At 37.7% G+C, this 144,179-nt stretch overlaps 2 protein-coding genes across 4 annotated transcripts; one reads left to right on the top strand and one right to left on the bottom strand.

Moving 5' to 3' along the window:
* Positions 1-26,497: 26,497 nt before the first annotated feature.
* DYNC2I1 (dynein 2 intermediate chain 1) lies at positions 26,498-52,544 on the bottom strand. Its single transcript, XM_083869962.1, has 24 exons — positions 52,456-52,544; positions 49,877-49,930; positions 48,638-49,049; positions 48,070-48,122; positions 47,136-47,462; positions 45,773-45,831; positions 43,954-44,011; positions 42,363-42,440; positions 41,007-41,202; positions 39,313-39,415; positions 37,031-37,160; positions 36,377-36,488; positions 35,913-36,007; positions 35,462-35,588; positions 34,398-34,570; positions 33,674-33,836; positions 32,390-32,503; positions 31,276-31,337; positions 30,160-30,211; positions 28,810-28,870; positions 28,460-28,556; positions 28,084-28,215; positions 27,499-27,722; positions 26,498-26,937 (listed from the first exon to the last, which is right to left on the bottom strand). The coding sequence occupies exons 1-24, from the start codon at positions 52,468-52,470 to the stop codon at positions 26,766-26,768; spliced, it is 3,069 nt and encodes a 1,022-aa protein (XP_083726088.1). The 5' UTR covers positions 52,471-52,544; the 3' UTR covers positions 26,498-26,765.
* Positions 52,545-60,440: 7,896 nt separating this feature from the next.
* Positions 60,441-138,923, top strand: ESYT2 (extended synaptotagmin 2). Of its 3 annotated transcripts, none has more exons than XM_083860463.1 (23): positions 60,443-60,978; positions 91,233-91,274; positions 91,867-92,001; positions 93,776-93,852; positions 99,572-99,644; positions 100,013-100,102; positions 111,377-111,432; positions 116,168-116,288; positions 116,922-117,098; positions 117,579-117,661; positions 118,895-118,943; positions 119,595-119,684; positions 120,256-120,351; positions 123,105-123,206; positions 129,631-129,705; positions 130,349-130,435; positions 131,191-131,340; positions 132,348-132,736; positions 134,852-134,950; positions 135,479-135,610; positions 136,942-137,047; positions 137,948-137,997; positions 138,084-138,923. In XM_083860463.1, exons 1-23 carry the CDS (start codon positions 60,625-60,627, stop codon positions 138,127-138,129), a joined length of 2,679 nt encoding a protein of 892 aa, XP_083716589.1. In that variant the 5' UTR covers positions 60,443-60,624; the 3' UTR covers positions 138,130-138,923. The 3 variants fall into 3 exon arrangements, with proteins under 3 accessions (XP_083716591.1, XP_083716589.1, XP_083716590.1); XM_083860464.1 differs by lacking the exon at positions 123,105-123,206 and adding an exon at positions 127,637-127,699 and having other exon boundaries at positions 60,444-60,978; XM_083860465.1 differs by lacking the exon at positions 123,105-123,206 and having other exon boundaries at positions 60,441-60,978.
* Positions 138,924-144,179: the final 5,256 nt, after the last annotated feature.

Genomic DNA, 144,179 nt, shown 5'->3' with positions numbered 1-144,179 from the left:
AAATATTAGCACATGGTTACTCCAAAAGTAATCTATGAAATGTCTCATCTGCTGAGTACATCAGTGAAGTCAAGACATAAATTTTCAAAGTAAATAAATCTGTTCAGATACATCGAAGTCTGCCTGCTCTGACAGTTTTTAAACAAAACCTGTAATTGTGCAATGTCTTGTGGTCTGTAGTTGTGTTTGTTCTGTGCAATTTGTAGAGCAGGTAATTAAATTGCTTCTTGGACAGTCTCAAAATTGCTCAATGAGTTTAAACCAAAGCTTGGTTTTATAATCATTTTATATCTCAACATTAAGGAAATTGTTGTGAGATCAAACATCAAGAGAAGAAAAAACATAATTCATTTTTTGAAATAATTTTGTTTGCTGCCCAAAGAAAACAAGTAGAATATTTGTACTGTTAATCTCTCATTCAGTAGCTCGTATGTAAACTAATGCACCCCACCAGTAAAAGTCCAGTAAAACACATGCCTTTGCAGGGACACCAGGAAAAATCAATGAAGGATGGTAAAGATATTTGCAATACCAGCTGAATTGCTGCTGGGTTACCAAAAAGATATTTAAGTTAATTTCATGGCACAATATCCATGGTTTAGTGTATTCAGTGAGTTAGTATTGAATTAATTCAAGTTATAAGGATATAAGGATATAAGGAAGTGCCTCAGAAGCTAAGCAGCACAAAATAATTATCATTATGCGCTGACAGGATAATCTCTTTTTTTCATAGACTTTGACAAAGCAAGTCACTCGTGCTTGCTTTGCTGGGAAAACACATTTGATTAAGAATCCCATGAACATGAAGCATGTGCCCAAGATACAGTATGACCAGTCATCACCTGGTCATACTGGATTTTTCAAGAGATTTAAATAGACTTTGGATCAAGTCCCAGACTGCAGTGGTCTACTTCCTTACAAAAAACACTATCTTAACTAGCAAAACTAGTTGAAAAGGCCCTGACATTTTATTTTATAAAAGCTACATAACTCAACAGGGTAAAGAGAGGGTACACAACACTCCATATGGTTAGTTATTAGAGGTCCTGAAAATAATATTATATACTGTTAAAATGTTACCTTCTGTTAGTTTTATCTTCCAATTATTTGAGCTTGTGGTTTGGCACTAAAAGTGACACTCAAGAACAGTCCAAGGTGATCATTGAGTGAAAATGTTCAGTGTACAATGTCTCCCAAGCTGGAATTCTTTCAAGCAAACTGAAAAAATCTTATAATTCACACTTTTGTGTGTGCTACAGCACAGTTCACTTATGCAAACAGTAATTTGCATCATTTACATGACTCAGTGGTGAAGGCTCTTGAAAACATCACCTACATAGAGCCTAAAATGAAAGAAGTATCAGAGTGACTTACAGAATGACATCAGTAAATTTTCATTGTATTTCTACCACAACCAAATAACAGGTGCAAGAACTATTTCCTTCGTTATCCTTCATGTGAGATTTTCTGTGAACACATCGCTGAGTGGACACATGAAACAAATCAAGTCATTTCACACAGAGCAGTCATTTAAGTCTTCATTTATTTAATCTTATTAAGAAGTACAACTCATATCCTTCCAGTGCTGAATTAAATTGATCTCTTTTGCCTGTTTATCTTGCTGCTTTTATGTTTGAGCTTTCTGACATCAAAGAGATGGATGTCTTTAGGCAAGATACGCTGTTTGGTGCTCTACAGCTAAATAGCTGTGACCTACAAATATGTCAGCACTAGCATAAGGATCACTGTACAAACAATAGCAGAAGTTAATTTCCTCCAAATTTTGTTTAAAGAGTTATTTTTAAATGTTTGATATATGGGTGGTATAGGCTTATATGTATGGTAAATTCTTCTTTAGTCAATGCTGGTCTTTTTTATGCACCCTATGAGGCTGTCAGCTTTTATTAACATCAACACTAAAGCTTTGTGTGTCTTAGTTTTGAAGTTTAACAATTTACAGGGAAAACAAACCTTTGACATTTGCTTCTACAGAATAGACTATAAAAAAATGAGATGGGCAGTAGACTTTAATATAATACAGCTATAGTCAGCATTGAATGCCTTTTGGCTAATATGCTAACAAGCACTCCATGGAGTCTCAGAACCCTTAGAGTGGGAAGATCCTTGTATCCATAGCAGCAATTCATAGTAACCAGTATCTATTTCTCCTTTACTATCTATTGTGAGGAAACTGCATAAAATGATCTGCTCAGCAGGGAGGAAGGAAACTAGCATCCCATTTACTGCTTTGTTGATAGGAAAGTGGAGTGATTAATCATTTAAGAACAAAATGTAATATATTTTGTGGGAACAGTGATTATATCAGTAAGAACAACACAAAGGGCACCTACATGAGTAACAAACCCACGTTAAACAGTGTTGGGGATTTATGGCATTTGAGATAAAAGTCAAAATTGAATTCCTAGTAGTTTACAAAACTATTAGCAAATTTCTATCAAATTTCTATCTAAGTGTCTTGAGGTACCAAAAAACCTGTTCTACAGCCTCTCCAATCAAACTCTTGAATACTTTTTATAATATTTATTCACTCATTAGATGAGTTGTTTTACCCTGCTAAGTCTCAATGTTCAAATATCCTGCCTCCATCAAAAGAAATGTCACCTTTTGGGGCATGAGGGATGGGGCAGCCCTCCCTTGGACACACATTGAGAGAGTTTGGATCATCCAGACTGGAGAAAAGAGGCCCCTAGAGAGACCTTAAAAGACCTTACGGTACCTGAAGGGGCTACTTGAGAGAATGGGAAAACAAGTTTTTACAAGGGCATGGAAGCACAGGGCAAGAGGCAACAGTTTTAAATGGAAAGGGAGTAGATTCAGATTAAATATTAGTAAGAAATTCTTCTCTTTGAAGGTGGCAAGGCCCTGGACCAGGCTGGCTAGAGAAGCTGTGGCTGCCCCATCCCTGGAAGTGTTCAAGGCCAGATTGGATGGGGCTTTGACAAGCCTGGTCTAGTGGAAGGTGTTCCTGGCAGGGGGGTTGAAATGAGGTGGTTTCTAAGGTCCATTTCATCCCAATCCATTCCATGTTCAGTCCTAGAAGAGTATTTCAGTTCCCTGTTGTTAATGCTTCTCTTGGGTTTCCTTTCGTGAGTTGTTTCCACCAGGTGTTCTGTGATTACTGCTGCAATGGCAGACCAAACACACAAAGCCAACAGGCGCTCAGATAAGAAGAGGGTGTGATATGCCAAGATAGTAACTTTTAGAGCAAGAACCCAGGTTGTTAGTTCACTACTTCAGGGTAAAATCATGTCGATAGGCCAATGCTTCCTTATCCTTTAAACTGAACTGGAGACTTGTGTGTGATTCACCTCCTGAAACGCTGCCTTCAAAAAACCATGTAGAGAGAAGGAGATGCTTCTTTTCTCATTCTCTGCAAGAGAATTTTTTCATTTTCTTTTGCAAGGCATAAATATAGAAATGGAGGTAATAAAATGGACACCAATGTTGCAATGACAGGAATACTGGGACTCTGGGATTATGGCCTTTCTGTTGTCCTCATGAATACAGGAATCCCTGAACCTATCTTTTTCTTCATGGAGCATTTTAGATCTTCAAATAAATTCTGAGTTTATAATATTCACAGATTAAATATTAGTAAGAAATGCTTCTCTGTGGGGTGGTGAGGCTCTGGCCCAGGCCTGCCAGAAAAGCTGTGGCTGGCCTATCCCTGAAAGTTTTCAAGGGCAGTTTGGATGGGGCTTCTTTTCTCAAAAAAAAAAAAAAAAAAAAAAAAAAAAAAAAAAAAAAAAAAGTCAGAGGCTTCTTTTCTCCAGGCTGAACAATCCTAACTCCGAGTTTATAGTATCTAACCCCAACTCCATCCTCCAATTTTACACTCAGGAGCACCATGTCCTTGAGTACCAACATCTGAAGTCAGATAAGACAAGTCACAAGGTTTAGACCAGGTACAAGTTTGGCAGGGATTCTTTTTTTCCTAGGAAACATTGGCTCTGGAGTCTCCAAAGCATGGAAAGACATCAGGGATATCTATTCACTATACTACTCTGGTGCAGGCTTAAGAGATGAGTTTAAATTATAGAAGCCTGGGAAATGCTTGTGCTATCTATCTGAAATGACAGAGTAGTATCAGTAAGTTTACAAAGGAACAGACATAGCTGTAATATTCTCTGGAAAAGCACTTCAAAGAGAGAATTCCTGGAAGATCATGAAATCACAGGCAATAAATCCCACTAATATTTTTAAAATATGTTGAGTTTTGAAACTACTGAATGAAATATGCTCATAGAAAATCAAACACAAATAAGACCTTTTGTTCTTGGCCTTAGGATTGTTTGGCAGTCCAAATGAAGTGTGGGGTGAGGGACACTCCCTCTGTACCCAGGGCAGGAGGTAAATATGTCGTTAGTGTAGGAATGGGATGTCCAGCATCATGGCTAGGCCAGGAAGCAAGAAGAAGGTGAGGCAGAGAATAATTTGGTTTCTTTGCTGAATGCTCATAGCATTTCTCACCAGTCCTGAGTAACTCCTTATGCACCAGATCCTTTCTAAAGATCCAGATATTCCTAAGGGTTTTCTGTTAATCAAAGTTCAAGGCAAAAGCACATTGGGTCTAGCTGAGAACTGAGACATCACTCTCTGCCCATGTGCTTTTGCAGACTGAGACATGGCAGTCCAAAAGGTGCTGCCCAGAGAACCAAGACATGCTAAAGATGAGAGAAGTGTTAAAACAGTTTTTTCTCATTTTTGTCAAAAAAAGCCCTATATTGGATTTATGGGACATAGGGGGCTGGGGACATAAGTGTAAGATACTGGCCAGGGGAAATGCTTTTCATTGCAACTTCTTGTGGGGACCTTCTTCTGAAGATCTTTTTATCTGCTGTTGACTCTGGGGTTGTTAGGAAGTGGTCAGCTTTCAAAATCACTGCTGTTATTTTGTTACTTTTTTTTTAACTCTAAAAAGCTTTATGCTTGTTAATGACCTAAAAATAAAAATTGAGTTTGGTCCCTACCAGGCAAGTCACATCTCCTGGTGAGAAGCTGTGCTTTCTCAGCAACACTAAACTGCACCACTTCAATCCCTGCCACCTCTTTTTCCCACAACACCCAACAGGTAACACACATGCCCTGCCTGAACCAGGAATCCCACACTTAGCAAGGATGTTGTAGTGCATTCCCATTAATGATGGGATAAAGTCTGTTTTCAATTAAGCCCATGCAGATTTCTGTGCATTGAAGCAAACTATTAATATATCAAATATAATTTCCATAATCAGCTACAGAAATCTCAGTTTTTAAGCTGCTGATACAGAATGCTTTTCTACTTTCATTTATATATCTGGATGTTATATATTCACAATCCACATATATACACTACCTTAACAATGGAAAAACACTATCTACCTGCAACAGACAGTTTCTTAATTCTATTTGGTTTTGTTAGTAAAATATCTATTTAAGCAAATAGTAAAGCCATAATTTCTTCAAGATTAAAAAAATGCATAATAGTCTCTATAAATAATTGAAACATTAATAAAATAATGCAGCCTCACTAATGGCAGAAAAAGAATTGAACATAATAATCAGTTGTAACTGAATGAAGGGCCACACAGGAGATTCTGTCTTGGAAATGACTTCTACATGAAAAACAGAATAAGTGAAGAAATCAAAAGAAAAAGAAATGCTACACAGCTCACAATTCAAGAATATTTTCTGCAGGAATCAGTGATAAATGTTTCTCCAGAGCTATTTCTGCTGCAGGAGGGAAAAAATATCTTATGAAATACAAGCTGCTGCATAGAAAATTAATGAGTGAATTCATTGAGTAGAGAACATGACATATATAAAAATGAACTAGATACAGATAGATCATTAGCGTTTACAGATTAACGTTTATATACAAGAAAAGAAAGAGAACTTCTCAGTGATATACGCACAAAACCTAAAAAAAATAATCACAGAGTATTAGAAAATCTGTTCTAGTTCTACAGACTTCTTTCTGCCTTGTCATTTTTTAAATCTTAATTTGACTGGGTTTTTCAAAAAGATCAGAGAATCAAGGAATCCCCAATCTGCTGTAAAAGACCTCATGAAAATAACTGACTTGCAGCTTCTGTGCTCAAGGATCAGCTCAATCAATGCCATCAGTTCATCATTTTTGTGGAGTGAAGACTTGAAGAACCTCTCCTGATAAACAATTTCTGAAACATTTATCTTCACCTGTATTAAAAATCTTCCATTAACAAAAATTCATACAATCACTGGACAACATTCTTACTAGTCAATTTCTTTTTATTTTGAAATATTCAATAACTTTCCAGTTAATAGTCCCCTGATAAACTATTTTCTGCTCTAATGGATATAGCAGTTTACATTCAGAAGTGAATGTATGCCATTAAATTACTTTAGGGATCCAATGTACAGTTCATTTCTACTTCATTCTGAATTTGTTACAGAAATACCATGTGGCAACTGCAATGGAGATGGAAAACCTTCCTTAAATCATGCCATAATATTATCCCATAATATTTCCCAGGACATTTTAGTTCTGCTCGTTTTTAAAATCTCCACAGAAGAGGGGAAAATGAAACAGATTATACCTTCTTAAATTTCTCACTGCTTAATTACTTTCACTGACATTTACATGGCAATACTTTTCATATATTTCAGTTTCCTCGGTGCAGGACTGTTTGAGAAAATCACTTAAATAATCATTAGATCATTATCCCTATTCAGAGAGAAAGCATTTAAAATGTCATCACACCACTTATCCCATAAATAAAGCACTCAAAAACTGAGTACAGTTTTATGAGGGCCAAGCAGTATTTTGCAGTTAGCAACTTTTATGACGACGAAATGTAAAGGGGCAGCTCTGTAACAGTCAAAGATAGGTTTGTGTTTTATAGGAATATGATCTGTATCACTGCCATAGCTTGACCATTCTCTAATTTAAACTAAACTAGTCAGTGCCTTGTTAATGACTGCTCTCTGTTTCTTATACTTTACAACTTGCTCTTGGCTGTAATATACATATCATACATCTCCCATGACACCTGGGGGTGTGCTTCACTTCCTGGGCAGTTTTCCAGAGGACACAGTTCTGTAGCCAGGAGCCAAGGACAGACACATTTTGTCTTTTTGTTTGCTTCTCTTAGTTTTGGGGGTTTCCCTACAGACAGAGCTCAGTCAGCCAGGGCAACCAACTCATCCACTGGCTTCTCCTGTGCCCTGAAGTCACTCCATGCCTTTGCTGTCCCTTGCTCATTATAATTGCATTTCACAGTAATTGTGAAGTCAGCAGGTTATGCAGTGAAAAATTGCTCCCTTGGGCAGCATTTACTATCATTTCAAGCAATATTAAGTACTAATTTCTACATTGTGAATGTCAAAGGGGACTGGGCTTTAGACGAGGTCTGGATACACATTTAACCAATGGTGTGTTTCTGTGGGAGAGGAAGAGGAGCAGACAGTCTGGTCTGAGTGAGTTTGACCATAATGTCAGTAAGATGGTGCAGTTTGGAAAGCATTAAAGAATTTTTTTTCAGACACCGAGTTATCCTCAAACGTTTTGACTTTTGTTTCCCTTTCATCTTGCAAGGTGATAATTACTTGGGATGGCTGTCAGAAGTGCAGCAGTGATTGCTTTTAGATAGTGCTCCTTTCTCAGCAAAGTAGCTACATCCATCCCCACAGTACACTCCATGTCATTAAGGACAAGGCTCAGTGAGAAATGACTGCTCTGCCTAGTAGAAAATCTTCCATTTCCTTTGTTATCTGTGGCCAAGGACTGTGTGTTCAGCCATGGACACACAGTGCAGGCCTGCAGGAAGGGGAAGATTCATAATTTATGATGCAAGCCAGGACAGTGTCTCGCACACTTTAAAACAAGCACTTCCTATTTCATGACTTTGTCCAATTCCACAGCTGGATATGCCTTCTATCCTCTTGCACACAAGCCTCCTGTGCATATTTCAAAGCCTCAGCACTAGAGCAGAATTTCTATACTTAAATGGAAAAAAAAAATAATCCTTCATGCTATCATCCATCTCAAGCTAAATGCTTTTTTCTCTTTCAGGCAGCTGCAAAGAATAATTGCTAGCACAGAAAGGGAAAGATTATACCTCTTGGTCCAGGTACAAATGCTAATAATTGGAGAGATTCTGTTCTCATCTTCAACAGCAATCAATATTTGGGAGGACATAAGCACTTGATTGTCCTCCTTGCTCTGTTACACCAGGTATCACTCCAGCCCCAGGTGTGGACTGTGTAACCCTTCCTTGCCACCCAGTGAAGTTAGTCAGGACATGAACCTGATCACTCAGTGAAAGACATGCAGGTATTAATTAAAATGCAGACAAGTTGCATTTCAATTTGTCTTTGCAAGGCCGCGAAACCTGAAAGATGCTGTCAGGACTTAAGGTAGAAAATAAATCAGGATTAAATGGTAGCCAGCATAACAGAAAAACTGGTCTTTTTTTTCCCCTGCAGGAGCCAAATGGCACCACCCAAACTGATGCCATGAAAGTGTCTTTCTGAGTGGGAACAGTAAGAAAACAGAGAAAAAGGACAAATATTTTTTGAATTGTCTTTTAAATAGCAATATATTAAATGGTGCTGTATTACTGGCAGTGGGTCAATCAATAACAGATCTGCTTTGCTCAGTGAGAATTGTGATGGAAATAGTTAATGGCATTTTGAAATAATTTTATTTTTTAGTGCAAGTCATTCTACATTTACATTCCCTTTAAACAGTTCAATTTATTTCACAGTGTTGTTGCCGTAGTGCATCAATTTGCCTTGGACATTTCACTTAATATTCTAGAAAAATGAGAAGTGCTAGAGAAAAGAAATAACAAATCTAAAACTTTAAGAATCCTCAACCTCTAAAAAAATTGTAAGAATTATCTTTATTCATTCTAGAATAAAGAAGGGTTGCAGCAACATGATAATATTTTTCATATACATGCAAGGATTATTAAAGAATAGGATAATCCAGATTTTTCCATTTATGCTAATGTGAACCAAGATGGAATCAACTTCTTTTGCAGTCAGAGGGATCTAGGAAGGCATGTGTGCTGTAGGAACTGATAAATCCTACAGCAGATCACTAAAGGAGATGAAAGAATCTCTAACACATAAATATACCTATAAATTAAGATTTATGTCTGGCATTATACACAATGTATGCATGTCTTACACATACACCTGCTAAAGGTGCTTTGATTTTAACAGATGCTGAACAGGACAATGAATCAGCAGGCCTTTCCCAAGGTCCTTTCCACAATTTATTTGAATTTATAACACAGAACCTCAAAACAGAATTTCGCCATACCACAGTTAGAAAGGCATATAAATAATAATAAATCTTCTAGACGAGATTTCCAGCTTTCACTCTCTAACAGCATCAATGTCTACACATCTGCTGAGTGACCAAGAAATCAGTTTGCCATTTTTTTTAAGTACCATAAAGGCATGCAAATGTTGTCTATGCTGAACCTCCCATAGCATTTACTCTAATTCAGCTACTCTAATTAGAGCTGATGGAAAGGTCACAAAGAATGAGTTGATTTTCCTAAGCTGAAAAGGCTGACTCTTCTCATGGCTTCCTAGCCAACAACTGGGACAGCAATGGGCATGTTATAGGGTAGAAAACAACCCCTTGAGTTAACACCCACTCTCTAAATTGTGTCAGGTTATCTCAGAAAGTTCAAACGGAAACACTACCGCTGTTGAATCTGATGGGAACTTTTTCCACTGGCTTCAGCAGAATGAAGGTTTTCCTCTCTCATCAGGGTTGAATAACTTCCAGAATGGAGGACATTTAACTGCAAACTGTCTGCAACAATTCCATCATTTTCAGCTGTGGGAACACAACCTTGCTTTAAACTACATGAATAATCTGACTCTCTGTAGTCTGTAAAAGCTCATCTGACTAGACAGCTGTGAACTATTTTCACTGCTTGAGGTAAGGAATACTGGGTTTGTGCACCATACCTTCAGGTCCTTGTTTGGAATCTAACCAAGCTGCCAATCTTTGTCGGCAGTGGCTCCATTTGGAATAACTTCAGAAAGTCAGTGGGAGCTAAAAGTCCCTGGAGATCCCTTACTGGCCCTTAATATGCTCATTAAAATGGCACAGCATTAATTATGCCACAGCAGCCCTGTGCAGGTTTATACCCTTCTCTCACCCCCTCTCGTTTCCAAGTTCCTGCAGGTCTCCACTGCAGAGTCACCACTGTTCAATGGCCCAGCCTGGGTCTCATCCACCCCACACACAGAAAACACTGAAGGAGTGACATGAGGTGACACACCTGCCACCACCACCCCTGTCACCACCACCCCTGTCACTACCACACCCCTGTCACCACCACACCTCTGCCTTCCTTACATGTGCGAGCTGGTGACAGCCCAAGACAACGGCAGTTCCCAACACTGGATATGCATTTTTTTGGTCATCCTCAATACAAAATATGCTGCCTGGAGCTAATTATGCCACTGGCCTTTAATTAATTCTCTACCTGGTAGTCTTTTCAGGATTTCACCCACCGTTTTCCTTTCTTACCAATTCCAGATGTCCCGGAGTTTGAAAACAAGTAGGATTTCCAAAATGTGCAGCTGGATCAGACTGGTTTTAAGACTAAAGATATACTGTGGTATTCACCTCACTGACATTCTATTCTCTTAAATCCTCCTAAGGATCTGGCATCACAAGCCATTTATTCCCTTTAGTTGCACTCAGCCAGTCAGGAAGTACATACAAACTTTTCTCCATCCTCCCCAGCAAGGTATAAAAAGGAATATTTGAAAAGCCTATTCTCTTCTCTAAGGCTGCTCAAGATGCTGTGAGGTGCTCAGAAAACTAATGGGTTTTTTTCAGCATTCTTGAGTATGTTTTGCTAACTCCTTTTCCCTTTAAACCTTCTATTGTCTTTTTTTTTTTTTTTTTTTTTAATGCTCTTTTTTGCTCTGTTTAAGCTCTTGACTTTTGCCTAAACTGGTTTGTCTCCATGCAGTGATGTAAACCTCAATTGTTCTAACTTCCCATTACTTACTGTTACATTCATAGCCACTGCATATAACTCTTGAATAAGTCCATTATTATTATTACAGATAATTTAGCTAGAGTTATATTGAAGGGTTTCCCATATGTTATTTATGAATTTCTTTTCTAATAATTTGAGGCACAGATTGTTTACAAGGTAGGAGATGCTATTTTTATAATTAGCTATAATAAATATGCAAAGGTCAGCTTGGCTAAATAGTGTCTTGATGATGGAAATTACTAGATAGAAATACATTAAATCAAACATAGCAAGTTAAGATAAAATTGTAAACAGCAGTTTGGCATATAAAAATAACCATCCAGGCCTGTAGAAGATACATCAATAGTGGAGCAGAATAAGATGAGCAGAAACTGAGCCAAGTTAGTAGGAAACTATTGTTGGTGTTTTTAAAACAGCCAAACACAAAAGAATAGTGTAGAAAGAATTTTTCATTTTAGAAGTGGTTACTGCACTTGTGAATTATAAAATACTGGGAAAAAACGTCCTAGAGGAAGATTGCAGGACACATAGGAGTTATGGGGTCACATGGCTCTTAAAACCTGTGAATTCCAGAAAATATGCAAACTCATACACTGAAATTTGAACTAGCCTTCCCATCTCTTTGCTGGAACAACAACTGAATCAGTAGGAGGAAAAGTTGTCGAATTTGGACACCCAACTGTTTCATATTTTCTCTCTCTATGACCTTCCTTCATTATCCTCTGGGATATTCTGTAACCATCAGAACTTGAGTTACTGATACTTTGCTCTGCATCCATCCCCACAGAGCAGCTGAGCCAACACTTGCCTTTTACTTACCTTAGCTGCAAAGTGAAATGAGTTAGCTTATACCACCTGACTTGTCCCAGCACCTTTGGGATAGTCCCAAATTCAGTAATCAATCAACTCCAGAAGCTGAAATCTGCTTTGCTGCCTGCACATGTAATGTGACTTGTTCTGATGCAAGGACTGTCCAGATACTCAGCATTTACATCTTCTCACACTCATTTTACAAAAAGCAGATGTTTAGACTAATTTTTTATCTGAGCTCCTTTGCTTTGAAGTCTCTGGCCCATCTCTGAGAGTTTGACACTATTGTTTCTCCTGGTAACACTCCACACAAACTGCCACCATGGCTACAAACAGTACAATAAATAGAGGAAGCTTCTCAGCAGACTTTAGCATGTGCAAAATTATACAGAGAAAACTGGCCTGTTCTGTCATGGTGAGGCACAGCCAGTTTTGCACCATGACTCTGCCCTCCTCACTGTCCATGCAAAGTATGAGCTGGTTCACATTCAGGCTCCTTTCTGACAGAGGTCAGATAGCTCCAGACACAGAAACACAGCTGGAACTGGAAGTTGGATCATTCAGAGATTTCTATTCTACAAGTAAGATGTGCGAGTGGTGACCAATGTACAAGACCAGTTATTCTCTCTTGAGCAGAGAAAAGGCCTAAAAGCCACCCAGAAGAAACTCAAATATCTGGTCAAGATTTGATTCTTTAACAGAGACCAAGCAGTGATTCAGCCAGGCACTGCAACTCATACTTGCTTTCAAGGGAATTCTGAAATTCACCCTTAACCAACAAAGCCTGAGTTCACCAAGGGTTTGGTGATCCTAACCTGAATTAATGTCAAAGTGAACTAACTTGGCTCTCAGGACTCAGAGGAGCTAAATAAAAATGTGTTCTCCCTTGCTTTTACCCAAACCAATTTTTGTGTACACTAATGCACTGCACTTTCAAAAGACAATTGAAGGATTGTACAAAGCAATCCCTGCCAGGAACCCATGGCGGAAACAAACACTGATGTACAGACATTCAGGGTTCAGTTTATATTTCAACTTGCAACAATGATCAGTGATGTTACCAAGCACAACGAAACACACCTGAAATGATCTGTGTGCAAACTGTACAGAGAGCAGCCACACAAAACAAAGGCAGCCTAACTTCGCTCTCTGAGTCTGCAGTGAGTTCATCCTTAATAATTCATGCTGAGCTTATCCAGTTCTTCTTTCTCATACCATATCACCAGTTTCCAAAGGTAGCTGATGGGATCTGGAACTTTGCTCCTGTGTTTGGGCTAGTTTGTTCTTCCACAGGAGCACAGAGCATCAGGGCCAGTTCCCTGCTCCTGGGAGTCTGTGGGCTGGAGGAAGACAATTTACAGAACTTCAAACACCAGCAAGAAGCAGAGGCACCACGCTGTCCTCTTAATGGCAAGTGTCAAAAGACATTTAAATGATACTTCATTACAGCTTGTACTGCAGGGTGGTGAAAAGCAGTGAGCTGAAAACAAGTGGGCTGGCCTGTGTGTTATTTTTGCAGAGGGAAGAATTTCAGCACTCAGCAGTGCATCATGCAGCAGTTCTGTGTGATAGGTGGGTGCAGCACTCTCATGGCTGAGAGGGGTGGTGATGACATGCAAAATAATTGCATTTATGACTTCAGGCTATCAGCAAGTGCTATTCCCAGAGACAAGCAAAGGCCACACTTTCTGGCAGCAAATTGTGTACGTGCAAGCAGAGGTCACTCACTCCACTTAACACCACTTCCCCAAAGGAAAAAACATTCCTGAGTTTCAATGGACCTGAATTAGCAGCCATGATTAGCCGGGCTGACAAGGATTTGGGTGTGAGAAGTCAGATTAGCTGAGTTTAACCACCAAACTCTAAAAGTGAGCTCCTTTCCTGTGCTCAGCTCCAGAGCTGCTTCCCCCTGAGCAGTCATCAGGTCACATCCTGCCTCTCACCATCCTCTGTCCTTTGGGCAGAACTTTCAGAGAAACAAATGAAATCACAATCTCACTGATGGAAATCTCACATGATGCTGATGGAAATATCTGGAATTTACTTTAAATTGTACCCTTGCATTTCAGAAGTCTTTCCAACATTACTTACCATCACCTGTTTTGCTGCATTTGTATGAAAACTGGGGGGGGGGAAGTCCTTCCTGTAGTTTCTCCGTTTATGTTGATTTTCACTTAATGAAACTCTTATCAGCTCCATTTTCCAGCCTCTCTGAAGATGTTAAGTAACATTTGGTCAATTCAGGGACACATTCTCATTCTTCTTCGTATTATCTTGGCATTTTGGTTTCCCTGGGGGTATAGAAAAATGAAATAAATGTAATCAGTCATTAAAACGTTGCCCATACTAATTAGATTTTCACACATGAAACCTGGCCTCTGAAGGAGACACTCTGGTTTCACCCATCTGAGCCAGAAGGCACGAGAACTGTGGGTAGCCATCGTGGAGACATGATGGAACAGTTTATCCTATCTTAAAAGAGACGCTGGAGGATACCTCCTTCCTTCCTTCCTTCCTTGCTTGACTTAATGAGATCAGCAGTTATCTGCTGTAAAAGTGTTTTTGCTTTGTTCCACCTGACAGTGGATCTGCTCCAGGCGTATATTTTAGAATATTTAAGATTATTACTGCTTTTGCATGCATTTCCCTTCCTTATTTATAGTGCTATCTTCAGGCACAGCCCATATAATAGTCACCAGTCTCTGGGATTTGGTTCACCTTGGCATGCAATCTTTCCCCTCTGGTTATGATGCTCAGAGGAAAGTCCTGTACTCCTCAGTCTTGGACATGGGAGTACAAAAGGCTGGTGCAGGGATGACATGTGTAAAGGACAGCAAATGTCAGAATTCTCCTAAGTGACACCAGAAATCATCCCTGTGATTCCTCTTAGCAAACTTGCAGGTCTAAACTTCTTGTTCCAAATGTCAGGCAGCTTTCACCACGAGACTGGTGCAGCCAAGACATCACACAGCAACATTTGATGTGCAAAAATAAGTTTAATAAAAGCTTTGAAAGTGAAACTTGAAGAGAAACCAGAAAGAGTGAGTTGTGCAGGTCCAGTAGAAAATACTGCCAGGTGACTGTTGGCAGCTTGACATGCCTGCACACCTCTCATGATCTTTTAAGTATTGGTGGCACCTTTAAAATGGCACAAAATTCACTGAAATGCTTTTGAATTCCTACCTCCATTGACCTCTCCACCTATTCTGCTTACCCATGCTCAAGGAAAATGCTTTTTTCTGTCTCTCTCCAATTTATTACTTTTTTTTCCCAGTCTCAAGGTCATTAAATGAAAGACAGTTGCCTTAAATATTGAATTGCAAACATGTTCTTCTGGCTCTGTTGTCAGGGGCTGCTCCAGAGTTGTACTCACAGCTCTTGCTGAAACTGAAAGAAGTGGCATAAATCCAAGCAAAGTCCCTGCAGGAGGCACCACAGGGAGCTGGCATCCACTCATTCCCAGGGAATGGCTCCTCTGCCAGCAGGCATCATACTGGCCCCTCTGCCCACTCGAAACCCCTCCATTCTCCAGCCTTTGAAAATCACATAATAAACATTAATGCCTACTGTCAACGAGTTTCCTTCCTCCTTAAGATCAACTTGCGTAGTATTGAAAATATTTTGAGGTAATTTCATCATAACGACACTTTTAATTACTTCAGACATTTTGGAGTGTGGGATTCAGCACAATTAATTGCTTTACATTATTCCACTCATTCGTGACAATGACACAATTTTTGGCAATAAATGGTTCTTAATCACAGTTTACTTAGTAGGCAAGTGCAAAGGAAGAGCAGCTGTCATCAGACAAAAAAAAAGCAGCACAAATCCTGCCTGTCTGGGATTGCAGATGAAGTAAGCCACATGTATGAAACCAGACCATGAAGTAGCTTCTCTCCACCTGCACGTGCTGCTTCTTCCCCCCTGCTCCACCTGCAGAGGCTGGAGAGGGAAAACACTCATCCAAAGGGAGTTTTCCTGCATGCAGCTCCTCCCCTGTGTGTTCTCTGATGGTTGAATCAGTGCTGGCCCCAGGAGCTAAAGACAGGTGTGTTGTGAGAGTAGATAAGGGATAAAAGCATTCTTTAGCAATGTTGAAGTTAAAAGCAGGTTATGAGTACCAGGGTAAGGCAGGCCTAGTGCTTTGAATGGATGGTGTCCATTTCTCTGCAGAACTCTTCATCCTGACCCTGGGAACTGCTCCTCAGCTCCCTCTGAGCTGCCTCCATGGCCCCTTCTTGTCTTCTCTCCTGGCCCTCACTGGGCACAGACTCTGTCTCTCACACAGCAGTAGCTGAGCCTGAGATACTGACCTCCATCCATAGGGTGCACTTTTCTCACAGCTCCAGATTTCCCCATACTGCATACTAACAATTTCTTTCTAGGAACCTTATTAGCTAGGACATAGAAACAAAAACTTTTTTAATGAAGGATTGATGATTAATCTTTCTTGACTCTTGATTTGCCAAGTAACAAATTGGATCCAAGCACACAGCCATGTGCCAGTTTTGATTTTAGTTTAGTTAGTGTCTGTCAGGACTCAGGTTTTCCTAGTAACTAAGAAACTTCCTAGTAAGTTTCATGTTCTTCCCAGTTGGACTTACTCCTTAGGGTTTTTACTAGAATATTTATCTCCATCAATTCACATCAGTATTCTTTGGCTGCTTCAATTACCTGTCTCCTGGTCAAGACTGTGAACTTGCTCTTTGATTATGGATTTTCCCATTTCTTATGGACAGAAAGATGAAATGATCACCTTAGCCCAAACAAAAATGACCAAGGAATGTGTAATTAAATCCCTGTGACTCTCTCTTGTCCCTGAAAGTCCTGCAGGGATACACAAGAAATGATGGCCATGGGATTGGGGTCAAGTTAGTACAACAGATATTTCTATCCCCTCCTGGAAAGGGCACTGCTCCCCAAAACCTCATACCCTTTGCAGCAGCCCAGATGTGCAGCCAAAGCTGGCATGGTCCACCATCCAAAGATGTCTGCATGGTAATGGAGTACCAGGGGGTTCTTCTATGCAAGTTGAGTGGAAAGGTCTAGAACAGCTGCACTACTGATAAGCCATTGGATGGTGGCACTTTTTAACAGCTATTTCAGTGCTTTTGATCCTTTATTAGCATTTTATGAATGGAAATGATGCAAACACAGAAAAACTCAGAGGTGACAGGCAGGGCTTTTTTATCTGTGCTCTTTTATGGAACCAGCCCTTAATCCTGAAAATATCTGTGTGCTATCCATAATGTATTTTCTTCCTGAGGCTGCAGCACTGAGTTGGCAATAGCCAACATCCTAATACAGTAATATTTGGAAAATTCTGGATTTGCTGATTATGGAAAAGCACTGAACACCCATTATGAAATTTAGCAGCAGGCTGAAACATCAGCTTTTCATTGAGGTGAAAAGACCATGCATTTTCCATGTGCCATTTGCAAATCAGAATGACAAATTCTGATTTACCTCACAAATGTTGCATCATCCAAATTCTCAGGAACACTTTTTATCTCTTTGGACAACTTAATTTATCCATCTACTTACTTTCATTGATGTCAAAGTAAAGGGAATTGAAATAAGCAAGATCTAAAATGGTAAGAGGATAGATTTTTGTCACTGTAGCTGTATGGAAGGAGAGGACAGATTATATTGTTGCTTCGCGTATCTGTCTCTCAGGTCAGCTCAGCGTCGGCTGGGCCACCCTGCTAGCTCTGATACGCCCAACAGTACCTTTGCGTGGGTCTTTGGCTCCGCAGTGCTTTTGCCTTAGCTGTCTCGGCCGTGGTTCGAAAGAGGGGACACTCCAGGCTCAGGGAGAAAGGTTTTATTCGGGTAACTCAGGGGCAGCCCCTGGTTCCAGGCCTGTGCCTCTGGGGAGTGACCCCCGGCCTCGGTTACAGGGTTTTTTTTTTTCCCCCAAAATCTCGGGGGTGGACACAAGTTACAAGACCAGTCAAACAAAGCCAGGTGGGTAAGGTCAAAATGCAATACACAACATTAACAAATCAGGTGAATTTGGGATGGAGTCCTAGGAGACCCACCAATCACTGTCAGACACCTCTCCTGAAGGTTCTGGGGTCTGGGGGATGATGGACATGTGGGGGAGAAATACAATGGGATGGGGGAAAATACAATAGGATGATCGAAACCCAGGGCAGAGGATTAGAGTTGTCTTGGCAACTCTTATCAACCTCTGATAAGCACAATCCAAGACAGGAACTTTACCTGGCTAGGGTTAAAGTCCAAATCACTTTAAACCTACAACTAAGAAACCTATGATACCATTTCAGCACCCCCACATTATATCTTAGAGGGTTGTTGGCCTCATTTAGACTGACTGTGAAGATGGTTGGAGGACGTTGTGGAAAGGCAACTGACAGGTTTGGGACCAGCCTGACAGGCAGGATGGTGGTACACAATGTGCTACTGCAAGAAGGTGGACAAGGGAGTGAAAGGTGGAATGAAGACCAAACGAGGAGGCAAAACTATGAGTGTGAACAAAGAAAACTTCTGTCCAGATGAGAGGATAATAGATACCACCACACAGATATGCTGAGGACATAGACAAAGATCAGAATCCTGCCAAACCTATAGGCTCTGATCTGTCAGTCCCCACCTTGTCCTGGCCCTTGCATTCCTGCAGAACTAGAGGAAGGGAGACTGGTAGAATTTTATACTTACTTTTTACTTATTTGTAGGTATTTTATACTTATTTTTCACAGGTGTGTACACCATTACAGCAGCACATTCATATTGCTCTAACACCTGTGATTAATTATTTTCACAGGCTCACAACTGGGTGGTTGGAAAAATAGATTCAATCAGCAAGGATGACTCTGCTGTTCTGGATGAGTCTTTTGAGGCAGCTGTTCCCATCATGTTTAAGCATTAAATACAGTGAGTGACATTCCTGAAGCTCCTTGCAAGGCAGCTGGGCAGTCACTGCAGTTAGGAGTTGAAAACATAAGGACTTTTATTCAGATGATGGTCAGAAGTTTATCAGGCAGCAATTCCATGGTGTTCTTATGCACTGCAGTATTTTATTTCATGTATCTGTCAACTCACATGTCACTGAATTCTAAAACTCTCTGTGGGCAACTTTTTATATTTGGATATAACTGTCTATCCTTGAAGCAACCTGGATAAAATATGTCCCTTTTCTTTCCTTCCTGCTGTTCATGATCTTATTCTCTGTTGGAGGCATTTTTAACAAAATGTTAAGCAATACTATTGCTACTATTAAAAACTGATAATTTTTTAGTGCTCTAATGCAAGCAGCTTTTGAGACAATCCCTGTGCTTTTGACAACATTTTGAAGGCGTCACAGTGATTGTTAACTAGTCCATTAGGGATGTTCTAGTTTTTAAAATATATTGATTTAAATTATGTATGTTAATGTACCTATCAACATTACAAATGTAGTTTGCAGCAAACTGCTTATAATATATGAATGATAAGCCATAAGTAATAACTGCAGCTGTAAATTAAATTACCTGATTAAGCTGCAAAGATGCACTCTAATTTGGAACAGAAAATTACTTTGAAGTGATTTCAGCAGCTGATAATTCTTTTAGAGTTGCAGAGTTTTATGAGCCATAGCCTTTTTCAAGTCAGGCATCAAACTTTCTGATGGATTTTGCCCACTAACATGGTTGGTTGAGTATTGCTATGCCTTTAATGCAATGGATGCAACAGACTGACAAAATAATGAGTGAGAATTATTTTAACAAAAAAATGAAAGTTCTTGAAATCAAATACATTAATTCTTTTCTGATAGAATGCGAATAACCTTGGGTTGGGTGTCAGCAAGGACAAAGCCCCTAGAAGAGCCTTAATTTTGAAAGACAGCAGAGACAGCATATAAAGAAGTTACAGGTCCTTTGGGATTTTTTTTTAAAAGGCACAAATAAATAATGTCATTGTAAAAGCCCCAAAACCTTCAGCAGAATTTAGTATGAGGCTCTGAAATACAAGCTGACCAGAAATGCAATTCTCACAACATGTCTTACATTGCTGGTACAGTAGATTAGATTCTGGATGAGTTTCAATAGATAGAATAACTGAAAATAACTTACCAAACATGGACTTCTGTACCCAAAAGCCGCTTCAATAGTTGCACATATCTAAGTGGAAAGGGATGAAGTTGTGGGAAAGTACTGGAGAACTTGTGTTCCAGGAGCAGTGGGCCTTTTCTATATATCCCAAGTACAGAGCCTGCCTTAGAAACACAGAGCAAAACCTGGGACTGGTAAGTCACACGTCACTGCTCAAGGCTCACTTGGAGCTCAGGGCAGTGGCAGCACTGCCATAAGGATCCACATCCATAAGGAGACTCTTCTCAAATCTTCTTGGCCTAAGGACATCCTAGACACTTGCTGGGGCACACAGATTCCTTGGGGATTGTTACACAGTGTGATAGTGGGGTTTGTAATTTGTGGACTTCTCCTTTTGGGTCACCATTAGCACACCCAAGGCAAGGGCACACCAGCAATGGTTCATCCATCTGGGCTGGATAAGCAATCACATTGCTCATTACAAAGTGACAACAAAAAGAGACTGATGAATGAAATATAAAAAAAATTCAACTTTAAGATTGGTGAGTACTTCCAGTTATCTGGGTGTATTTTTTTTTTTTAATCCATTATTTCTAAATGTCCCAGCTGTCTGAGGCTTGAGGTCCACCTCCTCCTTCTGAGTTCTTCCACTAGATCTCAGGTCATACATTTGTCGCTCTGAAAGCCAATTCCTAGGGTTGGTTGGTTTTTTCCTCTTTAAGAAATGCAAATGATGGGAGATAGTGTGATCAGGCATCACAGGATGATGAAGGGTTCAAAGTGTTTCAAGTAAATGGGACTTGTTTGATCTCTCAACCTGATATTACAAATCATTCAACAGCAAGATTTGTTTTTTTAATTATAGTTTGATTTCTCCTCTGCTAGGTCTGCTTGGGCAGAGATTTCTAAGATGTAGATACAGAGAAATATATATATATATATACACACACATGTTTATATTATTCAATTAACATTTATATTTAAAACCTCCATTGATTGATATAATTAGCTTGAGGCTAATTTCAACACACATCTATACATTCTTTATTTAAACAAGTGTCTTTGGAACTGATGCAATTTACTGGTATTCCCAGGCATGACTGTTACAGAAAACACCTTTGTAGCTGAAAGTGAGGCATTTAAGCCTAAATCATGCTCTAAATACAACTTACTTTAACATAGAGGTGAACATTTGGAAAAGTTTCTCTGTGAGAAAGTCAGAATAGACTTTTTTAAAATCAGATAAATAGACAGAGATACTATGAAAAGTAAGAATACTCCTACTTATTTCTTGGTTAAAATTTTCCTCTTCAGATTATACAAGATGTAGGACTTAGTTAGTGAACTGATCAGCCAGAAGGCTTGAAACAGAAGTATTTATTTACACAGTCTAATTATTTGGTGGAATATATTGCCACAAAATATTTTGGGGACAAAATAAAAATAGTTTTAAAAAGCTATTGGATGAATCATCAGGAAAAAAATTTCTCCCTTTATCTTAAGCACTGTGATCTGCTACCATCTGAGTCAGAAAACTCCTCTGCCACCAAAGAATTACCTTCCAGATTTCCAGAAGCTCGGAAGACACGCCATACTTGGAAAAAAAGTGTTATTGCATGTTCCTCTTGCTTCCCATTACTGTTTTTCCTTCAGCATTTGCTGTTGTCTCCTGTGGGTTGGGTAAGACCAACCTGTTGTCTGAATACGGCTGTTTTCATGCACGGATAGATTCTTCAGAAAGACCTTAAACTTCAGAGATCAGTAATGGCACTAAAGTAATTATGTTTTCTGGCTTTAAAGACATGGATGCAATGGTATGAAGAAATGCAGTATATTGTGAAATCCTTATCTTTGTAAAATATGAAAAGAATGCAAATCTGAACTTAAACAAATGCAAAATTCACTGAATATCTTTGAAGATTGTGGATAGGTAGTTTCAATTGGACCCCATGCAACACCCACATAATTAGTAATGAATTTGCTTAATGAATCAACCTTAAAGAACTGCCTTACAGAAATACTAAGTATTGCGCAAGTAAAGAAAAAGCCTTAGGGAATTTAGGGAATCTACAGTAATGTGGTGTCTAACCTATGTCCTGCATTCCACAGCACCAATGAAGGAATGTCCTTCTACTCAATGTGAATTTCATCATTTTGGGTGATTTAGTCTTTAAATGAGGCCCTTTGACACTGTCTCATAACATAAAAAATATCTGGGTATCTAAAGTAACCTAAGTAATCATTAATTTTCTAAGTGAAGGTTAGAAGGGCAGTTTCACATCCATTTTTTATTTTATCCTGTTTTTCTGGTATTAATCAGCCTGTCCTTTGGCTCAACTGCATGGGCATTAAGAGTATCTTATCACCATTGCAAATAAACAGAGCAATCAAGAAAAAAAAAATCTTTTCCACCTACCTCATATAAGCTCTGTGAGACAAAGACTTTTTTGGTCATTTATTAGTGCAATAGAACTTGACTCCCAAATGATTGATAAAAATTATCCTAGATGAGGAAAGTTTATTAAATTTTTCTCTTAATTCTTTGCCCTTAATGTATGGCATTAGAAATCTGGAGATCTGAATGCAGTCAGGGTAATGCACAACTCCATGTAACTCACTGTAAGGGTTCACTGTTTGACTCTGCTATTTATAAATTACAGCAAGTGTCTGATTGTGGACTTATGGATTGTTTTTAAGCCCCTGGAAGAATTCCTCTATCTCTCTAAACAACACTTTTTTACCCAGGTCTCATCTTCTCTCTCCCAAGAAGTATCAAGCAGATAAAAATGTGGCTTTTAAAATATGTGCCTAATGAATTGCTGTGTTATGCCTCTCTTTTTTTTTTTTTACAACAGAGAGAGAAAACATTGCAGTTGGAGTTAAAAGAAAGTTATGAAATCCCTAATGTGCAACAATTGTGGGGTGGATGAGTTGAATAGTTTTGCCTGGTCACAAGACAGAAAATGTAAAAGAGGAACAGCAGTGAAAAAATCAGCTGGTGGAGCAGAGCTTTTAGCTAAGAAAGACCTCTTAAGAACACTGTAGCACTTCAAGGCATGACTAAAAAGACTAATAATATAGTCTACCTGCTTTTTATTTACTGTATTGAACCTATTCAGCAACAACAGATTGTCTGACCTGTTGTATTTCAGACTCCTAAAAGTAAAACCCACTTGACATCTGGGAGAAAAGGGCAGCAAATATATCACAAAATTTAATGAAACCAAGGGAAACAAGGGTTCAACTAAAGGTGAAAAGTACTCATGTTTTAAATGTCAATGGATAGTATAGGCTATTACTGGATTGCTTTACTCCTACTTCTAATAGGGTATCATTGCAATTTTCAATTGCAATTGGGTTGCACCAGTGTAAAACTGGGAAACAGAGCCCTTAGGCTGCTTTAATTTATAATAGGATATAAATTATTTGGAGCTGAAATTCCATCAGTTTACTGGCACAGTGTTAAAAGGTTTAAGCTACATCCATGAAAAATACAGATTTTTCTAACTATGTGCAAATCTTAGTGCTTTTGAGTCTGTATTTAACACTACGTAAGTAACCAATATGAAGAAAAAAGCACAGATTTCCTTGTGCTCAAAATCAAGCCCATCAACGCTGTCAAACAATTTGACTCTTGTCTGCCTCCTTCCTCACAGCTGAGGAGGCTCAGAAACACAAACAAGCAACTATCTGTAAATAGAATATAATAGAACCTAATAATGGAAATACAGCTCATTAGCCAGTTCCCTGTCCTGGTACCTTCACAACTTTTCCTGGTTTGCATTTCATGACTGATGGCAACACTCTGGTTACGTCCTAAGTGAATTCTACATGAGTCTATCCCAACAGTCTTAGTAATCTAATGACACTTCAGTATTTGCTTTAGTCTTGCCAATTTCTACACCTAGAACAGACCTAGATGGACTTTCCAACTCCTCAGAAAAAAAGTTTCTATTTTTACCATTTAAATGTGTTCTGGTAAAAATATTCCAAGTTGCAGAATATTCCCTTCCTTTGGAGCCTACAAAGCACCCATATCCTTTAATATGATTTAATTAAATGACAGCTATACTTAATTAAGGCAAAATTGCATTGGGTGGGATGGTCACCTTCAGTAAAACTAAAGAGAAATATTCTGGGACTAAAGAAGAATCATTCTATTCCTTTTCTTCCAAGCTCTACTGCAAATATAGGCTGACAGGTTAATTGAAGCATCTCTAAACAGTTGAAAGAAATCAGCCATCTGATTTAAGAATTCTGTTCTTTGGTTAACGTACTATTCAGCTCCTGAAAAGTTGATTTTCCCATCTGTGAGATGACAAAATTGAATGAAAACAGCATTAATATTTATGTTCCAAATAGAAAAGGCTTTCAAAGCATGTTCATGAAGTGGAAAATAAAAGCAGAAGAAAACTTTCTGGCCTTTTGCAGGATTTGTTGGTTTAAGAGCAAGTAATCATATTTTATAGAAGTTATTAATATAGGTGAACTTTCATGTCATTTGAATGGTCTCTATTATGTGGATCAGTTAATTTCAAATACAGTTCATACTGTTATGAATATGTATTCCAAAATTGCCCACAGGTGGGGAAAAAAAACATTTACTGGGTCTGGTTGAAATGTTTTGTGATAGCAATGTTTATATCCTAATAAAGAGCATTGAACAGAATGTGTGTGCATGTGAACTCATACCAGAGGTACCAGTAAAAATTGATACGAAAATACGATTAACTTTTTTTTTCTTTTACAAGAGTCTCATTTCCAATTAATCATGTTGCCTTCTTATGAATAAAATCCAGTATCTTATGTAACTTGACAATCATTAGAAGTAGCGGATAGAAAATGTTTTGTTTGAAACAATTTCTTAAATCCTTATGCATGGAATTGCTTTCCTTGTACTGTGGCCTGCCAATACTTCCCACTTGGCTGATACATGCTCCAAAATGGTCATATCAAAATGTCCAACTGCTAAGGTTGCATGGCCTGCACTCTAATGATCTGCATTTACCCACTGAGAGCATGCAAAAAAGGGCAATTTTTTTTCCTTACATTATTCTAACAGGAACTGTCAGCCCAGGATACTTTTATTATTACTGATATTCTTACATTAGTTTCCAGTTCAAGAGAGAAAAATCCTTTAGGCAAGAAGCATAGGCCAGTGCAGGAATTGGCTCTCCAGGCAGCACAAGCATAAGATAATAAAATATTTGGACATTTGAATTCAAGCATACCTAACAACAGCTGCTAAAAAGCAGTGACAGGTACTTCTGCGCAAAGCCTGATACTATTCTTTGCTTTTTGCATACTGAAAAAGCCCACCATGACTGCACACAGCACAAGGCAGAAAATCCCAATCCTTTGCTTACAGGTTCCATGTACGGAATTAGGTACAGTAGAGAAAATTCAGGATGGGAAGCTCTGAAAGTGATGAAATTATATTGGATTTCTTTCAGAAGATTGATCTGGAAGGAAGGAGTGGTGGGATGTGTCTCTCTCACTTTGAGATGGAAAGAGTGAGATTTGGGTTTGATTTTTTTTATGACAGGTGTCAGTAGAGATGCTCTGATATCTTACTAAAGAAACTAACTGCCCTTTCTTTATCTGGATTACTAAAGTTATTCTTATTTAACCTGCAATGTATATTATTGCCAGCAATGAATATAAGAAGTGTCGCTTGTGTTTATGGGCATTAAAAGAAAGTTTGTGGCTAATCAAGGAACTAGGATTTGCAAAAATGGTCTCTGAAATATTAATTTCTCCAGCAGTTCTTTGGGGTCTCTGGATTTGTGCAATGGACAATAACAGACTCACTGCCGAAGTGGTGGATGTTGTTTTCATAAGGAACTCATTTTTTACTGCTGTGACTTGGCACCATCATGTGGCCACTTAGAGTTTTCTCAACTTTAGTAAAAAATTTACATAGAAAAATGTTTGCAAGTAATTAATTTAAACTTAGAAATATTTCAATCTATTTTAGAAGAAGAAGGTACATACCTTAAATATATCCGTTCATTAAATACTGAATACATTGTCTGTTAATTGTCCTTTTTTTTACCAAACCTGAGCTTGTTTGATCAAGTTTTTTAAACCAGCTTTTTTTAAGTTATGAAAGATATTTTCAGTGCGTCATCTTGGTCTAACCCTTATCAGTAGTGTACAAAAATTAGTATCATATTATAGACAGCTGTCCTCTTCCTCACTAGAAGAGCTTTGGAAATTATTTGCAGAATTAAGCAGGTAAGTATTTTCTGGTTTACATCAGAAATCCCAATGGATTTAGAATTTCAGCAAATCTCCCAGGCATATTTGTTCACCTAGTTCAATCCAAACAGGGAGTATACATCTCAGAACTTGAGTTAGTCAAGCATTCCTTTTGCACAGTTTCAGGGTGAAAATCAGAAATAGATATGTAATTTCTATCATGTAAGGATGTAATTTGTATTTTGATATGTTATGGTCTTTATGTAGACATGAGAAAGCTTTACCAAGCATTAATGTTTAAGAGGCCCAGAGGCAGAAATCTCTTCACATTCAGGTTGTACAGAAACACAACTTTATGTTTGCCAAAGAATTGCTGTGATTCTTTCAGAGTGAAATAAGGAGAAACAGCAGTGCAATTTATAGGAATGCATTTTTGCTATTTTTTAAAAACATATGTACATCTAGAGTACTTTCAGTAATGAACAGCCATCATATTTTTGAGTATAATAACAGTAAATTTGATTCTGTCATTTTTATGATAAAATACATTGTTTCAGTTGAAATATTGTACTGAAAGTCTTTCAAATATATACAAGTTATATACAAATTACATTACAAAATTTTTAATTGAAGAAAAAAATAAACTACATGTTTTGCTATAAACTGTACAACCCTGTTTCTAAAAAGACTGCAATAAAATAGAATACAGTTTGTCAGATTCCTCAGGCTGAGGTAATGCCCACTTCTTCTTTACATACTGAATGTCTATCTGTCCAGATTCCTTGGCCAGCACGATGCCTAACAATCCATTTGCTTTTTCTGGCTCTCCCAACAGAGTCATAGTTACAACCCTGAAATCAAAAGAACAGGGGAGTGTTTTTTCATTGAGGCAAAATAAATAGAAATTGTTGCTTTCAAACATGTTTGTATGAGGTTACTTACAGTCAACTCAATTATTCTTCTTTTCTGCCCAAGTCCCAGCATGTTCTTTAGCTTTTCACCAGTTGCAACCATTTAATGTAAATCTAACATGCAATTCTCCCCCCCAAGCATTTCACCATCAATTTCTAATCATGGTCATAAATTATTTCAAGCTTGTAAAAATGAACAATTTTTGATGGCATTTTCCAGTAAAATGTAACAAATTTAAAAATGGTAATATTTTCTCCAAAAACTACAAGTGTGTTGTGACAGTTTACAAGGATAAAAGGAAAACTTTTAGTTAGAGGGATATTCAGCAAGGCTAACTTCAGCCTAGGGAAGACAGTCAAAATTTACATCATTTTATTTTGTTTCCACACCTTCAGTAGTTCCCCAAACAGTTAGAAAAGCAAATTCTAATGACCATTTGAAGTCAAGCAAAAAAACCCCATGCAACAATATTAATGTTTTGCTAAAAAGAGAGCACTTACTTCTCTGATGGGATATTCTGCTTTGCCACAGGCAGCAAATCATTCTCCAGAAGATCCCAAATGTAAACATTGGACGATGCGTCCAGGGCGAAGAACACAGCGGGTCTGGTCAAAGCCCACTGCAGGGCAATAATTGGCTGCCCCTTTGTGCTGTCATTCCACTGCATGAGGGGATACTCTGATGTCATCTGGTGTAATCTAATACTTCCATCTGAACAGCCAACCTACACACAGATGAAAAGAAAATATCTTCTGGAACAAAACAAACTAAGCAAGATATTAAAAAGTGGTGTTTATAGGTGGTACATAGCTCACTGGTGGACTTGGCAGTGATAGGTTAAGAGCTGGACTTGATGATCTTGGGGTCTTTTCCAACCTAAATGATCCCATTCATAGATATGATTCCCTTTCTATGGATTTCCTATCCATAGAAATCATATTCTATGATTTTTTTTTGTTACCCTTTGTGGCAGATTTGAATTACTGAGGTAAATCAACTATCACATCTAGTTAAATACATCAAATTGGGAATACTCCCTCAGCGAGTAATTAAAAAATGAAACTTCTATTAAAATGTTTTCATACCAAAAATAGTGGCTTTCCAAAAGGGAAGAAATCAATTGCAGTGATGCTTATTGATCTCAGTCTGCTCTCCTGGGGCCTGAATAGCTTTGGAACAACTTTTAAATCATGTCTTGTACCATGGCCTACCAGACCCTACGAACAATACAAACAAAATTAATTCAACAGAACAAAATAAAAGTTGCATTATTGGTATTACAGGAAAAAGTTAAATAATTCATGAGCTGATACTTTAAAAGTTCCTTATTAATAGCATTAATACCTAACAAATTTTAATAATATAGGCTCAAATTATAAATTTTATATACAGTCTATTGGTAAAATTCCAACTAAATGAGACACTTTCCAAACCAAAAAACTAACAATGAGATGTACTCACAATGTTTGTTCCAACAATGAAGTGATTGGGATTAGAAGACAAAAATTTAATATTCAGTGTCTGTGGCATTCTCTGGCTAATGTCCTTTGGGAAAAGGCTGAGGAAAATGGCAAAGGCAAAAGATGACATTAACATAGGAAATTGCCTTCTAAAAAGCTGCGCAAGTACATACAGAAACTCTTGATTTAAAATGTCTATGACTAGATCTAGGAAGAAATGTGTATTAAAAAAACCCTGCAAACAGAAAATAATGCTAAATATATCTTATGTAACAGCAAATTAGTAAAGTAGAAGAAACATTAGGTTTGTGAAATAACATATGTAAAATTGAAATGCCCCGGTTTTCTTACCAGTTATTCAATTCCATTGTGGAGCTATGTACTAACTTCACTTTCCCTCCAGGAACTAAACCTAAAATTATAAAAATTTATTATTTGAACTGATTTAAGCACTTTGCATTAAAAAGAAAGTGCAATCAATAAATTAAATCATAAGTAAAAGGATACTTCATAATTAGTTTACTGCAGATACAGCCTTTGACATGCAACAATCTTACATAATTTAGAACTATTTGCTTCAGAATTCAACTCTGAAGAGTTACAATCTTTGACAGAAATAGAAACATAGTTACACATTTGTTTTCCAGCACTGTAACACTCAATTCTAGAAATGGTTGAAATGCACATTTTATGTTATTTTATATTATATTATAATTCTATAATAATAATTATTATTATTTTATATTATGTTATATTTTAAAACATTTTATTTATGTTACTTTGATCTTTGACAATGAATTATAGCGATGAGACAGTGCAATAATGCATCTATAAAGTTGGTGTATGTTAATTGTTAGCAGAGAACAGCATAAATAATTCAAATCCTTCCAAGACAAGAATTTTTTGAAGAGGGAAAAAGTTTTACTGCTGGTTGCAGTAAAAATGTGTCAGCACATGACCACAACTTTAAAATGTACCTCTTCACAGACATAATACCCAGCTTTAGCAGCTTAATATAGCCTGACATTGCACATGAGCTTACACAAACTGATCAAAAATTCTAGTTTGCTGGCATTACTTCATTGTTTATTTATGTATTTCAAATGTAAAAGGATTTTAGTCACAGTCTTTTCCAGTTAGGTAAGCATGTAAGTGTAAATTTGTTTAAAGAACAATGTAATTTTCTCCATTTACATGACTCAAAAAGGGCTGAATGGACTTGCTTCTTCAGTGCTTTCACAGAAATTTTTCTCATGCTGAATTAAGTGTCTTATCTAAAAAAGAGCTTTCAGGACAATTCCCAAAATGGAGACACAGGCAACAACAAAAGCACTATAACAAGTTTGGTTAAAACTAAAGTACAAAGAGAAGGACCAAAGACACAGAATTGCACATTCTTTGGGGGAAAAAAAAAAAAGCTGCTGACAACACAGAAAATTACTCTGACTTAAAAATGTGGCTGTCTAGTGGCAATTACCAATACAAATTTAGCAGATGAGATTTAGATAGCAGAGAAAATGATTCTCATACCTAACCAACAACCCCAAACATCAGCTATGAACTATTCAGAATGAATCTTTTCCTCGGTAATTTTACCTTCTTCTAAACTACTTCCTGGCATCACTGACTCTTCCTCTCTCTTTTAACTTCATAGTCTCAAAACTGGAGCATTTTATTCTACCTCTAACATACAGTACTCACCTAAGTCAGTTTGTGAACCAGCAAGATCCACTTTTTGCAATTCAACAACTACCTGAAAAGTCAATATTTAACATTAATAAACAATCAACATTTACCAGATTTAAAAGTTTTTAACATGTTGTAATAGTAATAACTCTGAAGGACTGTTTGGAGAGGCAGGTCTAACATTACAATGATTACAGGTAGATTCTCTACTCCCTGTCAATGTCTGCAGTTCTAAAAATAGCTTCACATGCCTGCTGGATATTCCCTGATGGAAAGCAGAATATGGAAAGCTACATTCTACACTTAATTGCTAGTTGGCATCTTGTTGATTTGGTCAGTCACAAAAAAACCCACCCTGAACAAGGAATTGTAACACATTTCCTGTGCTTCCTATACATGAATAAAATGCACTATACATTAAATAAAAAGGGTAGATCATTTGGCCTGAATCTGTTGCTACTAAAGTTACTAAAATGACTAAAGTTAAAGCTTTAAGGAACTTAATTACTGACATAGAGGTGAAATACTTTTATCCCTTATTATTCACAGGTTCAGCAGCTGGGCCAAAGCTGCATCTGGTAAAAAACACTGAAAATATGTGATAGGAGAGTTGTCTGGACAGTAATTAAGAGCAGCAGACCTGGTGCTTTCCCAATCATCATATTTTAGGCAAGGAAATCTTGTCCTCTGATTTCCACTTTTATATCTCTTTAACATTTGTTTTATATAAATTATTATTAGTAAATATAATAATAATAATAATAATAATAATAATAATAATAATAATAATAATAATTTCTCCCCTATATTCAGTATCATCTCTGACACCACCATGATTTTTAAAATAAAGTAGGTGGGTGAAAGATGACTGAATTGATTAATCGACTACTGGAAATATGTGAACATATTTTTATGAAGTAAAACAACTGATTGCCTTTTTTCATTAATTCATGTACCTGTTAATACTTCTGCCTAAAGATAACATTAGGGAGTCAGATTAAAACTTCTAAGGAGAATTCCAACAGATTGATTAGTGTTGCTGTACTTTTTCAGGAAGGCAATTCTCATGACAAATTCTGAATTTGAAGTATTTTATTCCACATTATACTCTCTCTTTTCATACATACTCACCCACATATTGAGGATTCCATTTTCATCCAGTGAAGCTATCTGAAATGGAGGGCCTGACATTTCTATGGAAGGAATGACAACAATTTGTATTCACACATTGACCTTCCTCCTGAACAACAGCAAAGGATTTGAAACATTTCCTACATTAATACATCCTCTCAAACTTCAACAATCTTCTCAGCTGCATAAAAAGGGAAAGCGCCCTATTTCTACCAAAGGGAAAAAAGGGCATGAAACTTTCTTTACTGACAGGGCGGTCAAATATTGGAGTAGGCTTCCTAGAGAGGTGGTCAATGCCTCAGGCCTTTCAGTGCTGAGGAAGCACTTGCACAATGCCCTGAACAAATTTTAACTTGGTCAGTCCCAAACTGATCAGGTAGTTGGACTGGATGATCCTTGTAGGTCCCTTTCAACTCCGAGAGTCTGGTCTATATCTTTGCCTATTCCAGTATGTGCAGCTTGTCCTACCAGAAAGGCAGATGATCTCAGTCTGCATCTTTTTTAAAAATTCTGGATTCTGCATGGACTTTGGAAGGGAACATAAAGTGAAACAGATGGAATCTTGTAAAACCTGCAATACACAGCACATTTCTTCAAACCACTGTGGATTTCAAAGTACAAATCTGCAATGGAAGTGATAATATCTTCCCTAGCGCACTGTCTGAGAATTTGAGGATTGAAGAAAAGTTTCTTTGCAAAGGTTGGTCATAAAAAGAACAGGCAAAAGGCACAGGAAAAAACACTGATTACAGGACACATTTTAAATGCTTTCAGATAAAAACAAGTTGCTCCACTGACTCATGGATTTTTTTTGGACATTACAGAAGCACTAAGACTCTTCCAAAGGCAGTTTTTGCTTTATCATGGAAGTATGGTCTAGAAAACAGACATTATAAGAAGCACACAACCACATCTGATGTGAAGCTGCACTGAGTGAACATTAGATAAAAATGAGAGCAGAAAACAAACATGAATGTTGCATGCAATTGATACTACAAACAACTAAAGAGGCAGGCTATGATTATAAACTGAATTTTGGCTAGAATATATGTTTCACTAGATACTTAAAGATAAGACTCAGATGTATTGATGCTTAGAAGAGCAGTTTACATACCCTCCTGATAAGAGAGGCTTGAGAGCCCATAACTGTGGTCACTGTTGAGAAAGGTTGAGACAGGTTCCACTGCCAGTATAGGAGAGGTGTGGTTTACTGAGTTCAGAATGCCATCTGTAAATAAGGATCATGAAAGTTAAACACAGTATTTTCCACAAAAAGCAACAATAAAATCTTAATCACTTTTCAGCTGGGAGAATGATGATTACAAAGAAAGAATGGCAAATAATGAACTTGCACAAGTCTCAAATACAATACTGCAAACTGTTTGCTAAATTAACAAAATATAACTAGATAAATCAATGTTTCAATATTTCTATTTGCTTCTCATTTTCCAAATGACTGATCCCCATTTATGCCACTGTACCAGACATTTCATTAAAATCTGCCATTTCAGGGTTGGCATGGAAAGAATTATTTTAAGCTCCATAAACAACAGAAATAAATCACTGTTTACTATAAAAGAAGACAAAATTGAAGAAAAATACTCTTAGGAAAAAGTATCCTGAAAAATCCTGAAGCAAAGTATTCACCACAAGGAAATACATATTCACCCCTTAAAAACATTTTAAGGCAAATGTGTGTGTTTAATTTCAATGCGTGTTCTTTGTCAGATACTCACAATTTCTGGACTTGCCCTGTGCAATGAACTTTATCTCATTTAAGACTGAAGGCATTAAAGCTTCCTAAGTAACCAGCATTAGTAACTACATGAAACTGTACACATCCATTTGACTACCAGTGTGCAACAGAAAACCAAGAATCTCTGACTGCCTAAAAAAATTAAAAGTCTATCTACAACCAAACTACTGTTTACTTCTACATGGCTGGTGTAATTAGACACACTTGTGAAGAAAAGAGGATTTTGTGAATGTGTGTAATGCAGTGTTTTAGAAAAACAATAACACCACAGCCAAAGTTAAATCAGAAAATCACAGCATGGTTTGGACTGGAAGGGATATTAAAAATCATCTTGTTCCAATCTCCAGCCATAGGCAGGGACACCTTCTGCTGGACCAGAGCCCCATCCAGTCTGGCCTAGAACACTTCCAGGGATGGAGCATCTACAACTTCTGTAGGCAACCTGGGCCAGTGCTCACCACTCCCACAGGAAAAAAATGTGTTCCTAATAACTAACCTAAACCTACACTCCCAATAAAATTATTTACAAAACTATTGCTGTATGTTATTCTTCATTCTAGGATATCTCACATGAACATTACAGAAACATCAAGACAATTTCACTGTGCACAAAGTAACTGACCAGGATGAACAGATGCTCACCTGTGGAAAATGTGGGAACTCTAAATGTCCACTCAGTTTCAGTGATCATCATACAAGGGTGCATTCTTGAGTCTTCTCGAAGATCCCACACCAACAATGAACCATCTACTGTTCCAGCAAAAACTAATGTTGCTTTACTGGGACTAAAGCAGCAACATATCACCTGTAAAACAGTAAAAATATGCAGGGTTGATATTATGATAAAGATCAATGGTTTGATGAACCTGAAGTAGACTTGTGAGCATGGAAACCCAGCAAATACAGATTACATGTGTTTATGGCAGAAGGGAAATCTATTTTAAAAGGGAAGTAGGATACAAGACCTTCAATAGGCCTTCCCTTTTCAAAACAATCTGTGTGAAATCTGCATCTACTGCCACAAAGCTGAAAGAGGCAACTCAACTGTATGGGAATGATGAGTAGAGAGAAGTCCTAACAACATCTGAACCAGATGTTTTACTTCCATTCACTCTTCAACCATGAAATAGAGTCAAAATTAAACAATCAAAACAACCAACAAAACACCTTGTCCATCACTTCAAACTGGTCCTGGAGCACAGAATAGAACGAGAATCATCTTTGTTCACTAGGCTTAAATATATTTCTCAGAAGACAGAAGATAGCATATTTTGCAGCAAGGCAACAAAAGACCCCAAGTGAAAATAAAATCTTTATTTAAAGTCTTGTAATTGATGGAAAAATATACAGTGTTATTAAAACATACCTCTGAATCACATATCAAAACTTTCTGAGGACTGGAGGGCTGCCAGATGTTCCAAACACATATAAGGCTCTTTCTGCTTAGCAAACCAACACCTGCCTTTTCAGGTAATCCATGAACAGAAAGTAATGTCTGCCTCTGAACTTGAGAGACATATAAACAGGGTATTTTTCGGCCTAAACCATTAAAAAAAAAAAGCCAAGAAAGAAAAGCAATAAATGAAAAAGCAAATTCACTGCAGATGAAAAAGCATATTCAGCTGCTATAGCAACAAACAAACTAAGATGCAATTATGAAGAATATTTCTATTAGCACTGTGTTGCTTTGGAAGCTATACAATAAAAAAGGAGGGACCAGAGAAGGAATTCAACATACTAGAAGTAGAAAGCAAGAAAGAAGAGAGTCAGGAAATTAATAGAATAATTATTCTGGGTATAAGCAAGCCAATCTGATCTGATGTCAGTATATATACTGAAAATAGTAAACTGAGTCTCAAACAGGAAACAGCACAGGCCAGGGTTTTTTTGCTTCATCTCATGTGTTCATGCCAAATGATGTAGGGTTCTGTGTCATAACAGGCCTTCCTAACATAATTATAGATGCTCTATTTTTCACTTATCATCTGAACAGCTACTGTTTATATGGAGAAGATATAATTGCTTTTCAAATATATCAGGCTACAGTATCCCTGTTGAATAACCTACCTTTATTTGTTGAAACTTTGGCCCTACTGCCAGCATAAAGAGTCCAAACAAAATTACACCCCTTGGGATGGGCCTTCAACAACAGGGACAAGAAATTACACACATCATGTTAATTGCTGGCTTTATTTCTGGTAGGAATAGATAGAATGTATTTCTTGTAAGATGCTCTGATGTTCCTAATGTGAAACCAATCTGTACGAAAGTTCCAGCAAGATCAGTGCAATTAAAAGGAAAATGGGGCTTACATCATCTGTATATCCTGATATGTGCTGTTTGCACAGAAATGACAAAGAACATAGCATTTTGCATAAGAAAGAAGAGATCACTCAGTACACTAAAAGGTTTAGAATAAAGTTCCCTTACCATGGAGGAATGGCTGGTTAGCATTTAACTGGAAACAGCTATCACTAATAGACAGACTGGTTTGTCGAGATCTTAGTTTCCTGGGTTGTGTTGCAACTTGATCTTCCTCTAGCAAAACAGCAATCACCTTTCAAACATAATTACATTTATAGAAATAAAAGGGTCATCTTATCTTCCAACTTTGCTATTTGTAGCTTTCTAAAGTTATGTGGATTAATTTCATAAAACTTTATCAACTGTCTAGTAATTTTGTAACTTTGCAAATACAGCTTTAGAGACACAAAAGTTGCACAGCTCTAATTCCATTCCTTTGCAGAGAGATTATTCTCTTTGATAACAAGTATTATTTAAGTAATTTATTTAAATTAGTCAGAACAAGAACTGTACATGAACTATCTCACTGTATACATATGCACACAGCTCATAAGGGGTACTAAGGATATAAGTGTACCTGGCAAGCAGACCGGAGAAAATTCGCTAATCTTTGTGAATCAATTTTAGGTGTTGCAGATCCACTCACTGATGCATCCTGGCTATTTATGGGACCTATGAAAAACAGAAAAACAAAAACCAAACTTTAGGCTTCAAAAAGGAATCAGTTAAGAAAAGGACAATTTAGTTTTTAAGCAAGAGAGTGGCAGGAATCAACTTATCTTCAGCAGAAACAACAGTGTTGAAGAACAAGATCTGTTGGGAGATTCATTTTTGCTGCCAACAGAAACATCAAGCCAGAAGGAAAAACTATCTCTGCCACTTATTTTTCATACCTTCCACATGAGAATTAAGAGTGCCTATGTCAGCTTGCTATCAATGCAGCCTGCCACTCTATAGATTCCCACAAGCAATGGATACCAAAGAAAAAGTTTACATGACATGAACTTATCCATGAGTGAATAAGATTAAACTCTTCTTCACCTCCAGATACAAGAGCACTTTCTCCTGGATGCTGTGTCCATTTCTCCACCGTCTCAACTTCCTCAGTCTGAATGTCTCTATCAAGATTGTCCTCATTACACTGAACATAAGCCTAAAGTAGAAAGATAAAATTATCAATATATGGGGTGACACAGCAAAGAACAACAGCACGTAACTAAATAGAACTTAGTAATATTAAAACTGAAATTTAAAGCTCAGCCAGCCTCTGCTGTTTGTGAATTCAGACCTGAGCATACTGACACACTGTCACTATTTAATGCATTCACATTTTATCACATTTCACACCAGAGAGCTAAATAAATAATATTGCAAAAATACAGAATGTCTTCCATGATGTGTAAACACCAAATGCAGCATATTTGGGGACACTGAGCCACAAATAGGCAAAAATCTCTTTAGAAAATGGGGAAGGAAAATGAGAGAGTCCTCTTCTAATACAGAAAAGAAATTGCCTGTCTGGCCAAAAGTTTTGAGATCATTGCTTTATAGTAATTGAGGGTTAGAGCTGAATATGATTAATTTATTCCTTTATGTCCTGGTAGCTTTAGCAACTTCTTTTTAAAGAAAAATACTTTTCCAGAAGGAAAATCAGCTCTTCGAGGATTTAAATACTACTATGTATTTGTTACGCACCTGTTTAGTGTTCATTTTACCAAAATTCCTGATATACATGTCGTACTCATTGACAGGGGGCAAATCCAGTAATGAAAAACTAACTGAGAAATCCAGGTCAATCAGCGGGAGAAGTTGTGAGCTCCGTTTTCTTCATGATGAATTACAAGAGAGAAACAAAAATGGTTAAGACCAAATATTTGGTGTTCCTAAAAGAAGAAAACCTGATTTTGTATCTAACAATCCTTGAATATTGGAATTGAAATTGTACTGAAATTAATTAGCAGATAGAAATGTATCAATAGAAATACACAGACTATTGTTAAGAGTTTTCATTTAATGTTACATTGAGATAATGATCGTATTTGAAAATGCAATCCTAATTGCAAATGATTTATTACTAAAGCCAAACTACCAAAAGCTCAGCAAATCCTCTTGCCTAAGTATTCCAAAGCTACTCTGTGAGGTAACAGATGAATGTCCCTTTCTTCTATAGCTCAGACAGTGGTTAATTCTCCTAAACTCATTTTATTAACTCACATCACTCATATGTGTACATGTTTTATATACAGACCTTCTGTGATGTCCTAGCTTTGTTACACATATGCAGGACAGGACTGACAGGACTGACAGTCACAATTCACACAACTATCAAATCTGCTTTAATGCCATAAACCTGTTAAGATTTTTCGTTTTAAGATTGAACTGCTTGAATTACACAAAGATGTCTGCTTATAAGTCAATTCCAATTGTTATATTGTTATATTCCAATTGTTATTGTTATATTCCAATTGTTAAATGTTGACAACTAGACAATTTTTTCAGTCTCCCTTTCTCTCTCTTGCACTTGCAGCTTTTTTTAATGTACTTAAAAGTGATACAAAAATACAAACCAGATACAATTATGCATCTATAGCAATTCCATATCTAAACACTCTTGCAGATGCATATTCTAGCTACAGCTTCTTGCTGAGCCAAGATGGTATTTTAAAAAGGAAAAGACTAGAGCAACAAGAGCTAGAATTTCATCAGTATTTTAAAATTAATTTTTCTTCATGCATAAGGACAATTTTCACATTTCCTTTTTGCTACTTGATGACATCTATTGTATATTCTTACCCACATTTTACTTTAACTTGTGCTTCCTAATCTCTTCACAAACATGGGACATAGTTTGCTGAGATCTAACTCAGACATGAAAGTCACTAGTTACAAATCTTAATGATACATGCAGACAAATCCTTAGAATAAACTAGTAAGTATTTAAAATTTACAACTCCCAAGTGCCACAATTTATTTATGGGATACTTTCAGTCTATTTACTGGTAGTAATGTATTATCACAGCATTAAATTCCACAACCCCTTCCTCTTCCCATGAAAACGCTCATTATCTTCACAGGCTGTGTATGCTGTTAGCATGCACACAGAGTTATAAACATAGTCATAATCAGTCATGGAACGTAATCAGCAGAGGCTGACAAACATTCCAGAAAGCAATTCTCCAGAGATGCCTTTGTGAGTTTCCTAATCTGTCTCTGCAGTCTAGAGAGGAAGCCTAGACAATGAACTTGCATGAAATTTTAGGCAATGTGAATTAAATAACTTAGACAATAAAATTTCCCTTATGTGAAAATTAGCCACTGATGAGCAGCCATGAAACAGTGGAACCTGGTACTAACAATAACATTTAATAATCTTGCTTTATGCATCCAAACATTGTAACTGGAAATTGGAGATATATACAGTGCTTAAGAAAAATGTGGAGGTCCTGGCAAGTTCCACAGAAAGCAGTCATCAATTTGTACCTTTAAAATACAGAGATGTCTTAGCCATCGCAACTCTAGATGAATTTTAGATCAGTAATAACATGTTTTTACAGCAATCAATGTTATCCTTGAAAGGGAATGTGCAATTTTGGCAACCACATGCCCCATATATTCTTGATTATTTCCAGAATTTACAGCTCTGCAGAGACCTGAGTAGCTAAAAGGCTTGCTCTTTAGTACTTTAAGTCAATATCTAATTAAGTGACTGAAGCATTACACAAAGAAATTACAATCCTGGCAACAGGTTCTGTAATAAAATAATGCACATAAACTGATATATAGATATATTGCTCTTTTAAAATGGCATGTAGCAATACTGTAAATTATATATACTTAATAACTAATTACTAGTTAATAAAATATTTGATTCCATAAGCCTCAAGTTTATAAAGTTCATATATTTCAAATATAATGAAAAAAACTGCATCTCACACAGTGAGCTGCCATTTTGGGTGGATAATTTAAAATACACTTACTTCTGCTTATTGGCCATACTTCGACTGCTTTGTCTTTGGTTTGCCATTTGGAAATCCATGAATATTCCACAAAAAGAGCTTCTGACAGAAGAATCTTGCCTTTCTGTGATATTGTAAAACACAGTGTTACAGTTCACACTTAAAAGTGCATGAAAATGTTAAGCAGTAAGTCTAAAAAGTAGCAGATATGTTACAATACAGCTACCAAAAGTTCCTGGTTCACATGTTACACAAAGTGCTCTATCACCATTTTCAGTACAATGAGTTTGACATCAGTAATGGGCCAGCACGTGGCCCTTACAACAGTTCTTTATCAATCAATTCAAAATGACTGACCATTGTAATTCTTACTTTAGAAGACTGATGCAGGGAGTGTCTCTTTCTATCTCTTGCTATCAGCAGGTGCCTTGTTCCTCTAGGTACAGTAGAACACTCTGTGATCAATTCTAAAAATTGCATTAAAGTCACACAGACTTCACTACATGCACACTACACCTCTGAGTAAGAACTCAGGTAGAGGAGAACCTCATCAACACAGGCTTAAGTAATGTCCTTAGATGAATAAGGAAAACATCGAAAACTGTTCCTTGAAAAGCCACAGTTAACAGACCAACTACAACAACTGATGTCATGTCTATCTTACTCCCTTTCCTGGCTAGGTTGTAGCTAACTGACCCTAAGGTTCAACTTCCAGTCATGACTAATGGTGCTTCACTTCCTTTTTAGGCAATACTTGTACAATGCTTTTAAACTTACAGAAATAATTGCCAGACTGATCAACCACCATTTTAAGCAAATGAAATCAAAAGTTCATCAAAAAAAGAGTGTGTTGTGTAATTAGGAATAAACCACCAAGTGCTACAATTCTGAAATTTAAAAATCTTTATCTAGTCTGTATTGCTCATTAAAATAATAATTGAAAAATAATAATTGAATAAGTCTTCTGCAAGAAGAATTTCACATTACAATATGCTGATTCTGGCTGGAATGACCATTAACTGAAAATCTATTCACAGAAACAGAGACTCTTCTAGGCTGGAAAAGACCTTGAAGAGATACTGTAAAGACTTTCAGAAACTCCATGCTATTCTTCCATTACTACTAACTTTGAACCAGACTAAAAAGCTTAATATTCTTTTGCACAATGATTCTATGTGGTTGTTCACTTCAGTGCAGACTGCAAAGGAGAACCACAACTGTACTTAAATAAGCAGCTCTGGCACTCACAGGTGTCAAATCAACTGAATGCCAGGCATTTCAGAAAGAGCTTGCATTTCAAAGTGATAAAGTGCTACATATTTGAGTATTGATATTTTTCTTGCCTTCCCTGCAAAACAGTTGCTTCAACTTTGCTTAAAAGAAAAAGGTGAATTTAATGCCAGCGGAAGCCCCAGACTGTTCCAGCACTCCTCAAGTTTTCAAAATCCAGACTCTCATATGTTCCTCTTACCCAAAATAAGACATATTAAATGTCAGTCTGTACTTTTTATATTTCAAAATTTAAATGATTAGTAATGTCTATGAATCATTTAGTAATGTGGACCTTACAGTGCTTACCACAAATCTTACATGATTCATGCAGAGGACCAGATTTTGGTCTTTAGGCAGACTTTTAGAAAAAGTGGCCAGCTGACTTGTAAGTTGTATGTGTTACTCATACATTTAATAAAAAAGGCTGCTATCTAGTCACATACCCATGACTGGTTCCTTTTTTTCATTTTCCAGTTTCTTTGGCAATGGAGTAAAAAGTCTATCATTTTCTGCAGTAATTGCTCTTTGAATTTCTTCAATTTCTGATGTTCTGGAAAATGGAACCTCTCTTAGATTTTCTTCTGCATCTCCTACTTCACCACTTTTGTCTTCATCATCTTCAAAATCATCTTCATAATCCTTTGAAAGTAATAAAACTTCCAGTACTGGATAAACACAAACTATAGATGCATTTTTCACTATCTTTTACAGAAATTATAAAATGGTGTCAAAATAAAAACCTCATACAGATGGCTATAAATTCTCTGATTGAAAGGCAATCTAAAATAATTGATGGAAAGAAAATGGCATCTCTTGATTGTGCAGTAATTTTAATCAAGAGAAGATAATCTCAGTGTTGTTCTACGGTGCCCAAAATAGTCTTTTTATTTCATATTTTAAAGCAGATACTATTTGTTTAGGTGAATTATTTGTTCTTTAAAGAAATAAAATAATGGTGTTCAGTGACATAAATGCTTCAGGGATGTATGAAGTTGTTTATTTGACAGGTTCAATTCAAAGTGTCCTTTAATGGCAGGCTCACATTTACTAAACTGCCACACTCCTTGTCTATGCCTAAGGGTCACCCTTTAATAAATTCCCTTGACTAAGACAATTCATGTCATGCTAAAATAATCACCAAACACATATGATACGAACGCGTCCTAAATGTGCTTTTTTCTCTTCACTGAATGGTGAAAGGCTACTGCAGTGACCAGCTCAGCAGTGGAAATCATCATTCCTGACATGAGTGGAGATGAATTCTTCTCTCACTGAACAAAGATGATTCTAGTTCAGCTCACAATGAAAGCACATCCCACACACTCTTGTAACTTAAGAATTTTAAAGTAGACAAAAGAGAGCTAAAAATAGGGAATTTAATTAAACAAATTAGTAAAGTGTGTCAATACCTCTTTCCTATGATTTTTTTTTCAATGATAAACAAACAGGCTTTTTTTAATTTTTTACCTGAAATTATTAGCTCTGAGTCTTTAAACAATTCAGCACTCTTCACAGAAAGTCATTTAAATAATTGAAATCCACAAAGGCAGAGAAAACATTTTGTGAACACTTCAATTAAAAAAACTAAAGTTGGTTCCCAACCTCTGATGAAAACTAACTATATATATAGCAAAGAGTTTCTACATAACATTTTAATTACTCACTATCTACTGTTAGCCAAATTAAGGTCACTGTCACCAAAAATCATGTAACATCCTGTTTATTTCTGTGAACAAAGTTATTCTCTATTTTGATATTGAAGAATTACTTCAGACAGACAGCCATATACTTTTACTTACTTCAAAGTCATCTTCATAATTTGATGAAAAATCCTCAAGTCCTGTGTCTGGATTAGAAATGTGTGCATCTTTCATTTCCTAAATGAGAAAAATAAATGAAACCATTAAATAATCTTACAAAAAAAATCCCACTTATCTGCCAAATCTTAGCATACAAGAGACTAATAGTTGCTATTCTTAGATATTCTTAGATATTTCTACATTTTCAAGCAAACATATAGTATATCGTTTGTACAGATAAATAAAATTATATTATCAAGTGATAATTACTGAATTAAAGTAATAGTACAGGAAGAAAAACAGAACTCAACAGAAGACCAACTGTTTTTCTACCAGTATTTTTACTGGAAAACCATAAAAACTGCTGCATTGCCTACAACGTCATTGATGGTGCTAACAACAAAATAAGAGTGCCCTGCCCTTTTGAGGACTAGACAAAATAATCCCTACACCTAAGTTATACTGGGGGACACAATCTGTTAATAAAATAGTGCAAATGTTGAAACCAGGAAAGCATGGATATAACAAGAGAATAAAGTAATTTATATACTTTAATAATTTTGCTAACATTGAATCGTCTACTTTTATTTCCACGGAATAAGATTTATGGTATCTCTGCAATAACTTCAAATACATTTCCTTTCTCTAGATTATTAACTTGATTAAAATAATCCCATTTATTTATGGTAACTTTCCTGGTTTCAACATTTGCAGTGTTTTATTAACAGACTGAAACCTCCAGTATAACTAAGGTTGTGAGAAATTTCTCTAATTTCTTCTGCCTGCAAGGTTGCAGGTACTCAGCAGTAACTAATTCATATAATTTTAAAAAGAATCCTTACTCCATTTAGTCAGAAACCTTTAGCAACACACTCAACAAAGGTAAGTTTTTATTAGCTCTAAGGCTACTCTGTAGTTTTTATTACCTATGATCATCTCAGAAAATGTCTACAGAGCTGTCATCTTTATTAATAACACAGATGCATCTGGTACACATACTGTTTTACACACTAAAAACTTCCAATTGTCAATAGTTGTCTGGGTTCCTACTTTAAAGAATTTATAGAGAAAATCTATATATTGTCAAGATAAAGCAGGATTAGGAAATTATGCTGGAATACCTGGAAGGCTGTGGCATTTGGAGCAACAAATGCACAAAAAAAAATCAACAGCATAGAATGCAAACCTCTAGAATTTAAGTCTCCCTGTTGAGTCAGGTCTTAAGTAGGAATTTCGCCCTCCTGGATTGCCTCTTATTGCCAGTGAAGACAGAGAAGATAATGGAAAAAGAGACCAAATATAAGAGGACTGAACTGCCTATTTCTCTCCACAAACTACAAATGAAATTGAGGTCCTCACCACAGAAATTCACACTTAAAGATAAGCTGAATCAATCAGTTGAAAATATCACAAAACTTTAAAAAAATTTTATGGTAGAGCTAGGCTGTATCTACACAGACTGTTCCAAATGAACCCAAGTCTATACAGCTTCAGACTTGATGAAAATCTGGTTCTGTCTGCACATTTAAAAATATTAAAACAATTAATTTCAAAATAATTTCAAAAGTGATTTCCTCTTCCTTAGTTTTACCTCTTGTCTTGTGTCCATGTCCTCTTTTTCAATGAGTTTTCCTTTATCTTTTACAGTCCTATTCAAAAAGAGAACAACAATTTTATTGGTTGACTCACAAGAAAGCAATTCTGTTTCAGTTTTATTTTCTGAAGATTTTGTTTGTTTTATTAGAAAAAGGGCTTTTTCCCTGAAAAGGAAAAAACTGTTGGAAATTTCCTGAAATATTTCTACGAGTATTTTTATAATCTCTATATACAAAAGGAAAATGAAACAACCAAGTGATTAACCAGCAAAGAACCCAGAAACAGTGTCCAAATTCAACAATTATAATTGCATCAAAAGGCAATAAAAAGCAGTGAAGAAAAGAATTCATACCCCACACATTTATTACTTGTATCGATATCTGCAGCAAACTAGAGATCAAGATCAGGTTGGTGCAATATACTCAAAAGCTGTATATCAAAGACTGATTTCAAACCTGCTTTATTCATTCAGGGGTCTTATTTATGAGGACAATACAATCAGGGTCAGACAACAGGAGCAAATCAACAACAAGCTTTGCCCCTCAACAATCTATTTGATTATTTTATAAGCAGAGAGTAAGTACAGAGTATTTGACTTCAAGAAAAGAATATTTTTACTCCTTATGTGAGTATTTGTATATACTGCTGTTGAGGTTGACAAACAGGAAAAGGCAACAATAAAATTAAAATTTGGCTGGATCCTGTTATAAAAAACTGGAGTGATTCAACATCACAGTGCTTGAAGCTGAACCACAGTTTCATGACATCTCATTAAACCACACTGCCTTCCCTGCCATTCAGGAATGGCTTAACTCTTCTTTCCCAGCTATGCACAAACAATGACTCAGCCACAACACCACCAGCAACAGCTTCAAAACACTGTCTGAATATTCAGCACTGCTGACACAGCTGAGTGCTGCTGCCAGGTACACATCACATGTGTATTCTGAAATATTTCAACAGGAATACACTTCCACAAATTCACTTCAGCCAAAGTGGTCTGTCCATACTTAACACGAGTAATACTCAGCCAACACTGGTAGTGACTTTACTGCCAGTGTCCTCAGAAGCAAACAACCCAGACTTGCACTGAGCCAGGAAGCTAAAACTAGGGTTTAAGAGTGAGAATTGCAACCAACAGTGCACCCAGAGAATTAGACTTCAGAAAGCTGTGTAAGAATTTTGCGAGGCTCAAGAATTAAAGAATTCAGAATACTAGAATATACAGGAAACATCTCGAAGATTTATATTTGCTAGTAATAAAACTTAGAAATATAATCCTGAAATTCAACTGATCCTACTGAGGGTATCTGGAACTTTTCCTTTCATATTTGACTGCAAACTTGCTATATATATAAATGTAGTGTTTCAGATGCCATCTAGGATAGGAACTGAGTATTGATACTCAAATTAAACTAAACAACATAATAGAGTCCTATGTTGTTGATTATGAACCTTACATGTGTCCACATCACTACACAGTGAATTTCCAGGTGGTAAAATACAGCATTTCTGTCTCCAAAACTAAGTGCCCAGATTAATATATACATAGTTTTACAAGGATTGAAAAATATCTCTTGCTACTCTGCTGAAGAAAAATAATAAAAGGAATACAAATATATACATTTTAATCTGAATCATCTTAGAGGCAACATAGAGATTTTTTTTGTAATTACTGTACTATTGGGCCTATGGAAAAAAATTATATTATCCCCAGATATATGAGATTAAGAATTTATGCTTATTGGTTTGGTGGTGACTGAATCTCACTAGACAGCATCCAGTATATAATTATTTTAAATCTCTGAATTTACCTTACATGCTGATGGCTCATTTCTTCTTGTACCCTCTCCTCCTTTTTGTATTCACTGTTCTGTAAAAGAATCACAATATTCATGAGTCAGAAATGCTGGGAGGGAATATATATGAATATATGAACCTGTATTAGTAGCACTCTCATCAAACAGTAAAAAAGGTTGCTAATGAATTGCTTCAATTACAGCCTATTTTTTATTTCAGTCTTTGTTTGTAAGATGCTCTGAAAAGCTGGCAGGGGCTAAGGGCTCACCTTGGAAGGCTGTGGCCAGCCTGTTCCAAAAAATTAGATTTTAACAGTATGTAATACGATTCACACCAACTGGATGGAAGGACAGAGAACAGTCTCAGGCACTTTTAATCCCCAGTAGAGGGACTTGAATCCTAAATTCTGTATTATGAAGGTTTGCCTAAATTTGAAAATGTATTAAATAGGTTGTTTAAGGTAAAGGTCTTTGTCTCTACCAAAAAAACAGAAAACAAAATATAACTCTGGAACAGAAGCATCAGTGTTTTCATCTCTAACAGATACCCAAGTAAATTTCCTAGGAATTTCCAAAATTTCCAAACATTGAGCAAGCCCCTGATAGACTTTTGTTGTCTGCTGCTGTCAGTCAGTTACAGGAATCACTCATGGAGGGCCCCTACACTGAAAATTACTCATATTGTCTCTAGAAAATGTACTTCTGAACTTTTATTTAAGAAGCTTGTACATCTTTAGGCAGCAGAAGAAACTTAGACCAACTCAACTGTTGAATGTCTTGTAAAATTTATTTGATTTTAAGAGTTACAAATTACTAGAGATTCCTTCTCTCAGTTTCGTTGAATAAATACTTATAAAAATCAGTAAAAAAAAAGACAAATTATTGACTAAGTCTCAAGGATATAAGATCATGCTCCATATTAGAAACATAAAAGATAGTCTGTGGTTTCAGAAACAGACGCAAATCCTACAAATATAAAGGGTCAATATTCACATGCCTGTGCTCCCTTCACAGACAACATAAAAGTAGCTTCTATTAAAATCATACTTTTTGCTATAAAGGCAGCCAAAAACTTTAATGGACCTCAAGCCTTATGAAATCTCCACTTCAAACTGTTTGCAATAATTTCAAAAGTCATAGCAAAAAAGAATTTTATGATGAAGTTTCTAACATATAGGCAATTCTTTTGTTTAAATTTTATGGAAGGAAGCAATTCTGAATTAGCATACTGAAATTCAGATGTAGTGTTTTTATCTACCACTTTAGCCCCAAATTTCAGAAAATGTTGACTCAAAATCCTAGCATTTTTATAATTTCCCTATTGAAAATATGCTAACAATTAAAGTAAGTGATAAGGTAATGTTTTAACAAAACTTACCCTTAGATCATCTTTCTTTCTTTCATTTTCTCTGCTTTTTACTCTCTCGTTAGCTTCTGCTACTGACCCTTCTCTGTCTCCATGGGAAGATTTTTCATTAGATCTCTTTGATTTATGTTTTTCTTTCTCTTCCTTTCCATAATGTTTATGACTTTTCTCTTTAGAAAGCCTATCTTTTTCTGTCCCAACAGAGTGTTCTTTTTTTTCTCTGTGTTTTCTTTCTCTCTCTTTATCCAACTCTTGATGTTTCTCTAACTTGTGTGCATGTTCATCGTCTTCAACTTTGTAGGCTGAAACTTTCTCAATTTTCTTTCTTGAATCATTATCCTGCAAAGAGGAAAATAATATTAAATGGTTAAAAAGTTCTCCAAGACTGTTCTATCTTCACAAATCTATCCATATTTGACCATTAAAATCATTGAATTGTAAATACTTAATCTTTCTGTCACATGGATCTTCCAGCCATTTTTTTTTATTTCCTGTGATAACAAGTTTCAACTTATTGACTGTATCAGAGATTCTGGTATTTCTTCTAGGACACTTCACACTTTGCTACAGAAAATTCTTTGAATTATATGTTCTTCAAACAAAAAAAATAATTATTGTCTACTAGGTAGTCTAAAATAGGACGTACACTCATCAATTACCCTTGTAATAAAGGCATAAATAGAAGATGAAAATTTTTGATGTAGTTGTACAAAAATGAAGCATTGTTTGGTATGAAAATTTTATTTTATGTTTACTTAAAAAAAAGAACAAAATATGTCCTTAAAATCGGGTAGCTGAGATATATTTTGTGGTTTGTACACTTGTCATTACTTTACTATCTATGCATCTCTTGGATTTCTTGGGAGTTACAGTCTGATCCAGTTTCTTCATTATTCTACAATTTTATTTTATTCTGTTATGGAAACACTTCACTAACTTCTTTTACCTTCTGTGCTTTATGTCTTCTTTCTCGCTCTTCAGTTCTTGTTTTCTCTTCCTCTAGAAAACAGATGTATAAATTAGGGAATAGATTTTTAAAAATTCAAACTCTGTACATAATTAACTCTAGCATGTAGAAAATAGCATTTTAGCAATGTGTTTTCTCTAATATAAGAGCTTTCTATAAAGGAATTCTGTTGAAATTCCCTCTCCAAAGCCAGTTACCTCTTCTTCTCTCCTAATGAATCCCTCCAGTGTTGTGTAATGGAAAGAGTAATGACACATGCTACTGATTTCAGCAATCACCCTTCAAGTGAATGGATCACTCAGCAGAGTGTCAAGGCACTGACCAACAAAACAGTGACACCCATCTCCTCTTCAGAGGAAGGGAAACAAGCATCAATTTTTTTAAAAGCATCAGAATAAAACTAGGTTACCAAAACATTCCATAAAATACACATGCCAGTAGGTACTCACACCTGCCTGTTTTATCCTCTCTGCACAGATAGGGTATGGTTTCAGTATTCCTAAATATCAAATAATTCCAATTACAACAGCAACCCAAAGTTACTTACCCAAACGATGCCTAATTTCTCTTCTTCTGTGATGTTCTTTATCTTTTCCTTCAAATGCTTTCAGGTAGTTTTGTGGATCTATTTGCTTTATCTCATGTGTCTTGTGCTTTTTGTCTCGTTCTCTATCAGTCTCCCTGTCTTTGTGTTTTAGTACAACGTGTCTCTCCTCCTCTTGAACCTTAACTTTGTGCCTCTCTCGGTCTTCTCTCTGGTGTTCTTTTTCCCTTTCTCTCCTTTTATCCCTGTCCCTTTCACTGGATTTAAACCTCTCTCTCTCTCTTGTTCTCTCCTTGCTCTTCTCTCTGTCTCTGCGCTCGTGTCTGTTAGGGTCTGTGTCATGAACAGTCCTTTCCCTCCGCAGTTTCTTTTCTCTGTGTTTTTGGTCTTCACTTTGACTATCTGGTAGTAATGCCTGAAATAAAATAAAAGATCTATCATTATAATTCAGCAATCTATTTTGATTAGAGTATATTCATGTGGAAAAAAAAAAGCTGGATTACTAAATGTGTATTTAATTACCCAAACCATATTAAAATGCTGATATAGTTCTAGGCTTACTTTGTAAATGCTAACATTATGTCTGTGCTTATTGAAAAAAAATGAATAAATGCAATAATAATAACACATATTGGAAAACAGCTTTTAAAAAATACAACACAAACCTAATATGAATATCAGTGATGTAACTGACTGCAGCCTGAATGCCTATTTGATCAGGGGATAATGTAATTAACCAGTTTAAAAACACAGGATAAACATGATAGATCATGATAACAAATACACTAGATAATATACATTTTAGGAAAGTGAATAATATTTATAAAGCAGAGCTGTCACTTGGATTTGAGTGACCAGCAAATCAGTCCCAATGACTCCTGTGTGATTACTGTAACAGTGCATTTTTTTTTCCATTTACCTAATTTAGAAATTTGTACTCTTATATGACTGATGTAACTAGAAAGAGCCAAGTGGGGCCTCTGGGTAACCCTGGGCTGGAGAGATTCCAAAACAGTCAGTGGTAACAAGGAACTCAGCAGCAACACATGAAAGCCCTGTATCATTTATATTCAATGATGCAGACTGAAAGTGTCTGAGGCACCAGGAAGTGTTAAAGAGTTACTGCAGATCCCACAAGGGAGAGCAGAACAAAGAGTCAACTCTTTATGTTTAGACCACCAATAAATTCTAGTGCTGTAAGGCAGCTTAACATCAAGACTAGCAGAAATAAAATAAATCAACCTTTAGATGTTTCCTAAGTTCTTCTGCTTTCCAAGTATCTTCTTTGGTTCTTTTCTAAAAGAGAAAATGCAGAAAAGATTGAGTAACCAATTTGCAGAGAGAAGTAAATCATTTAACAATCATATTTCTAAGGAAAGGATCAAGGTACACATGGCAAATATCACTGAAAGGATCATGCAAACAGTAATTTGATTTACCTCTAACATCTATTTACAGTAAATCTCAACTGACTGGACCTGGAAGAACCCTGAAGCTCAGACTACATGTGTAAGTTGACTGCACATGAAATATTTGTATGCAGCACTGAAGGTAAAAAGCAAAAAGATAATGAAACTATCAAAGTACACAATTGTTTCACTACAGTGCTCCCTAGTAAAATAGGTTATATTTCTTCTATCTGCATTTGCAGAGCTCCTGCTCTTGGCTGCTTGACTGCCATTAAAAAGACTAAATAAAAAAATCAGATTGTTTGACATCCCTAAGGGAAAGGCAGAATTTTAATCTATTGAATATTTTAACCTGTTCATTGTGGGATGATGAACATATCCAAAGTGACATGATCAGGCTATCCTTATTCTCACATTTAGACTTGGCAAAAGCTACTGAAGATTAACAAAATAATCACTGACAAATATTGTAATGATGAGCTGCACTGGTGGAAGAAAATTAACACACAGTGCCCATTTCCTTTTTGTTAATTCATTATATGGAGACAGTATTTTAACAGTATATATTTTTTAAATTATTCTACGTGAAAAAAATCTTGTCTTTTCAAACTTGGATTTTATAGAAGATTGCAGTGGAAAACTGGTAAACTTCTAAAGTCAAGAAGTCCCAAAACGGCAGTATTTGGAACAAACAGAAAGTGCTCTTTCAGTTTTATTTTCTTCTAATACTTAAAAAAGGCTAAAAACCAAAGAATGTAGGAAGTCAGATGAGAAATAAAAACAAAGGTGATAATTTTCTTAAGTCAAGCTTTAACAAAGCCTAAGAAACTCAACAAAACTTGTGTGAATGTAACCTGGAAGGAAGGATATGCATGGGAAGAGAGCAGAATGCTGTATTATAGTCTCAAAGAGTAACCTATTTAAAATCACATTTTGGTTTTAGACAATATTTAGGTATGTATCAGCAAAGAAAGAAAGAAAGAAGGCTAATGACATTAATAGCATAAAATCAGCATAACCAACAGACAACATCAGGTAAGGCAGCTTCAGATTTATTTCAAAGCTGAAGCAAAAAGCACACAGCAAACATTCACACCTGGTTTTCTGATTCTCCCAATAATATGGATCTGTCAGTTTTCTGGGGTCTGCAGTTTTCACCTCCCCATCACAACCAGAAATTGTTGCTTTTGTGTCTGATGATTTTCCCCTTAAATCTCTGCTTTTGTAGTAGTATAATAAACAGAGAAAAGGAGATATTTTATAAAGCGTTGAGACCTCTGTCCCTCTGTAAGTAAACGTCCAGACAACGTTTCATACAAACTTTCAAAGGATTTATTGAACTCACCTATCTGCTAATTTAGAAGTACTTATATACTCATTTAAATCCAGATTAGGATTAGTTACTTAAATGACACTGGAGTTTATCTTAACTCATCCACCTGAGAGCATTCAGTTCACATGAAATGCCACAGATTTACTGAACTCATACAGTGCTATGAATGTTTTCACCAGTTAAGAATCTGTCCTTTAATCTAAAGAAAAATAAGACATTGGAAAAATAAACTTTGTTGCTTTAGATAAACTTTGAAAGAGATTAACAGAGGTTTCTTCACTCACAATTAGAAAGAGGTTTTCAGAACATACTGTTTTTAACTAATTTAAGAACTCAGTTAAATGTGATTCTAAAGAACAAGAAACAGAAGAACAGAAAGACAAAATTCTATCTTAAATTTTTAAGCCGGAGAAAAGTAATTTATATTTTGCATGTAAAAGTTTATCTTTGTTATTTCCAATCTGAGTTGCCAATTCGACAGCCCTCAAATAGGCAAGAGCAGTGACAGAAGCAGCAAATGGAGGCTCCTCACTCACTGTGGCTCTTTCTGCCTCTGGCTCTTTGGCACTCTCACAGCGACACACCTGAAATATTTTACATCAAAGCTTAACTTTTCCATCACAACTCGCTACCTCACCGCTTTGGCACTTCCACCTTTCCAAGCGAAGATGTCACACAGTGACTGATGTCAGCATGCGCATGTGGGGCTTTATTTTCTTTATTCCGGAGCTTTACAAACGTTCAATAATTTAACACCTTAATGCAAAAGTTACGTGCGTTCCCGAAGAACTAAAGCCCGGCAATTAGCAGTTACAGGAGCATCAATTATTAAACACGCTTTTATCCAGGACATGAAACAAGCGGTATTCCCGTAACCACCTATCCCGCTCTGCAGGAGGATGCGCTTGGTACAGCCTCACCCCTCTGCCACAGGGATAACGGGGGATTCACTGCCGTGCCGACAACACGAGGCGACCCCACCGGCCCCAGCAGAGCCGCGGGGGTTCTCGGGGGCAGCAGAGGAGCCTCCGGCGCTGCGCCCCCGCCCCTGCCCCGCTGTCCCGGCCGCTGCCCCTCACCTTGTCCCCCTCCATGGGCCCGGAGGCCGCGTCCGCCGCGGGCCGGGGCCGGGACCGGGCGCTGCGTGCGGGCCCGCCCCGGCAACCAGGCCCGGCAGCCGCTCGCCGAGCGATGGATGGGCCGGCGCCGCCTGGGAGGGCAGCACGGCCGGGAGGGGTTTTCCCAAGGGATCCGTGTGGGCGAGGACAGGGAGTGCAGCAGGGAGAGCGCTGCCAGCGGGTCACGGAGGTGATCCTGCTCCTCTCGGCAGCCCAGCTGAGGGATATCTGTGGTCTGTGTGCAGTTCTGGGCTCCTCAGAGCTCCTGGAGCACCCATGGTCCGGCGGACGGCCGTGAAGGAGATGAAGGAGCAGCTCTCCTTTGAGAAAAGACTGAGGGAGCTGGCTCTGTTCGGCCTCAAGAAGAGACAAGTGACAGGGGACCTCGTTAATGTGTATAGTGACCTATGGGAGGGTGCCAAGAGCACGGACCAGGCTCTGCCTGGTGATGCTCAGCAATAGGACAAGAGGCAATGGGCAGAGAATGATGCACAGAAATTTCCACAGGAACATAAGGAAGAAGTTCTTTACTGTGCAGGTCACCATGCACTGGAATAGTTTGCCCAGAGAGGTCGTGGAGTCTCCCTCTGGTGATATTCCAGAACCACCTGGACACAATCCTGTGCTGTGTGCTTTGGGATGACCCTGATTGAGCAGGGGGTTGGCCCGGATGACCCACTGGCCATATTCTAATTTCAATAACTGTAGTACATCCATCACCTCTTTGCTGAAAAGAGGTGAGTTAATGAACTGTGATGGAAAGACCGGGAGCAAACACACTGTGCTCCCTTCCAGCCTGACCCACTCTGTGACTCTGAGTTGGTGCCCAGCTGGGTTTCTGCAGGTGAGGGCTCGGACCCTGTGAGTTGGGAACTGGGCATCCTCAAAGCCCTAAAGCACTGCTGTTCTCTGCAGCACTGACCTGTTCTAGGTGAAGTGTATCATGAAACCATCCCTTGTCGTGGCTGATTCACTTTTAATAAAGTTGTGCACAATTACTGCAGGGTAAAAAAACCCCACAAAACTGTAAAAGGGTGCCACTTATCCAGATGCTGGGTATAGGCAGGTATGAAGAACACTTGTATAAATAAATTAAAATGCTAATAATCTTCCCCCAGTGACTAGTACCAGAGCTGATTTCTGCAACAAAGCGCAAGTGGCAGCGCACCAAACACACCTGGAATGAGCTCGATGGTTGCCTGCAGGGAAGGTGTGTGCCATTTCACAGCAAATATTTACAACCCATTAACACGTGCAATTTAAAACACCAAGTGAAAATTCCTCTGGGTTCTTTTAATTTTGTTCCTGATTTTCAGAGTGGAAAAAAAAAAGTTAGTATGTAACTGCTACTGCTAATATTGATGATTTTGGAAAACTGACTACGGAGTGAGGAGAAAAAAGCAAAGGAAGAGGCGTTTCTGCATTTGAGAAACATTCTTGCCATAGTTCAATGGGAGTTTGTGGCTGACTTCAAAGACATAAAATTTAACCCCTTATAGTTGGCCTTAAATAGTCAGTTGACAAGTACACACAAACCTGTGTTACCTTGCCTCTTATTCATATTTCCAAAATAAATTAAGAAAGCTGTAAAAGTTTTCACTTGTCCAAATTGTGAAATTGGATAAATATAAATATAAAATTCACCTTTTTTGGCTATATAAAAATTCACTTTTTATATGGCAGAAAATTAAATCAAGCATGCACTTATGTGCAAAAACCCCTCATCTTGATATTTTCTTGGAAAAAACCAAAACAAATGAAGCACGCACATGCAAACCCAAAAAAAAAAAAAAAAAAAAAAAAAAAAAAAAAAAAAAAAAAAAAGCCCAAACACACCTTTAAATGTAAGTATGACTTTTAAGGGCTAAATTACATCCACTAAATATAAACATCTATGGATACTAAAATATTTATCAGCCTTTTATGGATTATTTATCTGCTTTTGGCAGAACAATAATAATCTATAAGCACCTGATTTGGGGCAACCCCTGTTACCAACACAGGCTGTGGGATGAGCAGATTGAGAACAGCCCTCACCCATGACACTCACAGTCCAGAAAATCCAAACCTGTCCTGGGCTGCATCCAGAGCCCCCTGGGCAGCAGGGGAGGGAGGGAATTCTGTCCCTCTGCTCTGCTCTGGTAAGACCCCAACCAGAATATTGCGTCCAACTCTGGGGTGCTCAGAAGAAGAAAGTCATGGACCTCCTGCAGTGAGCCCAAAGGAAGCCACCAAGATGATCAGAGGGATGGAGCACCTCTCCTACAAGGAAAGTCAGAGAGAATTGGAATTGTTCAGCCTGGAGAAGAGAAGGTTTTGGTGAAATTTAATTGTGGCCTTCCAGTACCTGAGGGGAGCCTGCAAGAAAGCTGGAGAGGGACTTTTTACAAGGTCATGTGGTGACAGGACAAGGGGGAGTGCATGCAAACTAAAAGAAAGTGGGTTTAGATCAGATATTGAGAAAAAATTCTTTACTGTGAGGGTGGTGAGTCACTGGAACAGATTGCCCAGAGAATTTGTGGCTGCCCCATCTCTGGCAGTGTTCAGGGCCAGGTTGGACGGAGCTCTGAGCAACCTGGACTAGTAGAATATGTCCATGCCCAAGTTGGAACTAGATGATCTTAAAGGTCCCGTCCAACCCAAACTTTCCTATAATTCTATTATTTTATATTTTCTTCCCCAAACAAGTAACATTAGGCATAAAAGTGGTCTTAGATTAACTCAAAGAGCTCTCTAGCCATAGTGGTGACAGTGTTATAAATACATGGAACTAGGCATCTGTTTAGGAAGGGATCTCTACAGAAATGTTGTCCTATGTATAGAGACTGAAGGACAAAACAACCTTTAGACTGAATTTATTTTTAACAATACAGCAAACACAAATAACTAAGTAATCAAATGTGACAGTGATACCAAAAACTGGATAGAAAAAGCAGCTTTCTTTCAAGTTCTGTTTCTCTTGTCTACTCTTTAGCACATGCATATGCAAAACAATTTAAAATATTAGTTTTGGCTGCTAATAGCTTTTAGCCCTATGATAGTATACTAGTCAGGCATCTCTAAGACAAGACAAAAAAAAAAAAAAAACCAGATGTGGGAAAGCACCACTAGAGGGTTTGGAAAGAACTTTTCAAACCTTAAACCTAGGGCTCAAACTGAAGTTTAACTGCTGCATGAGAATACAAGAGCAGCACCTTTGGAATAACAATACTAGAATTTGTGCATGCTTAAATGTATCCACCATTCATTAAAATAAACTATAATGTGTCACCAATGTAGTGGAGAAAATTAATATAGCAGTGGTTTGACTGCTTTTATAAAATGTGTGTTAGACTCAAGTGAATACAGGCAATAAAATGACACATATCTGTTGTGTAAAGCCAGCATAAAAGGATGCCCTAGATTTTCTTCCCAAGAAAAGTGTTGTAAACAAAGGGTTTGGTAGCTCTGAGAATTTTACTACAGTTTCAGCATCTACATGTTTTTTTCTTGTCCGGCTTGGTACATATATCTCCTTCTCCACCTGCACTATTATCTGACAAACTGGAAGATATAATAGCACAGCTTTTTATATTCTGTAGTAATAAACTTTTTTTGTTTATTTGTTTTTATCTTCCAATGTTCCTCTAAGCCTGTGAAGCAATATTGCATTTTACTTCACCTCTGTGGAATGGCACATCACAGTATTATACCAAAAAGTTACCGAAAATATTACCCTCAGAGGGACAATAGGACAAGATGGCAACTTTCCACCAGGCCTAAAAATCATGACTCTTCTATTATTAAGAAAAAACTCACTTTTTTTTAATTATTTTTTTTTATTTTGTATGAAGAAAGGAACTTGTTAGAATTTAGGCTTTATAGGACCCCCTTTTTTTTAAAAAAAACCCCACTTTTTACTGAGGCCTTTTGAAGATAAGAAAAAAATTTAAATATTTCTATCAGCAGACAAGCATAAATAACCCTCCACACAGTGTCAAAATGCTTTTAGACATTAGTTCTCCAGATTCATAAGTAGAAACAACAAAAATGTGAATCTCTCCAGTAAAGTTTGTGTCTTTAGTTTTGAACTTTTAAGAATCCAACAAGGGCAAAAAAAGGAGAATATAATTATTGTGAAAACTTGTTAAGAAACAAATTTTATGGAAACTATTTCTGTCTTCAGGAACAATAAATATTTGAGGATCTTGCCATGAGAGTACAGTTTATGCATTCAGTGAAACTGAAGCCAGCCTGGGTGATAGCAGGGATCAGACATACATAGTTTTTCTCCAAACAACAGAAGCTCAGGTATGTTAGAGTCTTTTGACTCTTCTTTGTGCTATATATTAGATAATTTGAAGCAGGAAAAGAATATTTGTGGTCTGTACTAGATAATCTGGAGCAAGTTGAGACAGCTGCATAAAATCAAACACAGAAGCAGAGAGTATTCCATCATGAGAATCTTCTAGGATAAAATTGCATGTAAATTATATTTTCATTAATAATTCAAAAATTTAAAGGATAAAGTTCCTCAGCAAAAATTCTCAGATTTCTATTCAATAAAGATTTCTCTTTAATAGCTCAGAAGTCTAGAGAGAACCATTAGACTGCAATAACGCTGCTGGTAAAATAAGGTGTAATACCACATATTGTCCTCCAGGGAAATAAACTATTACTGAAAATGGTCATGAAGTATCAATTAAAATTGCTTCCAAAACAGGTTTTCGTGTGTGAAATCCAAAGAAGCCGGGAAAACTTAGATTTCCTTTTTTGCCACGTAAATTGAATTTTCCCAATTTTTCTCATTGTCAAAAATGATGTACAAACAAGATCTTTTGAGGTGTTTTTCTGGAGAATAGTGCTGGTACTTACTGGAAAAAAATCTTCATGGCAAACTGATGGTGATGCAATATAAAGATAAACATAGGAAGACATTACTTTGCAATGAAAGCTATGGCATTTGAAAGAGCAAAAAGGAGAAGCAAACAGATATGGCTACGAATGGGTATAAAGGAATGCTGCAAAGAAAAAATATTAATTAAAATTCTAATAATGCAACAGGCCTAAAAAAGGCAGGATGTAAAAAGAATAAATGTTACTAAATGAAATAAATATAATCAGCTGTGTAGGTGATAAAATTGATTATAGGATACTTAGGGAGAAGCCAGAGCGATCTCTGGGCCATAAGTGATTATCTTCAGGAGATCCTCCTGCACAAAAGACTACATTTTTAAATATTAAAATATAGGATCAGGAAATATGTGAATTAACATTTCCGATATTAGAATAAACAAATAACTAGTGTTTATCTAGAAAATTTTATTAAAAAATGTATAATGGAGTACCTAACCCTAATATATCCCCTAGCAGGAGCTTTTATATCTTGATTTTAACAAGACTCTTTTGTCTCCATTACAACAATGGCTATGCTAATTTCATACCACCCAGTTTCTTCATCAAAATATTGTGTGGGCCCAAGTGAGTTATCTACAGAAGTTCTCAGAAGTCAGCGGTAACCTCTTTATCAGAACTTCCTCTTGATGTTCCAGATAAATGTTATCAAAATCATGCTACAAGATCTTACTCCTGTTTTCCTATTTGATTGGCACATAATCACCCACTTTTAGTTCTGATTAATCAAACTTCCACATCGATTAATGATTAATGAATTACTCTGCACAAGATCAGTGCTAGGCTGCCTGGTCTACAATTACATTACGTTTGTCATCCTAAGTTATCCTACAAGATCAATTTTTATTTCCTGTGGTGTTTCTCCATTGTATTAAATTTGACTGTTTGGGGTACTCCTCTAAATTCTATATCCATCTCATTTTCAAAATACACACTGGACATACGTGAAAGCAGAATAATATGTAGCTTATGGTAAAGTGTTACTTGCCAAATATCACATTATTCAACCACTTTTTTCCCTCTCATTTTGAATTTTAATTTGTGGTACAGCTGTATTCTGACTCAGGCACTGTGAGGCCGGATAGAGAAATAAAATGGACAATGGACTCCAAGGCTGAGAACAAAAGACTTGAAAAAATGAGAAACTATTAATAGTGTTGGTTGTAATGGAGGGAGCCAACATACAATGTGGCCATTTGTACCAGGAGTTACTGAAACTTAGGAGTGAGTGACATTAAAGTCACACTATAAGCAGAGTAAGTTATTAGAAGAGGAATTCAATAAATGCAAAAAAATCACTCAGATTTACTGCAGTTAATTCCATTGGTGTCCAAAGGGGTCACAGCATCATATTTGATACTCTCAATTTAAGGTCACAAGCTTTCTTAGGGTCTTATGGTGCTTTTCAGTTCCTTCATGGTTACAGCCTGCAGGTGTTTTCAGTTCTCTAGAAGACCCAAAGTAAATTATAATTTCAAAGTTTGGATTACCACCTAGTTGTAAATCACTGATTTTTTTACATCTTTTTGTATAATGTGGTTGTTCTGAATATTCATCCTGAGTAATCTAAATACACAGATGGGGAACATACAGCGTCAGTGGTAAAGAGGAAGTAAAGAAGAGCAGGAGTCTATGGCCAGAAAGTGTTTCAGCTTAGAATGGTCAGTTGAGTCTGATGGAAGGCATGCAGGGATTTTGGAAAGATGAGAAAACATTCGGTTGTCAAAAACCGGATTATTTTCCAATTCTGCTGTGCCACACTAAACAAACAACTTTTCCTTTGATGCCATTGCCTTTTTGACCTTCCCGTTCTCTGGATAATTGAGATGAGGTTACTTTCACTTCCTAAGAAAATGAAGCTTATACAGCTTTCCTATTTGTCCATTTTTGTGTGTTTTTGTAACTTTTCAGCCTATTGCCTAAAGTCATTCTCCCCTCTTCACTGCCTGCAAATATTGAGTCTCAAAGTCCTACACATTTTGTGAAAATTGGCATCTGAAGAGAGGAGAAAGGACCCTCATTCCCACTAAGTGAAACGTTAGCTATTTAAAAATAAAATATTAAAAAGGAAAAAACGAACAAACAAACAAACAAACAAAAACAAACCAAAAAACAAAACCCAAACAGCCCAACAAACAAACCAACCCCCTCCCCCGCCCCCCAGCAACAAAATAAACCAAACTCCTGTTAAATGCGGAGTTTAATCTGTGTGTACAGCAAACCGATTAGGACACAGCTGAGGGCCAGCAACAGCTGCCTCTTACGAAACTGGTGGGTACACTAAAGTTATTTGAAAAGGTAAAGGAATGATAAGAGGGATGGTGCGGGAACCAGGTCTTAAAGGGATACAGGACACAAACCCGTTATAAAATCAGCTTTTTCGGTTTAACAAATCCCCAGACAGTGGGTGCCACCTGCGGTACTCGTGTGTGTTAACAGGATGACAGAGGAGGCAGCTTTATGTGAGGATGTGTGAGCAAAGCTCCAGGAAACACCTGTTGTACCTAAGGCGCGAGTGACCAGCTCTGGTTCCACTGAGACATTGATCAGTCCCTCCTTTAGTAATACCCATCAACAGGGAAAAAAGCGAGACACGAAGGTTGTTATGGAGAAGGGCGTAACAGGCAGAAACCGACCAGCCGCGTACGTGACTGAAGAGATTGGGAGACGGTGCGGTTTGCCCGTGAGGAAGCGCACACACGCCTTGGCACGCTGGTCCTGCTCCTGCCACCCACCAAGAGCCCCTTTTCCCGGCGGTGGCCCCAGAGCCGCTCCCCTTCCCGCATTCCCGGGGGCCGCACAGCGACGGCCCCGAGCGCGGCCGGGCTGGGGGAGCCCGAGCGGACGCGGCTCCCGGCGATCCCGCGCTCCCCGGGCAGGCCTGCGAGGGAGGGATGAGCCAGCGGCGGAGGGGAGGGGAAGAGGCTGCCCGGGGCGGGGGAGGCGGCGGGAGAGGCGTTCGTGCGGCGGCCAGGCGCCAATAGCGGCGGCGGGGCCGAGCCGCCTCCTCCTCCCGGCGGCAGCGGCGGCGCTCGGCGCTCGGCGCTCGGAGCTGGGCCGGCCGAGCCCGGAAGCGGCGGCGGGTGGTGCCGGAGCGCGGGGAGCGGGGCCGGCCCGGGATGCGAGGAGGCGCCGCCGCCGCCCTGCCCCCTGCCCGCTCGCAGCCAGCGCCCGAGGAGGAGGAGGAGCGGCGGGAGGAGCGGCAGCCGCAGCAGTAGGAGCCGCCGCTGCGGTAGCATGAGCGGGGCAGGCGCCAAGCAGCCCCCCGGAGCGGAGTCCGCCGCCGATCCCCCCGCGGAGAGCGCGGCGCCCGCGGAGCCCGTGCCGGAGTCGCCTCCACCGCTGCTGAGCGTGGACGTGACGGGATTGGTGTCGCAGTTTGCGAGGAGCTTCGTGCTGATCTTCCCCGTGTATGTGCTGGGCTACCTGGGGCTGAGCTTCAGCTGGGTGCTCATCGCCCTGTGCGGGCTCTTCTGGATCCGCCGGCACCGCGGCGGCAAGAGCTCCCGCCTGGGCCGGGCGCTCGCCTTCCTGGAGGACGAGGAGGAGGCGGTGCGGCTCAGCGTCTCCACCGCGGATCTGCCTGCGTGGGTGAGTGGCCAACACCCTTCGGCGCTGCCGCGGGCACCCGCGCCCGGCGGGCCGGGGCCTGTCACCTCCCCGGGAGCTGCGTGACACCCGGCCCGGCCGCGGTGCCCCCGCCCCGGCACAAGGGCTGCGCCACAGGCCGGAGGCCGGAGCCTCGGAGCCCCGGAGCCGGCCTGCCCGGAGAGGTGAGGGCATCGCATCTCCCGCGCCCCGCGGCTGCTCGTCCCGGCCCGCCGGCCCCTTCCGAGGCGGTGAGCGGCGGGTCCCTTCCCTCCCGTTCTCCCTTCGCCGGGGTGGCCTGTCCGTGTCCCGCCGCCCGCTCCGGGGCGGTGACAGCCCGAGCCTGCCCTGGCCGGGGCTCCCCTCGCAGAAATAAACTTTACTGCAGCCTTTGGGTTTCTTTGCCTTCAGGTGCCGGTGACGCGCACGGCTCGGTTCTGGCGCGGATGTCGCGGCTGGGGCCGTTCCTTACAGAGTTGAGATGGGAAGGAAGTAGAGTGGGACTCTCTAGTGCGGTTGGGTCTTTCAGTAGAGTGTCACCAAATGGGGCATGAACCAGAAGTGGGGTGGTGTTTCTGAGTGGTTTCAGGGCTGTGACACGAGGACTAAGGTACAGGGGCTTTGGTGGCTTTATTTGTACATTGATGTGGAAAAGGCTTTCTCTGAATCTTCCTTTGAAAGTTTTACGCTTTCTGCGAGGTCTTCAGAACTAACGTTACTTAATTTTTTTTTTCTTAAATCCAGCTTCAGAGTCGAATACGTTTTGTTTGTCCAGCTTCAAAGTTGAATAGCTTTTGTTTGTAATTTCTGCTTTGGAGGATTAATGATGTTTTTGATGCAGCTGCCATTGCCAGTTGCATCCAGATCCAGTGTCCATCCAAGGCCTCCCTGTGCCCTGCTCTGCCCTGTGATGTGCTGTGCAGAGCTTGCTGCTCTCTTAGTGCCCATACCCGAAGTCTTGAGGGTTTCTGCTGATTTCTTTCCCTGAGATTCCTTTATTGGCTGCTCTGTGCTCTTGACCTTTAGTCACTCACATCTCACCTGGAGACTCGCTGCAGTGACTGTGCATCCAGCAGTATGGAGATGATAAGAGTCCAGGTAGCTGTTTTCGTGTGATCAGATTGCAATACCTGATATGGCCTGTTCTAGCTCTACTAAGGAAGTTATAGGAGAGAATAGAGTGGGTAGGTGTGAGACTGGAGTCTTTTACTCCTCTTTCATTGTATCTTTTGCCAAAGTTCTGGTGGAAGATTGTGATAAAAACGAGTACAGTGTACAGGAGATTTTACCTCTTGAAGCAGAGATGTGAATCTCAAATAATGTAGTTAATAGCTCTTACATCACCTGTGGTTTTTCCTGTAATCACACAGCAGTATAATGGAAGTGTTCTGACGATGCATTTAAAATGGATCAATTGAAGCCAGATTTGTAGTGGAGGCTTGTATATAGTAACAATCTGCTGGTAGCTAAGCTGTAGATATTCAAGCCTAGTGCTGTGTGTAAGTTTTATTTTAAGTCGCAGTTCGTTACCTTTGATAAAATGGCAATTAATTTTTGTGTGGAGCTGCCCAAATAACTTAAGATTTAGAAAGGGGCCTCCTGACTGAAGTTATAGGCAAAAAAATTGAGTGCTGGCTGCAAGCACCTGCAGGTATCCTGTGGCATTGTGAGAAAGCAGCTGATCAGTGTGCAGAGTTTCCCATAACTGTGACCTTCTCACACACCAGTTGGCAAATGGTGTATTTTTGTTATTTTTTCCTCCCTCTTTATCCATGTTCTGAAATTTTAAAGATCTGGGTTCTTTCTGCTGATGTATTTGCTATGTTCTGGAAGCATCCTTCTTTCAAATAAAAGTAACTTCCAGAATAAATGTAATCTGCATGTAAAACTGAAGACCTGTGTGAATAAAAAGTGGTTTTCAGTGTCTGCTGTCACAGTCCTTAAGGTTTATGTGAGTATTATACTGCTTCCATAATACATCTTGAAAAACTGTTGTTGTTCTTCCTTCTGCATTATGTATATTTTCCTGGAGATTTATGAATTTCAGTCATACTTGAAATAACAGCTGCTGGATGGAACCTGACATCTCTCATAGGGATCAGCTTGATCCCTCTCAGTGTGAACTCTAACCTGAAGTATATTCTGTTGGTTTCTAATTATGGAAATAAGTTTTAAATTGCTTGAGTAGGACAATGCTGTGTTTTAAATATAGGAAACTTTGTACTCTTCTGGGACTGATACTGAGGTGTAGTAAACCATTTTTCAACTAAATTTATGTGGTATCTCAAAGATTTATTTGACCTGTGGTATCTTCCTGTCCCCTTGATTGGAAAAGTGCTTTAGCTTTGTGTATTAGGTATGATTCCTTTTCCCCACACACCTTGGTATTTTCTGTTGCTTTAGTGGTTGATATTAAGTACTCAGTAATACTGCATTGAATTATTTATTTTTTTAAAGTAATTATTTCAGGAGAATGTTTTTCTCCTGGCAATATGCTCAGTTACAGTTTGAAGATGATACTGTTGTGCCACCACACTAGATAGGGTTGTAATGTTAATTATTAGTTTCCTAAATTAGATTTACTTCTTCCATGAGCAGGTGGTTATATATCAGGAATATTCTGTACTGTTCGTGTAAAATGAATTAATTCAACATGAACACAAGTTTTGTTACTTAAAATGTCAACACAGAATTAACTACAAATAAGTATGCACTGAAAAATGCTGCATTTACTGTTTTAAAAAAATGAGATCTGTACTCATAGACTTGCTAACATGTAGTTCTAGCTGTGCTGGGTGTTTGAAAGGTGTCAGGGATTACATGGGGTAGGAGGGAGCAGAGGTGGGTGCTTTTCCAAGTAATTTAGAATTAGGCAGCAGAACTTAGAGTGAGAAAGAGCTGGAGATCAAAATTGTCTTTAAATAAAGACATTTTAAAAAATGAAAAGGTCTTTAGAGAAAGACATTTCCCCATTATCTGCACCATTTTTATACACCATATGTATTTTATACTGGAATGAATGTAATTTAGATACAAATGTATGTAAGGAAAGCGGCAATTTAAGCATCACTACATAGAGGAGCAAAAGTAGGAAACTAGGACTCTTAAGTTGTTAAAGGCTAGGTATCGTGTTACCTTTTATTTTAAAAACGATAATGGAATTTAATAATCTAAGAAGTATAACAAATTTACTTTGTTCTCTCTCAGATCAGCCGAAAAAGTTAATCTAATTTTTCCATTTTAGCAGTGGTTCTTGTTGCTCAATGCCACTTTCATAATGTGCCAACATATTATATTCAACATGTTTTTGGATTAGTGAAACTTTGTCTCCTGTTTTCTTCAATATAGAGATAAAAAGCCATGCTGAAATTTTTTTCCCCAGATTAAATGTAAATTTGGCCTGGTACCAAGAGCTGTATCTCTATGCAGCCTGTCAACAATCAGCAGGTGACCAAAATGGGAACAAATCTTAGCATTTTTGAAGACTGGATTCTGAAAGCAGATTTAGACTTTTTTTTTTTGTATTCCTAAGTATGTATTATACAGAAACTGAAATACCGTATGTGATTGTAATAAAAGTGACGTGCTGGAACATTAATCACAAGCCTGCTGTGCTGTTTTGGGTCCTACGCACTTGCTTAAATTTCTGCTCTAGTTTGGAGTGATTTTTTTGTTCTTGTTTTATTTTCTCATCTACTTAAGAAAGAGGAAAAAGCCTATCTAAATAGGCGCCATCACCTTTTTAATTAAACTTATTTGGAGTACTATTGTAAAGAAATCTGGTAGGTCTTCTTTCTCATGGGAAGCTCTATGAAGTTTTTGCAGATTGTGAGTATTGTGGGTCTCCACTGAAGTGCTGTACCACTGCTACACCTAAAGAAAGGAGATAATGTCCAATTATATGATTAGAGCAACAAAGGCTTTGTTTTTTACTGCTATTGGAAAGGCAGAGCCAGTTTGTGGAAGAAAAGTAGTTCAATAGCTCTAACTGCAGAACACACCTGTACTGAGTGACATTTGCAGAGAGGGTTAAGGAGGGTGTGCTCTTGTGTATATTTGATGTGAAGATTTCTTGATGACACAGAATCAAACCTGCTTACTAGATCTTAGATAGACGGTTCGGTGCAGGAGTCTCTCCCTGCTGTTGGATGTTATGTACTCAGTAAACCTGATAAACTGGTGGACTTCTGCAATACAGTTTGTGTTATTTGCTACAGAAGAAAAAGATATTTCTCTTCTTGTTACACGTTTGGTTACTGCTGTATTGCTGCAGCTGTAGGAACTGTAGGAGGGTTTTTCTGCAGCATATGAAATTTAAAGACACTGAGACGTGACACATTGTTCTGATCCATTCTCCAATTTAGTTGAGCATGTTAGGTGGAATTTAAAAAGGAGTGATTTATAAGAAAAGTTACTCCCGTTTACAGTAACTTTGTGTTAAGCAGCATCTAATCAGTTTGGGTGGTGAGTGCAGGTGGCCACTGCTCCGGGCTGCCAGCCTGTACCTGAAAGGGTGAAGGGGTGTGAGTAAGAATAGAAACATGTGAGTATTTAACAACTGAGCTCTCTGTCCTTCTTTTGCCTGATTATTTTTCATTTTAAACTGTGCTCTGTTCTAGCTGATTCATAGTATATGAATATGCAGATATGTGTATTGTGGCTTGTGTGTGTTTTTGTGGTTGGGCTTTCTTCTTAAAGGAAGAAGTTTAATTTGGTTCAGTATAACTTCTTGAAATTTTGGTAACCTGAGTGACATCCAAAGAGTACCCCATAGTTGGGAGAAATGTAAATGATAGATTTGGGAATGGTGAACCAAAGGGGAGAAAAAAGATATTGGACAATTGGTCCTATCTCTGTTTTTCAGTTTTCAGGCTGAGTCTGTTAAAGCTATGCTGAGATGGTGTCTGTCTCAAAACACCTTCTCTCACCTAAAATGTGGTGAGCCTCACAATGTGATTCATATATAAAGATCCCTTTCCAAAATATTTATGGTAGAAACTCACATGTTGAGTTGCTGTTTATGAACATGATATTAAACTACTGAAGAAGAACATCAGCCTGAAAGTATTAGTACTCAAACCTCTTGAACTCTTTGTAGGTGACACAGGCTTTCTAAATATATATGTGTAATACATTCTTTTATCATCTAACAAATTATTATTACATAAAAAATCCTGCTGATTTTTGGGACTACTGTAAGTGTTCTTTATGTTAAAAACATATAAATATGTTAGTCTGTTTGTCTGAATAAATAAGGAAGATGTGTACAGGTCTCTTCAGTTTTGTTTGCTTGTTTGGTATTTTTTAATTTTGCATTTTAGTCTGCATTTTTTAATTTGCATTTTAGTGTTGTTTCCATGTTTAAGTGCCTTTACATATAAGGATTGGCTCATCTTTAACCATATTAGAACTTGCAGGAGTCAGATCTTGTCTGTAGAGACTGAGGTTTTGTGGAAGAAAAAGAAATCTAGGATGACAGTCAACCTTTTCTGCCTCTTCTATAAGATTCTTCTCACTTTAAACTACAACTGCTTTTTGAGATTGTTGGCATATCATAGTGTGGTGGGTTATGCAATCTAAGATTTTTTAATTTATTTTTAACATGAGAGCTTTCTGGGAAAGAAAGTTGAATCAGGATTTTTGTCAAAACATTTTCATTGTAGTTTATAGTAATGAAAGCCTGTTTTATACATTTGAAGTGTTCAAAACAGTTCCTTGGTGTCCTGGTCTTTTTCTTCAAAATTAAAGAAGTGGTGGCATGTTGTTTCTGGTAAGATAAAGTTCTTGGACTAAAACTTTAATATAAACCAAATTATTTATCTTCCATTTCTCAATTCATCTCTAGTTCTCTAGTTGCTGAAATTGCCTTTGTCATAACTTCCTTTGAGCTTTGCTGGCCATATACCAGTACTGAATCTGTTTTTTTTTTCAAAAAAACCACTTTCTTTCAAATAATAGCAAGTTTAAAAAAAAAAAAAAAGGCGCTAATTTCTGAGTATCCTCTGTAGTGTCTGAAATGAGTTTGTCAGAGTCTTACAACTGTACATAAGGTTCTGAAAGCAAAAGTTAATGATTCTGAATTAATCTGTACCACTGATTTGGTATGTTCTGATTTGTAGATGAAAGGAAATCAGTAAAAGAATATGATTCTTCTGGACGTACTACAGAAATAATAGATTTGGTATGAGACGTTGGCAGTTTAGATACAGAGTTGTTTGACTTGTGGTATCTTATCTTTGTCTTTGCTTTTCTCTACTCCTGGACAATATAAATTGAATCTGATACTACCCTTTGCTAAGGAAGTGGAGAAAGGACACCCCTCCAGCAGCTTTGGAGCTTTCCTATGGCCTGGCAGGGGCCAGTTTCTAAGGGTTGTGTACCAAACTTGAAAGGGCAGCACAGTTTCAAATGCAAGATGTGTAGGGTTACTTTTCCACATTCAGGGTAAATACTGTACCACTTCAAAGAAGAAAATTAAATCCTTATCTTTGGCTGCTGTTTGTGAACACTTAATGAAAATAAAGGATATATAGAGTTGGTGTGTTCAACATAGAATCAGATGTGAATAACACTGGGGAAAGAGTGTTTTGATAAGAATAGGGGGAGTGCTTTTATTTGAAACAACTGTTTGAAATTCAATAAATTCTGAAGCTGAACTGTTTAGAGAAGTCTCAGACTTTATAGTTTGTATAGCTTTTAGATCATATGGCACTTTGATTCTGGGTAAGATTTTTTCAGTTGAATGAGGAAGGAGTTCTGTGAAGTTGAGAAAGAAAATGTTTGATGAGAAACAAGGAGGAGGAATTAAACCAAGAATTTGCTAAAAGTGCGTGAAATGGTGAAACCCAATTGCCAGATTCATGTGTTTGACAGACTTTGTAGTTATCCAAGATAGCATGAACTGATCCAGGACCCTTCTTTGGTTCCATCTGCCGTGCACTAAATGCTTTTCTTGTTTTGTTGGGGGAAAAAAAAAAAAAAAAAAAGGATCTTTCATTTCTTAGATGGTCTAAACTATCTTAAGGAGGCCTTGACCTCTCATAAGCTTCTCTTGGGGCAGGTAGGAAAAGATGATAGTGTAATTAAAAGTACTTGTTTACTTTTTGAAAATAACTAAGTTGAATTTGTTGGGTTTCCTTTCTGGCATGTGCCACATTTTCTCTGTTTCTTAGCTGGCATAATGGATGGATCATAAGGAGTGGAAAGAGGTGGTACGAACTTGCTCCATCAGTTAGGGATGTATCTGATAGCAAGCTTCTACTCCATTGACTGGAATTAGTACAGATTTAAGTTACTTTGTAAAGACCTTATTACAAAAGTGAGGTTCAAGAATTAGGAATCATTTCCTGGCTTTAGGGGCCTGTGTTAAACCAGGACACTAGCCTTAGGAAGTCTCTTCATTTACCTCAGCTTTTCAAGATACTTTTTGATCCCTTGTTCCTTTATAAAGGCCTTATAGTTTCCATCCTAATGTCAGGGTTCAGGTAAGAAGCTGTGTCCCATCTCTTCTTGAATCCCATTAATAAAGTGCCTAAGAGAGGGTGGGAGAGAGGTGTTCCTAAGCTTCTTGCGCGTCATTTGATCCCCATCCCCAGCCTGCTTCGAATGTTTTATTCCCAACAGCTTTACCATGCTTCATGTACCAGTCTTTCAGTCTTTGTTACATTAGTGGAGTTTTTATTTCCTTTCATTTTAAATGGCATGGGATTTTTTGCTTGGTAGTTTGGCTTCATTTTGTTCTCTCTATGTGCTTCCTGTGATTTGAGCAGCAGCGAGAATTTTAAAGCTGCTTTCTACTTGATCCTTATTTAGGATAATTTAAATTTTATTTGTAGGCTCTGCTCTGCATTCCTGCATTCATGCTTGTGGCAGAGAGGATCGGGGGGGTTAGTAAAGGGACTGATTCTGCAGTTTCAAAATGAAGTAAATGTGCACTCCTGACAAAACGGGTGTTCTGCATCCAACTGCACTTCCCAAGTGCCACCTTGTGCCAACATTAGAATTTACTTGGCCAACTAATTGTGAGTTTTCTGCCAAATTGGGTGTTTAGCTGGATGAGTTTCATGAGTTTACTGTGAGACCACACAAGTGCCAGTGCCTACAAAAGGGAGGTGGCGGAAGCCTGTGCTCAGGTTTAAAGTGAGATGGAGCAATGGCCTGCACAAAGAGGCTGCTCTTGGGAAAAGGGTGGCAAATAATGCTGCTGAGGTATCTTTGTGGGGAAGCAAAGTTTGAATGGGAGCTATTTATAATATCAATTTGCATATCTAACTTAGAACATTTTAACAGGTGTGTTAACATATCTAATCATCAGGCAAATAAGCTGTCAGTGTTTTGATTCAGCTTAAAAGTTGACCGTGTTTTTACTGCGTGGTTGGATTGGATGAACTCCAGAAGTCTCTTCTTACCTGAATTGTTCTATCATTTGCCTTTTTCTTTTAAGCTGTCATTTAAATTAGCTTTCAGTCTTCATTTATGGCTTACAAATGATAAGAAATCTTTTCTGCATAGAATGGAAGTATTTGCTTAAATATTAAGTGTACTAGCAAGAAAAACAAAAAGAGTATCTTTAGAGAGGTGTTTTGTTGGAGGTAGTAACACTTTTAAAATAATTTGGATGCCTGTCCGCTAAATAGATTGTCTTAAAAGTTCTGTGCAGCAAATGTTAAAACACACTATTTTTCAAATGGAACTCCTGTTATATAAATAACATTTGTAAGACCAACGTTCCCTTATAATGAGTCATTGCACAAAGTTTTGTCTGCTACACCCTGATGTGACTACAAAATTCTCCTTAAGAGCTGAAAATCTGAACCAGGACTAACGGTTTTCAGCAGAAGCAATCTGGATTTATGTACCATGAAGTTGTTACTATCCTAGAAACACGAAACTAGTTTTACTTGGCTGAAAATAACTGTCATATGACAGACAAGAATTGCATTGTCATTTGGCTGTCCTTATCGTATAGCAGCATGGGTCGAGTTTACATTAGTTCAGTTGCAGCATTTTTACCTGAGAGATTTATATTTGCAATGTAAAGTGCATAACTTTTGGCATCTGTTTATGTGAAAACTTCAGTTGAGTCTGGTACAGACTACACTGTTGTTTTCATAACCTTTGTTTGCATTCCTTTAGTTAGATACTGGCTCAGTGAATTATCCAAGCAGACTGAAATAGTTTCCTCTGAGAAAATTTTGAAAGATGCAACAGAGAATGTAAAATTGAATGTATTGACAATCCACTGTCTTGTGTTCTGTCATTGTCAGCCCTTAGCAGGAAGGTGGGAAGAAAGTTAATGTCTAAGAATGCAGCGTCTTCCTGTTTCAGTTTTAAAAGTAAATGCAGGATATGCTGAAGTATGAAGGTACCTGTAAAACCTTGATTGCTCTGATTTGAAGTAATTATGCAGTGTTATGATCCACAATTCTGCTCTTAAAGGTTGTAGGTGATCTTTTTAAAAATAGCTTACTGAAAACAAATCAGTTGCATGGAGGAAAACTTTTCAGGGAGAACTGAAATGGAACTTCACAGCTCAGGGAACTCACAGTTTGCTTTATATTTAAGCATTATTACTACTTCTTTGTGCTACGTGGTTCTTCATGCCTTATTTCAGCTCTGTGTTGCTTGATAGAAAAAAACCCCAAACCCTGTGTCTGTGATTTCTGAGATGCCCTTCTTTACAAAGCATACTCTGTAGACTACTGAGTTAGTTTACAGCTTCATATCCAAAAGCTCTACAAGAACTGCTGTGTGGTTTTTTTTTTTTTTTTTTTTTTTTTTTTTTCTGCAGGGAAGAGTATTAGGAGACGTGCTCTGAGCTGTGAGTTTTTGTGCAGACTTACAGGGCAAACTGTCAAGACTTTCTGGTATTTAGCATACCAGAAACTGCATGTTTCAAGCTGACTGGTAATTTAATGAATGTAATGATACTTCAACTGAGGAAATGTCTTCTCTTCATTTGTTAGTATTTCCTAATGCAGTAAGCTTGCTGGTCCAGAATTTTGAAAAATTGTAGTTTGTTTTGAGGCAAGTCTTCCCTCCTCCCACAGGCCCTTGATTCATCTTGCTAATTGTTGAACTGGAATGCTAAATTCTCTCTTGTGTGTGGCTAGGAAGTTGCCTCAGTCTAGTAATAAATTTTATGATGCAGACTAAATTTATATCTTAAAATGTGGTGTTCCTCACTCAATGACTTTCTCCTAAAATACTTGAACTAGAAAAAGAATGCTTTTCCACCCACCCACCCTCTGCCAGTTAAATATCAAATGGCAGCCAGGAAATGATAAGAGTGTTTCATGGGGGGGAACAGAAAACCAGTGTTCAGTCATCTGACTTGTATGTGTTAAAAGAATATTCAATAGAGATTGATATATTAGATTAAATTGTAGTTATTTCTTGTTTTCTAGTTGTTCATGCTAATCTTTATGTTGGTTTATATTTTAGGGAAGATAGTTGGGTTTTGAAAGTGTTTTGATTTCTTTTTTCTCTTAAGGCTGTGCTAGGTATGAGTACAGTATTGATGTGAATGTGCCTAAACTGTCCATGTTCATTTGATAAAATCACTTATTTCTGTCATGTTCATGAAACTGTTTATAATGGGAATTAATTTTCTGCTACATTGGCTATGTATAAAGCTTTTTAGAAAGTTGCATATAGTATATGCTTATGTTGTTTTCAGGTCTTAACATAGATGTCTAATAACAGAAGACATTTGCCAACAATTGTTTTTCAAGTCCTTTGTGTTTGAAAGTTTTGCAATTATAGTTGACATTCCCTTATGTTCTAACTTTGGTGTATTCAAATGAATAACCAAAATGTTACCAATCTGTTCATTTTGTTACTTTTGATTTACCAAAAGAAAAGCCCTTATGAAGTTTTTTCCTGTTAGCTCATTAATCCGTTACACAAATAACTATGGTGACAGATTAGTGGATCTGATTTGGAGGTTGCTTAGTTTACAAATAAAATGTTCATATAATAATATATACTTGAATTTTGCTATTTGAGAGATGAGGAATTACAGAAGTGTTCTTTTATACAATCTTTCTGTGTCCAGTGATTTGCTTCCTGTGCACAGAAGCTGTTACTGGTCTGCCTGCTACCTGCTGCCTTTATGCTGAACTCTGGTTTTCTGGCACAACCAGTGAGGAAGTTTGTTGTATTTTCACCATGACAGTAAATGTGACAAAGTTCTTGAATCTCTGTTGGGTTTGGGGAGAGGGTCTGCACAGTGGTGTTCTCGATATGATGCAGGAGTAGCAGTTATTGTTTGAGAATAAGTGTAGACAGGATCATCGAGGACTAATGGAAAATTTTAATTGATATTAAAACATTTACCAAGGGAAATGGGCAATAGGAACACTTGAAGGGATACTGGAAGACAGTTTGTTGGCTTTGGTGGGAAACACCTGAACTTTCATTGTTATTCACTTTGAGTGAGTTTGGTATTTGGGATGTAGAATATTTAGCAGATATTTTGTAAAACTTTTTTAGTGTAAGAAGTGAAGGTATTTGGGCTTGAAGTGAACTCTGCTAAAGGGGTGGAGGTGATTGCAGCTTTAAAGCATTTATCCTTGACTGAAATAAGCTGGATTCACATCTCTGTCCTCAGGGAACAAGCTGATAAACTGTAGGTTCAATTTATTGGAGAACAATAGAATGTATCCACTTGCCAGAGAGAGATTAGTTCATCAGTGTTCCTAAAATTAATGGGTTTTAAGCTCTGACAAATCACTCTGGAATTTCCTTTGCTGTTAAGTTCTGATTCTTGATTCCCATGTAACACATAAGATTCTAGTTTAGTTTAAACATGTTAGAACTTACAAGGTCATTTGCTTTCTGGCTGGGGACTTGCAGTGCTTGGGGAAATGGTTTTTCTTTTTGTCAGCCCCAGTTGTCTTGAGGGTTTTCATTTGCTCTAGTTTTCTTTTCCAGCAAAGTTACAAACTCCAGCTCTGCTTTCTGCTACTGTGGTTGTTTGCATTGTCAGCCACATGGAAATAACATTCCTTTCTTTCATGTTCCCGTGCAGAAGGCAATGTATATTGTGATCTCCCGCTGAGTAAGTAAAATAGAAAAAAACTCTTGAGTTGAAGCAGTCCAGATTAGTCAATGACAAGGGATTTGAGATGTCTCTATTTTAAAAGAGAGTAACTATACAAGCTTGTGACAATTTAAATAAATACATTAAAACCCTTTTCTTCCCCTTCAGCATAGTTTACATTAATTTCAATTGTTGTGATTTGACCTTGGCTGGATGCCAAATGCCCACCAAGATTGTTCTGTCACTCTCCTCCTCAGCAGGATGGGGAGAAAAATGCAATGGAAAAGTTTGAGGGTTCAAATAAGGACAGGGAGAGGCATCACTCACCAGTTACCAACATGGGCAAAACAGACTCGAATTGGAGAAATCAACTGAGATTTTTGCCAATCAAATCAGAGTAGGATAATGAAAAGTAAATATTAGAAACACTTTCCCCCTACCTCTCCCTCCTTCCTGAGCTTCACTTTCTTCCTTATTCACTACATCCTCCTCCCCAGACTGCAGGGGAATCTCAGCTCTGGCACCTGGAGCACCTCTTCTCCTCCTTCTTCACTGACCTTGGTGTCTGCAGAGTTGTTTCTCTCACATTCTCACTTTTCCCTAGACAGAATTACTTCTGTGCAATAGTTTTTTTTTTCTTCTGAAGTAAATTAATTACCCCAGAGGTGCTGCCGTTGTTGCTGCAGGGCTTGGCCTTGTCCAAGTCTGTCTTGGAGCTGGCTGGTATTGGCTCTGTTGGGAGGGAAATAGGGAAATAGCTCTGTAGGGAAAGGTTCTAGTAATTTCCCACAGGAGTCACCCCTGTGGCCCTAACCCTCTGTCTGCTCCCAAAACCTTGCCACAGACACCCAATATGAACTTCAACTGTTCAGTCAAAAGAGATGTCTTTAATGTATTTTTTAAAAAATGAAAAGTTTGGCACCTTAGCACTCATGTCCTAATGATTTCTGAAATATGTTGAGCAGTCAGATGTATCAGATAAGGCAAATCATGTATGGCAACAAGGGCAGTGGACTTGACTTCGGCCCCTTGATGTTGAAAAGAAATAAAATGCTTGGGATTTTTTTTCTTCTCAGAGCCTAGTTGTACATAGAAAAGGCTTTATCAAATTCTTGAAAATACTTTTTTGAGCTGGGAAGATATAGTTGCAAATTAGCTGCTATTTATGCAGATCTCTGAAAATAACTGTGGTATTTTACTCAAGGGGGTTGATTTCATTTTAACTGTCATCACTGCATTCTTCTAACTCAAGTGATGTCTTTTGCAAGAAAGTTATTACTTGTGATTAGAAGTTGAGTACAGATCTAAGAGTGCTGAAAATATCTGGTAGCTGTACGGGGCTGGGATTCAGGCCTGGAACAGCACAATAAACAGTAAAACCTGTTGCCAATTAGCACACACAGTCACATTTCCTGCAGCAAACTGAAATTCAGATGCCAGACTTGGGCAGCTCATTCCAGAGATGAAGGTCTCTCCCTGGGACCTGCCTTTGGTGAATGGGAAGGGGTGAACAGAACTCTTTGCAGGAGGTCCCTTTTCTCTGTATAATAAGAACCCACAGTAACGAGGTCATAACTACGCTGCTACTTTTTACATGCTTAAATTTATCAAGGAGTAATTTGGGCCACAGCTGCTAGATTTTAATTAATACATGTAGTAAATATTCTGTGATAGAACTTCTAAAAAAACTACTAGCATCTGTTACAAAATCTGCTGAGAGTTTCAGAGCTGACAGTGACTTGGCTGCATGTATTATTCCCTGCATGGGCACAAAGATTAACCTCTCCAAGAGAAATTCAGCTTAAGGAAGGCTCTGCTTAGGAGCAGTCAAATAAATTGGAATTGCCAAGGGCAAGATTTCTTGGAGCTAGATTTTAGACAACTGACCCATTTGCTGTTTGTTGGCAATTCAGGCAGTTGTCTTAGGATATACAGAATTTTCTTTTCATTTACAGAATTATTACCAAGTTGGGTTTTAGGCACTAGGTGTTTAGTTTCTCCTGAGAGCTAGAATCTGCTGAACTTAAATTTAAACATATAGGTGCAAGTTAGTTGGAGTTCATGGTCAGTATATACATCTCCAGAGGACTGTATTTGTTTATAAGAAAATTTTCAAGATGTCATATAGATCTCTCCAGAGGCCTTTATTTCTCCTTTATTGATGATGAAGAGATGTAGAGTGACTTGTTTATTCTTAGACATATAAAAGACAGAATTTTGAGAATCAGAGAAAAGTAGTTAATCAGTTGTAATTGCCTACTGATTAACAATATTCGAATCTTAAAAACTGGAAATCTTTGAAATTGCTGTGAAACCAGATGTAGGTAAAAGGGGTTGCTGAGGTGTAAAAAGTTTTTTTCATCTTTCCTTTGTCATAAACCACAACCAAGATCTAGTGGGTATTATCTGATTATCACAGTTCCAGCTGTGGACTGTACAAATACACAAAGTGGGACAGTAGATGCAGGTTAAATGCAGAAATGGTGAGCTTAAGTATTAGTTATAAACTGTTCAGTCTTAAAAGACTCTTACATGTATAATATCATGATTAATTGTAGGCAGAATCTCTATGAAGTGACACTGCCTACTGCTATCATTAATTAAAATGGCATTGATTTATGATGGCTATTTTTGCTGTTAAATGGTGAAGTGAAAGAACAAAGTGCGTTTTTAATAGTTGAGCTGGGGGTAAAGACTATTCAAGGGATCACCCAATGCTTGGGTTATCTTCAACATTGATGATAATCAGTAATAGGAGAGGTGACAGTTCTGTGTTGCATCTTTAAGAGGGAAAATGTATCCAACTCCTCTTTTTTCACTCTTGCTACCTCTGCATCCTGTCTATCAAACACCCAACAATTCTAATGCTGGATCATTTCTCCTCCAAGGCCAGGAAGATACTGAATCTTAATCAGCTCCCCATTGTTAGTTTAAAGGGCAAAGCTGCCTTTACATAAGGGCTGGTTTCAGGTGTGGTAAAACATCTTCATGCAAGTGGTGCTGAATAAGAGCGATGGCTGTGTACAGAAGCAAGGTTATGTCATTCAGGTCAGCACTGCACACTTGGTTGGCCATTCTAGAGGTGAACTGGTGGTATTATTGAAAAGCTATGGTATAGAATCAAGATAGTAGTTTGTTCACAGTCTGTGTTTCCACTGAAGGGATGGTTTTGTAACTGCTTCTGTGAAAAATAGAGTATATTCTCTCAAAAAGCACAGAAACTCCTCTCCAAACATATGCAAATAAAATCAATGAACTTACATTAGAAGCAGAGAAATTGAAATGTAGTATCATTTAAGGCATATATGGCCAAATGTTAAACTTCCCAAAATGTGGGAAAAGCAGAATCTTTAGTTTCCAGTATTGTTTTAAAAAGAGCTTTATTTAGAAAGAGGATTTACATTTTTTAGAATCTATGATAACTTACTTTGCTTGCTTTTTTAAGATGGAAGAAAACTTTTTAACAGAATCTCAAGAGTGTTTTGATGCAGAGCATTTCAAGACAGCTATTTCAAAAGACTGTATCCAGTCTTTTGAAGCTAGTGATGGTTTGCAGTCATGATGTGAGAGAAAGTGTCTGTGTCTGTAGGAAGCTGGAATCTTAGGAGGTGGTTTCTGGAAGCAGGGCCTGGAGGAATTTTGGCAAGGTGAAGGTGAGCACTGCAAACTGACTGGACTTTTTAATTTCTGTTCAGTGTTTTGTACTTACTGCTGATGTCTTAAAAGACGTCAACATCTTGAAACCTCATCACTATTTTTCTTTTATTTTCCCCAAAGATGAAATGTTGGTTTTAAACTCCAGATTTTCTACATATTAGTAGTATTTCTTTTCCCTTGGCTTTGTTGAGTTGTAAAAACTTGCGTGGTAGGACAAGTGGCTGAACACATATTGCTGTGTACACTGGTCAGGGGATCAACAGGACTGTCAAATATCCAGGTGTGTTTTGACTAAAATATTTGAACATGTAATACTGTGTTGTTGGAAAAAAGGTACAGGCCAACCTTGGGTGCTCATTTACTTGTTTGCTGCAATTCCACTTGAGGGGCTTTGTCTTCCTTTTTGCCACGTATGAACTTCAGTATGTTGCACACTGTGATGTGTCTGCCAGGCAGTGTCCATCTGTTTGTGGATGAACATAAATATCCCAGTGCTGTGGATGGTGTATTTTAGTATTAAATTCACTTTCTGATGAAAATTGTAGTACAGTTCTAGAGAGACACTGCAAGCCCAGGAGATTTGCTGGATGTTCCACTGTGCAGATGCTGTATGTGCCAACCCAGTAACATAAGCACATGAATTTTCCTCAGAGGCTGCAGTTTCAGTAGCAGCCTGTTCTTCTGCAGGTTTGATTTAAGTACACTTACTCTGCTTTTTCTAAAATAGCTTCTTGGATAAGAGGTGCTAAGCTCAGTCATGGGATAGATACTCCAGCCGGAAGATAGGCTGTCCAAACGTGATTTGTGTGAATACAAGCATTAAAAGCTGTGGGTGCAAATTTAAAAATCTTCTTATGTGTTTGTAAAATCTTTTCAATAAATAATGAAAATAATTTTTTAGTTTCAAAACAAAGTGATATTACTGGATTTTTGTTTATGTTGAACATTCCCTTCTGTCATTTTTGAGAACTTTTTTTCTCTAAAGTACCTTTTGTTAACATACAGAGTCAAAATAGTAAGACTGATATTTAAGGATGAGGATAATAGTTAATTTAGCTGGGAAGGCAGTCTGGGTTTTGATTCCACCTTGTAGCTCAGACATATGATGTAGCATTCCTAAGTTTAGAAACTTGATTTAGCAGGGAGTGCTTTCAGTGGCTTTCCTTAGCAACCCAGCCTACCAAAACACACCAGAGCTGCCCTTCCTGCTCTGTACTGAGGAACAGTAGCAAACTCCATGGTTTTAAGGTGGAGTTTATAAACAAAAATAGGATAATGAGTCCTGCAGTTGTAGGGGATTGGAATTCAGTGGTCAGATTATTTTCCAATTATATATTTTGTTGGTCTTGCATTTTCAGTATGATCCTATATGAGGTTAAGGGCTGCACTGAAACTCGAGCATCATTTTTGTTTTAAGTAAACTTACCTGAAGAGTACTCATGAAATAGAATTGCTTGTGAGGTTGTGAGGGTTTTTTGCTTATTTTCTTTTGTAGGGGCTAAGCATGCCTTAATATGGAAGGGGTGCTGGAGGATGCCAGCAGCTCCTAAGGGTTACAGCCATCCTTTGCAGAAGCTGAGAGGGCATTCAGGGAAGGATAACTCCATAGTGCTGTTTTAGTTTTGATTTTTCCTTAGACATCACTTCTGATTGCTGTGTTAGCTGGACCTTTGATCTTGCTTAGTGCAGAAGTTGCTATGTTGTGCGTTGCCAGTGAAATGTGTGACATGCTTTGCATATCTTTTTCTAACAAATAACACTGTTGTGTATTTGGTGCTGATATAGAGCCAGTTGAGCAGGACAGAATTGTTCTAGAGAGAAGAGAGAATAAATCTTATAAACCTTAAAAATTTTAGTATCTTCCTAATTATTACAAATATTGAGCTTTGTACAGGAACCTGGTATAATGCCCTAGGGTGACGTTTGGATGACTGTATCTGCTTTCTAGAGGGACCCCTTTGGAAGTTTCCTCTCAAATTTGCCCATAACCAGGACATACAGGAATTTAGTTAAATGTTTGAATGAAAGAACCAGAAGGAGTTACACATGTAAGCTTGTCATCCTGTACCTGATGCTGTCAGGTTAACTGGGGCTTTTATCCCCCCCATTTGTCACTGCATTAACTGAGACCCGATTTAAACATTTCGGCTTTTTTTGCTTTCACTTTATTAGAATGCTCTGCTTTCTGTTACTTTGTCTGCAAAGTTTTATAGTTTCAGAGAGGGCTAATCACTGGTTATTTACAGATTCCACAAAACTCCCAGACTATTGGTCTGCATTCTTTATACTCTCTGGATTTTACATAGTTAGTTTGTAGTATTTTGACTAGAAATGAGAGGGAATTTTAAAATGCCTGTTATATCTTGCATGATTTCTGGTTATATTTAAAAAATGTTGTAATATTAAGAATAAGCTCTGAGTGGATAGTACTGGATGCAGTGCAGTATGTAGGAGTTAAACACCTTTACTGGTGTTGGGTCAGAGTCAGTCAAAATAGGTATTAAGTCTTAACTACTGAGTGTATTCTACAGACTTGTTTGACTTCTTAGGATGCAAGTTAACTCAGCTTGGATTTTTATGTCATGATGCTGCATTTTTTTGGATAACACAGAAAAAAATATCCAAAGTTCTCCATTTTGCTCTTTTGTGTTTTCAAGTACAAATTTTCAGTTTGCTCATTCCCAACCTGTACAAAGTGAGTGATACTTGTCATAGCTCACATAGATGTGTTTCAAATGTATTGTGAATTATAGATTACATTAAAAATAATAGATGGTTGGGCTTTAGTACATGGAGATGTTTCAGGCTAAAGACAGGGAAGAAGATTTAATATGCCTGACAAAGAGGAGTCTTGGAGAAGGTGATCATTGCTTCTTAACACTTTTCTGAAAGCTGATGCCCATTTTAGGTCTCACAGAGCACCTGCATGGTTCCCTTAGAGAGATGAACTGTGTGATCTAGTGAGTGCTGAAGGAATGAGCTCTCCGTGCTGCAGGAAGGTCCCTCTCAGTGGATCAGAGCTGACCGAGGGGTTGGGGAAGTGGGCAGCGGGTCGGTGGAGTAACAGGCAAAGAAACCTTCAAGGTTTTATTGCAGACACCAGCAACAAGAGTGGCTGACAATTTGGTGCAGAGCCCAGCACTTCTTTTCACAGCTGTAGACAGTTCAAAGGATAGTAGGTTGTGCTGTGACAGTGGTTGTATAAGCTGTTTTGAAAGCTAATGTTTAGCAGTCCAGAGAGGAAAATTTGTCTTCTGTTGACTGTCGAGAGAATAAGACACTCTGGCATGCAGTAGGGTGGGAACATGCCTGGATTCTCAAGGGAACTGAAAAGGAATTTGTTATAGAGACATGAAAGTACAGAAGAGGTCATGTTTTTGAAATGTGACAAATTAAAAATATTGTGCTAATGCTTTTATAATTTTATTTTAAAAAACAAAAGCTGGAATTTCAAGGTATTAAGATTTTGTTTGTAGGAGAAGAAGAAATTAAAGTACTCCTGGGAATTGAAAGGTAAAGTCAATAATGTCAAAAAAGAGTACTGTGCAAGGTTTTTTTAAGTGGTAAAATTTCCTGGGAGCTATGGTTCATCCTATGCCTTTTACCAGTTTAAACATCTAAAATCTGGGTCTCTGCTTTCAGTAATTGCAGTGCTTGTGGGAATTTGGAGATATGCTAAAGCAGGCTGTCACTAAATGTTTCATTTTGTAAACCTTGGTTGCACTACTTCTCTGTAACATGGTGTGAGAGCAAGACTTTGATCAGTATAAATCCAGTTTGTGATATTTTGTTTGTATAGAGTCTTATGCTACTAATTTTTTTTTTTTAACTGTGCTTGTCCTGGTCCTCAGGTGGACATCAGCATTTATAAAATACAATTATTACTGCTGTAAATGCCTGTAAAGATGAGATTGGAAAAGGGCATCCTGTTGTTCTTAGAGTTAATGTTGAGTCCTGGTCTCCTGAATGAGGAAGTGGTATAGACAAAGACACTGTTGTGAATGTGGATAGGGAACAGTCAAAATGTTAAAACTAAATTCTTATGTTACCTCACTTTAAGATGTGCTCAACAGGTGTGCTACATGTGCAAAATATCTCTCCTGTGTCAGAGTATCAGTCTTCTGTCAGAGGTTCTGAATGTCAGTCCCTCAGAAGTGGAAACCATCAAAAGGTTCCTGCAACCTAATGCCCCCATATGCCTTCCACTTATTTTTTATTATTTTTACTGCCCTGTCTCGCTCCAAACTAAGCACTGAATACTTGCCTTTGTCCTTTTTGAGATGGAAAGTGAAAAAGAAATGTGAACATGGCAATCCAGGAAAAATTACAAGAAATTAAACTGCTCTGAAAATAAAGCAGTTAGGCTGCAGAGTTGATGTCATCTCTATATTGAAGCCTGAGTTATGATATATATTACTAATATATGACTATTTGAAGATAATTCTGAAATTAGGCTGTGCTAGAAGATGAATCTGTGGTAGTGGACTAAAAGCTTCAAGCTTTCTGTCTAGAAAGAGGTAACAGCTGAGCAAGGCAAACCCATGTGGTTCCTGTGGCAGGCATCCTGTGCTGTGTTTAGGGTTGATTGTGCAGCCAGATACCAGAGAAAACCATGCAAATATTATACTTCCACATATTTGGAAGGAAACTCTAACCTTTACTGGTAGAGAAAGGGATTTTTATTTCATGTTTTTTGTCAGGTGATTAAGCCTGGATGCTTCCAAACGTTAATGATGTTCAGTTTTTTATTTCTAGGCTGAACGTCTTTCCTCCAGTTGAGGCTGCAGAGGCTGAGTGTCAGGCTAGAAGCAAGATTTCCCAGTTTCTTTACTAGCAGACTACTGTTCTGTCATTCCTCCAGAGCAGCTGCTTATAATGCCTGTCCCAGAGGATTTTGTTATAGCAAGCTGCTGCTAAGTAGGAGGTCTCTGGGTAACTTTCTGTTGTGGCATGCCTGCTCCATCTCTGCAAAAATAGCAGCACTTAGGCAAATTTTATCTAGTTTTGGTATTGATGAGTTAAATTGCTGAAAGGTAATGCAGCTTTTGACAAGTCACACTGCCACTGTGAGTGAAGCATATTTAATAGATGTTGAAGTGAAAGATGTGCATAAAAAAATGAAGCTGCTGTGCTTTGAAATGGCTCAGCATTCTTCACTTCTGAATTGCAGGACTTAGTTCTGAGCTGCTTTTTCAGTCATATCAGAACTCTGGAGCCTCTTTTTAGGCAGGGTTTATCTTTTGCAAATACGGCATTATTTTGCATTGCCAAAGACATTGTTTGCCATAGAAAATGGGGAGAATATCCAGGTGAGAATATTCTGGTGGTGTTGCAGGGCTGCACAAGGATGGATTCTGAATCCTCAGCTGCCAAAACTGTAAACTGATCAGGCTTTTGGTGGGCTGCTAGCAAAAAATGGAGGGTTGGTAATTTTCTGAATTCTGTTCCAATGAATTCTGTAGCAAGAAGGAAAACAGAGGGACAACTTTCCCAATTACAGTCATGTTTATGTATGTAATATATAAGACATTTTAAAAAATAATCTTAGCAAAGTAACCTTTTTGTAGTATTTAAATGAGAAATTTAGATACGTTTATGGTTATTGGTAAAAGGTAAAAAAGGCATTTTATAGTTTGAATTAATGGTAGGCTTTATTTTAGCACAGCAGAAAGGTTGGATATGGCATCCCTCCATGGAGTTTGGATTCTAGAGAGGTTCAAAGGGTGTGTGTATAGGTAGTGGTGGCTCTTGGCAGCATTTTAGGAAGGTCTGGTTTATGCTAGTTTAGCCTGACTTTACAGACACAGCCTATGTGCTGCTGGTTGTTTTCCTTGTCTCCCAGATATGGTACTTATGAATATATATTAGGAAATAATGTCCTTCGGGCCATACCAGGATGCTGAAATGTACTGTGTATGTGAACTGCTGTTTATTCCAGGTTTGAACTGCTCAGTATGGTAGGCTTTTCTTTAGACCTTTGAGAAAGCAAAGTGGAACAGAGGTAACAGAAGGTTACAAGGAAATTAAACTTTCTATACCTTTTAAAAATGTCAGTTTTATTACTTGAGGTGTGTGAATTCCATTGTGGTTGCTTTCCTGTGTTCGCATTCAACCCTGGAGGTGTTGAAAAGCTGTTTGTTTAAAATTCTCCAAGCACCAGCTTGTTTTGTCTTTAATTGCTGTGTGTTTGAAGAAATTACTTTTCACCCTAATGGCTCACAGTAACTGAAGCAGATAGCTCAGGATAGTGGGGAGTACAGAGATCACCCTGGAAAACTCGTGCTGAACAGCAGCTGTCTGTAATTTGTTGTGGCACCTCACAGGACTTGAACTGATAGAGGCAGCTCACGTGGGATGGCAGTGTTTGTGCTGCTAGAGTGTTTTGGGAACATTTGGTGGGGTACCAAGTATGTGTTTCTGCAGCCACTCTTGTCTTGTAGGTGCAAATCTGACTCAAAGGGCATGTAATTGCTTCTTTCATAAAGGTTTATTTTGTTTTCCAGTGTGTTGTCCAAACACTTAAATGACTTATGTTCCAGTTTATAAATAAATACAGTCCTTAACCTTGCTTGGTATTACAGCTGTTTCTTTCATTTAAGTATGTTTCCACTTTTTCCAATATTTCCATTTTACTTTGAGCATTTGTCATGATCACAGAGCCATGACAGAAATTCTAAGCCCCTTTCTTCCCACCTACTTTATCTCAGTACCTTACTCTGTGTCTGTGTACACTGTGTGGAGTGGGGTAGTTTTGTTTTTTCCCCTACTCCTAATTCTATGATGTTTGATTTTTTTAAAACATTGTTTGTTTATGGGCAATTATTGTCAAAACCTGTACTGCTTATTTTATAACACTTCTAGGTTAGTTGATGCTGATTTATATGGATCTTTCTAACGTTTATTCTGTGAAGTACCCTATGGACATAAATAGTGTTTAACAAAACTTATTTTCTATATTCAGGCTGCTGCTGGACCTTCCAGATGTTTCTGTTGAAAAATGTGGCACATGCAGCTTATCTGTAATAATTCTCAGGGAAACTGTTTCATGAGTCCTGGCTTAATTCTCATGCTGCAGACACACTGCATTTGTAGTCCTGAGCATGAGTTTTGCTGTGCAAAGGCTAATCATTTTAATATATTTAAAACTACAAACACAAAATCCATCCCAAGGCATGCTAAACAGAAACTGACTCAGATTACCAGAAGTAATGGAAATAGAAGTTGATTGTTAGTTTAGTAACAAGGGCCTGAGGATTTTTAAGTTACCCTCACTTATTAGCGTTTAACCTTTTCTTTTAGAAATCCTGAATCCTGTAGTTCATCAACAGTAAATATTTTGTGGGATTTTCTTGTTATTCAGAAGTGGAGAGAGCCAGGGTATTTCTGGTATTGATAGAAGTTAGGAAAATTGCTCGTTAACCCTGAATTACTGAAGTGGCAGAGCCTGGCTGCTCTGCTTTCCCTCACAGCCCCCCTTGTTTAGCTCCTGTCAGAAAGGAGTGGCCATCCCTTCAGTCTGCATTTGAGGAAAAGCCTCTTCAGGTTGTGTCAAGTAGCAGAAGACTCTGGATCAGCTCCTCCATGGAAAGGAACAAACAGTTTACCTAGTGCTGCTCCTTGTTGCTTCAGAGAGTGAGCAGGGATTGCTGGCTGGAATACATGGGATTAAGCTATTAGCCCTGCTCAGCTCGGTTTTACCTAAAATGTCCTTAGGCCAGCCTGCTTTACCAACTGGAAAACACTGGAGTGAATAGCTGTTAAATTGAGCTTGAATATCACTATATGACACGATTTATTCTATCCATGCTGGGCTTCTTCCTTTAGTAACTTTCTATGGCCTTTTTGAGTTACAAGTGCACTGAGTTTAGACAAACTGTCAGCTATAATTCAACGGATAATTTAATTTTAGTGTGTTTTGGTTTTTTGCCACAACACTGGCTTTAGGCTTAATTGTTAAATAACTGCTTATGCTGTACATTCAGAAGGTATTAGAGCACCTAATTTGGGCTTCTGTCCTAAATTTCTTTCTGTGCTATGGTCTCCCTATCTACTGATTATGCACAAAGAGACTATGAAAACTTACTGTAATATCCTTATGTATTTTTACATTTAAACCAGACAAATGCGCTTTTGATAGAGAGGAAGATTTTTATATGTAATTTTAGCTTTCCAAAAGCAGCAGAAGGGATTGGTATCTAATAGAAGAGGTATTTGAGAAATAGCTGGAAAACTGCTTAAGAATACTTTGCTGCATTGTATATCAAGGAACTTGGTTATATTGTGTGACCTTAAAGTGGCTGGTATAGTTTCTTTAAGATTTACATTTGGAGCAACAAATAATCAGTGCAAATGGAAGGAACTAAGCATAAGTGAAGTAATGCTAACTCAGATAAGTATCTGTTAAACATAGCTATGGTAATACATTATTTTTAATGCAGAATATTCTGAGTTGGAAGTTACTCATCAGGATTGTTGAGTCCAACTCCTGGCCCTAGGCAGGACATCCCAAGAATCACACCATGTGCTTGAGAGCATTGGAATTCTTACCTTTAGTCTTTGAAAGTAAAATGGGAAGAAACTCAAAATTTTGGGGAGTTTTGTTTGGGTTTGGGGCTTTGTTGTTATTCTTGTTGTTGTTTTTTGGTTTTGGGTTGGGGCTTTTTTTTCCCTCCTTTAAATCTAATCGGCTTTTATTGCTTCAATTTCTTCTGTTGCTGTAATACACAATTCATGAGAAACTGGTTGGTTTGTAGCTAATTAAGTTTTCAGGTTTTGGAGTGCTCTGGTCAATACCTGTAGTTTTGTACTTTCAGTGTAGGTGTTTGTTTTTTTTTCTTGGAGTTATGTAGATAATACTTGGGGTTTATGTGTTAATCATAATCATCAAATAAATGTTAATTTTAACAAGGGTTGTTTGATAAATATCTTTAAGGATGGAGAAAGCTTTCATAGATAATTTTTTTAAAGAAAAATGTTTTACAGTGAGGCAGTAAATAGTAAGAGCTGTTATGCAGTTTATATTTTAAAGTAGATTATTAGTACCTGTGACTTGTGTTGAGAGCAATTCAACATTACTTACAGAAGGGTATTGTAATACCTTTCCTTCTGAATTTCTTGTCAATACTTGCTTTTAGAGACATTTATGTAGAACCTTCCTTTATGAAGAGTTATATTTAAGACATTAATGTTATTATTTGCACTTTGAACCTCTTGTTATTTGCTGATTGCTATTTGACTTTTCAAAATTTCCCACCAATCCTTAGTCCATGGCATTTGAGTGTAATAGTTATTGTTCTCTGTCTAGCCTTGTTTCCTTGGAAAGATGCAGATGATAGTCTGGCCAGAAAACTGAGTCAATTTAGCCAATATGAAGAGTGTATATAGAGAGTTTGAAAAACAAAATAATTGTGGGTAAGAAACGTTTCTACTGTTACTCTTATTGTAAGTGGTTTTCTTTTGTCCCTTTTTTCTTTTATTGTCTTCCAGGACAGAACAAGGAACTGCATTCCTTGAGCTCTTTCTGGTATTTTATTGATCATTACAAAAAATACTGTGTTCTGAATTGAGTTTTTGAAAGTGCAGGATCAGAAACAGAAAGTAAATGTCAAAGTTGTTTAGAGCTAAGCACAAGCAGTTTTGTGAGAAAGCCAAATAATGTCTTTTTAATGTGCAGAAACACATATTTTGAGCACTTCCAAGTATTTTGCAAGGTAACATTTAATAATAGAACTTTCTGGAACATGTAATATTATTATGTTTTTGGTGTTGAACATGGTTGTTAGGGCATTTCTTGCAACAATTCTCTCATTATACTTTGCTTTGAATAATAAATTACTACAGCAAGTGGTGGAAATGACAGAGTAGTTGCCAAACCTTGCATGAGCAATTCACTAACTAACAGAAGCCAAGAGGAAAATGCTTTTAGTCATTAACTGTCTTAGCTGAAATCTTGACTTCTGTCTCTTTCTGTCATGCTTGTCAATAGATTTTTATACAAGGATTAACAGATTTTGCACATCAGTTAGTCTGATTCTTGCTTCTGGCCATAAAAATGTTTGTGCAGTTCCTTCAGTGTTGTTGTGTCAGTCCTGAGTGATTCAGAGTACCAGCTTCCATCCCTCGGGCTTTCTCCTGTTGTCTGTGCATCAGATTGTATTTGAAGTCAAAAACTCTTAAAGCAAAACGTAATTTTGCCACTAGTATTGGGGTCTCCATGTAGCAGGCTAAAAATAAATGGGATTAGTAGATGGATAAATATTTTATTCTTTGTTTTCAGCCAACATGGGTTTGGAGCGTTAAAGACTTAGAAAATCTCAGCTTTTGATTTAAGGCTGGCTTGACTGAAAATTTCAGAGTCTTGAAAATATAAGGTTATCTCTTCTCTGTTTTGGCTGTCAGAATAGACACCAAACTGAATTATATTAAAATGGGAGTGAGCAAGCAGAAAAGCAAGAATGGAAAATGGATGAGAGACGGGAACAGAAGATACTGTATTATTTGTTGCCTGTTATCACATGCAACTACAGGAGTAAACTAGGCTTACATAAGTGAGGAGCAGGCTTAGTGCCAACTCATGTAACTGTAGGAGCAGGATAGGTGTGAAACACTAAAGGACAGTTACTAGATCTGTGGAAAAATAAAGAGTCATATCCTGTAAAGCAAGGTCTTATTATTAAGACCGTACAGTAGATAAAATCAAAAATCAATAAATTAGCATATATGGGTAGATTTGAGTATCTGTGGCCTCAATTGTTTATTCCCCAACCTATCTCATGTTTCTCCATAATTTGGGACTGAACATGAGGAGTACTTGATAGGTGCCAGAGAGATGCTTCCTCTTTTCCTCATTCCACAGAGGTGTACTGGAGGTCAGCTGTGTGCATTGTGCAGGGAATGTGGCCTGTGCTTTCAGACTCTGAGTCTGGGAAGTTGGATCACCCTTTGGAGGAAGGTGAATTTCATCTGGGCTGAGGTTATATTTAGAGCGGGAAGCCTCTCTCAAGTCTAGTGTGTCTCTTCTGTTGAATGTCAACTGGATACTTGTACAGAAGACTAAAAATCAGTTGTAAACATGACAACTGTTGTATCTTGCATTACTCACAGCAGACAGGTTTGCTTTTGGTATTTTCATGAATTTTCCGTTCCTCACCTGCATGTTTAATTTGTTGTTTCTATTTTATTTTATTCTGTTGCTGTTTATTGCAATGGCTGTAGAATTGTAGAATTTAGGAAAAGACCTCTAAGATCATCAAATCCAGCTATTAATCTGACACTGCCAGATCCACCACTAAAATATGTCCCTAAATGCTACAGCTGCAAGGTTTTTTTAATACATCCAGCACTGGTGACTCTACCACTTCCTTAGGGAGCCTGTTCCAATGCTTAACAACTCTTTCTTTCCATGAAAAAAAATTTCTTATATATATTCTAAACCTTCCTGGTGCAACTTGAGGCTATTTCCTCTTACCCTCTTTTTCACATGGGAGAAAAGAGCAACTCTCATCTGGCTACAACCTCCTTTCAGGTAATTGTAGGGAGCAATAAGGTCTCCTCTGAGTTTCCTTTTCTCCAGGCTAAAGAACCCCATCTCCATCAAGTGCTCCAGCTAAGACTTGTGCTCCAGACCCTGCACCAGCTCTGTTGGCCCTTCTCTGGACACGCTCCAGCACATCAATGTCTTTCTCGTAGTGAGGAGCCCAAAATAATATCCAGGATTAGAAGTGCAGCCTCACCAGTGCCCAGAACAGGGGGACAATCACTGCCCTGGTCCTGCTGGCCATTTCTTATACAGACCAGGATGCCTTTGGCTTTCTTGGCCACCTGGGCACACACCTGGCTCATGTTCAGCTGCTGTTGCAGGTCCTTCCCTGCAGGGCCACTTTACAGCCACTCTGTCCCCAGCCTGTAGCACTGCCTGGGGTTGTGATACAAGTGCAGGGCCCAGCACTTGGCCTTGTTGAACCTCAGACCACTGGCCTTGGTCCATCAGTCCAGCCTGTCCAGATCCCTCTGCAGACCCTTCCTGCCCTCCAGCAGATCAACACTACCATCCAACTTGGTGCAAATTGACTGAGAGTGCTGTTGATCCCTTCATACGGGTCATTGGTAAACAGGAGTGTCCCCAGCACTGAGCCCTGGGGAACACACTTGTGACAGCCCAGAGTTACAGGCATGGATGTAACTCCATTCCCCACCACTCTCTGGGCATGGCCATCCAGCCAGTTTTTTACCCAGCTAATTGAACGCCTGTCCAAACCATGAGCAGCCAGTTTCTGCAGGAGAATGCTGTGTGAAGAAGTTGCAAAGGCTTCACTAAAGTCTAGGTCAGCACATCGGCAGCCTCGTCCACTGAGTGTGTCACACTGTCATAACAGATCAGCTCCACAACCTTTGCTGGCGCCCAGGTCAGAGTGACAGGCCTGTAGTTCCCCAGGCCCTTGTGGATGGGGTTACATTTGCTGACCTCCAGTTACCTGGGACCTCCCCAGTTAGCCAGGAGTGCTGGTAAATGATGGGGAAGTGGCTCTGTGAGCACTTCTGCCAGCTGCCCCAGTACCACTGGGTGGATCCTTCCAGCCACAGAGGCTTGTGCTTGTCTAAGTGGTGTAGCAGGTTATTGACTGTTCCCTCTTGGATTATGTTGATTCCTCTATGTGGAACAGCTCTGCAGCTCTCACCCTGTGAGACTGAACATCACTGATTGCTCTCCTAAGCAAATCAGAATGAAATGTTGATCCAACATCATGCATAAGTCATTATGGAGAATTGGCACTTTTTCTGTTTGCAGATTCAGAAGGCAAATATTGTAGAGGGAAGATCAAAATGTTATTTATTAGTGTTGGGGTTAACAGTGTTCATTCTTTCTGTTCCTTTAACTTTTTGACTATTGGGAGCAACTTGAGAACTCTGCAAGACAAAAACTGAGTGTAAGCTCTGTTCAGCTGTAAGTTCATTTACTTATAACTGCTTGTGTTGCAAAGGTAAAAAACAAATATTTTTTGTCTTCAAAAAGTGGACACCACCTCCAACCCTCTAAGTGCAGCGTGCTGACATTATGCCCACCATAACTTTCTAGGAAATTAATTCTAAATAAATAAAATAACATGGCTCTCAAATAGTTCCATCGATTATTAATAATTTGGTTCTTTTAGTAAAATAAATGATGGTGACTGTTTTTTCTCACAGTCAAACATCACTGGACATTTTTGCACCACTTTTAATGCTTTTGAGAGATTGGTGATTTACTTGAAAAAGATGCTAAGAGCCTTTCTTGATAGTTGAAGACAGCAGCATTTGTAATTCTTTAAGAATCAGTAGAAACATGAGGCTTACCTTTGTTATTGACCTGGGATTGTTGAAAAAGAAACAGACTGGAGAGATAACTGTGGCACTACTGATTATGCTGCTGGAGGGCAGCATAGCAAAAACTGTATAGCAAAAATTTGGGGGATTAGATGAAATCAAGGACTGCCCTGAGGGTAGGTTGAGGATATGAAGAATATGCTAGTGCTGATTGTTAATGCAAGAAGTGAATAGAACTGGAAAAAAATCATTAATGGAGCTTGCTTTCAAATTCATGTTGTTGAAATTACAGTTTAAAGAGTAGGTCTTTGACTGTTCACATCTGGGATATGCATAATAAAAATAACTGCTGTTGAAGGCAGTGGTACAGTCTGTTATGCTGTGAAGAGATTAAGGCTTTACAATTTGGTAGAGACATTGCTTCACCAAAGTCACTATATGTAGGTCACGGTTTTTTAGTGTGTTCAAAGGCTCTTTGTGCTTGGGAAGTGTGATCTGCATCTTGTTCTACAGCCTGTGAGTTTCTACAGAAATTGTTGTTAGCTCTTCTTCTTCAGGGCTTTATTTTTGTTTGGTGGTGATGTTTGGTTGGGGGTTTTTTTGTGTGCATGTGTTTGTAAAAGGTAAAGCTACTAACTGGGCTCTCCTGTGTCTGGAAAACTGTGTCTGTTCTTCCAGCATTTAATTGATGTTTTCCTGTTGCCATAGGCACTTTCTGCCCTGTGTATAAACTGTCTCTTACTGGTTTCTGCTATTGTTTAAGAAAAGAAATCACAAGAAATGCCTTTCAAAGGGCTTTTGGCTGAACCTAAATCCATATTCCTGAGCCTCAACTTAACTGATCAAATATTTATAGCCGTGATTTATTGACATTGAAAAAGATTGGGCGTGAATGAAAGGAAGTAGAAGTGCAGTTGGGACCTCTGACAGTCATGTGTCGTGTTAATATTGGGTGACACAAGCTGTGTTATGCTGGTTTTTTAGGTTGTCCATACTGTACAGCAATACTTTATTCCAGATGCTACTATTAGAAACAAGTCCAAGCATATTTTATGTAGTTCAGAAATGAGTTTGTATTTTAATTTGCTTGTATTTTAGTTCTCTTTAATGTCAAGAATGTTAACTGCTCAATATGTTGCCCACTGTCTAGGGAGATCTCTAAACTTTCTGGTATTAAAAATGACTGGACACAATTAACTAAAAAGTATTTTGTATTTGTATTAATTTTTTGGTTTGTGTTTGTTTTGGTTTTTAGGTGCATTTTCCAGACACAGAGAGAGCAGAATGGCTCAACAAGGTAAGGAGAAGTATTACTCCCAAATGAGAAGGGGCAGGAGGGAAAGCTGAGATTAAAATGGAAGGTGAGGCAAGAATCTGAGAATGGAGTAGTTTTAACTTTATGCTTTATACGCTTGAAGTCTTTGGTTGTTGATCCATTTAGTCACAAGAAAGATTAAATTTAGTTTCATGCTCTTGAAATTACGAGTTTTATGAATGATTTAAAATGGCATTACCGTAATGACAGCTATAATTGTGTGGAACTCATAGCAGCTGTAAACACAATCTTTAATTTTCTACTTGTCTGGGATACTTTCCAGTTACTGTAGGTTCCTGACCTACAATCTAAAAATAAATGAAATTTGCAGTTTTGGTTTTTGTGTGTGTGATAATTTAAGATATAAATCTATGTAGCTTACTTTTTAAAAAATATCTTTCATTCAAAGAGCATAGAAGAACATGGTTTAATTGGAAAGTAGTAAGAAAGAAAAGCAGTATAGAATTTTCAGATAGAGAATTCAGATGCAGTGAAGTTCTGATTTTTTTTACATTTATGACTTATTCATGTATTTAAGAACTGTACTTCCATGAATCTTTTTTTTCCTCTTTAGACTGTAAAACAGATGTGGCCTTTTATTTGTCAATTCATTGAGAAACTCTTCCGAGAAACCATAGAACCAGCAGTAAGAGGAGCAAACAACCACCTCAGTACCTTCAGTTTTACGAAGATTGATATTGGTCATCAGGTCAGTGTCTGGTGAAGGTTTGTTAAGAGACACTGTTTTACATAACATTTTCATGTGGCCTCTTCAAATCTACACGGAAATGATTCTCTGTGACACTTGGTTGTAAGCTTGATTCTGATTTCTGTTTTAACGTGAAAATAAAAATGTCTGGGTTTTTAGCAGAGGCTTTATTGCATTTCCTGGGACCAAGCTTCAGAAACTTGACTGAGAATTTGGAGATGACATAATGTCTGATCACATGAAGAGCTCACAGCAATGTGATTTTAATACTGTTCATGCAATGCTTTACATGAAGTGAGCAGAGACCATTATCCTTTTGCCAGATGATCCAAGTGCAGTTTTCTTGTAACAGATGCACTTCTAATCATGTTATGTGTGGAGTCAATGACAAGGCTTCTGGCTTGGCTTTTCAAGGACTGTACAAAACACAGTATCAAGGGCATACAGATGTTTGTCTTCTGTTCCAGCCCATGAAAGAAGGGGTCTTATGCCTGCAGGAGAGCCTGTTTGACCAGTGCAAGCTGAGAATGATTCTCTCTGCTTGCAGCAAGTTCAGCACTACTTAATCTTCTCTGCATTAATCAGAACTTTACTTTGAGATGCAGTTAAACAGCTTTTGTTTGAAGTTGTCTTTTATGATTCTATTGCTTGTCATAAGTGGAATTTCAAGTAAGGATTTAAAAATCAGCACCCCCACACACCCTCAAATGTTAGGAAACCTGAAATTAATTTTCAGGTGTGATAGAGGGGAATTGTTTTTCCTATTTTTTGTGACTCTATTTCATGTAGGTGACAGTTCATTATGCTTTACTGCACTTTTTGTGTGTTGAGTTTGTTTTTTTAAATTGTAAATCCTTTTACACAGGGCCTCTGTCCTGCCTTAAATATATTTGTATTATGGACTGTAGCATTCATTTTAAGCTATACAAATTTTAAGTAGGTTTCAGATTAGCTCCCAGACCTCTTTATGGTTCTTCAGCTGGATTGAGTAACCTTGGACATGACAAACAACTATTCTTCCTTTATATTGCAGCCTTGGTTGAGTTGATTGAGCTACACAGCCCCAACACAGCAGTGAGATTTTGATTTTACATAAATTATCAAAAAGGTGTAAATGGAAATAGGAAAATCTTTCAGGAAAAGAAAAACTCAAAAAGGAGGTTGTTAGTCATCCTCTCCTGCCTAGTGTTTGATGAATGTTTGAGACCTGAGTGTGTGATTGATATGTGTTAATTCTGTATGAGGAAGGGAGAGAGGAGGGGAGCGTGTGAACACTATGATTTAGAAAGACAGCACAAAGTAGTTGACACAGCTTTTTATGGGAGTTACGGGTTCTTTTCCATCCATTCTCACTAAATTCCACTTAAGGCAACTGTGTTTTTGTGAACTAAATTTGGCTTGTTGTTTAGTTACATGGAAAAGAATGCTTTGGGATTGTTAGACTTACTTCCAGCTCTACAGAGAAATAAGGTGTTTATGCAGGGGGGAGGGAAAGCTTGATGATTATTAAATATTTTGTGAACCTTGAAGTTTAATGGTCTTTACCCAGTGTAATTGCTGGAAGGATTGTGGTTAATTGGATTCCAGCAATGTAATTTTTACCTTTGAAATAAGAATTTGAACTAAATTGATAGCCTTGCTTCACACCTTTTAGTGTTTATAGTAAGTTCTTAACTTCAGGCATGAACATGCTTATATTCACTTTTATTTCAAAATTAAGAGTTTAATGTACTTCTGTAGAAGAGTCCAACTTTTACTTCCTTCATTGTTCCAGCCTCTGAGGATAAATGGTGTAAAAGTGTACACTGAAAACGTGGACAAAAGGCAGATCATTTTGGATCTTCAAATCAGGTAAACTTTATTACTGTATTACAATGAGGTCCATGATTTATAATCTGCACATTGTTTGATTTGGCAGTTATTTTGGCCTGAAAGGAGAATTGCTTCATTATGCAAATGTAGTTAGTTCTAATTGTGTATGAATGGAGGAAGAAACTGCATGCTGTAAATAGCATTTATCTGAGGGAAATGAATTATCAACTCTGTGTGGTTTCATCATCGAAGTAAAGTTTGTTAATAAAAAAAATATTTTCCAAAGATAAAGCACTATTTTTGACTTATTTCCTCATGTATTAATACTTTGAAGTCTTAGGATGTTTAAGATTTTTTGATTTTTGCTTTTCTCAGTTACTTAGATTTCTTTAGTTAATATAGTATTAGAAAATAATAATGGTAGCTACAGAAGAATTAATGTTCACTTTACCAGAGTAAATCTGTGTATTATAAAATGCCAGAATGACTGTGCTCCATTGCTTCAGGTTTCTTTGCTATTTCATCATGACCCCTTTTATATAGACTTCTCAGTAGGTCTACCCTATATTTACCCAAGTCATTCTCAACACAGTCTGCAGTTGCAGAGTTTTTTGAAAGGTCAGTCAGTGAACCCAGCAATGTTTTTATAATTGACCATCATAAGTCTGTGTTACCGTGGCTACTTTTGCCTGTTTGTGGGGGATGGAAAGGCCAAATTTGTCAGTCATTGACAGCCCAGCAAGGAGCAGCATTCTGTGTTCCTCACTGCTTCCCTGGCAGCAGCCAGGAGGGTCATCAGGCATCTCAGCTTCAGAGGCGCTTCCAAAATGTGAACGTGGTTATTCTTAAATTTGAATTATTTGTCTAAAGTTCAGCTATGCTGAAGCCTTTGCTGCTTTGGCAGAGCTGGGCAGGCCCCAGAGCGATAGGAGAAAAGGCTGCTGTCTCCTTCCCTGGGTTCCAGAGCAGGTGGGGGCTACATCTGTGAGCAGAGCCCGTTCTTTATGGAATTGAATCACTTTATTCCTGTAGGAAAAGCACAGCTGTTCAAATCGGGGATTGGTGTAGCTGGACAAATGCAGCAGGATTTACTCTTGAGAGCTTATTCCACTGGATGAATGTGTTAGCCCCAATGGAGCAACTTCCTTCAGTTTTCTGTTTGTTGTCACTTTTGACAGCAGCTGGGAGATCAGCCTCACCTCTTCAGAGATAAGCCCTCAGGACAACAATCTTGTCTGACCAAACAGTCCATAGAAATTGTTTTTGAGAAGTTCTGTTCCAAGATTGCTTCTTCCCTTTATGGCAGAACTATTCATAGGAAGACAGAGTAAATGTAGTATTTATTTATTTAAATTTCTGCTCATCCTCATGAAATAGATAGAAGTAAAAAGGCCAGTAGGTTTGTACAGAAATTTCAGGAATAATGTCCTGTTACAAAGACCTGAAGGAAATCTTTACCCATATGTCTCATTGTATTACCTTTCAGCCTACTTAGAGAAGTGGTAGATGCTGCAATAGAATCCAGTCTAAAAGGCTGAAATAAATTCCTTGAAGTGTGGTTTAAGTAAAAATAACAGTGCTGGGTCAGCTGGGTGCCTGTTGAGCTCAACAGCCTGTCCCTGCTGCCGGTGGCACAGGCTTCCAGGAAGAAAATGGAAACGAGAGCTCTGGAGTGACTATCACTGCTTCTAGGAATTAAGGCTTAGACAAAACCATCATCAAAGGAAGTCCTCTTTCATATTTAAGACTTGTCCTTGGCACCTCATTCAGAAAGGGCTCTTTTTCAAAGGCTTTTTCTATGCAAGTTTAAGACAGAGACACCCCCCCCCCCCCGCCCCAGCCCCCTGTACCAGGTGTTACTGTTTGATGTTGTTGTTTGCTTTTTAATAGTTTGATTTATATATCCTCTGAGAGTCTTATCACTGGGATTGTCTCAATCCTAACAGGAAGAATAAGTGTCCCTTGGTACATTTGGCTACAAAGTTAAATACAAATACCAACCCTAAATTATGTTGCAGTTTTGCAAGATTATAAAGAGCAATTTCACTGCTGGAGAAAAGTCCGTCCTTTGGAGTATTTATCCCTGTAGTTTTTAATTTCTGGTTAAATTAGTTTGTTGTAACTTAAATTTATTTCTAAGTTTCAAGTTAGGAGCTTTCTATAAACCCTCCATTCTCTAAATACAGTTGAGAAGGCCCTCTCAAACAAGCTCTCTAAACATTCATAAGAATAGTTGTAGGAAGCCAAGCCCTGTGGGGTGTGTGGTGAGGGAAGGAAGGAAAGATTTTATTTATATTTTTTTCAGTTTGAAGTACATTAATTCTTTTAAGAATCCCCTTTTATCCTGCGGTTTCACTATTGTGGCTTCTTTTAGCCCTTTCTACTGTCAGCTGTATGTGGTGGGGTGTGTGCATTGCTTTGGATCTTCCATAGTGCATTTAAGTAGTTTCAATGTGTCTCTAAAACTTCTAAGAGTTTTGAGTTTGGGTGGGGGTTTTTTTGTCTGCTTTTAATTTTAATTGCAAAAAGAGTCTGTTTTGGTTTAGTTTCTATTGTTTCTGCAAGGATATTGAGTGCATTATGATCATTGCTTCAGAGTAGTTTTCAGAACTCTTTGGAACAGGTTTTGTGCATCACTCAGGATCCAATTAAGGACTTCAGTCTAAGTAGCTTGAATAGCTAATCCACAAAGCAGGCACTGGAGAATGTATTTAAAAGTTCAGTTTGAGGACCATATTTGTGGACGGAATGCTTTGCCTTTCTCGTACTGTGGAGTTCATGTTAAAAAAATATCAAAACTCATTACAGTTTAAAAGTCTAGTTGTTGATGACAAATACGAGCAAGGGAAGGATTTCAACCACTTGAGCAAATAAAGATAAAAATCTAAATAAATTGTTAATAAAAAGAAATCTTACATTTCCTAAAGTGAATGTAGTAAATACTTGGGTAAAGCTTATGGAGCAACAGAAAACAAGATAAACTTAGTCAATTTAAACATGAACTGTAGCAAAGAAAGCAAAAAAGACTGAGAAGTTGAAGAAGTAGTTGTTAATAGCCTGAGTTTTTTCAGCTTCTCATGACACAAAATAATTGATGCACTGAGTAAGTTTTAGGCTGCAGATTGAAACACATGGCAGATTTTTTCAAATATGGAATACTTGAATGGGGAGACTCACTACATTATAGTGGCAGAAGACAGATGTAAGAATAGGGTCTAAAGACTTTGTAAAAACAATTAAGATAGTCCAGTGTACAGAACCACATATCACTGTAATAGAGGAAGTATTTTTGCTGTAACCTTTTTACTTCTTTTTCTTCTGGGTATCTTCCATGGCCTACAATGACCACATCATGCTTCTCTTTTGATTCAGTACAACTGCAGTTAATATTCTTACAAGAGTGTCCTCATTAAACTGTGATCTGTCTAAGTGTTCTGTACCTTAAAGGAATCATAAATATTTCTGGGATATTATAATCTGAATGTATAGAATTTGCTTACTAAATGAGTTTTCAAGTTGTATGGCATGTTACAGTGGAATTGTGTAGGCATTGACTGTTAATGGACCTAGCCAAATATCTTAGGGGATAAAACCATATTTAGCTTTATTATAAAGTTAAATGTTGTTGACTTAGTCCCCCTCAAATGCAGTTTGTTACTATTTTTACTTCAGTTTGTCATCATGTTGTTATGGATTTTCAAACAAGCATATTGCTTCCCAGTCTTCATAACACAAATAGTTCTGATGCTGCAGAGTGCTGAGATTGAGGTTTCAGTTGCAGGTTTTAATTGACCTTGCTTCTCTGTCTCATGTTGTTATGCAATTATATATATATATATATGTGGGAGTGTATTTATATATATCTCTACTATCTCTATATATAGTTAGATAGGTTAAAAATAGAAATTACTTAGCTTTAAATTGTGTATTAAAAGTTACATACCTATTTTTAAACTGTACAGTCACACTACATTCTTTCCAAGGAAAGCAACTGTCACCTTCCTTTGACATAGACCCCATCATGTTGTTGTCTTCCAGTTCCCCAAACTGGCCATTGAACAAAAAAAGATCCTGCATAGTGTTGTCTTTTGAATAGTCAAAGATAAATTCCAGTGATGGATGTTTACAGGAAAGTTTTGGTACTATTGTTTATTTCTCTGTAAGGGGTTGATCAGATTTGCATTTGCTGAAATCCCAAAGACAGCACCACCACACACAGAGCAGAGGAGGATACAGATGATTTGGATAATGGATTTGTGGAATGCAGCAGCTCTCACCTTTTTTATTCTTTTGGTAGTACTTCGTGGCCGTCAGGCTCAGGGATGGGAACAGCAATCCTGCTGGTCTGCTCTTACTATAAGAGTAATTTGTTTTATATTGAATTGAGCCTAGAACAGCTGATGAAGAGAACAATTCCATTTTGTTCACAATTCCCCAAACATTTTTGTAATAAGGTTGCTTCATACTCCCAAACACAGCTAACAGTGTTTCACTCTACAGGCCAGGTCCAAGGAACTGATGTGCAGAAAGCTGGGCTCTGCTGCAGGAACTGGAGCAGGATGCCCTGCAAAAGAAACAATTTCCCCCTCCTTTCAGCAGCATCTGGCTTTAATCTGGCTCATCTCCATCCCACTTGGTTCCTTCTTCCATTTTCTTTACCTGGGCAGTCTGTTCAGAAAACTCTTCAGATTTCATTTGTCCTTCTGTTACAGCCTCTGTTTTAGCCAGTGTCCTCATGAGCTCATCTCTCCATACTTGGAACATGGTATTCAACCTGTTGGGTTTTGCTTTTAGCTCTCATTTTCTAGAATCATTGACCAATTCCATGCTAAATCAGAGTCTCAAGCTTTCTTCCTGAATTCCTTGTTGAGTCTCAAAATTTGTTTTCAGAGCCAATGTGTCTCACAGCAGTGCCAGCTCTTGGGGAAAAACGTGTTGCTCAGTTCTGCGGGTACATGCTTGACCTGCATGAAGCTTCAGGGAAAGCAGCTAAATGTCCAAGCCTGAGTTGTGTGTGAATAATAGTGTAGCCCTGTAGCATGGACAAAATAGATGGGACTTCTTTTTACCAACTTCGACAAATCTGAAATACAGGGCAGCATCTGGAAAATTTCAGTCACTTGACCTTGCATCCCCAAAAATGGGAGGCAAGAACTGTTCAGGGAAAATTTTGCATAGTTTTAAATATGTTCTCTAATTTGCTTCCTGCCTTCTCTCCCTTCAGAAAGGGCTCAACTGTTTTTGGCTTACAACTTGCTTAGAAGATCATTCAGCTCAGCATGCCCTGCTTATTGAAATTCTAAATACGACTGGCTTTGCAAGTCTATGAATATTTCAGACAAGTTTCATTTTTAGCCTAACCACCATCTCTGTCTAGTGCTTCTCATGATTATGTTAGATGAGAGTGGATTTGGGTGCATTTACAATCAATGAGATCTGTGGAGAGCTTTCCTGAAATGGAGTATGAATTCTCTATCCATTATTTCCCAAAAGCAGGGCCTCATGCTTGTTTCCTATTATGCATCCTTCTGGAGATGGTAGCAAACCTAGATTTTAATTGAGTGAATTTGATGGCGATGATGATGTTTTGAAGGGGATGGTTTAGCAAACTGACATTGTTTTATGTTCTAATATTTCAACGTGCATTTTTTGTGCATGCACTGAGACACAAACTATGTTGTCATGACAGTGCAAAACAGAACAGTTTATTGCAATGGAGTCCATAAAAATGAAATGTATACTTTATTTTTTGGTTTAGTTTCGTTGGAAACTGTGAAATTGATTTGGAGATCAAGAGATACTTCTGCAGAGCTGGTGTGAAAAGTATACAGGTGAAATTCAGTTTTTTTCTTTAGATTTTCATATCACTAAATCACTATTTTCTGATGAAATAATCTATAAGAAAGCAACAGTAATTGTGTAGTTTTGTAGCTTACTAATTTTTTCTTATTTGAATAGTATTGATACTGCATTAAACCTTCAGTAACGTGACTGAAATTTTAAGTGCTTGTATGTTAAGCTGTTTAAGTGCTTGTATGAAGGTTTTTGTGTTTGGATGACATATAAAAAAAAATTTATATATATAATCTGTAAGCAAGAATTTAATGAATTAAAAATGTGAACATTGACAGCAAATAAATTTTATTTAAAACTTGACTAAAATCAATTTCATTGTCTTTTTTTTCTTCCCCTTTCACAGATCCATGGCACCATGAGGGTTATCCTGGAACCACTAATTGGAGACATGCCCCTAATTGGAGCACTATCCCTTTTTTTCCTTAGGAAACCTGTAAGCACTTTTATCTCCCTTGCAACTTTTTTTACAAATGCTAAATGATGATGAGAGTAGGTAAAAAATGCTGGAGCGAGAATTGAGCAGCAAAAGGAAAGAGTTTTGGAAATCACTGCTGTTTGCTTGAACTTTGACAGCTAAGCACTGGAAAAATTTTATGAATGCTAGCAGGAACCAAGATGGAGAATAATTATCTTGGAATTTGGAAGTGTGTTTTGTCAAAGCTGTCAAACTTTTCTTACAAGTGGTCTGGGTAAGGAAAGATCAATAGAGACCATCTAGGTTGGTTGTAAAAAAGCTTTTGTTGCTGTTCTCATGGCATTCTGTAGGTAAGATGATCTAACTTAAAATTTCCTAAAATCAGTGCAAAATTGTTAAGAAAACTAGTGCTAATGTTAGCACTAGTGTTAGAATTAGAATGGGAAATTACCTGCCTGCTGTGAAGTTGTTGCCCTAGATAGCAAGTGGGCAATTTTCATTATATTTACCAGTGACCCAAGTGTGAGGGTGGATACAGCACGTAGTGAGATGGAATTGGAATTCAAGGTGATCATGATGGTAGCAAAAGAGGAAAGCAGAGAGAAAGTCACAGAATTCAGTTGGAAAATGTGCTGGGCCAAAGTGCATGTTTGGGCAGGAATAACAGTGAAACAAAGGTGAGCCAAAAAGGTCCTTCTGGTATGAAAATGATACAGCCAAACTGGCATGTGTAAACAAGAGGACAGCCCTCAAATGCTTTCAGTTTCAGGCATGGCAGTTCAACAGAACTTTTTAAATAAAAATATAAAGGATAACGTAATACACATTGCATTTGGCTGGTGGAAAATTCTTTGATGTTGTCAATGTGTGTGTGAGGCAATTTCAGCAATTTGAAGTTTGGTACTGCTTTTAATAAGTATCCGTAAGAGCTTAACAGAAAATGTGAACAACGTGCAAATTCTTATGCTCCACAGACTTCTTTAAAGAAATTAATTGTTTCCATCTCTTACTTGAAAGTATATTTTCCATTGGAAGCTTTCCTAGAATATGTTCTAATTAAACATTAAAACTCATGTCAAGGTTTACCAGTTTCAGACTCGCAAATTACAAGTGTACTGGTTTAGACACTTAGAAGCATCTCAAGTTGATCATCTTGGTTTCATCAGCAGTCTGAAACTGAAAAGTTTGAAAAGTTGATCTAGGCTTGGGTGGTGGGAGTGAATTCTTCAACAGCTTTAGGAGGTATGTTGTTACTTTCTTCAAAGAAATCCCATTCTTGTGATGGAGTTCCTTTGAAGAAATGTCTGATGATAATTTTTTGCTACCATGTTGAAAATATAAGTTTGGTTTTAGTGTATGTATTTATGTATCTTAATGTGTTCATATATGGCCTAGAAAAAACTTCCATCACTTGTGTTATTTATGTAGCTTATTTCATCTGTCTAGAGAAACCATGTTTGCTTGGGTAGAAGGAATGGAGACCTAAATCTTAGTAAAATATGCAAGAATTTGGAAATATTTTATGCTCGATTTAGTCAGTGTTTTTGTAGAAGTGAATTAGTTCACACAAAACTGATAAAACATTGTTGCTCTTATTTGGAAATAGTTGAGGAAGTACATTGGGATGAACCAAATTTGGATTTCTACAGATTTTGAAGTGAGCCTAAACAACTAGGAGATGTCTGCTTAAATTTCGCCTCATTTTTACTCTCTGGCTGAGCAGTGAGTGTAGGACAACTGTTAATCTTCATGTTTATCTTAACAAAGTAAGCTTGGCCCTGAAAGGATTGAATGCCTGTCTTACGCTGGTTTGCACTGTGTAATTGTTAGCATACTCTCTGATATCGTTTTGCTGTTTAATCCTCTCATAAACAATTTCTATACTCAGTATAGTCACCAGCTCATTGCAGGGACCATCCAATAAACAAGTTAAATGCAAACATTCTGGTTTAGAAGAGCAGGGAGAAAAGTGTAGCTGTGTAGACAGAGGCGTTGCCTTTTTTTTTTTCCTTCAGGAATAACGTTTCTCCATTATCTAGATGTGATTTGGGTTGTCTGTCTCAGTTCTGTTTTTGTACAGTCCTTCTGCAGAAGCCAGTCTGACACACACTGTGCTAGAGCCAAGACCTGATCCAGTATGTCTGGATTGCTGCCCTGGGGTACCTCCTGCAGATGCTTCTGTGAGGTGCCTTCTGGGGGCAAGACAGGAAAGCTGACAGTGGTAGGGAGGGAGAATCAACAGCAGAAATCCTTAGAAGGAGTTCCTGGCTCTGCTCTGCATACCAGCATCTTGCTATGGAAGGAGGTATCCACCTTCCACTTCTGGTACTCCCAGAGCCTTCTTCAGTAGATTTTAATTATGGTACCTGTGCCTACTCTTTTTCTAAGTGTGATGCATCTGCAAAGTGCTTAGCTAGGACAACTTGCGTCTGAGAGAAGAAACTGAAAACAGATCAAGTGAAATACCTCTCATTTGGGGTCAGTTTCTGAACTGGTCAAAGTTTCTGAACTTTGGGAAATACTTTGTCCATAGTAATTTTGTCTTTTGTCCTACCCCCTGACACTTAGTGGGACAAAAAAAGGATGGAAGTAGAGTGGAATATCAGCTTGGACTGAAAGTCCAAGAAGACTCTCCAGAAGTATTCACTTACAAAGATGCTAAAAGTGTTTTTCACCCTTCTTTCATTTAAAAGCTAAGGTAGTGGTCAAGGTCCGAGCAAACGTAAGGGTGAATGGTTCAAAAAATAACCTGAGATAGCCCATGACTTTGACAGTTATCCATGGCTGTTCATCTTTTTCCAAGCAGACTTCTCTCCCCACCACAGTGTTTTTTCTCAGTGTTTATTTTTCTAACTTCTGTAAAAAAATGTAAAATAATGCTTATTATAGGAAGAACCAAATTCTGTTCTCTTACTAGAGAGCAAGTGGCTGGAGCCAAAGAAAGCTTTTTTAAAATATTTTTGTTAGAAGAGAAGAGGAATTAGCTGGCAGCTAGCGTTAGATTTTGTTCTCATATTTTCCAGTCTAAAGTAACTGGCAACAATTCCTCTTGCTCTGTATCATCTGTTTGCTGGACTTAATGACTATATAAGGCAACATGGCCTATGAGTTTACCACTCTCGTATTTCTGAGTAACGCATAAAGGTTTTGATCTTTCAAGAGTTCTTACATCTTATGAAACTTCCTATATTCTGTCATTTTGTTCTTGTTATTGTGAAGAAGGTGCTAAAAGTTTCTTCAGCTTATAAAATAAGCCCAAATAGGTAGGACATTTCAAGGGAGGGAAATATGTGCATTCTAATGTTTGAAGTAGTCTTCTTAATCTGAGTGGCAGTGCTAGAGAGAAGGGAGTACTGGATCAACAGTCAGGATTTGTGAGGTTCTTTGCGTATTTCTCACTGTATTAAAGTCATGTATATTTTCCAGATAATTGATTCTCAAAGTTTTAGCTATCATTTTACTTTTAGCAGAAATCGGTGTTATTTTGATTTGTAGTTCAGTTATAGAAGTTTGTGTGGCTTGTAGTTGTACTGTAAATGGGTAATGTTCAAAGCTTGTTCAGTGGCACACTCTGAATTGAGGGTGTGTCCTAACCCAACCGTTTTCTCTTAATAAAAGCCAAAACACTCCCAATAAGACAAACACATAAAAATACTATTGTTCTAAAAAGAACAATGGCTGGAAAACAGGATGTCTTCCAGGAAAAATGGGCAGCTCTTCCAAAGCTCTCATTTTCAGATTCACAGTTTTGCCTTCTACTTGCTGACTTGAGTACTACTCTCCTTCTACTCTTTCTACAGATTAATTCTGTCCTGTAGTTTTGATTAGGTTTATTTTAGTTTTGATATAGGTTTAATTTCATTTAATATTATCTGCCTTTGGAAAACTGGCTGGATTGGACTTTCAAAATTATAAGTCCTTATGAAAATTAGACTCAAAAAGGAATACCTGCAGCCATAATGAGTCCCAGTGAAATGGGCTGGTAATAAACAAAGTGGTTATGTAAAATGTACAGAATGCCTCTAGAACCTATGGGACTGTCAAGTTTGTGGAACACCTGGATAAATGCTGATGCACAGCTACTGTTAGAATAATATTTGTTAAGAATTAATCTTTTTGCTTAGAAAGTGAATTATTTACTTATAATTTGCTAAACTTACATTTTTTCTCTGTAATTTTAGATTTTGGTAGTTTATGGGATGTTTCAAGGGTCATCACAGTTGATGTTTCCACAGTACCTTGTTCTTTTCTCCTTTTGCCCTCCCATTGAATATTGTCTCTCTTATACCAGTGCTGAAACTTCTGCTGCTGGAGGAAGCTGGCTAAGGGACATGAGCTGGCAGGATGTTGAACACCATAAGAAGTACCCAGTTTCCTGTCCTTCAGATATATTTTAGTTGCCTGAGCCAGCTCACTAAAGTCAGGAGAGTGTCAAGACTGGTGTGAGGGTGTGAACCAAAATGCAGACTGGTAGAAGGGTAGGAAGGAGTAGAGAATGTGGAGAGAATTGGCTTGAATGAAGCTGTGAGTAGCTGACACTATGGAGAGCAGCAGGTGCACTGGATTTGTGCAAAGTCAACTGTAATCCTTCTGGTCACTTCAACTCACTTGCCTGCTGTGTCTTCTACCCCCTCAAGTGTACATCTTACCTCTCTAGCAGTTGTCTCATTTCAATTTTCAGAGAGTTACAATTGAAGAACTTTTAAACACCATTTCTGTGCAGAGATATGCAATGTTTCCTATAGCAACCAGTGGAAATACTACAGCACCTACTCTCTGCAGTATTGTTTGAGAGGTTGAGTTTATTGTATATTTCCTGGGAGGATAATGTTACATTATTACAACAATGCCAGCACTCCAGTACTGTAGGTGGTGATGGGCTTTGCTGTACTAACAAATTGTACCATGTCTTTGTATGGCCATTCATGAGTAACAGTCAGAGGACATGTTAATCCTCTCCTTGTAACACATTCCTGAGAAGAATCACACCTTATCCCATGGAATTATCTCCTCATGGCCTGTAGTAGAGCCTGTGTTTTCCTACAAAAGTCTTACACTTCCATAACTCCTTTAGCAGGAAGTTGTTAATCAGCATTTTAAAACACTTTGTGGCTTCTCTTCTGAGAATTAGTATTGCTTATGGCAGCCAAATCAAGCCACAAGGTTGGCAGTGTTTAGAGGCTGCTTTTTGTACTTCTGTGAGCTTTATTTATGGCCCTGAGTATTCTACATTTCAGTACGTATTTTTCACTTTGTAAAGGTTTCTAGAGTCTTCAGAACACCCAATGTGTATGGAGATGCTCATTAGTTTTTAGCCTGTCTTTTTGTATTGGCTCAAGGGGTTTATAAAATAAATTTTTTAATTTTAATTTTTAACTCTTCCAATGTATGTGTTGTATTAGAGCTTTGGTAAGGTGAGAATTTCTTGGTTTTCAAGGAGATAGAATTTCTTTTCACTTCTCTAAGAAGAGGAAGAATTATAAGAGGTTTTTGAGTAACAAGATACACAGACTACTTCATTGGAAAGTGTAACTGATGTCTGGAATCTTGCCTTTGTCCAGTGAGCTGGTTGGTAGAGTCTGCAAGGCACATCACCTCTCTCAGCTGCAGTGTTGTGGAAAGACACCATCGTTTCTGGCTTCTGGCAGAAATTTATTTAGTGACAAATCCTGCACGTAGTTTTTCCAGTGCCCTGTTAGTTCTGCTGCAGAGAACCAGCTGGCATTCTCCGAGTTTAGCTAAACTAAGAGAATTATGCATTGCTTAAAGTGGTGAAAGGAAATTAAATTGTTAAGCTATTTTTTAAATATGGAAAGTTTTTAGATTTGGTGCTTCATAAAAGATTCATCAGCTGGCAGTCCTTTGCTTGTTCTGTTTTTCTCCATAGGACTATTCAGTTAGTTGTGATGGCAGCATTACTGTAACTTCTGTCAGAACCACACCTTAGGGGGGCGTCCTGTTCTTCTCCAGAAAATCATGATGGCATAAGAGTGCCCAAAATAGAGAATGAAAACCCCTTGTTATTTTGGTGGACTATGGCCAGGGGGCTCCCTCCTGCCTATGAAGAAATTCTTTACCTTGTTTGTTTTCACTGCTGCATGTGGGTCTGCTGTCAGTGTTATTTTTATACTTTTGCAGGTATAAGGAGTTTTTTTTCTGAGTTGCCTTTTGGAAAATTCTTCTTGAGTTGCAAGCAGTGTATCTATTGCTGGTCTGGTGTTTGGAAACCAAGTACAGACTTGAAACAACTTCATTGAAAGCAATGTTGGGGTGATGGCAGGGGGAGACAGAACACTAAAAAAACATGAGAGAAGAAAACAAAAAATGCATTTCTCCCTGATACCTGTAGACTAAGATTAGAGTGTGTCACTGCTGTGTGCTTCTGGTAGAACAGGAAATGAAGCTCTGTGGTGGGCAAACAGAACAAACTTTATCTGCAAGGAGAACTTACCTTCAAAGCCCAAAATGTGAAAGCTTGATTATGCCAGGAGCTTGAAGGCTCATATTCCTTCCAAAATATTTAATGGCTTAAGATTTGTTTGCAAAGCTTTTCTAATAATCCTGTAAATTGCTTAGCCATAGTAATGTTTTTTTAATTTCTGACCTTCAGCTTCAAATGGAAGAGGATTTGTCTTTAACATTTCTGAAATTGGTCTTTGTCTTTATTCCTGTACTTTAAGTGGATGAAGAGAATTTCTGATATTATATGGATGAATTGTATTTCTTGTCTAAATTACCACTTTTAGCAGCACAAATCTCAGGTTTTGTGTGTAAATGTTTTTCCATGATTCATGCTGTAAGGACTGATGATGGAATGAATGGGTAGGCTTGTTTTTTAACAGAGGTGTGTAATAATCAAAATATTGACAGTGAGGTTGTATACTCTGGGCCCTGTTTGTGTTTCATATGCTGTGTTGCAACCTTTTTAAATGCATTTTAGTCACATCAATGAAAAGTGTCACTTCTCAGTGGCACCTCTCAGGTTGTTCTTGGTTTTCTTTTGGGCTGTGGCAGTTACTACAGAAGCAGCTGTGATGAACGTTTCAGTCCAGTGCAGGAGATGTTTCTCAATGTTGGATTTCAACATGGACTGTGTTGCTCAATGCATTTATTCAGTGAAGTCTGTTTAGGAGACAGCACAGAACTTGCTGTTTTAGTTGCTGTATGCAATATACTGGACAAAAAAAATGAAAACAAAAGGAAATGCAAATATTTTGTCATTTGCTATTTAATCTGAAAATATTACGTAAAAATGTTAAATACAGGATGCAGGTATGGACACCTCAGGATAGGGACCACTTTTGGAAGGTATTTATGGTGTCCATTTGCTTCTATTTTGCCTATGAATCAAGAAAAAATAAACCATATAATGAACTAGGTTCTTTGTCTTAAAACAGTATAAAATTACTTCTAGAAGCTTGGTAGACTACACAGATTTTTAAAGTGTCTCATAATGTACAGACAGAACTTGTGATTAGAACAAGAGAATTAGTCTGAATACTCAAATTGTGGTTAGTCTTATCAGCTACTCCAAGCTACTTGTTTCCTATATTACTTAAATATCTGTGGGTTTGTGTAATCGAGGAAGTAGTATCAAACTGAAATTATTTACACTAATTTGGAATTTTCATCCTAGTTCAATTAGTTATTTCTTAACTTTTTTTTTTTCAGATTTAAGATGAGGAGATTTGAAAACATGCACTAATAATTTATACAATTAATTTTCAAAGAAGAATGTATTGAAATTATCTTAGTTTTCCTGAATGTAAATGCTTTGTGCTCTAGCTCATACTTTGTTTTTGTAGAACTTTACAACTAAAGCTTACATACCGAGGTAAAAAAACCCATTTTATAATAAATTATTTTCAACAAGGGTTTTTTTTACATTTGGAAATTAATAACCTCACAGCTTTAAGTTGATAATCATGTAGAAAAAAAATAAATTACAGCACCTCAAAATAAAAATAATTAAAAGACTGTTCCCTATACAGTATGGGTTGTAGCTAAAACTTACTCTCTTCCAAAAGGTATTACTGCCATTTAGCCTTGCCTAAAAGGTATTACTGCCATTTAGCCTATTCCATAAATAGATGAGCATTAACCTTTTCTCACTAAAATAATCCTGCTGCTACTCTAATAGAAAGTGGGCAAAACTGGTTGTAAATAAGGTACTTTTAAAAAGACATTGAATGCAAAGTGGTCCTGCAACCAGTGATAGCTTTGGGCTTTCACCTAAAGAAGGAATCAATCAATAAAATCAGCAATTTCTGTAGAACTGCTGAAGAGTTTTTTCACTCTAGATTCTTATGGTCTGGATGCATGCATAACAAATGTATATGAGCAGGTAAATAGCTTGGTCTGAATTTAGTTTCCCTCACATTGCGGGACTCTGTAGAGGGGACATCTGGAACAGGAACTCTGACTTTCTAGAGAAACTGCTGGGTGGAATTATTCCATGATAGGGAAAGATGGAAATTTTCTGCCACAAAGAATATGACTCCTACCCCATCTGCAAATTTGCCACTGTGGAGCAGATTTGGGGCCAGTGTAGCAGAGGAGGGTCTGGGAGCATCCAAGCCAGCAGAGCCTGGACTGCACTGAAGCACCAGGAGAAAGGGGAGAGTGGTCACTACTGAGAGACTCCTGGCCCCATATGCCATCCTGACCTGTTTTCTCATGAGGTTTGTGATTGCCTGGACCTCAGATTCAGCATGTTATGGACTGTTACAGCTTGTCTGGCCTCAGACTATTCCCCACTGCTGCTCTTCCGTGTGGGGATCAACACCACTTCCAGAGGAACCTGGAAAATGTGAAATGTGACCCAGCATGGCTCTGGAGGCAGTTCCAGGGGCACAGGGGCTCAAGTGGTGATCTTGGTCCTGCTGGTAAGGTTGAAGAGACAAGAAAGTGATTGGGAGTAGCCAGGAGGGAGTCATGAACAGGAAATCATGGTTAACCAAGCCAATAACCCACTGTGATCATAAGGCTGGCTTGGATGAGGGAAGAACCATGGATACAGCTTAGCTTGACTTCAGTAAAGCTTTTGACACTGTCTTCTGCAACATCCTCATAGGTAAACTGCTAAGTACAGATCAGATAAATGGACAGCTTGGTTGAAAAGTGGCTGAACTCTTCAGGCTCAGTGAGTTGTGGCCAGCTAAACATGAAGTTTAGCTGGAGGACAGTCAGTAGTGGCTTACCCTGGGATAAATGCTAGAACTAACATGAATTCATGGCTGTCCTGGGTGGTGGGGCAGAGTGTGCTCTCAGCAAGTTTGCTTGCTTAAAACTGGAAGGAGTGCTTGATACACCTGATAGGTGTACTGCTATTTAGAAGAGCTTTGACAAGCTGGAGGAATGTGCCAGCAGGAATCTCATGAAGTTCAACAAATAGAAATATAAAGTCTTGTGCCTAGAAAGGAGTAACCCTGTCTCCTAGGACAGCCCTAGGCTAGGGGCTTACTGTCTGGAAAGCAGCTTTGCTGAAGAAGATGCAGGCTGTTCAGTTGGACAGAAAGAGGAAGAAAAGTCAGAAATGTGCACTTGTGGCAAAGAAGGCCACCAACATCCTGGGCTGCATTAGGAGAAGTGTTGCCAGCTGGTTGAGGGAGGTTTTTCTTTTCTCCACAGCGCTGGTGAAGCACATGTGGAGTGCAGTGTGGGGTTCTCCAGTAAAACAGAGACAGGGACATGCTGGAATAAGTCTAGTGAAGGGCCACAAAAATAATGAAGGTACTGGGCATCATGACATCATGCTCCAGTTCCTCAATCATCTTCATGACTCCCAGGATAGCCTGAGCCCTGTTTGTGGCACGGGAATGGTGCTAGCTCGTGTAGATTGTTGCAGAACATCCCATGATATGTCTTGCCTTTTGTTCTGGCATATCTTGTTATTACATCTTACTTTTTTCATTGAAAGGATAATGTTTTCTTTTTTCTGCGTAATTGTCTGTTACAGTTAGGCCTGGTAATCTTGTTCATAGGTAACGTTGTTTGAAATATTTGCCACTATTACAAAAGTATATTAAGTAACAATGTTCTCTATGTGAGTAAATCTATTATGTGTTATTTTTACTGGAAGTATTCACAAAGGAAATCACTAATTAAACTATTAATAGATCCTTTGTAAAAGAATGGCATGTGCTATTTTTAAAAAAGAAAGTGAAGGTAGGATAATGATTCCTGTCTGTTTGTGAAAATATACATTTGTTCTTGTAGAGGTTTCTTGTTTTGTTTTAGCATTTAGCCGAACCACCACAATTAGTTTAACTGAGGAATATCAAAATCCTTTTCTCACATAGTTATACTTAGATTGGGCTGAATTGGACTTGGAAACATGGTGGTAACTGGGTGAGTTTGGATTTGTTCATTGCTTAAATATTCTGTTAACTTCTATGAAGTTAATAGAAATCATTCAATGAAGGGAGAACTAAGAGAACTCATGTCTGCTGGTTTTGTTATCTAGATTTGAATATTACAGGATCAAAAAGGATGTTTTAAATTAGTTTTTAATGCCAGCAATCTTGAAACAGAATAAGTACCTTTATATGGCATAATATTCTGCATAGATTTTTCAGTGAAGAAAGTATGCATGATCTAGCAATGACTTATCCCTTTTAATTATTTCTGAGGATTTTTCTCACTTTGATACTTAATCCTGTTGATACCTTTCTCCTTTGTCAGTGGTAGAATGAGCTTGTGCCTTGAAAACAGCCTCTTGTGTTTGCAAGCTGTTATCATGTCTTCCTGCCACCTTCTTAATCCCAGTTTTTAATTCTTCCTGTTGGTTATGTCTTCTAGATCTCTTACTTTCCTGGTCTCATGTGGGATTCTTTGTCAGTTTATTATAATTTGCAAATTCATATTAATGACTGTTCATCTCTATCTAACAGGTGTATCACGACTCCAGAAATATTTCTCCAGAAAATAGGACCATGTTCCATTATTCCATATGGGTTGTACAGAGTAGATCCTGTATATTTGTGTATGTTGGGGATTGGGGTGTGTATTGATATGAATGGTGGAAGAGTGGATGAGAGAATGGTGAAACTTTTTATAACTTTTTAAAAATGTGTCTAAAAATTCTTAAGAATGGAAGAGGGTTGTTTTGTTAGTTTAAGAAAATCCTGGAGACTGGTTAATTCTCCACTGATTGGAATCTATAACAATTGTGTTTATTTTGTCAGTGTTATGAATTCTAAACTTCTTCTCTCTCTCTCTCTTTATTTTTTTTTTTTTTTTTTTTTTCCCCATCCTTTTTTCCCCCCTCCCTCTTTTCTCTGCAATTCACAGCTTTTGGAAATTAACTGGACTGGGCTGACCAATCTTCTGGATGTTCCAGGACTGAAGTGAGTAAACCAAAAGCAGTGTTTGATGTATCTGCATCCCAGTAAAGCCCAGAAAATCTCAAGACCATCAGCTGAATAGTTTCTAGGCTAGATGACTGAGCAGTTCTCTTTTAATGTAGAATTATCTGAAATTGCTCAATTTGCAGAAGGTAGTGATTTCACCACAAGTCACAGTTATGCCAAAAGTATATCTAGTAGGTCTTGTTAAAAATACTTTGAAAATATAATTTGTAATGTACTTCTTTTAGTGTTCCCAGCCTTTCCAGATTTCCAGAATCTTGTGAATTTCCTATCTGTCATCTCCTATGACAGCAGAAAGACAAAGCCTTCCTTTTATGCCAGTGGGTTCATGACATCTCAGTTCTTGACTTTGTTTGGCAATCCATCTCTATTTGCTTGTGTAAAGGTAGTTAGAAATACCTTAAGCCTATTAAAATTAACTAAACTTTCTAATATCTTCAAGTGCTTACTTTTAAAGCTTTCAGTTTATTATGTGAAGATCAAGTGGAGTAGAAAAAATATTGACTGTATATAAGTATAAAATAGCTTAGCTTACTTGGAGCTTTTCCTAATACCACATGATAAAATCCCAAATTAAAAAGCATCAATAGAGGTGCAAATCAGGCTGCTTTTAATCATTACCTGATAAAGTTAAATCCTTGAATATATTAATATTTATCAGGTTTTAATAGTTACCCAGGGGCTTTTTAATATGGAGACAATGGCCAAGGAGATAATGGAGGATCTGATACACACTTGGATTTTGTGACTACCCATTTTATTAAATTCATACTCTCAAGAGTTAGCCGACTCCAGAATTATTTTTTTTTATTGTTTCAAAACAGGAGTTTGAATTTAGGTATTAAATTAATCCCTTAGTAATCAATTGCATGACTGAAGTGAATTTTGCTTTCCTTAGACACATGAAGCCATTGCATGGAATCCCAGCTGAACAGTTTGAAATTAGAACTTGCTTTAAGTAGGTTAATGGCTGCAAGAACTGCTCATGTTTCAAACCTGCTTAAGGCTGTCTCTGAGGAAAGAGGTTTTCTTGATGAATGAGAGAAAATGGCTTCCAAAATACAGCTTCTGAGTAATAATTCACTCTTTAGATATAACATGACTAAACTTACATTACTTAACTTTACTAGGCTCCTGAGACTCACATCCTGCTACGTATTTGCCTGACTGCAAACACGAAACCTCAGATGTAAACAAAGTCTCGCCAAATATCTCAAGTTTATGGTTTCCAGAGCAACCAAACTTGGCCACATATGCACAAACCAGTGCCATCTAGAGTGGTATAGTTTCTATAGTAACTGTAACTGAGGTGACTCATGCTCTGCCTTGCCAAGAGGTTTCTTCAGTGCTGTATTTGTTTTTCTTATCTATATAGATAAGTTGTGTATTTTGGTCTGACAACTTGACATATTGTAGTTGTTATAAACTATGATGAACAAAAGATCGCTGCCACCACAGGTGCCTTTTTTAGTCCTACAGCTGTTGGCTGCACACTATTTGCTTATTTGTACTCTGTTTGCAAATGTCTTCTACTAATTGAATTTCAGCATTAGCTGCTGGAAGCTTCCCTATCAGCTGTTAACAATTTTTATTGCTTTTCCTATATGACTCCACAAGAAGAATACACAAGCAATTAATGTTCCATCATTAGTGTAGCTTGGAGAGAAGAGGAATTATAATCTTCCTGTGAGGAGGAGCCAGGCTGGGAGAATACTCAAGTGCTTTCAGGAGGGGATGTGGGTGATGGGAAGATGTTGGGGTTGCTTGAGATACAGTCAGGAATATGCTGTCTCTGTAATATGAATAAAGACAGCACAGGAAAAATACAAAGCTAATAAAATTTGATAAAAATTAAGTAGAGCTAAGTAGAGAGCAATACAAAAGAGTAAGCAACTAACCATTATTTTTTGGTAATGAAATTGAGCTTTTGAAGACTAATAAACTATAGTCTAAACTAAAGTCTAATAAACTATATGAAACATTGCACACTTCTTTCGTTTTTTTGATCTGAAAAAATAATTGTACACAGAACCATTGACTAAAGTTTTATGGTCTTAGGAAGCTGTTTTTTAATGATACATCAACATAAGTGTTTATATTAATACACCTTTCTCTGTGGCTTGCAGTGTTTTGTCTCTGTTTTCCATAGATCAGACCACTTACTTTAGATAACAAAAAATGCAAAAGATTGTAATTTTTGGCTTGTATTAATGAAGAATACTTTGCATCCGAGGCGCTAGTACTAGATGAGATTTAAACAGCTTGAAAGCATCATGTTGTTTTAGAATTCATTTAATTCATTAGTTGCATACAATCTTCAGTGTTCTTTTTCAGCTCCCTATATTTAAAGTTATGGTATCTGCTACTTTCTAGGGTCCAGTTTCTCTGTGTAAAACTTGGTGAAACTTCATTAATGCTGTCTTATTTTCTCAGGTGTTTTAGTGAAATTCAAGTAGTAATGTTGGGATAAAATTGTGTGACTTACCTTTGGAGTCAGAGTTGGGGTTTGGTTCTGGCATAAAGGATTGTGAGTCCTCCCAGTGTTTGGGTTGTGTTTCTTTCTCTTAGTTAAGGAGATTTGCTGTAGCTCCATTAGAACATTAGTCAGTCTCTGAACCTCATGCTAGTCTAGAGTAGGTCTATTTATGCCTGTGATCACATAAAGTCTGTGATCTTAAGGAAATAGTAGAGAAGAGCAGGGCAGCCTTTCTTTCAAAGCAGCTCTGGTACCATTGCTTTCCTTGCACTGCTCCTTTGCTTTCTGTGACCTGGGTCACTTGGTTTTCTCCATTAGTCATCTGTTCTTAAGGGACTGAGCATAAAGGCAGAGCTTTCTCTTCTTGCCAAGTAGGGACACTAACGAAAGCAGGAACAAAAAAGCTTGCCTGATATCTATACTAGAGTTTTGTCATTAGACTTGTATTTTGAAAAGTGTGATTATTGCTTGTGTAGTTACCATGACCTCAGCTTGGGTCTGATTTTTCTTTTCCTTTTAATTTTGAAACTGGTTCAGATGTTTATCTTCAATTTTTGTCAGCTCTTAACAAAATAAATAATTCTATTTTCTTGGCTCATTTCAGAGAGTTTAGCATACCTAAACTGAAAATTAGACATTTGCAAAATTAAACTTAAAAGTTTGAAAAGCAATATGTTAATATTATCTTGTAGTATTTGTCTCAGAAGTTACTGAAACTGTGAATTTCTAGGGTTCATGTAGAAGGAAAATCTCCGTAAATGTGATTGGATAAGCTTTGCGTGAGGGGAGGGGAGTGAAGATTCTTTAGGGCAGATGTGCATTAGCTCACAGAAGTGGAGAGAAAACTCTTCTCCTTTGAGCAGTATCTTAACATTATCCACTGTTTTTTTTCTTTCTAACCAGAGGCCTGCACAGATCTATCCATTGATTTTAATGCAGCCTTGAGCTCTTTCTGTTCCTGTTGTTCTGAGTACCATTAAAAAGTCAGCCATGTTCCGTCATGTATTGTAGTTATCTGGATTTACAATGGAAGTGGGCAGCCAAGGGGATGCAGGCTGTTCAGGTTGCAAATCTCTGGCATGAAAATCAGTGTGCATTTCTAGATTGTATTTAATGGGTTCGTTCTGTTGCCCATCTCTAGCATAATGTTAACTGCTCACCACTACATTTTCTTTCCAAATGAAACTGTAACATGTATCACATTTCACTGCAGCCTTTGTGTTTTTATATTCTAGCTCCTGAGTCAGAGCTATTCCCAGCCTCATATTCAGTCTTAGAAAAACTTTACGAGGTGCTCACACTCAAGTGCTTCATCTAAAAATGTTCAAAGTAATCAAACATTATCTGCATCTTGACTCAGTCTTTACAAAGACTATAAAAAGGGAGTCTTGGAGTGTATATAGGAGGAGAAATTGCAGCTCCACCAGCTTTAGTGAGAATGCACCTCTGCAGTTCAGAGTATCTGAAGCATTGTTGTAATTACCTCTCTAAACCTTTGTACATCCTCCTGAGACATCCTGGGTACTTGTGTTCCGTGTTCTGCCTTTTTCCTTTGGAGGCAATGTGTGTAACCAGTGCTGTTGTTCTGACAATTATTTATTGTCAGTTCAGACCTGAGCTGAGTGGCCTTGTAGCTTAGGAAATCATTCTCTTCTCTGTGGAGGGGTGTGGAGTTGGGTTTTATATGATTCATTACCAGTGTGGTTACACTGCCACTCCCTTTTCAGAGAACAAAACCTGTTTTGCTTCCCTAGGCTACATTTTACTCAGCCATGAGCTTGTGTTTTGTGTGTCTGTGGTTTAAGTCATGGTCCTCCCAGCTCAAGAGGACAACTGGTTTCATAACAATACAGGAATGGGTAGCCAAACTTCCAAGGACAGAGAAATTATTATTGAAATACGAAAGTAAATAAACAGTTAACATTTGCTTGGTTATATGCATTATAGGCAAAAGAACTTATGCAATAACCTTTTACCCAGGCTGGTTTTAAAAGGCAAGGGGAGGGGGAAATTTGCCTGTGGCAGGGAAATGGGAACTTTATACTCATCCCTGTGTTTTCTGCTGTTCAGTGTCAGCTGCTTCCACCTGGTGGCCATTTGGGCAAGAATCCTTTATTTTAAGTTTACAAACCAGATGTGTCTTCCATATCCCCAGAAAGGCAAAGTTTCTCCATTTAGGTTGTTAAGCAGCAGAAGGAATATATTTTTTAAGTAACTGAGGATTCTTTTCTCCAACAGTGGCTTATCAGATACAATAATATTGGATATAATATCCAACTACTTGGTCCTTCCAAATAGAATTACAGTTCCCCTTGTCAGTGAGGTGCAGATCGCTCAGTTGCGGTTTCCTATACCAAAGGTAAGCAAGTTTCTGTTCACAGTAATCAGTGGGTGTTTCATTTCTTCTGCAGTAACTGTTCAAGATAATCTGTGTGAATTTCAGAATACAGTTACTGCACTAGTAACAAGGTGCTGTGAATTCAATCACTGATAATAACTTATATAATTTATAAACAATTTCTGTGAAGTTGATGTTTCAAAAGAACATCAAGAAATATTTATTTATTTATTTATTTATTCTGTTTTGTTGGAATCCTAAACATCTTACTTTTACAGATTGCTACAGCCTAGTTTAACTGTACAGCTTAAAAATAAAGCAGCATGTTTTTTACATTTTCATGGAAAATTGCTATTAGCGTGCTTCACTAAACATTTGTTGCTATTTTTTGCTACTCATTTCCAGAAACCTGGTATTTCATGATGTAACTGGAATGTTTCTGATGGTTGATGACAGTTTTTCTTTTCAGGAGTCTCTTGGGTGCTAGGTCTGTTAAGTGTGTGGATCATCACTGACATCTTCTATTTACAGTATGTCTAAAATAAGTTTCATGTTAAGGAAATGGCAATGCAAATTATAAAACATCTGTTGTGTAAATTGTGATGACGTGGAAGCTTTCAGATTATTGTACAAACTCATCTTTTCTTTTTTCAGGGTGTTCTAAGGATACATTTTATTGAAGCTCAGGACCTGGAGGGGAAAGATACTTACCTAAAAGGGCTTGTCAAAGGAAAGTCAGATCCTTATGGAATCATCCGTGTAGGCAACCAGATTTTCCAAAGCAAGGTCATCAAAGAAAATCTCAATCCAAAATGGAATGAAGTTTATGAGGTATAACCAATAAAAATACCTTGTTGTGTTTTCTTCTTTACAGAAGAAACAAAAGAAGAAATAGCCTCTTTCTTTTGTTAAAGAGGTTATTTTGGGGAACTTCTTGATGTCTCCCTCTAGAAGCCCAAAGTTCTGTAACAGAAATTCTCCCTTAATTTATATAATATTTTTTTTTTTTTTTTTTTTTTTTTTTTTTTTTTTTTTTTTTTTTTTTTGTTTTTTTTTTTTTTTTTTGTCTAGACTGAGCATCAGTAATTCTGAAAAAGTAGTTTGGGCTTTTAGAGCCAACATTGACAAATTTTATCATTTTATCTGAAAAGCTCTTAAAATTGCTCTACTCATTAAATTGCAATTTTTAAAATCGTTTACTTACTGATGTATTTTATTATACAAAGGTACTGCAGCTCAGTTTCACTGTTATTATGCCATTTAACCAGGCTGGTCAGTTGTACTGATAATGCCCTCTCACTGAACTTGCAGGCTTTAGTGTATGAACATCCAGGACAGGAGCTAGAGATTGAGCTCTTTGATGAAGATCCAGATAAAGATGACTTCCTGGGAAGGTAAATGTTATGGAGAATATGTTCATAGGTATTGGAAAGAGGTGAAATACTGTAATTTTTCTTTGATTATTATTTTTATTTTATTGCAGTTGTTCTGCTATCTAATTGTATTTATGAATCAATTATCTTGGTAGTAAGTAATTCCCTAACTACTTCATGTTTGTAAATACATTTATATGAAAATGTGCTTGGGTGTGTATATACACATCTGTATGTTTACATCTTTTATGAAAAAGACAGGTAAGTTTTGTGGGTACCCAGAATTGTGCCCTAGCTTCTTTAATGAGCTAGCACTAAGTCTTAATTCTTTCTCCAGGCAAAGTTCATATAGTTTTATAACTCTGTATCTTCTTCATCTTCATAGCTTCTAAATGACTGTCTCGAGTTTATTTTCCTCTTAAGAGCTGATCTTAACTATTTGATTAAAGAAAGCATTTTGCTGTAATGCTTTGGCAAACATGACTCACTCTTTGACTCCATAGGCTATAGGTGTTCCCATAAACATTTCAGAGTTCTAGCCAGCTTCTTTCTCTGGTAATTTGTCACCTTTATTTCTTGCAGAGTTTTGGAACTTCCTGTTGTTGCTTTCCATACAAAGTAGAGCTCCCTTAGCTTTCCAGCTCTTCTCTCTTATCAGGAGCAACAGTACCTACTTCTCATTAAAATAAAGAAGTAGGTAGTACAAAGACTTCCTTTTCTTTGCCCTTCCCTGATCTTACACTGAAGTGATGGTAGGAGGAAGTGACATAATGTGTACATCACTGCTAATTAAATAAAAAGCCAGACAAATGTTCATGCACTGGCATGCAGTTGTTTGCTCTGTTTAATTTTTCGGAGATTTGTTCCCTGCTACATTTTTAGCTTGTGTGAACTAGAAATCTCCCAGAAACTGCCGAAGCATGAATTTGGTCGTAGCATATGTCCAGGTGCTATTTGCAGTGGATAGTTTGGATGTGCTCTCTGTTTCGGCTCATATATATGTGATTATGTTGTGCCAGTTGCCCTCATGGCTACACAATGGGCTCCAGTGTAGCCATTTTTCTGTTATCCTGCACTCATCTTTGCTCAGCCATTTCAATCCCTTCTTCTTCTTTTCTTAGGTGCCAAAAGTACAGTATTCTCTGCTCTTTTGATCTCAGTTGATACTCAGCAAGCACTGGGTGGTGCTTGAATTCTGTGCTAAATCTTCTGTTTCTTGGCTAAAATACTACTTCTTTTTTTCCATTTTTCTAGTTTGATGATTGATTTAATTGAAGTTGAAAAGGAGCGTCTTCTAGATGAGGTAAGCAAGTTCAGTAAGTTTTGGTTTAAAGAGGCCTGTATGTTGTACAAGTAGTTGTTCCTGCATTATCTTTTTCTGGGCATAGTTCCATATGTGCAAGAATAACCTTAGTGCTGTAGAACTACATGCCCTGATGATCAGTACAGTGGTTTAAGAGACATCTAAACTGGTGAAATCTAATAAACAATAACATTCTTTGTCGGTCTTAGGGCTTTAAGGTTACTCCTGTGCAAATTCAAGAACTAGTAACTTAGATATTCGGTGAGAAGGTTTTTTTTGCAAGAGCAGAGTAATTGCAGTTTATTGCTGGGCAGAGTAATTTTTGTCCTATATGTAGGAGAAATTTTATGGGAACATTGCGCTGAGTTTGTTCTCCCAGAACATCTTTACAGAACTTGAAGAATTTTCTTGGTATTTTAAAGATGCTTTTATCATCTAACATAGAGGTTTTATGGGTGGTTTTATCGTTCTGTGTTGTAATATTTTATGTAAGATATGACATTTTAATGGATCAGATCTTTTCAGGTTATGTGGACTTCAGCTCTGAGAGATTCTTAGTAGACTTTAGTGCTTCCTAAATATCCTGAAGAACCAATTGCAATCTTATATTTGTTTGCCAGATTATTTCACATTACTTTGCTTAATTTTCAGTGGTTTACTTTGGATGAAGTGTCCAAAGGAAAGTTGCATTTAAAACTGGAATGGCTCACATTGATGCCAACTGCTGACAATCTAGACAAGGTATCAAAGGAACACATTACTTTCATTCTAATCTTAATTGTTTTGGGGTGATGTTTTTGTTTATTTATTAAGTATGTAACCAGTTCTCTAGCTGCAGTGAATTTGGAGAAACCTGTAACTTTATTCCAAGCTATCCGTCTTTAGAAATCTCAAACGAGTCATAAGTGTCAGTGGTTTAAATGAGATTTTCAAATGCTTTTGTAGTTATCTTCTTTTCTTTCATGTTACTGTTTGAGAATATCTGCTAACATTTCATTAGTCTGGGAGGTAAAGCTGGATATGATATTACAATCTGTCCAATCTAAAAAAAAAAAAAAAAAAAGTAGGAAATGGGGTGCAAATTTCCATATAAATGGTTTTGAAATATCTGTGAGTCTTGAAAACTTACTTTTTATGTTTCATGCTATGAATTTGTGAATGTTTTATTTTTGGGAGATGGTTTTTTGGGGGGTTTGTTTGGGTTTTTTTTGGTTTGTTGTTGTTGTTGTTGTTTTGGTTTTTTTCCCCAGAAATGAGACAGAAATAATAATACTTGATTTCCAGAAAGGCTCACAGTGTGTTTTTGTTTTAGGTGCTAACAAGCATTAGAGCCGATAAAGACCAAGCTAATGATGGGCTTTCATCTGCATTGCTTATACTGTATTTGGACTCAGCAAGAAACCTGCCTGTAAGTTGTGTTCTCATGGATACCCTTTTGTCACAGTCTCTCGGGTAGTCCCAGCATGTCTTGCTTGGTAGTGTGACACACTGCTTTACTAACACACATTGTGCCATCTTCTCTATAATTCCTCTTCTTTCAAGAGTGTGATGTAAGGTCCATTTTTTTTAGTAGCAAAGCATCATAGCTACATATTTAATAAAACATTACTCTTTAATCAGTGTGGTTTTTCTTTAAAGAATGCTCCTTTCCTGGACTTGAAAGGCTGCATGTTTTTATTACACAATGTTTTCCAAAAATTGTTTGGGATCAGCATGAGGATTTTTAAGGAACTAACTGGGGAAAAAAGCCCACTTCCATGAGTTCAGGTAAACTTGCTTGCTTTGGCGTAGGGTATTGCTGGAGATTTGAAAGTACCAAAGTCCTCATCATGAAATTAATACTATGCAGTTGGTGTTGCAGTGCCAGAATACTTGTGTGAGATTTCTATCAGTTTATTTTCTGCAGGATGGTTTATTTGCTTGTGCAAAACATAGAAATAAATCATGTTCTCTCAGTCTATGGAGTTATCCTATGGGACTGTGAAATAACTTGTTTTGGAAAGAGATAGGTGAAGCTTAACTGAGTTTTGCTGGTTTTCAGCATTGCTTTAGATGAGAGGTTCTGGAAGTGATGACTAAAATATTAATCAGACAATATAGTTTTCAAACTTTGGATTTTTTTGCATGCATTTTGCAGTTTTGTCTGCAGAAATTTAAGTTAAAATTAAGTTAAATCAGAATGCTAACAAATGAAACCTTAGTTGCCCAAACAATCTACGTGACTGACCAGTGATTTCCTGTCTGTTCCAGGGTGTATAGAGCAGAGTTTGGAAGTAGTATTTCTAGGCTGTTTTAAAAGCTAAAAAGACTCATTTGGGATGGATCCTCACATTACCTTTTTAACCTCACTGTGTATTGAATTCAGGCAAAATCTGTAACTTAGCAGAAAAGAAACCAGAACTACTACAGTACAAAGTAAGCAGTAACAGAACAGAATTATGGTGTGCATAGCATCAGTTTGAGTATTGCAACAGAGAGAAGAATTCTGTCTGCCATCTGTTTTGTGTATTAGATTCAATTGAACCAATTTATGTATTTTCTTGTTCAGCTACTGAATTTTACTGAAACAGCTACAGAATTAATATGTTTGGTAAAATACACTAAAGTCTCTCATTTAAAATAAATGGTGTAAAGTTCCTCTCATACGCCAGTTCCAGTCTTTTTCATACTGCTCTAGTTCTCTATGTTATGTTCTCCATCAAATACTCTGAGGCTTTGTCATAAATTAATTTTTTTGTTTTAAACAAACAGTCTCTAACATTGTCTCCCTCCTTTGGAAACATTAGGTTGCAAGTCTTGAGTTCTAGCTATTTTTGCAGACAGTATTTTAATTTCAGTGTGTTTAATCAGTAGATCTCTAAACTCTAGGGCACAGAAGGAGGGAGTTCATTGCATAAAGCTGACCAGTTAGGAAATTTGGGAACAGCATCCCGAATTTCCTATTGCTGCATCTGATATTCTGTCTACAGTACAAGAATTGCCTGGGTGGGTTGAGAATAATGGTTATAGTGTGGGACCTGTTTAATCCTCTTACTTCTTTCTTCCTCTACCAGCCCAGAAAAGCAGTTGCAACAAATGACTCAAATTTAACTTCAAGGCATTTTCTTTCCAGTGTTGTAAAGAATAGAAAGTAGTAATAGAAAGTAATGAGGAACAATTGCAAATTCCATGAACAAGTTTAGTACAATAGAATAATATGATACTGTATTAAATCAAATTTTCCAAAACCAGAGACCAAAGGCTTCACAGTTACGTCAAATAGGAGGGAAATACCATGGGGAGACTTTTTACGCAGGAGAACTGAAAAGGTTCCTGTACGTTGTAGAAGGACAATGTTATGGAGCTTCTACATGAACTGCAGTTAATTGTAGTAAATAAACCTTTAGGAGTCTAATACGGAGCAACATTTACAAGACTGAACATGAAATTTGCTGGTTTCTCATGTTTTACTCAAATTCAGTGGTAGGGGTTGTGTAGAGCAATAGGAAATTAATCTCTTGGATTGCTTGTATTTATGGAGAAGAGAGAATTCAAAGAGAATGAAAGATTAAAATGACACTGACCCTTATTAATAGTTTGAAGACTTTTGTGAACAACTTTAATGTTAGAGTGAAATGTTTTCTACATGAATAATTACTTTTTATTACCTTAAAAGTTGCCTTAAGTGAATGCTTACCACTGGTACATTTTAGATCATGCCTTCAGCCTTGTTTTGTTCAAGTTAGTGTTGAGTTACCCCAACACAGGCCTTTCTTTTGCACAGGTGCATCATAGTTATGAGTTTCTGGCAAATTGGGATGATTTATCTGGAAAAGAAATAGAAATAGTGTAAAAGGCTTTTCTCTAAGTTAGTAGACATTAGTTGGATCTGCCATATAAATCTAAATTACCAAGAGTGAGCCTGGAAAGTGGGTTAATATATTTGAATAATCAGTAAAAAAATGAGATTCAAAAAGCATTCCACCTTGCTGTGCTACAGAAAGTCATTTAATGGATGAAACTATTTGTAATGACAAATATTTACTTTTCTGTTTACCTGCTGTTTTCTCTGGAATCCTTTGACTATTTTCCTTAACTTTTCTGTGTAGTAAAGCTGCTTATGCATTCATTCTGCCACAATCCCATCACTCTGCTTTCTCCTTCCATTTCCATCTTCCTAAGAGTATCTACGAGGGAAACTTTGGGTGTGGATACTTAAAAGAGAGGAGAGCATCGGGACTAGTCTTTTGTGAAAACACTACCTCACTCTATAGAGCACTATTTGTGAGTTCTCTGGTGTTGTTTGTATTGTACCTTTTCTCTGCCAGAGTGTGGATTAGTGCTACTAAAGCCACTCACTCTAGTGGAATGAGAGCATGCAATTTGTTTTCCTGCATGGTTTCAACAAGTGTGCATTGTTTTTGTGCTATTTTTATTGCATTTTAAAGGCTACTTAAATTTCATTGATCAGCATATCATTGGGTAAGTAATTAACATTTTATGATAAAAACCCAAGAAAAGTTTATTGTAAAAGCTCTTTACATTTAACTTAAATTGCTGATTCACTGAGAAATAAAATGCATACTATACTAGCACACTGTGTGCTGGTTAATTGTTGGCTTTTATTGCAAAGAAATTAAAATAATATTGCAACCAACATTCCCATAGTTTCTTTAAAAGGTGACACACTCAGTGTTTGTAAGAACATGGAACCTCTCCACCCTGGTTCAAGTTGCATTAAAAATGGGTGCAGTTCATTGTGCTTCCCAAACTTTAAATTCCCTTGTAAATTCTATCTCACTCCATGATGCTCCTTGTTTTGCAAATTCCCAAGCTCCTTTTCTTTTTTTCCAGTTAGTCTGTAGTTGGGAGAATCCAGGCTAGGGTGAAGTACCAAGTAATATTTTTTTGCTTGAGTTTAATGTTACAAAATTATTAAACACTGATGAGCCTCTGAATATCTCACACTTAAATCTGGAAGTACAACCTTGGTATCTCCAAAAAGACTGAGAATCTGCTCAGAATAAGAATTGTTTTGCCAGAGAGAGATGGGTTTGTCTTTGGAGACTGTTCAGATAAATTTGTCACTGGCTGGCTACGGCATAATCCTTGATTTTAAAACACCTTTACAAAGCCCCGCAAAACCCTTTCTCTTAGTTTCTCTACAGAGGTTAATTTCAAAGTATCTAAAAAGTTATAACCATTCTAAAATCTTGTTAAAAATTAATGAGTGAGAAAGGCAATTTATAACCTATGGTTGCATAATGTTGGTGTTAAAATTGTTAAGGAGTTGTTGTTTCTTTTAGTTATACAAATACCAGATACATCTTTAAAAATAATAATTATTATTTTTAAAAATTATCAAAATGCTGGATTGAGGGTATAGCACTGATTTTTTTTTTGTGGATCTTAGGATCCTTACATTAGGACAGGTTGTCTATATAGAACAACGTCTGTTTAGAAATTGGACAAAACTTTCCAAATCCCTGAATGGATTTGTGAGTCAGAGTGGAACAGCAACCATTCCAAGACAGCTGGGTTTGGATTCCTTTCTGCAGCACTCTGAGCTGCCTGGCTCTGCAGTTTCCTGGATGCTGATCTTGCTGCAAGCAAGAGGAGAAGGGTTGTGACTGGAGGCCAGGAGAGAGGAGAGGTCTGTAGTAAAAAGGATAAAACCAGCTTCAGCAGCCCTAGAACTGCACTTATTCCCAGGGCATCTTTAACCACGGGCTGTTATACAAAGATTTACACCTGCAAGCTCAGTTTCTAACTAAGTTACTGGGGTAGTGTTAGAAAGGGAGCTCACTTCTTGTGGGGAGAGGAAAATCCTGAGTGCTCTCTGTTCCTTTCTAGATAGTTTATTGACAGCTGTAAATCTAGATTTGTGACACCAAGACATTTACCCATCTCAGTCTGGTTTAGCTGAAGTTAAGGTGTGAGAATAGTGTTAGTTTAATTTCCAAAAGTAACACTAGTTTTATGATAATCAATAGTTCATACCAATTTTGGGGTTTCTATAATATATGAATTATCCATATTTAAAATTAGCTCTTGCAGGTAGTGGCTGTCTTCTGGTTATCAGGTGAGGATGCACTCACAGATAACCCAAGTAACACCTATTGAGTCTAAAGAAATAATGAGTCATACACCAAAGCATATTGAATCAGGAGCTGGCTGAATAACAAACCAATTTGTTACTTGTATAATTTATGGGTTTGTTATTAGGATTGACTGCAAATGTCACTGGCTGTTAGAGAATTCCACTGCGACATTATCAGTACATTTCTTGGATAACCCATCCTCTTTTCCTGTAACTGCAGAGACACTCAGAACCATACCAAGACTATTTTGTCACCCAAAGTAGGACCTTCCCTTTTTACATTGGACACCCTCTTTTCTCCTCTGAGTCTCCTTCCCAGCCTTTCAGCCACCATCTTCATGGACGTGCAGCTTCTTCCCTTGAAACCCAAAATCTGGCTTTAACATATTTGCCCCAGCTGATGTCCCTCTTGGCCTATCCTGCTATGATTCCAGAGGAATTGAGATATGTTCAATATCCAGGAGTCAATGGTTGCCTGCCTTTATGTTTGATCACATAAGTTTGGTTTTGACTTCTAAAATTCTTTGAAACAATAATATAGGAGGAGAAAGATTTGTATTGAATATGCAGGTGCAAATGGGAAGGAAAAAAAGTCCAGTAAGTTGAGTGGCAGTTTAAGATTCAAAATTATCTTGGTGAGTTGTAGATGCCACCTGAAAAAATCAGGTACTTCTCTGTAGAGGGAAGTTATTGTATCTTTATAAATGTGAGATGGAAATAAAAAGAAAGAGATTTGAAAAGATCTCTTTCTACAGAAAGAGGTTTATGGTCGTGCTGCGTCATATTGTCATGAAAGAAAGCACTGTACTCTGTGTAGAAAAAAGGAATGCAGCCTGTGAGATGTATGGTCTAATCCTCCTGTTCTACTTAGCCATTACCAAGGCCCTGATCTTGGCTGTAGCAATAGAAGGTCTGGAGCACAGCACTGATGATGATGAGACAGTAATCATGGCTTGCAGAGGAAGGGAGTTCAGCCTTAGGAAGTAAATCGTGGAACCACAGAAAGGTTTAGGTTAAAGATCATCTCCCTCCAACCCCTCTGCCATGGGCAGGGATGCCCTGCACTAGATCAGGCTATTCCAAAGCCCCATTCAACCTGGCCTTGAACATTGCAGGGATGAGGAATCCACAGCTGCTGCAAACAAAGTGTCACTTCTATCTTTGTCAAAATACAGGGAACAATGCTCCAGCACGGAAGCAAAGAATGTACCTGTTGAGCATTTAAAAATTTCCTAATGGAAAACAGTTAAGCCTTAATTTCAATGAGGGATCATTAGTTTCAATTAATTTCAACTAGGGATAGTGTGTAGTCTCCATCTTTGAAGTTCTGTAAGTACAAGACTGAGTTCCTAATGTATCAGATAAATAACTGCAGACAATTCCTTGATTTATTTTAAGAAAGATAATGTTCAAGAAAAATACTACACAAAAGTAGTCAAACCTTATTTCTGGTTCTTTCAAGTTTAAAAGTTAGACAACATATTCTGTGATTTTGTGCTGGATATTGTATGTTCATTCTGAAATAGAAATTTTCAAGCAGGATGCCAGAAATCTTTGGAATATTTTGGCCAGCTGGAGTATATGACATCCCAAAAGAAATTGCAAAATAATATTCCTGCATAGAGGTTAAATCTCTTCAAATTTTAGTCACTTAGATTTTCATTTCAGAAAGGCATTTCTTTTGGCAAAGCATTAATACCAGTTCCTGTTCATAAACCAGAATATTTTAAAAGGCCACTATACACTTGTTTTATTCCCACAATATATACCTTCTAAAACACAGCTCTGCCATGAAACAAAAATGTGTCCCTAAAGAAAAAGCCAGCCATAAGTACACTAACCTGAAGCCTGTTTTACTTACAGATCTTATTTCCTGTAATTATTTCTTGTTAATGGAATGCAAATTTTCCTAGAAATGATTGTGTTACTTAAAGAAAAATATATTAATCTTAAAATAAAATTCTAAAATTTACATATTTAATAGAAAGCAGTCAGAGGTTTTGTTCAATTCCTGGTTTTACTTGTGCTGTGTTTTAGGGTATTTTCATATCTTCATTCAACTGACTATAGTTAGTTAGCATGCAGTGTTGTATCATTTTTCTGAAGAGGCTTAAAAAACTTTGACTTTTATAATGATATAAGTCCCTATCAATTAGATAGTGTAATTTCTTCCATAAAAAGACTCCTTTGCATAATTACTTACCAGAGGAGCTTCTGAGTTGTGAAAATATGCTCAACCAAATTCTAAAAAGTTTCATTCAGAGGGCAGTTCATAGGGCATCAGGCATTAAATAACAATATTTTGTGAACTGTCTTTATTAGGATAAAAAAACACGATCAGAGAAATAAAAGCAGAATGAAATCGGGTATATTAGTTTTAAAGCAGAATAAAAATATCCAGAGGAGAAGAGGAAAAAAAAGTTTTGTCAATTTTTTTTGTTGTGGTGGTGGTCCTTCATTGTTTTGTTTGAAAGATGTTGGTTTTTTTTCTTTAAGTTGGTTTTTTCCCCTGCTTTGTCCTGTGTCGTCGTGTCATAATTAATTAACCTAGTGAAATTGCTTCATTGCATGTTTTATTAACCCTTCCTATGTTCATTCTCTCCTGACTTAAAAGAATAATCCATTAGAATTTAACCCTGATGGCTTGAAGAAGGCTGCTGTTCAGAAAGCCCTAAAGGTAACATTAATATAGTTGTCCATTTAAGGTCACAAAAATAATTGGAAATGCACGAATGCCTGCAACACTCCACTTCCAACACTGGATGGGATTTCTATTGCCAGATACATATTAGTGTAATTCTGTTTTACTTGAATTTGATTTCAAGAACCAATGTCAAGATGTTAAAATACTGTGGTCTGTGGTAATTTGAACTCTGGATCAGATTAGTGGAGTACAGGCTGCTTGAGGAGACTGGGGCAAAGTGCTGAGAACTAATTTGTAGTAGTAACTAAAGAATGAAGCTGACATGAAAGCTAAGACATCTTTTACGTAGCTGAGTGATACCTTATCACTCACCTCTGAATGATGGTTTGGAATAATCTTGTTCCTGCTAGATGTTTTTAGAAGGTTTTACATCTTTTATGTGACTGCTAAAGAATGTTAGACCAGCTTTTTGGTAGGCAAACCTGGAAAGGGCTGAGCCACATGCTCAGCTGGAGGAACTTGAACGAGGGACAGACTTTACTGGCTGTCAACAACGAGTCTGTCAGTACCTGGTGTTAAAGGTGCATTATATGTGTGTGTGCACATTGCTACCTGCTTAATTTGAATTAAAACTATTCCTATTTACATACCAGCATAAGTGACAGGATCTTTTTGTCAACTCCTGTAGTTCTATCATTTTATGAACAAAATTTCTGGCATCATTTTGTGAACAGAGAAAAAAAATGAACATAATGTCACCTACCATTTTAAAACATCATCAGCTGCAGTGTAATACAGCTTTCTTTCTGTTCTGTAAAGCTTTGTATTCGGTTTTATTTGAGCGCTAAATATTTTTTATTAGAAATCACAAAAAAAAGAAAGGCAGCATTCATCCAAGAAAGGAGTGCTTTCTTAACAGCTTTATTTCTAAAGGAAAGTATGGTTCTAAGCAGTATGTCACATTCAAGTTGAGAATTACTAGTGGAAGTATGATGTCCAAAATGTAAGTTCAGCTCAAAAAATATATCTAAGTCATGCACTTTCTTTATATAAAAATATAAAATATTTGGATGACTTGGTTGTAATTGTGACCTTACATGCATTAAGAAGATTTTAACTAACTCTTTGTTGTTATACCTGATTTTCCTACAGGGTAGAACTCAAAGTAACCATGTATCCTACATTCTCTAGGCTTTTTAAACTGCATTAACACCCACTTGAGATGATTAACTTTCATGTCTAAATTTTCTTTCTGAATTGAATTTTTGTTAGATTAAATTGAAATTCTTGAAAGAAACATATTGTTGGAATGTTCCTTTGCATATGTAATTTGTTTCTAAACTGATGTTTGTTTTCACAGTTTGATGTAATGCTATACAGCTGGTGAGCAAGGCTCAGATATGGCAGATGGTTGATTCTCTATTAAAGAGTATTTGGTAAACTGTAGAAATATCCCTCACATACATTATAGTGCATATTCTTTCTCCCCAAACTGAAAAGTAGGGAACATCAGTGTTGGATACCACATCCAATGTAATAGTTCTACAGCACTGTATATAAAGTTCCTGAGTTTGTGCTTTCTTCATATCTCCCATCTGCATGCAATATTCATTTTGCAGTTTTAACTATGCTTCATTAGCTTTGGGGATTGTAATGCTCATTAAAAGATAAGAATTTGCATCTTACCAGTTTCATTTAAAGAAAATGGAAATGAGTCTAAAACTCCTGCTTATTAGTAGCATTTTGCTTCAGCATATTCAGGTAGTTGGATGCCTTCGTGTTGATGCATTCACCAGCTACTCGCCAGTCTGCCATTCCAGCCGGCTGAATTTAATACTGAGAATAGTAGAGAAGCATGTAGTAGAATGCATATGATTTGTATTTTTAAGATGTAAACATTAAGTTTCAGAGGGGAGAAGTTTTGCTTTATTCTGAAGGCAAAGTTTTTGCTTTTTCTTCACCAGTCAGGAAAGAAAATAAACAGCAATCCCAACCCACTTGTTTTGCTGTCAGTTGGACACAAGGCCCAGGAAAGTAAGGTAAGTTCCTAGTCTTTAGACTTGGCTCTGTCTTCACATATTTGGTTGGTCTGTGAGCTTGGCATTTGGCTACCAAACCATGGAGCATATACACAACACTGAGTTGCCATCCAAACTGAAATTGGCAACAAGCAGCCAAAGATTACAACCTATGACCTAAAACCACTTTATCAACTAAACCATGGCCCCAAGTGCCACATCCAGTCTTTTCTTAAATACCTCCAGGGTTGATGACTCCACCACTCTCTGAGCAGCCCATTCCAGTGCCCAGTCACTATTTCTGTGAAGATTTTTTTTCTGATGTCTGGCCTAAACTTATCCTGGCACAGTTTAAGACTGTGTCCTCTTGTCCTGTCACTTGTTGCCTGGGAGAAGAGGCTGACCCCCACCTGGCTGCAGCTTCCTGTCAGGGAGTTGTAGAGAGCAAAAAGGCTCCCCCTGAGCCTCCTGGAGACTAAACAACCCCAGCTCCCTCAGCTGTTCCTCATCAGACTTGTTTTCTAGACCCATCCCGAGCCTTGCTGACGTTCTCTGCATACCCCAAATAAAACTCCAAAATAAAAAAATGTGCTTGTGCCTTGACAGGACCTCTATGAGACAGACTGTTTTATAATTTGTGTACTTCCTTTTTTCTTACCTTTAGATTAGATACAAGACCAATGAACCAGTATGGGAGGAAAACTTTACTTTCTTTGTACACAATCCCAAAAGACAAGATCTTGAAGTTGAGGTATGTGTCTCACTCTCTTTAGATGCCTTTTTTTTTGAAGATGTTGCAGTAGTAACATTCACACATTCTCTGTTATGAAATGAGACTGAATATAATGTGAACACCATTAAAATTAGCTTAAATTTTTTTTTAAACCAGGCAATGAAATGTTTATTTCCATTTACTGCTAAAAGGAAGGAAGACTATAACCAGGCTCTCACATATAGTTAATGGTTGTCTTTTCTAATTAAAAAAAAATCCAAAAGTAAATTTGGTGTACCAGTTGGAACTAGGAATCTTTCCTCTCTCATACCAAGAGAAGTATTCACTTTATCCAAATACTGTATCCCTTTGCACTGCTGACATGTCCTTTACATAGTTCTAAGAGACTGAAGTGTAAATGAGAACTGTCTTAGTCACTCTTCATCTAATAGCTGTGAGAATTCATTTTCACACAGACAGTTCAGAAACCATGTAGTTACTTTGGTCAAGGGTCTGGTAGATGTAGATGTGGTGATTACTCTTCTGTCTTACTTTTGCTGTCAAAGGTAAGGTTGAAGAAACGAGGCATTGAGTATATCTGGTTTTACCTCCTTCAGTGTAAAGAATCTTAAAATCAGGGAAACGTGGTTTAAGAACGAACTACTTTCAATATTGTTGGTTTTTTTTGGTGGTTTTTTTTGGTGGTTTTTTTTTTTTAATAAAATTTTAATTTCCTTCTTTGAATTCTTATAAAGCAGATGATAGAAGGTGACTTAATTTCTGTGTTCCTTCAGGTGAGGGATGAACAACACCAGTGTTCTTTGGGGAACTTCAAGCTGCCTCTAAGCCAGTTGCTAGAGAGTGAAGATTTAACTATGCATCAGCGGTTCCACCTGAGCAACTCTGGTCCCAACAGCACTATAAACATGAAGATTGCTCTCAGGGTACTCAAACTTTTCCCATTGTAAATATCTGAAAGCATCTTTAGGGCTGTGGTGACTCCTGGTCTGCCAGCTTTCAAAGAAGCCAGTACATTTCCTTTGATGTCCCCTGCCAAGTGTCCTTGATTGTGCAGAGCTGTCAGTACACAGAGATAACCACTAATTGAAATACATTTCATTTGAAAAATATACAATGCTCAAAATGAAACAATAGTCACCTGCATTAATTAAAACCAAGGTCGTCTGTGGTTTTAGGTTTGTAAATCTTGTTTGGAATCTGAATTCCTTCAAATCTCTTTCGAACCCAGTGGGCTACAGATCAGTGAAATAGCCTCTGTCTAGAAATGGAACTGAAGTTTTTGATGGTTTTAAAAAATGAAGTGTGTAAGGAAAGGAAGTACTTGCTTAGTACTGGAAAAATTCAAACCAGCTTTCAGTACTGGGGTTTTGAAAACAAAACTTGCATACCTGAAAGTTAGTTTGCCTTTTTTCCCCACCTAAATTACTTGGTTTAGTAAGGTATTATATCTCTTTGCAAACACTGTCAAACTTCCGTTATTTTTCTTTCTAAAGCACATTGTTTTTTATGTGTCACTAATAAATTAAAGCAACCTATAAAAGAGAAAGTAAGAACAATTAATGAGAAAAGGTTGTGATGTAAAAGTAAAAACTGCAGAATATCTTTCCAGATGGTTAGAGCTGCAAAGTAAATAGCACTTAGACCAGAAGAGCTTAGCATATGGGAAGGGAATAATGAGGAGAATATTTCTTAGTGAATGGTGAATTTCACATTGTTTTATAGTTATTGCAGTTGCCATGAAGAAGGTGGAGATGTGTTTTGTCATGCAAAGCATTTTGTATTGTAGAGTTAGTAAGCATGAATGGTTTTGGTTCTGCTTTGGTGTCTTAAATTTACAACTTGTGACCAACCAGTACTCCTGTAGAAACAAATTTGTTCCTGTTTCTTTTACTGCAAAATAGTAACATTAGGTGTATTTTCCTGTATCTAGGTCCTTTCTCTTGAAAAGCCGGCAAGATCTCCAGATCACCAACACTCAGCCCAAGTGAAAAGGCCGTCTGTTTCCAAAGATGGAAGAAAATCATCTTTTAAGCCTCAGGTTCCTGTCTCGCCAACATCTGATCCAAACAAGCCGGTTCCAGGCTCCCCAGTGACTGACAGTGACAAAAAGACTGACGCAGCTGATAAAAGTCAGCCTGCCAACGCCAGCCCGCAGTGGCCAACAGATCTGAGCCGCAGCTCCTCCAGCCTGCAGGCCTCCAACGTGTCCTACTCCCCCAGCCACCTGTCGGTGAAGGAGCCCACGCCCAGCATCGCCTCTGACATCTCGCTGCCCATCGCCACGCAGGAGCTGCGCCAGCGCCTGCGGCAGCTCGAGAAGTACGGCCCTCGCTGCTCCTCTCTCAGCTCATTCACAGAGAATGGCACCAAAGCTGCCGGGCTTAGTTCACATTTCAGAAATGCTTTTTACTGTTCAGTCATTGGGATTTTCTTCTTCTTCCTGGTATCTCAGACTGAAGCTGCAGTTAGATGTTCCTTGCCATTGTGATTGTCTGCAAGATAAAGTCCCACTTCTTCTCATAGCTGCACTTTGTAGTTTCATGGCACTAGTTGCCTGCTTCACCACTGAATCCATTAGCATTAATTAAGTCAATTAAGCTGGAAATAGTTGGTCTTTTTAAATAACTCAGAGAGATATTTGACTATAAAGAATGTTAGAAGTGTAGTTAGCTACTATGCAGTCAATGAAGATTGCTGCAGCCATACTTTCTTAAATTCTTGAATTTTTTTACTTGCCTCAGTGGGCAGCTGTACTTACCAAGTACACACAGCTGAGCAGGCATCCAGCTCTGAATAGGAGACTGGAAATTGTTCATTCCCTATTCATGGACCTACTCTGTGAATCTAAGTAGAAAGATTTTATTTTTTTATTTGCAAGGGATTGAACCAATTAATCTTTTTCTCTGTCAGAGTTCATAGAATCAACTGAGTCATAGAGATTGGACAGAATCTCTGGTTGGTCACCCTTCTGCTCAAAGCAAATCTTTCTTCAAAGTTACATCAGGTTTCTTGGGCCTTCTTTTCTTGGAGATAACTTTTGGTTATCTCCAAGCATAGAGATGCTGTAAACCTGTTCATGAACTCCAGTGCTTTAACCACTGTTAAAACATTCTTCCTTCTTTCTACTGAAATTTATCTTCCTGGAGCTTCACTATGGCCCCTTGTTATTTTACTGTGTACAGCCTTGAGGAGCCTGATTTGGTCGTGTCAAAATGTCTGTTTTAAGTAGTGGAAGGGCTGCAGTTGAGTCTGCTGTTGGTTCTCTCTTCAGTTGGTACAAATGCATCACCTGCTTATGTGCTCCAGACCCCCATTTATCTTCACAGTCACATGCTGACTTGACTTGACTTTGTCAGTCTCTCTCCTGGTCCACAACTGAGTTAGAGTTGGTTAATTTTGGTAAAGATTGAAATACTACTCCTCATGTAATGTACAAATGTCATACTTTGTCATTTGGTAAGAATGGTAAAGCTACAGGTCATGAGGTCCTTTAGTGCAAACCACGTTTTTAGGTGCTGTGATTTTTTTTTTAAATTTTAACTAAGAAAATACTGAAATTAAATCTTCATTCTGTTTGGTTTTTTTAAGTGAATGAAGGGGGAATTTTAATGGAGCAATCACTTTGTAGTAGATATTCACAAAACAGGCACTCTTCTCCCTTAAGATACACTTCAGGTGGCTGAGAAATGGCAAATATGGCACATACTGTCCTGTGTGATATGGAAAATACTTGTAGTCAGTCCACACAAACTAAAGTGAGCATTTCAGGGAGATGAGGAAACTGTACGTTGGCCATTCTGTAAAAGACAAATTCTTAAGCATGGTGCTTGCTTTTTATTTAAACGTGACCTGTAAGTGTAAATTTATTCTAATCTTATTTTCACGGCAACATAAGCTATAGAAAAGTAAAATGGTTGTGTTTATACTCTGATTTGAGCTTTTATGACAGCAAGTGGATTTAAATTATCAGTATTTTAATCCCAAGTATATCTATTTTTCTGTAATAAGGGAATTTAGAAAAGACTGAGCTGGTCTTCTAATTGGCTTGTGGCCTTAGGTAAGAGTGGCCCATGGCTGAGGTTTTCATTGCAGTTAGCACTGTTATTCTCCAATTTCCTAGATGTTGCTTTGATGTTTGTTTTAGGGCAGGCAAGTTCTTTACTCATAATGGTTTTTGAAGTACTGAGGAGCAGCTGACCTCTACACTGACAAGAATACCTGGCCTATTTTGGAGAGCAGAGTTGTTGGCAGAACAACAACTGAATAAGAATCTGATGAGGATATGCTCACATGCTTACACATGTTCTCTTGTTTCACATTGGTGTAGAGAAGTTAAATGTATAATACATGATTTCTGGGAAAATTGCTCAGTTAAGTCTTACTTCTAATGTGCATTTTAAAAACTAAGCATAATGTTCTGGTTTTTTCCTGCAGTGGAACAACTCTGGGGCAGTCTCCGTTAGGACAGATTCAGCTAACAATTCGTCATAGTTCACAAAGAAACAAACTGATAGTGGTGGTGCATTCCTGCAGGTGAGCATACAACACACAATTTCACATCTGGGCATATTTCTGTATAAAGTTTTTTGTATCCCGACTTACTCTTAAGCGGGTCAGTTAATCTTTGTTATTTTTAAAACAACATATGCATAAATACAAAAATTATATATTTATAGAGCTTTACTCAGAATCAGTAAAAACTTTGAGGAAGATTTTGCTGTGATTTTGTAATTTAATTTGTCTATTATGTCTCAGATTTTAAATGAAAATGACATTTAGATTTTTAGCAGCAGTATCTGAAAGCTGTTTCTAAGTGACTGATGTTTTTTACAGAATGACCAAAACACGTGATTTCTAAAATGCCATATCTAAGTTTCAAATTGGAATTTAGGAAACACATTGCATTCCCACCTCTGCTTTCTGCTCATCTGGTCTTGTACAAGTCACTCCACATCAGATTTTGTGCAGGGAAACTAAATTAAGTTTCATCTACTAAATTAAGTGATGGTAGTATGGACACTTATATTCAGCAATACTTTTCCTTGTTTTTCACTTCCGCAGAAATCTAATAGCATTTTCTGAAGAGGGATCCGATCCCTACGTACGAATGTATTTATTGCCTGATAAGAGACGATCAGGAAGAAGAAAAACACATGTATCAAAGAAGACATTAAACCCAGTGTTTGATCAAATGTAGGTTCTATACTATGTGTAGTAGTTTTGTATCATGTAATTACAAAGCTGTGAAATCAAGATTTCTGTGCTTACTGAAGGGTGAGCTGTTGAAGTTCCTGGTTGTCACCATTAGACTTGTTCATATCTTTCTCTTCTGCTGTAATAGCTCTTCTGTCCTTCTGTCCTGTTACCACTAAAACTTTTTGCTGTTAGCTGCCATTTCTGTCTTTCCTGCCTTCCTACACCAGATCCATGCCCGTTGTGCTGGTAACTCAGCTGCAGGATTCACTCTCCTGGCAGGTGGTGAGAACACGAGTGCCTTTAGCTGGCCAGTGCTGCTCATCTCCCTTCCTGCCAGAAAGCTTGGCTGGCTGAGTGCCTGGCTGCTGCTGCCAGCCAGTGCCTGTGCATGGTCACATTGCTCAGTCATTGGTGGCACTTCTCAGCATCCAGGGAGTCAGGAAATTCTTTGTAGATTACATCCTGGCCCATATGTTGGAAGTTGTAGCAGCTTGTGCAATGTTTTATTGCATAAAAATCCTTATCCTTGCACTCATCTTTTTGATAGTAGTTTCCCTCACATGTCTGCCCCGTACTCTCCCACTCATCACTTTTCAATAAAGATCTTTCTCTACAGACAGCAAATGAGCTTAGGCAAAACATCATTTCAGTCCCTTCTGTCCAAGGCAAATCTGTAAATCATTAGTTAGAGGCTCCAGCAGATTCTCTTGGTAGTACAGCTCTGTCCTGTTCATTCCAGGTAATAGATTTATTTCACTGTGCCTTTCCAAGGAAAATGTATTGCAAAGCAATAAAGCTGTTTAAGAACTGTAGTTACAAATAGATGGAAGTTGTGGCATAACCTTGCCCTGACTTTGTGTAAGTTTCAGCTCTAGCAAAGAGCTATCTTTGATAGTTTTCTTTAGCCAGCCAGGAAAGAAAACAAGCTCTGGTTATCAAGGATCAGTAAGACTGACCAATCTTTCCCTTTTGGAAAATACTAATACTGAGCTGTCAGTACAGTAGAATCCACATTCTCTTTTCTCTAGAGTCAGTGCTTGACTTTGCCTCTTTTGTCTTGCTTATGTGTTTGTTTTGTTTTACCAGTGGCCTCTAGAGGCCAAAGGTAACAGAAGTCTCAAACATTTGATGTTGATATTGATCACAGTTTTCAAGAAAAGTTTTAAGCAAAACATTGCGATTTTTTTTTTCTTCATTTGTCTCAGACCTCATTTTTTAATTTGGGGAGGGAGATGGTTTGGTTTTGATTTGAGTGACTGTTTAGCTGTACGAACTGAACTTGCACCTCTGGTACAGAATTCCCTCTAAAGCATCTCTTTGCCTGTCAGGTTTGATTTCAGTGTTTCCCTGCCTGAAGTACAGAGAAGAACACTAGATGTAGCAGTGAAGAACAGTGGTGGATTCTTGTCCAAAGATAAAGGGCTGCTTGGCAAAGTAAGTTGACAATAAGCAAATTCTGTTAATACAAAACAAAAATCCTCTTGATATATGAGTTACTGTTGATTGAGGCACCTGATTCAGGTATGAAGCTTTCAAAAATTATAGGTGCATTAGATGTCAGGCTTCAGTAGGGGAAGGAACAAACTGCAGAGCCAGACTTAGAAAGATGAGGCAGTAATCTCTTCTAGAAAGTGGTAAGTTCCCAGTAACAAAAGAAACATGTTTGTCAGGCTGTCAGAGGAAGGAAAGAATCAGTAAAAACCAGGCAATATTTCAGAAAATGTTCAGGCAAAACTGGAAAGACAAACGAGTACTGAGGGAAACACACAAGTAATTAAATTCCCAGTTTGTAAAATCCATGAGAAAGAGCTGCTACTGGAGACATTCCCAATGCCAACACCAGCTGTTGTGTTTGGAACTTCAGTGTTCTATAGGCATGCATGAAGTCACCCGATTTGCTACACACGTGATTTGGAGCATGAAAAAGGAGTAGTAAATTCCTACACCCTTTCAGGTTCCCATTTGAGCTCTGTGAAGAGGATGAGAGATACGGAATCATGGTTAGTTGATGGTGAGCAGTGTCCTGAGTTTTCCTGTTCATCTGGAAGGCTGTTGTTAGTGGGAACACATCTGCTGATTGTGCTGCCTTGCTGTGACGTGCTCTGGGACTGTACCACTGAAGGCTGTGGATTTTAAGGTCAAAACCAGCAACTTGAACCATTAGGTTTATCTTTAGGGAGATAGCAGAGAGCTGTGATGACAAGGGTGTAAAATACATCATTTACCAATGGCATTGCTTACACTGTAGTTTACAGAATTGTCACATTTGATCTTTAATAGAAATAAAACGAAAGGCACACACAATACATTGATTGGTAATTTCACTTTCTGCAGGTATTAATACCTCTGGCATCTGAAGAACTTGCTAAAGGCTGGACCCAGTGGTAAGTACAACATTTCCTTTATCAATAATAATACTACTACATACTGACAACTACTGTGTTAATAACATGCTAACATTCTTTTTCAGGTATGATTTGACAGAAGATGGTACAAGGCCACATGGTGCAAGTTAGGCCCATGGACACCAGGAATTCCTCATGCATAATTTTGCCAACCTTTATATATTTTTAACGTGTTGTTTTCAGAGATGTACCAATATTATTTTTATAGCTTTACTGATTTAGTTCTTAGACACATCCCCAATAATTTTATAACACTTGGTCATTTTATGTAGACATAGCCTTTCTCATTGTTAAACTTTGTATTTTATTTTGCTAAACAGTTCTGTGTGTTACTGTAATGTGCAATAGTACAGTAAAGTAACCTTTTGTGTTTAAATTGATCTTTATGATGGCTGTACCTATTAGAAAATGAAAAGAATATGTTCTGCTGTTTTCCTGCCTTGTTTTATATCTCACCAAGGTATACTGTACCATGTAAATATATACTATTTTTTTATAATTCTTTCATGCTGGTTTGAATTCAGAAGAAAATTAGATAAAGGATACAGATATTTTCTTCTAAATGCATGTTTATTTCTTCAGATGAATCTCTTTTGTCTTTGCAGCACAATGGTCTTAATCATTTTGTGATACTCTGCAAAAAGAAACTGCAGAAAAACATTTTTACTTTGTTGTGTTTCTGGCCCAGTGGGGCTAGCTTAAAATGTATAAAACATTAACATTTTAATATTTATATATAAATGTATTATTGGGAAATCATACTATAGAATATTATAAATAAAAATGAGAATTCTATAAATATTGTATAAATAGAGGATGAGGTCCACAAATCAGAGTTTCTAAATCTGAGTTTTCATTTAATGGAGTGAACATAACAAACAGTACAGTTTTATTATACAGGTTCAGTTGGATTTTGTTATTTATTCCTGTACTCTGGAGTACTAGACATGTGATCTTTTGAAGGTATGAGGACATGGATTTTTGTGTATTATAAGGAAGATCTCTAACCACTTTAAACTGTCCTTACCACCATGTTTCACCGATTTATAAGTAGACAAATCAGCTTGGAAGTTAAGTTCATATAGCAGGCATATGTACAAGACATATGTTATTTTTATTATACAGTACTGTGCTAAAATAGTATGTTATGTGATACCTTCTGTGATCCCCAAGTGAACACCAGTGGGTAAGAAAGTGGGGAATTGAGATGAGACTGACTGTCTTTGACAGTTACTTCCTTGCTACTTAGAGTATGTTTGGTGCATGAACAAAATGCACTTCATGGTCCACACAGGTTTCTGAGCAGTGCTGTCCTTCTCCTGAAGCATTTGGCCTGGGCTGGGCAGCTGGGACACCATCAGCACAAACTGATCAGGCAGGCAGGATCTGAAGGGAGAGTATCAGCCCCAACAGCTGAGCTCGTAACTCTCATTTTATGAATTCTGGGAAATTTTTTTTGTATTCAGAACTGATTTTTCTTTTTCTGGTAAGTTTTTTCAGACTGTTAGAAAAATGTGCATTAAGAATCCAAGAGAACAGCTTGGCTTTTGCAGAGCCAGTGTCCTCATCCTTGGAGAAGTATGCAATTAGACAAAGTATATTGTTTAGCTAAGATTCTAGAATGTCTCAGCCAAGAAAGAATTTTAAAGCAGAATGATAAACTCCTGAAATTAGCTTTATTGTAAGACTACTGACAGAACCTTAACTCTAGATGTAGAATTTGCCTACATTACTAGATGTACCAAAGTGCCTACCATAGATGTAGCTTTTTGTCTTTTTCAACTTCAAGTTTGTCTAAATTCAATTTAACATGAACATTTGTTATAGATATGTGTGACCTGCACCATGCACCTCTGTAGAGTGATGGCTTTCTCATTGCCATGTTTTATACAAGACAATTTTATCAAACAATCTTACATTGCAAATTGTACTGTAACTGCTGTTACTGGGCTGGACGATAGAGATTCTCTGTCAGAAAACATTTCTGTTTGAAGGCTTCACTGTATATTGGAATGTATGAGTAGCTGTATATTCACTCATCTATTAATATAAAATATATTATGAAATACATACTTTCTTTGCTAATTCTCCATTAAGATGCTAAGAATGGAAAGACAGAGAATTGTTCTTAATGGAATGAAAATGCAGAAACCAAATGCTAATCTGAATAAATGAGGTCTAAGAGTAGCAGTTCAATGTAATTGTCTTTTGCCTTGGTTCAGTCTGAGGTAGAAGGATTTTTGCTCTGCTTCTTGGCCAGTGACTGCACAGAGTTTCTTCTGCAGCCAACAGTTAGGATGTTAAACTGATTCAGTGTTTCAAGTCTTAAGTCTGGAGACAGAAAACTGCACTTGAACAAATAAAAATTTCTGTCTTTTAAAGTTTCAAGGTTAAAATAATAAATACTGTGTTCAGGCAAATGTGAAAGGATAGCACAAAGTGAATAATTGCATAAAGAATATAGAGCAGGTTTTCAAAATAGCTCACTACCTAAAGTTAGGAATTGGTTCTTAGAGATCCCATTTTCCATTTAGGAATCTGAAACAAAGAGATTGAACTGTCATTGCCACTCAGCAGCTAGAATTCCCATAGTCAGTTCTGAATGCCAGATCTTCAGAAACATTCTCCTGAGTGAATTTGGATCAGACTGTGAGTGCCTAGATAAGACTGATTCTTTGGATAGTGGATGCAACTTTTCTATTACCAAATTCCAGTTGTTCCATTTATATGGAAGTAGGAAGGACAATTTTGCCTCTGGGCAAAAATTGCACCTCATTATCAAGTCATTTATTCAATATCAACTGACAGCTTTTCATGTAGTTCTTGTTTATCCTGTGCCTTAAAATATGAACATATGAAGATGTTTAAGAAATGGTTAAAAATAAGCTTTGTTACCTGTATGTACCAACACATGTTCTGTACTATTGAAACTGTTTTTAGAATTACTCTGCTTCACTGACAAGAAAACCAGCTTTCTTAACTATAGCAGTGGTATACTCGAACTCAAATCAGCATGCATATCACTTGGAGGTGGACTAAAAGAGTTTTAATTTTCTGTCTTGAATCCTTTATCAGAGCTGCAACAAATGGTGAGAGTTAAAATGAGAACAAAGGGTAATCAATTTTGTACAGATTGCCTTTTTTGCTCATGTAATTCTACATTATGATGCATGTATTTATTCAATAAATGGTTCGTATGGAACTTGGTGTGTTGCTTCCCTCTATACCCCGCCCCCCTTGCATATTCCTGTTCTAACTATTAATACAATGAAGCGAATTTTAAAAATATTCCTGTATCCAGACTCCTGTAACCTAGGGAGCCTTGCTGTAAGGTCTGTAGGCAGATTTTTGGGTCTTATATGAGAGAAAGTGGAGTGAGAAATGCAGGATACTTCATGGAGATTTCTATGCTTGTTCTGGAACAGATTCACACATAAGAATTAGTAGGTCCTTTGTTCAACTTCGGTGTCTAAATTTTTTTTCCCTCCTTAATTGATCAACTGAACAAGTTGTCATAATTCTAGCACTTACTAATTAACTGTCATTAATTATACTTTCAAAAGGACCTAGAACTGTATTTAATTGCCTTAGGTAGAAATCTCCCAATTCTAAATCTGAGGCGTTCTTTCCTATTCTTTCATTTGCTTAGTAAGACAAATATTGATGGAAAATATAATGATGTACTGCATAAATAAGAAAAGAGGTGTTGCGTCCTTTATCCAGTCCAGAAAAACTGCCATAGCAATGATGCTCTTTGCATTAAACTTTAATTTATAATTAGTTATAATTCTGTAATTAATTATGAGGCCTCTTCCCATGAACAGCTACAGCTTGTCTGAACTCACAATATTCAGTCAGTTTTCATCAGCCATAGTATAAAAGCTGCAAAACTTCATCAACAAGTCACTATCCCATTTAGAATGGGCCCCACTGGATAATCTTTAATGTTAGTAACTAAAAAATTATGTTCCATTTCGGTTGTTTTTGGTTTTTTTTTTTTTTCCTTCAAGGAGATACTTCCCTTTCTAAGCAGAATAAAAAGTGTTTGCTAATCAATGGGAAGGCACCTAAAGCCAAGGAAAAGCGTGGCTGTCTTCATGGCATGGCAAGGTGGTCCTGGATTGCAACACTCCCTGGGAGTGCCAGTGCTCATCAGGTGTTGGCATTTTTCTGACTTGGGTCAAGATCAAACCTTCCATTCCTGCAAGGCAGGTGGTACCTGGATCAGCACTGCTGTGTATTCACAGATCTTATTAGAGAGCAGAAATAACTGTGCAAGACACTCGTGCAGATGGCTTTGGAATTAATTTGATGGGCTCACCCCAGCCTGGGATTCTTCTTTGTATTTGCTATACTGTTTAAACTGGTTTGGGCTTTCAGTTCATCCAGTCTCCACCTAGGAGCAGTGTTTGCCAATAAAGTTACCAATGTGGCTATTTTCAGTATTTTTCTCAACTAAGAGCTGAATACAAAATTTGTTTCCTATGAAGTACCTCTTTTAATCAGTTTAATTGCTTATATTCTCCACCAAACAAACTCTGAGTGTTGGATGGTACCTTTGGTAGAAAGAACCAAAACTTGCAGATTGTCCTGGACCCATTTGTGGTTGTAGCTGGCTGCTGAAGCAGTCAGGTTATTTAATCCCAAATGGTAGTTTCCTGTATTCTAAAGTGTCTAACTGTTGTATGCTTTCCTACTGATTTCCAAGGCAGTCAGGCTCTCAGCAGTATTCTCAGGCACCTTCTGAAATATGTTTTATGAAAAATGCAAAAATTCAGTTGTATTTCTTTCAGTGTTATGCATTAAATTTAGCTGCCAGAGTAGATGGCAGCTCTGGGAGGAAAGTTCTCTAATCTATATTCATGTGATAGAGGTGATACTCTCTGTTCTCACTGTCTGCAGGGAATATTGCTTGCCAGTCATCTACAGTGGAATCCAATTTGAGCAGGCTCCAGCATCTCTGTTTCCTCAGACACCACTAAAGTGAAGCCAACCTGTCCTTCATGTTAAACTTTGAGTCCTCAGTAGCTGTAGACTTTATAGCAAGGGAATTAAGGCCTAATAATGATCATTCTTCCCTTTAAGATCCGTATAGAAACATGTCCATGGGCAGCCCAAAGCTAGGCAAGGTTCCAGCCTTTCACAGCCAGGCAGGGGAAGGGCTGGTTCCAGCCCGGGGTGGTTTGTGGCCTGGAGACACGTGGGCCATTCCTGCAGGACCTGGTAACGCAACCCTCAGAGCTGGGCACCAAACACCTCAGCCTCTGTGCAAGAAATGACAGAAGAAAGTTGTGATATCCTTGCACCCAGCTGTGTCCTGTGAATTCACTCAGCAGCGTGGTAAGGTTTTAATTGATGATCAATTTTATTTATTAATTATTTAATCAAAGTAGCTCCTTCTTGCAGGATGTTGCAGATGACTCGGTGATGTCCCTTCGAACCTCAATTCTCTCAAGTATATTGTTTTAAACATTAAGGTAAGCTCAGTAAATATGCTGGAGCTCTGTGCACTCCTGGCCTGTGCTGTAGCTCTTCCTGGGCATTCTTGTTCCTCAGCCCAAGCTCTCAGGGATGGGCATGTAGCTGCTCCAGCTGGGCAGAAACAAGGAGTCACACAGCTTGGAGCTGCAAGCTTTGATAAGCCAGGATGCAAAAATTTGATAGGAATCAAAAATACATTAATCTGTGCTCAGAACTTGACTTGTAGCTAATGCTAGCAAAATGGTAATTGTAGATACTGAATGAAGGTCAGTAATATTACTTGATAACTGGGACAAGATCCCTAAACCCAAAAAGGGTGCACACATTTAACAGAGGTTGTTTCTGGCATGAAATTTCAGACAAGTTTTTTTGTTCTTTTATTCTAGTTGAATTTCCAGGCTGTTGTGTTATTCTACAGATTCTCAGAGCCTGACAACTAGGGCTTACTAAGCATGTCACAATGATTAATAATTTAATACAGAATATTTTGCGAGACAGTTTCATGCAGACTTCCCATGGGAGAAATACTTCAACTGATAGGCTGAAATCCCTGTATTTTGCATGATTGTTGCTATCTCTTGGGTTAAGTTGAAGTTACTGTGTTGCAATGTTTTCCATCTACAGTTACAGGAAAGTTTATCTAGTTTGCACAAATCATGACATTCTCTGAGCTCAGGTAA

This window comes from Zosterops lateralis (assembly GCF_965231275.1).
Source record: "Zosterops lateralis genome assembly, chromosome: 1".
Classification (NCBI taxonomy): Eukaryota; Metazoa; Chordata; class Aves; order Passeriformes; family Zosteropidae; genus Zosterops; species Zosterops lateralis.
The sequence above is the reverse complement of the archived record's forward strand: the minus strand, read 5'-3'. Positions and strand labels throughout refer to the sequence as shown.

Coding starts and splice junctions, on each gene's coding strand:
- DYNC2I1 (XM_083869962.1), bottom strand. Junction 41,203..42,362: donor ATTATGAAGATGACTTTGAA/GTAAGTAAAAGT, acceptor TTACTTTCAAAG/GATTATGAAGATGATTTTGA. Junction 36,489..37,030: donor GTAAAATGAACACTAAACAG/GTGCGTAACAAA, acceptor TTTCTACTTTAG/GCTTATGTTCAGTGTAATGA.
- ESYT2 (XM_083860463.1), top strand. CDS start 60,625: ATGAGCGGGGCAGGCGCCAAGCAGCCCCCCGGAGCGGAGTCCGCCGCC. Junction 129,706..130,348: donor ACAAGGCCCAGGAAAGTAAG/GTAAGTTCCTAG, acceptor TCTTACCTTTAG/ATTAGATACAAGACCAATGA. Junction 135,611..136,941: donor AACCCAGTGTTTGATCAAAT/GTAGGTTCTATA, acceptor TTTGCCTGTCAG/GTTTGATTTCAGTGTTTCCC.